Below are 144,179 nucleotides of genomic sequence, written 5' to 3' on the forward strand. Positions count from 1 at the left end.
CTGAGACCATGACCTGAGCTGAAGGCAGAGGCTTAACCCTCTGAGCCACCCAGGTGCCCCTAGAATTATTCTTAAGTCGATAATATTAAGTAAGGGTCTGTGTGACATATCTTGCACATAGTAGGGTTACAACTATTGTATTTTCTGTCCTAATGTCCTTTTCTTCCTCTTAATCCCCTATATCCTGCTATCCCCTAATATACAAGTATGCCCTCCATGCCCACATATTCTGGACCGGTGAAATGGGGATTCAGATTGCTTCCAGTACAAATGTGTCCTTCAAACTAGAAACAGTCATTCATTGTTGTCTAGTATGAACCCACCTTGACTGACATCAATTAGGATTCTTTTTTTTTTTTCCAGAAATATCTTAGTCATACTGCTTCTCCTGCATTTGGTCATATTCTCTTTTCCTCCCTCCCTCTCTCCCTTCCCCCCACCCCTCTCTCCCTTCCCCCCATCCCCCCTCCCTCTCCCTCCATCCCTCCTCTACCCTTGCCAGTGTTAAAGCAATCCTCTGTCTTTCCAGGAGTTTTCATTTTCTCTTCTTTAGTCCCCCCCCCCCCACCGTCCCCCCCCCCCCACCGCTCCAAACCTTTCATTCTGGTGGCACTTCCTTCTTTTTAAGCTCCAAAAGCTTCTTTCATTTCTATCTCCCATGGTGACCTGCCATTCTGTTCTTGAATGCCCCAGGGTCTGGATCTTGCCTTCCTGGGTCACCTACCCTGATGAAACCACACTGTTTGCTCTTCTGAAATTGGGGCTTCCTCACCAATCAGAGGAGTAGAGTGCAACCCCTGCCCTCACCACAGGGAAATGTGACCTTGTTCTGAGGGACCTGAAAGTATCATTTCTATTCCAGAGGTGACTCTTACGACCCGATCGTGACAGGGCAGCCTGGGCTTTCTGAGAACCTTCTCAGCCAGCTTTGAAAACAGAGAACTCAGGTCTGGAGATGCCATTGGGATTCCCTTTCCCATGAGCCTGCTCACCTCAGCCACAGCTACACAGTTTCTGTTTTTTCTTCTGCCAGGGAGCTCAAACATCTCGTCCAGTTTGGTTACATCAGTAGTTTTTGTGACAAGTAAGAATGGCTAACCCTTTGGCTGGGCGGTGTATTGGTACACTGTTCTGAGAGACCTGTGGCCTCTTTTCAAGCCCCCACTGCAGGGCAACTGGCTGTTGCCTCCACTTTATCGGTTGGGTCCCCTGGTCCCAAATCTCCTAAGGGAAATGTTTTCAAAGCCTTTATATAAGTAATTTGTGGAGTCTTGTGAAGACTCTCACCTGAATGCCCCCGCTTCCTTTTCCATTTATCTCACAAAAGCCACCGGCTGGAAAATGATGACTGGTTCTCTAGGATCAGAATGTCCCAATCCCCTGACCTCCAACAGTGACATCTGCCTTACTTCCAGAGGCAGAGAGGGGGTTGGTCTCTAAGAAGCCTCCACCTGTTCCTGAGAAAATTCTCTCACTGGTTTGGTACCCTGAAGGAAGTGTCTTCAGAAAGAGGACAGTGGGGGAACTTTCAGAGGGATGTTGAGTCCCAAGAAGACCCCAAAACTGCCTCTTTCCTGGCAGAGCATATCTATAGGTTTGGATGGCCAGGGCCTGTCCAGTTTGCCAGGACTTCAGAATGTCTACTGGACAGTTGCCTTTCGCTATGGTAGTCAACGTATATAGCTCCTTCACTCCATCGCTTTGGACTTCTCCACCGCATGCTCCTTCCTACACTCTCCTCTCTTCAGTAAGCTACCTAAGAGGAGCTGCCCAGACTTCTCTGGTTGAAATAGCACCCCATCCCCCAACTCTAGTGGTCCATGCCCACTCCTCCCCCTTTCCTCCTCCCCCAAGTCCTTCAGCTTCTCCAAAGCTGAGCCTCATCCTTGCAACCAATCTTCTGACCATTTATATTCTTTTTAGCTATTTTCTGGACCATCAGCTCTGTCAGGAGGAGGATTTTGGTCTGTTTCATTTACTAGTCCCAGCTCTTGGTACAGCATGTAGTAGAAGCTTAATAAGTATATGCAGAATGAATGAAAGTCCTTGCATGCCAACCCTGTGATCTGCTCGGAGGACACAGCAGAAGACAACCGTCCATTCAGATGGAGATAAGAGATGGAATAAAATAATCAAAACTTTCCCAGGGAATGGCTCTAAGAGCAAGCTTTGTGGGTGTCTCAGGCCCTGGAGGGGACCAGTGAGCAAAGGAGACTCAGAACTTAATAAGAATTTTCCGAGGAGTTAATGGACAATTGAATGGGATAATGTTGGACAAGAAAGTGTTTCCAGCTTGGTCTTGAAGAATGCAGTGGGGAACAGGGCGATGCTCCCGGCGCTGTGAAAACTGAAAACCAGTAGGAGAGTGGTGTTAGCCCGCTACTAGTTCCACACCTCTTGGCTGACCCAGAACGGCCCAAAACAGCAAAACAGGTTGGGCTTCTCGGCTGGCCATTGGGTCCTGGAGCTAATGTGACTGTCCACTTTCAGGGGAGACTTCCTGGGGCCAAGGGTGTCCAAGGATGCAAGGGTGGACAGGCCAGTGCTTTGGGGCCCAATTGACTGAGGTCCAGACCTCAGATACCAGGCTTGACACAGCATTTATAACGGTGCAGCAAAACCAAGAAAGGCAACTAGGAACGGACCCAGTGTCCCTCCGGGTCTGATCCTTGCTGTCAGAGCACTGAAGGCTCAGAAAACCTGCGAAGAGGCTTGCACAGCTCCTAACTCATCTGCTACGGCCTCGGAAATCATTGTTCCGTTAGATTTGTACCCCAAAATGCCCACTTATTTTTTTTTAAATCCAGCAGATTCTCTTTAAGGGGATCAGCTGGAAAAATCTCAGCCCCTCATTGTCCAGATTCAAGGTACAGTGAGGACTGGGGGAGCAAGTCAGTGTTGGAGGGGTGGGGGTGAGAGGGGCTCTGGCTCTGACCAACCCCGGGCCACATTGGGAGGGTGGTTACATGAGACACATCTTCCTAGGGCACTCTCCAGAGTGAGCACAGGGTCCTTGCCCTCAGAGGTCAGCGGGGCTGCCGGAAAGGAACCTGAATTTGTCGACTGCTATCTCCAGCCAGCTTTCCCACACCTGGTCTGGCGGCTTCAGGCTTTCCGGGGTTTCCCTGCCGAGAACTGGAGCTTTGATACCCCACACCCACCCCACCTGCGAAACGCAAGCGTCCTCTGGCGCCCTCGGTACCCAGGAGTAGTGGGCCAGTACAGTGGCCCACTGTACCCTCGGGGCATCCTCCGTCGTTGGGGTCCCTGGACTGGGTTTGCTGTCCCCCCCACCCGTGTCGCCTCAACGCAGGAGTAAACTGACGGCCCAGGATTGCTGCTCGGCGGGGATTTGGGCTCCGCAGAATCTAGTTTTGTCCGGCTCCTCCTGGGAGCGTCCCAGGGAGGAGGGTGGGGAACTGTGTGGGGCTGGCTAGGGAGTGGAGGGTTAGGGCGGAGGAAATGGGTCTGGGGTGTGTTGGCACCAGTATGTGTCAATTTCCGTGCGTGTATAGGAGTGAGTGCCCGGATGAGGGAGGGACAGGAGTGGGGGGACCTTCGGGCCGGTCGGGGCTCCGGGAGCCATCGGGCTTGTGCTCAGCGGGCTCCGGGTTCAGGGAAAGACCATGTCGCGCGGATCCCGGAGCCGCGACTGCAACGCCAAAGGTGGACGTGAGGGAGGAAATGCCAGCTTCTCAGCTCCGTCTACAAAGGCGCTCTGGGAAGGGATTAGGCGCCCGCAGTACTTTCGCTTTGGGCGCAATTGATGCGAACGGCGCTCTGAGGGCTGCGTAATTAATAAAGATTACGCCCGTTTTGTCGAAATGTCCCTCTTAATTAATGGAGAGAAGGGCGCGAAGGGTGATTTATTTGCATTTGCAAAAGGCTTTCAGCCGCACGGGCTTCGCGGCGGGGGAGGCTGCTGGGACCCAGGACTCACTGGCAATCACCCGGTTGAGGCTGTCCAGTTACGGATCGAAGTGTTCCCCGTCCTGTTCCCCTCGCCTCGCCGTCTACGGGAACTACTCCAAGGGCCTTACACCTCCACCCCCTAACTCCGTCTGAAACCACCGTAGCTCTGGGTGGGCTTGCATCCCCTCAAAGGACGGGGCGGGCCGTGGAGGGCACTCCCCTTGCCACACGCCCCCCGCTGGGCCTTTAAATCACCCCCTTTCTAGCACCAGAGGGGACATCCAGGAGATCTGGTCGCCGATCCCTGCGCGCAGCCCGGGCTCCGGTTGGTGCTGTCAGGGAGGGGGTGCGGGATGGAAAGAGGGGCTGGCTCCGTGTCCCTGAGGCCAGAGGCTCTCAGGAAACTCTGGAACCTACCCTCTGCGTGCGCATGTATGTGTGAGCTTGTGTGAAAATGTGCGTGAACGTGTGTGACTGTGTATGTCCCTGTGTGAGTCTTATGTGTCTGTGTTTTCTAAGGACGTGAGGAGAGAGTTTTGCTAAAATAACACTCTCTCTCCCGTCTTGCTGTCCACCTGCTACAGCCCAGGAAAAAAGTGCCGCCTTTCCGTTGAGCGTCACTGCGTCAAAGCAGTCCAACTTTCTCCCCCTGGGTGGGGAAAGCAAATGCTTTCCACCCAGCAGGGGCTGGGGGTGGAAAGGTGGAGGGAGACGGGTGGCCAGTGTGGAGGGCCCAAGAGCCAGGAAGAGGCTTCAAAGGTTTGGGTAATGATTCTTCGGCCTTTATTTATGCCCCTATTAATACAATATCCATCATGTAGATATCGATCTTTATCCTTTAAACTGATACGCTAGGAATCAATTAGCCATGCAGATTACATTTCCTACATATCCAAATGTTAATCTTTCAGTCTCTGGGCCAGTGATATATATATTTGCAGCCAGATAGTATTAGATTTCGTTTAGAAATGGGAAGAAGAAAAAGGCTCCCCGAAGCGCATTCCTCTTGGGGCTACTTGTCTTAACTCTTGGCGTGGGCTGGGCGTTGGGGGTCTGAGGGCTGGGATACCCTTCTCAGAGTTTTCTGGAGGAAAGAAGCAAGACCGCTAGAGTGGCCAGCACACACGGCCATCAAGGGGATGTAGGACAGCTTTCTATGACAAGGTTCTGGACAGGTGGTTAGCCCCAGGTCTGCACTTCGGTCTGGGGTCCCCTCTAGCTAAGTAAAGTACCCGGTCTGGCAGGCTCCTTTCGATCGACCATTCTGGAATGGTCAGTTTTCATCTTTTCAGAATGTCCCCTCCAGGTTCCTCCCATCTCCAAGGTTCTAAATTCGAAACTATTCTTCCACTGCTCACTCTAAAACCCAAGAGTCATTTAAAGATGCATCTTCTGAAAGGAAAACCTAATTTAAAGCACGAAATAGCTGCTTTTCTGGGGGAAGGGAGATGGAGAGAAAGTTTCAGGTCTACGAAGGAACGTAATGGAATTAATGATGTGTAGAAATTGGAAGGGCTGAGGCGTCCTGTTCGGCCTGTGGTGGTTTCTTTTTCTTTTCTCCTTTCCTTTCCTTTTTTCTTTCTTTCCTTTTTCTGTCTTTTCCTTCTCCTCTTCCTCCTTCCCAGCCTTCTTCTCCTTCCCTACAAAAGGCTGGTGGGGTCAGGAAAGGATGCATCCCAGGGCGCGCGTGCCCTCCTCTGGTCTGTTCACGGAAAGCCCGAAGGGGCTGCCTGGAGGAAGGGTGGGTGCTGCATGTTTCCTGCGATTTTCCTTCTGTCCCCTGCCTGCGCCGGCCAGTCTTAGGAGACTCAGCCTCTTCCACCTCCCCCACCTGTTGTGCTTACTATGCGAAGTTGGCTGTGCAGTCTCTCGCTCCGGCCCAGATTTTAATCCCTTTGGATTGTGGGTCCTGGGTTTACTCACAGCTCTGCAGTCTTGGGCTCCCGTGCCCTCACTGTCACTTGCATCCAGGCTTAACCAGAGACCCGGGTTTGGACACTCTTCCCCCAGATCTCTCTTTTCTTGCTCCTTGCATCCCTCCCTCTGAAGTCCACCTGGGAGAAAAATTTCCTGTTGGGGTTGAAGATATTTCGACTCTGACTTGGACACTGGAGCCACATGGAGTCAGAAACCTGGCCTGATCCAAGCGAAAGGCCTGTTAGCTTTCCCGGACCTCGTCTACTCCTCCCACACAACCTCCACCTCCCCCACCCTACCCCAACTCAGAGCTCTGCGATTGGAATCCAGTTAGGACTCTTTCCATCCTAGCGTGCCCCCAAACGCCGCGGAGGGAGGGCGGGCTGGAGTTCCTGGAGTGGTCATTTGCCTTGCTTTTTGCTCCAGACTTCAAGGAAACCCAACAGACCCTCGAGTCTCCCCACACCTCCCCCAACCCCCGCATTCCCATCAACGTTCTCCAGCTCCACTCCCTTCTCCACCTCAGGCTCCCCGCCTCTTCCCCAAGGCTCAGGCTGCCTCCAACATGAGACAATGCCTCGCAAGACCCCTCAGTCTTTATCCCCAAGCAAACACAGGACCCCCCCCCCAAAGGCACACAACTCGCATCCTCAAAAGTAAAGCAGTTGTCCGATCTCTCTTCTAAACTTCAAATCTCTCCACCCCCCATGGATTCTCACTGAGTTGGGCAGAGCATTTTTGAAGATTAGAGAGGACCTATTCTAATTTTTTTTTTTGCAAGACGCTTTCCCCCCAGGGAGAATTGGGCTCTGGCATCTTGTCTTCCTTATTTGCATAAAATATAATTTTTGCAGAGCCAAACAAATGTCTGTAGGAGACAATTTGCCAGGAGCTTCATTCTCTCCCTCCCTCGTTGCCCTTTAAAAAATACTTTTTTTCTTATCCCTCTTCTTCCCCTTTCTTCTTTTCCCTTTCCTCGTTTTCCTTCTTTTCTTCCTACAAACCATATGTTCTTTATTGAGAACCCGCTCACACGTTCTCAGCCCACTCCCCCAGCTGCAGGGGCACCGTAGGGGCACGCCGGGGCTGGCCCACACCACATTTCAGTGCGGCGCCCAGATCCCCATCCAGTCCCTAAATCCGACCTCATCCCGGCTGATTTTCCAGTGGGGAGAATAGCGGCGCCAAAGCTTTTGACAAACAACCGCGGGGGGCCTAATGAAGGTCGCTTCGCCTGGCGCTGCGCTGGGCCGCGGGTTTAACCCAAGCATTTACCAATCCGGTATCGTTGCATCCGGCCAAGAAGCGCGTGGTCAAGGGCTCCGTCCTTTGATTTCCTACGCGTGAACGCGGGGCAGCCTTTCTGCGGAGTCGAGGGCTTCATGGTGTCGGCTCAAACCACAGACTGCTTCCTGAGCGATGCCTGGGACCCAGCGAGCGGACAGGAGCTTCTCCGCCAGGCCCTCCAGTTGGGGCAAAAAAGGCCGGGGTGGCAGACGTCTCCCCACCCCTGCAAGTCAGGGATATTATTTTACATAGGTCATAATTTTCTCTTAAGGCCTGTGTCTGGCTAGAAATGAGGTCACCTCTTAGAGGCCACAAGAAGTCCGTGGACCACGAAGGGCTCATGCCTGGGCCCACAAGCGCGGAAGCTGAGCTCTGCAGGGCGTCCGGCGGCCCAGGCAGACGTCACTCAACAACCGTGGGACTGTGGATCCACACATCCAAACTCGGAAGCGGAAAAACCTTCAAGGGAATGGGTAATGCTCGCCCCGGGCTCGAACAGACAGCCGGCTGTCTATTTCACCTGAAGTTCCTCTGAAACTCTGGACAGAGGAGGCATCAGCAAGTTATTCCGCAACCCCCGCCCCTGCCAATTATCTTACTATTACCCTCAAGGCTTCAGTCGTTTTGCACGTGCACAGATAGCGCGGATGGACACAACCTTCATTCTTAAACCGTGGCCGGGACTCTACTGCCTGCTTTCTGGGTAATTTGTCAGCCTGGGGGTATGAGGCTGCCTCCCAAACCCGCATTCAGGGCTGCGAGGCGCGGGCGCTTGCCTTCCAAGCCCCACTGTGGGGCCAATCCTTTGTTAATTAGCGCTCGTAGCGCGCCCAGATTCCCCAGGGAGACTCTGGCTCACAGGCCCGGGACCCGGGAAGGGGCCTGGGTGGACACTCCCTTCCGGCTCTGGGGAGTGGGGGCGGGGGTAGCTTCTCTTTCCGGAGGGACCTTGGAAAGAAGGGGAGGCACAAGCTTCGGAGGTAGGGAAAGAGTGGCTGAAGTGTAGAGCCGGCGTTCGTTTTCAAAATCAGTCTGGAAAGCCGGGAACCACTCCGCCCTCGCGCGCGACCTGTTGCGCTCGACTTTGTCCAGCCTCGGGCTCGGGCCTGGTCTGGTTTAGCTGCGAGTGGGCGCCTCAGCCAGCATCGCGGTCCTGGCCTTCCGGGGTCGAACTTCAGCTATACCGAGTTCTGGGAAATTGGACTCCCGGAGGTCTTTAGATCCAAAGGGGCCCCCGCAGCCCTACTGGCCCAGCGCCGGGAGGATGAGGGTGCCCTCTCACCCTGTCCTGGGTCTCTGGGGTCCTCTGACTGTCGCCTGTCTGGAGAGGGGCCGTGCTGATCTCTGGCTGCAGAAAAACCTCAGAGCGCCCCGGCAGGGGAAAAGCCGAGAAGGAGAGACCCTGGAGCTGCGGGCCCCCAAATCCCACACACACCCTCGTGGTCTCTATTTGTACATTTTAGTAGCAAGTGGTGGTCGTGTTAAGGATGCTTGTACTGGACTGGCTCCCGTGGGTACTCCAGATCCAGTTCAAGCCGCAGTACTGCCGTTCCGGGACATCCCTGGCCCTGCTGCTCACCGTGACTGAACGCGCAACCCGGGAGAACGAGACCGCGGCAAGCGCGTCCCTTCCGGATTCTGCCAGCTCGGGCGAGAAGAGCGCCAGGTCACCGCCGACAGGGTTTGGCGATCGAGCCCTCCGCTCAGAAGCAAATAAGACTCAGTCCCGGATGTTTCTGGGGTCTTTTCAGCGGCGAGTTGAGTCTGCATTTGTCCTCTGAAAATACACTTTGGGTACTTCCCTCTCCCAACTACAGCTGCCCCTAGAAAATGCCCTGTCCGCTCCACTCAACCTTCTAAAGACGGAAAACTTGAAAAAAAATTCCAGCTCCCGAGATGCAGTCCCTGAGAAGTGGTTTAGCAGACTTTGGGGACCACCAAGTTTGCAGAAGGGAACCGAGCAAGTTTTCCCCCTTGGCAAATTGAATCGTTTTACGTAAAATCAGGTTAAATAGGGCTTCATTCTAAGCAGCGTCTCTCCTTTGTACTGTGAATGCACGTGGGCCCTCCCCTCTTGGACGGGTGAGGAGATGTCCAGACTTTTCCCGTGGTTCTAGAGGCCTGTCAGGGCTGCTCTGGAGGTCAGTCAAACCTTTTCGTGTGGAAGCCCAGCCTAAAGCTGCCCGCTTTTCCCACTTGCGAGTGGATTTTTAAAGGACCAACTCCGGGAGGGCTGAACTGCTATACGCTCCCGGCTACCCCCACCCCGTCCATCTTCCCTTCTGTGTTTGCCCTAATTAGGGGGTGGGGAAGTGGGGTTGGGGTCCGAGTTCTCTTAAAAACTGTCAAAGGAGTTGGGGGATGGGAAGCTGAGAGAGAGAGAGAGAGAAAGGTGGAGAAATGGAGAACTCTGGTGCAGGAAAAATTTAAAAATTGTAAAAGGAAAAGGGGGAACTTGAAGCCCAGAAGTCATTGTTTCCTTTATTTCAAAGGGAAAAACCTGCCTGATTCTCATCCTTTTGATTGATTAAGGCCCTGAATACCTCGCAGTCCCGGACTGACAGTCCCTGAATAGGACTGGAGCGAATAAAGCGCAGTGCAGAGCGCGGGGCTGGCACTCGGGGGTGTAAAGGAGGCGAGTTCTCTGGCACTTACCAAGTTATAAATAAAAGACTATGCACAATGGTACCTTCTCTAAGGACAGACAGTCTTTACAACACTCCTGGCGTCATATCCTGCTGGGGACACTTCAGCTCCTAGCCAAGACTTCGCTCCTTTTATTTTTCCAGCAGTTTAGTCTGAATACCATAATAAATTCCTGAGAACAAACGCTGCAGCCGGGCAAAACTTTAACATATAGACACATCTCTGCTGAGGCATTGGGGAGCTACACCTCGAGATTTAGAGCTGCGGCTTCCCAGAGTGGATTTTTCAGTCAAGAGGAGACAGTTTTCCTCTCCCTCCCCTCCCCAGACTTCAACTCCTGAGTCCTAGGGCCTCCCACGGCTGCCTAAGCTTCACACTCATGACTCCAGCTCCCAGACAGAGAAGACAAAGGAACTTATCAGCACACCCTGGACTCCTCCTGGGAGGAACCCCACCGGGAGGACCCCTACAACAAACCTAGGCCAAAGGGGCATTGACCAGAGGAAGTCAGGCTGCTCAGGTCCGGGCCCTCCCAGTGCCTTCTCATCGGAATTGCGCCCCCTCCCGTGGTAGTAAACCAAGAAAAATGAGAGAGAAAAAAGTCACAGAAAACTAGAGACACAGACAAGGAGATGGGATGAAAGGAATAGAATCAGAGACAGAGAAAGACACAGAGATACGCACAGAGACAGAGACAAAGAAATAGTTTAAATGAGGGAGAGAGTGACACACGTAGAGTGAGAAAGAGAATTAGGGACTCCTCTTCTCTCTGCAGCTGCTATCTCCCTCGGGCTGTCTCTCCCGGTTTCCACGGGTCTGCCCTTCTCTTCCGGGGAAGGGGCGCAGCGTGGGTCCCTCGCCGGGCCGGCCAAGGCCTTGGCACCGCCGCGGATGGGAAGAGAAAGTGGCCGCTGTCGCCCAATCAGCGCGTGTCTCCGCCACCCGGGACGGTCTCACCGTCGGCCAATCGCAGCTCAGGGCTCCTGACCAAGCTTTGGGTGAAAGAACTAATAAATGCTCCCGAGCCCGGATCCCGGCACTCGGTGTCACGACGGGAGGAGACTCAGGCCGGCCGCGCTCCCGCCCCCACCCCCCCTCCCTGGCTCGTCGCGGCGCTCGGAGACCCCTCCCCAGCGCCCCCAGACTCAGGGCCACTCGCTCAGACTCGCGCCAAACTTTTCCGCCCTGGGCTCGCGATCCTGGACTCTGGGGCCTCCCTGCCCGCCCCTTTCCCCGGTTCCTTCTCGAGCCTCGCTCTGGACTAGCAGTCCTCCTCCCCGCGTCCCTCCCTCTCTCTCCAACCTTTTTGGGGAGGGGCTCTCCACGCTCCGGGGAGTTTCCGAGGGTCGCCAAGAGCCGCGCTTGCCTTTCTATTTCGCCTTCACCTGGATATAATTTCCAAGCGAAGCTGCCCCCAGGATGACCACGCTGGCCGGAGCTGTGCCCAGGATGATGCGGCCAGGCCCGGGGCAGAACTACCCGCGCAGCGGCTTCCCTCTGGAAGGTAAGGGAGGGCCTCGGCGCCGCCCGAGCCCAGGGCCGTAGCCGGGCTGCTCCACTCTACCCAGGGGCTCCACTGGCTTCTTTGGTGTGCCCAGGGAGCCCATCCGCTGGGCACCCCTACCCCAGGAGCTAACAGTCGGTGGAGATCTCCACTCGATTTTCTCCCTGCAAACAGAGAGCAGTTCTTCCTGCAAACCCTTGCAGAGCCTGATGGCCAGGCCTGCTCCAGGCGGGTCCACTTTCTCCTGCTGCTTTGGAAATGCTGTGGTGGGGAAGGGATGAACCAGCTCCTGAGCACCAGAAAGCAACTTCTCCGCATTTTGCCCAACCCAAAGCATCTCAAAATGGTCCCGGCAGCACCCATATTTGCTAAGCTCTTGTTAGTTCCGAAAGAATTTTCTTAGCGGTGCAAAGTGTAGGGGCAGACACTCCATGGCATCGTGCTGGGAATTTTTAGTATTAATTGACTAATTAATTAGAGTTCCATTCATCTCAAGTGGCATCTTGAAGTTTCCATAACCCTTTTGGGGAACTGCCTTTCGGTCATCTGGAAGGGACTCCCAAGGCAGGAAGACTTGCAAGCCTGAGTGATTCTGGAGAGTTTGCGAGGCTGGAGCGCCTGAAGGGGATTTTGATCCAGCTGCCGGCCCTTTAGGCTGGGTCTAGAGTAGAATGTCATACCCAGAGCATGAATGGAGGTGAGGGGGTCTGTGAGCAGACCCACCTGTGGGCTCTATCTCAAGGTGTAACAGGTGACACGCGCTGCCACCTGAAGCCTCCTTTTAGGACCCTCTTTGACCTTTGACTTCTGCCAGAAACCCCAATGGCTGTCATTTCCTCCAAGTCCCTTAGAAAGGGAGCGGTTCCAATTGAGCATGGTTTGGTGTGAGTGGAGGTCCAGAAGGCCAGCGTCTGGGTCAACTTTTCTCTCTGCCAGGACGCTGTTTCTTGAGCAAACCTCAAGATACTGACCGCAGGGTCTCCCCACCTCCCAAAGTTGATAGATTCTCTGGGCCCAAAAGGAAGACAGTTTCTCTGAGGCAAGTTATTTTGCCCTTGTTGCTCCCTTCACACAAGATTATGTGCCCCAGAATTGCTTCATAATTTGAACAGATGTGATTGGAAAAGGATCTGGGGCTGGTAGCTGGGTGTTGAGCAGTTTCAGCGCTCTGACTGTGACATGCCGATTGTCCAAAAGAGTGCGAAATTACGTGGCTTCGTTTTCCCGGCTGTTCTCTGTTCTCTGGCAATGACTTTTCCTCTGCCTCTCTTTTTGCCTTTTGTGCCCAGTGTCTACTCCCCTCGGCCAGGGCCGCGTCAACCAGCTTGGTGGCGTGTTTATCAACGGCAGGCCGCTACCGAACCACATCCGCCACAAGATCGTGGAGATGGCCCACCACGGAATCCGGCCCTGTGTCATCTCCCGCCAGTTGCGTGTGTCCCACGGCTGCGTCTCTAAGATCCTGTGCAGGTACCAGGAGACTGGGTCCATCCGTCCTGGTGCCATTGGCGGCAGCAAGCCCAAGGTGAGCGCGGGGGCCTGGGCCTGGAGGCCTCCGGGTCTGTAGTCTCCCGGCTTAGGGAACATTGGGTAGGGGGCAAGGACTGTCATCTGGGGCTTTCTAAGGAGTTATTTTTCAAGACCGGGAAGGGTCCTTTGGGGTGTATGTGCGTCTGTGCTTGCGTATGGTGGGGGTGGGAGGACTCGGTTGCTGCCTGGGCCGCTGTTCCTCCATGAATGCTAAGGGAAAACTCCAGCCTTTTTGCAAAGGAGATAAAGCATTGTTAAAAATGTGTCAGAACTCTAGTATACTCACCAAATTATTTTAATAGGCAGACACCTAAAACATGCAGTTGTATGTGCCCACCTGTTGCTGGTTTCTTCCCCAAGAGTCTTCCCAGCTCCCACCCACTGCACTGCCCTTGCCAAACCTAATCTAAGGAGCTGCTTTTGGCTTTCTCTCCCACCTTCTGTCCCCAATCTCCTCCTGTCCAAATTGTCTTCAGGGAGTCAAAAGCCAGGGTGATTTGTTTTCTTTGTAGGGAGAAGAGGACTTGGCATTTAAAAAGCAGTTTGGTACTATCCTCAAAATATTTTGGTCCTTTTAAAAAATGAAAGAGTCACACTGGCTACGGCTCAGTACAAGGGGATTACACAGGGTCTGTCTTTTCTTCTGGACGTGGGGAAAATCCAGTATAATTTCCTAGTTGCCACAGGGCAGAATCAAAAGGAGGGTTCTGGTAAACTGAAGACTTCCAAATGCCCTGCTTCCCATCTTCCCCCCGCCCCAGATCCCCTTGCAAACTCTCCAAGAATCTCTGGGAACTACTTTTATTGAAAAAGAAAAGAAAAGAAAAGAACTAGTCTCTCAAATTATCCATATTTGTTATCCATATTTGATTACTTTTTAAAAGCCTATATAATTAGCTTTTGCATTTAATTCTGTTCTTCGATTTAGCCAAAATCTTGTGCTTTTTTGGGAGAAGTACAAGTTGCAGATCTAACTTGATTTTTTTGCTTCTCTTTCAAACATTCCCCCTTTTTAGTTTCGTTTTCATGTTGTTTCTGTGTAAGTTGACTTTCTTTAGTTTCAGGGGTCGGAAAGTATACCCTTCGCCCACCCCCAAGATGTTGCAGTCTTCTTAATTTATCCTGATTGTCTAAGCTTACCTAGGGAGGATGAGGGTCCCCCAGGGATAGGGCGATCTCACTTCTACTCCTTCCTGAAAATGAACTTCTTCAGAGAGTTGGGGTCCTTTTGCTGACAAGGGGCCTTCCCTGGGGGTGCAGGAAAGAGCATCCCACTGGGTCTGGAAGCCGTAGGGCCCCCACATTTGGCCCAGAGTACTGGGTACCAATGCCTTCCTGCCTGTTCTCTTAAAGCAGGTGACAACGCCTGACGTGGAGAAGAAAATTGAGGAATACAAAAGAGAGAACCCGGGCATGTTCAGCTGGGAAATTCGAGACAAATTACTTAAGGACGCTGTCTGTGATCGAAACACTGTGCCCTCAGGTACCAGGCCCATTAACGTCTTCCTGAGGCACGGCCCTCAGACGCTATTCCCCAGGCGGGTCATCCGAGCCACAATACCCCCCCGAAGATCGATCTGGGCGATCGGGAGGCAGCCCCTCCCAGGGCCCTGAAATATTCACGCGCCAGACGCGCTCGTGGTGTTTTACCGAGAGGGGGCTGAGCTGCTGGTCCTGGGGCTGAGAGACCGCCAAGGGCTCCCCAAAGAGGAATTCTGTCGAGGAGGCAAAGGCAGGAAACGCGAGGCGGAGACCAGGCGTTTATTAATATTGATGTTCCCTTTTAAAGAGAAACAAATGTTTTGGTAACCCCAGCCGAAGGGAGATGGGGCTGCGCCAGCCGAGGCTTTCCCTTGTGCGCAAAGGAGGGAAGGTTTCAGCAACGGCCCGGATTTTTCCCGAGAGTCCCAGGGACCATCCGGCGCCCCGGGCATCCGGGGGGAAGGCGGAGGGAGAAGAGGGACAAACGCAGGGGCGAGCGTGAGGGCGCGCGGGAGAGTTTGTTTTTAATTAAAAGGAAACTCCCTTTCCCCCCCAACCCCCCTGCGAGAACGAGATATTTCAAGAGTATGGATTTGTTTACCAGACTGGAATCTGGAAAAAATAAATGGGGAGAGTGCATTTTCTTTTGATTTTTTACAATAGGAAACGATTCTGCAGTTGAAATTTAAACCCTTTATAGCCTCAAAAAAAGCTGAATTGCAGGGGCCGGGTCCTCTGTGGTTCTTCCTCCCTTAACGCCAACCGCGGAGGCCCAATACCCAGGTGGCGGTAGGGGATGCTGGGTGGGCTGGCGGGAGAAATCTCTTGGAGTCGAGATCTAGAGCCCCGTCTATAGAGTGAAAAAGGGAAATGCTTTCCGCCGGGACGAGAGGGACAGAAACGGCAGTTCGCTCGGATCTAACTTGGAGGTGAGGATTTTGGGGTGGGGGCAGGGGTTAGAGCGGGAGGTTGAAGGGGTGGTAGAAGGTCGAGGATGCCCCAAGATGCAGGAGGAGACAGGCCAATTGTGCAGGGCAGCCGCTCTAGGGTCTGGGCTGGGGATTCGGGGCTCCTTCCTGCACGGCCTGGCAAGGCTCAGTCGTCCGCGCTCCCACCCTCCTCCTGCCCCCAGTGAGTTCCATCAGCCGCATCCTGAGGAGTAAATTCGGGAAAGGCGAAGAAGAGGAGGCTGACCTGGACAGGAAGGAGGCCGAGGAGAGCGAGAAGAAGGCGAAACACAGCATCGACGGCATCCTGAGCGAGCGAGGTAAGCGGCGGTGCGCTTGAGCGGCGCGCTCAGGGCCCGCGCCTCGGCGGCACCCGCGCTCTGACGTCGCGGGCCCGAGCGCACGGTCCGGCCCTGGCTCGGGTCAAGGTCCCTCCTCGCTCGTATCCACTGCACCCGGGAAAGAGCATTCAAGTGAAAGACTAGAGGCGCACTTGGAACTAAAACAAAAATCCCTCTTCTTTCTTTTTCTACTTACAAGTCTTTCTTCTGCACCAGCCTCAGCCGCTCAGAGTCTAGGAACTGCAAACTGCGTTTTGGTGCAGGGCAACCCTCTTGCCCTCAGGTGTACGGGGCCGGGCATCTCAGAGCGCTTGAGGGGCTGGGGACAGTCTGTGAGCCTCTGGAGGTTGAAGGAACTTTTGCGTCCTAAGGGAAGGCCCAGATCTCTAGATAGGTTCCCATCATTAGAGGAGGGGAGGGGAGAGGAGGACTCAAAACTCTTTGGGGGCAGTGCGGCCCCAGAGTTGCACCACCTTCACTGCCTTATAAATACATACAGAGTACATCATGCATATATATATGTAAGATGGTTGTTTTGTGCTTTAAATTGGTTTTCAAATGTGGTGGGGTTTGATTTCTCTGTGTGTGTGTGTGTGTCTAGGAAGGAAAATCAGCTTAAGATGTGGGTTCTTGGGGCTGTGGTGTTGGTGCCCTGTCTCCATCCGAAGGTGCAAGCCACCTGCTCCTTGTTAGCTATGACCTGTCATCTTCAAGAGAAAGTCTCCCCTTTGGAGCCATAAGTGCAGCCTACTTCCCTTATACCCGCCACACATGGTCTGGAGAATCTAAAGGTGTCTCCCTCTTCCCAAAAGGAAAGCCAACCTGTGGAAGTTGAACCGGAAAGGGATCCCCGCAGCAGTTTTCCACTCTGCAGTTTTGGCCTTGGGGATGGTCACACCTCTTCAAAGTCGCAGAGGGTCAGGAGGCGCCTGGCACCCCTGCCACAACTTGAGTTGCTCCCTTCAGGGCCCAGGACTTAGGTGGGTTATGTTGAGTTTTGACTTGTCCTGGAAGGGTAGGAGGCTCTTCAGGTGGGCTTGGACACCCACTGTGACCAGCTGGGTTTGTACCCTCCGCAGGTGTTCTCCAGGGTAGGACTGTGGGTAGAAAGCTGGTCACATCTTTTGCTTTCATTGCCCAGCCCAGGTGGATGGCAGCGGCCAAGGCAAAATCTGTACACAACCTTGAAGAGACACTTAGATTTAGATGTGACAAACTCAAACAGCTGATTTCAGGGATCAACAGAAGCGTCGATGTTCTGGGACACATGGGCAATCAGGAAAAGACACCAAAAACCAAGGCTCGCTGGGCAGGGAAATACATAGGCTGTTGCTTTCCTTAAAAGCAGGGGACTCACAGGGTCTTAGCCTAAGCCCCTCCTTGGGAGCGGTGCTTTTCTGCTCTAGTCTCTCAGGAGACACCCCAGCTTTTATTCCAGGCTTAGATGCAGCAGAGGGGTACTGGGGAGGAAGGAAGGAGAGAAACCAGCCAATCCCAAACCCAATGGGCCCCTGTGGGCAGAGGGGCAAGAAGCCCAGAGCTATCAGAGAGGCTCAAGAAGCAGCGTGGGGATAGCACAGCTTGGCTACTTGTTGCTGGAGGCGCCTGGCGGCAGACTGGCCGCTCCCTCGCAGCACAGGCAACCGAGGCCCAGGAGACAAAACGCCCCAAATGAGCTGGTCAAACATTTGTACAACTTTTCCAGCTTTTACAAAGAAGGCCTTCTCTACACAATCTACACTTGGAGATGAACTTGGGAGACAAAGCCTGGAGAGTCCATTGAAACTCACACTTTAGCTCGGCCCAGACAAAGCTCCAGCTCGCAGCAGCTTGATGTGAACAAAGGAAGGCAACCTTTTTATAATTCAAGGAGAAAAGAAGAGAAAACAGCTCCACAAAGGGCCGAGAATAGACATTATGGGCTTGCAATGAGGGATGAATTATTCAATGAGCTCCAATAGCTGCTGCGCCAGGAAGTTTTATGGACTCTCCAGCGTGGAAAAAGTGGCTATTTCACCTACAAAATGTTTCTAGTCTTTTGGGCCGTCTAGCTGGGCCGGCTGCCATTCAAGGGCAATTGCTACCATTTTAAAAATCAGAGTATTCTCCGCAGCAGGGGCTGTACCGCTGAAAACACACACACTCCACAGAGGCTGAAACCTAATTTAATTGGGGGTTGTCAGAGAAGATGCAGCGTCCCTCTCTTTAAGCGACTCTAGCTCCCTTTCCAGATAAGCCCTGGAGGGCAAGATGGGCACAGAGAAAGGACAGTGAAGGGTGGTTTAAAGGGAAGTCTAGAAAGCTCAAAAAATTACCCCTGTTGTTTGGGCTGCTCCACCTGTAAAATAGAATGACTGTTGAGAAAGTGACCGGAGCTCCCTAGCCCAGAGGAAGGAGGCTGGCTGAGAAAGGACCTCTGGGTGCCCTGAGCAGAGCGAGGTGCTCTCTTCTAGAGGTTCCAGGTTCCTGAGGGTGGGGGAGTTGGACGGAGAGGGGATGTTAAGACTGGCTTTCCGGGGGACATCTTCCTGCGGGTCAGACTCTAGGACACAGGAAGAGAAGCACCCTGAAAGATGTCAGAGCTGCTCTCATTTTTCTGTCCAGTGTTTGGCCTTTCTCCTAGGTGACCCCTTTTACCTTCTCAACTTTCCCTTGTCCCTTGCCCAATCCAAGAGCTGCTCAGCGTGCAGATTCGGCGCGCTCAGGCCCCTGTGCCCTGGAGCGCACTAGACGCTGTGCACCCCTCCTGGGTCCATCCTTCCAGCTCCTTTGCCCGGGTGAAATGGGAAGGTTGGGAGGCCGGGGACAGCAAAGCGCCCCCCACCCACCCACCCACCGACCCACCGCTAGCGCCTGGTCCGGGCCTCCGGCCAGCACCGACATCGGAACAGGCGCAGTCGGAGGAGCCAAACCCCGGTCGCAGCATCGGGGGCCGTGGGTACAGCCTCCTCTGCGGCCACTCAATGGGCGCCTCTGTTCCTCCCCCAGAGCGGCCGAGCGGGCCCGCGGGCGCCGCCACAATGGGTCGGCCCCCACTCCTGCGCCCTGCGCCAAAGCGCCGCGCCGCGCCGCCCCCTCCCCTGCGCTCCGGCCGGCTCGAAGCTTAGCTCGCCGGGCTGCAGCCGACTCAATTGCCTCCTTTATGTCCTTCTCACTTTCATCTAGACACAGCCCGCCTCCCCCCCTCCTTCTCCTTTTTTTTTCTCTCTTGCCTGAGGCTCACATTAGTGAAATTTCTGCAACCTCCCCCCATTTTTTTTTCTTATTTTAAAGAAAGCCCTTAACACAAAAGCAGTGACTAATCAATAGAAACTGCTCCTTCATCTCTTCCTCCTCCTCCTCCTCTTCCTCCTCCTCCTCCTCCTCCTCCTCCTCCTCCTTCTCCTCGTCCCCCAGAAGGGTGACGCTTTTCCTGTTTGTGAGTTTTGGGAAACATTTTTGCTTTGTGCCGTAATGGAATTAGAGGACAGATGAGGACTGTAAATGGGACACGCGACGGCAAGGCTCTCGCTTAAATATTTAGATGCAACGTTACAATTACTGACTTGTTGCAGCGGCTTTGAAGTGGCAGCTCGGGAGTGCAGGGGGAGAGAGGCCAGATTGCCCAATTGATGTTTTGACTGGGGCTGGAGATACACTTTCATAGGACTTTGCTTTCCTCCCTTAAAAATCACTAGTGAGCGTGGGAGGTTTGCAACGATTTCAAAGATTAGGCTAAGAGACCCCAACCATTAGTTCGATTCAGGCTTATACTCCGTTCGAAACTCTCGCTTCCTATTTGACACTTACGAAAAGCAGGTCTTTTTTTTTTTTTTTTTTAATTTGAGAAAGTAAAAGTGACAAAAGTTTTGCTCGAGTCCTGTTTTGTTTGTAAACGTGAGCTTTTCTTGAAATGTCTAGGACGACGTCAGCTTTTCAGCGGGGCATAAGAGAAAGCAATTAAAAACGCAGAAAAATTTTTAAAGGCCCTCGAACTATTTCATTTCCAATGGAATCACGAAAAGAGCACTTTATCATTAGCGGGAGCTACTGAAGTCGAAAGGAACGGAAGGCCGTTTCTTCCCCCGACTTAGCAAGGAAGGACATTTTGGCGCGAGGGAAAGCGGGGGAGGCGGGGTGGGGTGGGGTGGGGTGGGGTTGGGTTGGGGGGAAGGAACTTTCCCACAGACTGAAATCATGAGGTATAAGATCTTAGGTTTGTGGCATCGGAACCTTTATTAAAGTGGACAGCCCACTCTCCAAGTCCATTTGTCAGAATCCCAAATTTGACCCCAATGTCGCCTCTAGTCTTTTGAGCGAATTTTCTGTTTTCTGAAGCCCTTAGGTTACTCAAAAAGGAAATAGCACCCATTTAAAAGTGTATTGGAAATATCAAAACTTCAATCAAATTAAAACACCACGTTGCGATCTTTTCAAGGACATAGCGGTAACGATTTTTCTGTTGGGATGGGAAAGAAAGAAAGGGAAAAAGAAAGAAAGAAAGAAAACAAACCACCAGAATTCGGGTCTTGTAGGTTTTTCTTTTTTGCTTATTTGTTTTGTTTGGTTGGCTGGGGCATGTTTACTTTCTAGCCTTATTGAAAACATGCAGATTTTCTAATTAATGCTTGAAATCGTATGTTTATTTTGGGGCTTGATTTGATTGTTGATAGCACCGGAACGGGGATGTAGGGGCTTCAAGTGCGTAATAATTACTGAAGGGTCATTTAAGAGTCCCCAGGGCTTTGCAATAAAACCCACCAGGGCGTTGAGGCAGAACAAGCAAGTGCTCCGCGGTTCAGGAGAGTGGGATATGCTGAAATCAATCAGGTGAATAAGAGCATTGCCACTAAAACCCAGTTGCAATATCCATGAATAAATATATTTGAAGACACACACAAAAAAATCCTTCCTAACCATGAGGTTAAATGTTTAAGTCCTACGAAAGTAAATAGCCAACGAAAATTAAAAGTTGCAACAGCAGCTACAAAGAGTGAGACAGAGTTTGTCCAGGACTGGGGGGGACAGAGAAGTTTCAGTTCGGTGGGGTTCTAGACAGGTAACTTATTTATGCGGGTAAATAAAGATTAAGGAACCATTAAGAATGTACATATATAACTAACACGACACTAACAGACAATTAAGCAGTCAGTTTAATGCCTTATCTCACTGGCTGCTCTGGGGTTGTTTTACAACTAGGAATTAAAATCTGAAAAGGAAGTTTTCAGCAGCTCTGGCCAAATATTGATTAAGTAGCTGTTTGTTGATAGCATTGTTACGCATTAAAAGGCCGGGATCCCGGCCCCTCAGTGGCCATCTTCTATTGTGAGGGATTCTTAACCACAGAGATCAAAGCGGGATCATTTCAACTTATCTGTCTTGGAAAATCCTCCTTTTCCTCTGAAACCTCTAAGGAGGATTGACCAAATTCTCTTTAAGAAATAGGAACCCAAACCAGTTACATGTCGTAGGTTTGTAGAGAAGAGATTCATGGGGTGTTTTTAATTATCCTATGGTGCTTTCTTGTTTAGAGCTTAGGCTAAGATGGTGAATTTATCATCAAATAGATTCTCATTTTTGGAGGGTGGCCGGAGGCATGGAAGCTACTATCTGCATGTCCCTAAATTTTTAAATATGAAACTTTCTTTCACCGAAGTTGCCTTGTAAGCTGGAATGATGGAAAGGAAAGATGTCAGATTTTTTATGTAAAACTGGGTGGGGAATAATTAAATACACAGGAAACTGGGAGTTATACTGACTACATTTCTGTACATGTGTTTCTATATTTTTGTGTGTTTATAGATGGTTATATGAGTCTCATGTATATTTTTAACCCCCTACGATGTAGGCGTATACATGTATTTGTGTGTATAGTTTGTGCATCGTTAGAGTTTATAAGTTTGTCACTATGAATTAAGCTGGCAGTAAACTATTTCCAGTTGCACAAAAATAAAAGCTCATTTGTCCAGTAGATTACACTTCTAGAGTCATCAGAATTTGAGGTAACAGCATAGCCTCCCAATTCTTATTTAGCACTGCAGTTGAATGCTAGGGAAAAAAAAAATCTTCCCCTGAATGATTTTATGACTGTTTGGCTGTTGATTTTTAGATGAACTATTAGCCTTTGTTTGTTTGTTTCTTTTAGCTTAAGAATTCAATATATTTGGATCGATTTTTTTCTTTTATTATGAGAGCTAAAATTCCTGCAAGGGCTTTTTTGGAAATACCATCTCTGTGCTTAATTTGCAAATGCCAACAAATCACTCTGAGGTTGTGAAATTTATGCCAGATTCAGGCTTTGGATATTCAAATGTACATCATGGATTTGTCTTTCTGAATCCCCTTCTCTGACTGTGCTCATTGCAGTACTAAATAATTGTGCCTAGGACTGTATCTTTATTTCATTTTGCTTTTATTCTTTCTTGTTCACTCCTTTTTTTTTTTTTTAAGATTCTGTTTATTTATTTGAAAGAGAAAGAGGGAGAGCAGAGAGGGTCAGAGGGAGAAGCAGACTCCCCGCTGAGCAGAGAGCCCGACTGGGGACTCAATCAGAGACTCCAGGATCATGACCTGAGCCAAAGGCCATCGAGTAACCAACGGAGCCACCCATGAGCCCTCTTGTTCACTCTTGAATAAGAGGAGTCTAGGGGGCACCTGGGTGGCTCAGTGGGTTAAAGCCTCTGCCTTCGGCCTAGGTCATGATCCCAGGGTCCTGGGATCAAGCCCCATATCGGGCTCTCTGCTCAGCGGGGAGCCTGCTTCTCCCTCTCTCTGTCTGCTACTCTGCCTACTTGTGATTTCTCTCTGTCAAATAAATAAATAAAAATCTTTAAAAAAAAAAAAAAGAGGAGTCTTGACGTACAGATATTTTCTGTATGTCCTATCTAAATCTGTATTTTCTTGATGTAGTGGATATTTTCTAATATATTCTATTATCAACTCCCAATTGATTAATATTTTACCTATGCTCAAATGTGTTTTGATATAACCCAAATCATTTCAGTGTAAAGCAACTGTCTGAAATGAATTAAGCTGGAAGGGTGAGTCAGCTCAGATCTGTTTTGGTTACCTTGTCCTGGGTCAAGATGCAACATTAGAGAGTTCTTTGTTGTGTATTCCACATGTACATGTATATTTCATATACATATGGAGTTAAAGTAACTTTCCCCTCTTGGGTATCAGGCTATGTGTTCATGTACTGTCAGGGAGGGCAGCAGAATTGGGCTCTAAAGTAGGTCTGATCTCAGTACCAGGGAAGAATTACTGACTCAAGAACTGGCTTATGTCAATTATATCTCAATAAAGTTGGGAAAATTAAATATGATTTTGATATTATTAAAAAAAAAAAAAAGAAGAAGAAGAAGAAGAACTGGCTGCCTTTAGCTGAGGAACTGTGGCCAGAGAAAGTGAAAGGGAATTTTAGCAGTTGCCCTTATCTTGGAAGATTCATACCAACGTGGGAACAGGGGACCATCTTCTGCTCTGTTGGGAAAGCTTTTCTTGCCCCGTTGCTCCTGGTCTCTGGTAGAGATTGTCACAGTTCAGCTCTCAGCTCTGTCTTGCCGTGTTGGGCCAAACACTGAGGCCCAGTAGCATTGAATTTTTGCTGGCATCGGGACTTCTGTCTTCTAAGAAAGCTTTCTCTCAAGTTATCTGTGTTAGGATTATGCTCCTAAATAACCAGAATATATATAATTTCCAGTTTGTAACTGGAAGGAACATGCACAGTTATCAAAATGCCCATTAACATTACAAAACCTCTATTCAAGGGAGATGAGTTAGAAACTTCACCATTGTTAAAAGAAATATGAAAATCATAGAAAGTAGTTGCTGAGGATGCTTAAGGAAGGGTTCAATGAATTCTTGCCTTCAATGTCTGTTTTCCTAACTTCCTGATAAAACTAAGAAATGACGAACAGATAACTTCTAGTGTAGAAGTGGACACTTCTCTTTAAAGAAGAAAAGTGTATATTACTAAAGGGTGGTGTACAATTTAGAATTTAATTTGATGCACATTTTTTAAAAAGATGTTATTTATTTATTTATTTGACAGAGAAAGATCACAAGTAGGCAGAGAGGCAGGCAGAGAGAGGAGGAAGCAGGCTCCCTGCCAAGCAGAGAGCCTGATGCAGGGCTCGATGCAGGGCTCGATCCCAGGACCCTGAGACCATGACCGGAGCAGAAGGCAGAGGCTTTAACCCACTGAGCCACCCGGGCGCCCCGATGAACATTTCTCCTAGGGAGGAAAATCCTAAGAAAGAGTTACCTTGTACATTGCATGCAGCAAAGTTTGTAGCATTTAGATTTTTGCTGCAGGATTTTAAGTAAACAACAACACAACAACAGAGAACCTCTTTTCTTTGGAGTGAAGCAACTTGATCAAAGTAGTCTGAGTTTTTATGCCCTCCTTACTGCAGCGATTGGGAAGTCAATCTTTCTCAGTAAAACAAATTAGAACTTATAGCAGGCAATAACAAACTAGCTGGCTGTTTGTCTCCTTCAACCCACTTAGGGATTTCGTGACTATAGGTACTTTTCTTTGGCTAGATTTAATGCATCGATAGCAGTAGAGTAACAAAATCTCGGTTCTAGGAGCTCATCGATGGATTCCATTTAAAAATAGCTAATCAAAATACTTGTGACAAGGATGGGAGACTCTTTTTGGCTGACCAACATGGAACTGAGGGAGAGGAAATACCACTGATTTTCATCATTAAAAAATGTCTAAGGTCATATTGTGAGTTCAAATAATACAGTTTTATGGAGGCTTAAATGTAAATTTTGAGAATTTTTATAATCGGCTGGTAGGCATATTTCTGGAAACAACTGCAGAATTAAATGTCCCTGCCTTTATGTCATTAGATGGAAACAATAAATAAGTTAGGGTAAAATAGTTAAGAAAGAAAAGTTAATAGCTGTGCAGTTTATATTGTAACATGGGATTGGTTTAATGTTTGTGTACTTTCCTAGTGAATACTTACATAGTGACATACAAATTTGCATTTTTAATAGAAAGTCTACATTTGTAGGCTGGTGATTTTACAGGTACACAGATATGCTAACAGTACACCCGACATACCCCCTTATTATTTTTTTTTTTTTGGGGCAAACCCTAGTGTAGACATAATTTCTCCAGCCAAGAAGCACTTGGGCATTGTATGGAGATGTTAATATGTTCCTTATTTCCCTTATAGGGCCTATCTTTTTAAAGAAAATTTTATTTTAAATAATTGTAGGCTTAGAGAGTCTATCTTCAAACGTATTTTAAAATTCCAATATTCTAATATAGTATCTTGATTAAGAAAATTTTGGCCAGTGGGGGTGAGTGTGTGTGTGTGTGTGTGTGTGTGTGTGTGTGTGTGTCAATTACCATGGTTGAGCTTACCCTGAACTAAAGAAAATTAATTGGTCCAATTCATTTTGTTATAAGAAAAGCAACAGGTTTCTTCTTTCTGAATCCCTACTTGGCCAGTTTCCTGATTGAGGTCCACTAAAGCATTTGAATGTTGTCTGTTCTGACTTAAACACACCCCAAGTCCCTCTTCCTGCCTTTGCTTGCACTGTAAGAGCCTATTACCCAAGGCAAAAGTGGCCTGTTCTTGCATCCCATATTTCACTCTAAAATTGTGACCAAGCACATTTAGGTGTGACCCCTTGAACTTCAGTTTTGACGTATGTAAGATGGGCCACATCATACCAGCTTCCCAGGGCACTATGAGAAGAAAATGAGAAGATGCAAGTTTTATGCAAATTACATGAATCATAGGAAAATTCAAAATCTTGGAGGAGGAGACCCTCCAAACATGCAGAAAGTGACCAGCCTGCTGGCAGATGGGCTCTGCCCAAAGGCAGATAAAAGCTTAATTCAGAGTTTAGGAGCAACAATGAAGGAACACGCACACACACACACACACACACACACACACACACACACACACTTCACTTTCACTGCGTCAAAAAATGGAGTTTGTAAGCCGCTATTTAATATAATAGATTTTATTGACTTACCAGATAAGAAAAATAGCAAAATTCTAAAGCCATTCATTGAGATGTCAAAAGATATTTCTGAATTATTTTTTCTCCTAGTTCTGCAAAGATTACTCTTCTCTCTTAGCTTAACTTGGCTTTTTCAGAGTCCTCCAAATTAAACTCTTCTTTCTTTCGCTGTTTGTTTTTCAACAGGTTCTTCTCACTCTATCAGACATTGACAAACAGGCTGCTTTTTGAAAATAGGTCTCATGCACGCATGCCTTTGTACTCCTGAAATTCTGTCGAAATGCTTCATTTTACGGAATTGCTTTTGCACAATTTCTCATTCTGTGCCCTCTTCAGGCTACTTCATTGTTCTTAAGTATCTTCTTAGCTCACCATGTGAGACTGTGTACATTCCTCTTTCTTTGTGCATGATTCTACTTAACCCCCTCTCTTATCAAATTTGAGTTCGCAAATATTAAAGAAACTTTCCAAAATAGGATTCGTTAAGCTGGAAGATACATTTCAATGACCTTTCTACTTGATTTCCCTCCATCCAGTTCCCAAAGCTGGGGACTTTTGTGGTATCCTGGTGCAATGCAAGAATTGAAAATAAAGTAGCCTGGCTTGTGAGGTTTGGGGAGCTGGAGAGCGCCTGCCCCGAGTTTCCCCCGCTGGAGCAGCTTGCTAGTGCAGCCACTGCAGAGAAGGAAGGTTGTTTTCTTATCCCCGCATGCACTGGTCTGACCTGTCTCCGAAATAGGTCAGGCTGGGGCATGGCAAGTTTATGCAGCTGTTGGGGCTTAGGCTCTCGGCAGGCAGCCCGGGAGCCTTGCTTGGCGGCCCCCAGTGAACTGATGAAAACTTGCTGGCCAGCCACGGGGCCTTCCTTCTGGACCATGCTGCCTCCCCACCCCCATCCCAAAGGCTTTGAGATGCAAGAGGATCCCTGGATTATGGGGGCTGACTCTCAGCCTCAAAAGGGAAACGTTCTTTGATTCCAGGGATTGCCCTCTTGTGGATGCAAAAACTCGAATGAAATGTGTACTTTGTCAGATTCCAATTTTAAAATCATCCTATTTATTTTGGCTGGGTAAAACCTTTGCTTATACATAATTCCAAAGATATGAGGGATAGACAGTACCAGGTTTTCTTCCCATCCGTGTCCCTCTGCATCTTGGTCACCTTTCTAGAGTCTACGCATAAATAATGATATTTCCCTCTCTCTTTTAAAAATGTTCTGTCCTTTTGTGCACATGGTAGCCCATGATAGAAACTGTTTTGTACCTTGCTTCCTGCACCCCCCCCCCCCAAGGCAGTATCTCAGCAATTACTCCGCATCAGGGTCTGGGGACTTCCACAGCCCCTTTGTACAGCTGTATAGTATTCCATTGCTTCGGCAAATGGCGGTTTATCTAGCATTAGGTAGTTTCCAATTAAATGACACCATCTGGCACACGTGTGCGTTTATTTGTAAAAATAATTTGTCCATGGTAGGCCCAAAGGGAAGACATTTGTAATTTTGATAGCTTTGGTGGAATTTTGGTACTATGTTGAGAACAAACAGGGGAAGGCTTGCTTAGTAAGTGCGGAGCAGAAGCATGTTTGTCTGTGGCCACGTGCATGAAAAAAAACGAAACAATTTTCTCTACCACTGTACACGTATTGGAGAACAGGTTTTGAAATCTCTACCTAGGGAGTTGTTCTGCCAACATTGACTACCCTCTGGAAATTCCTCTAAGCTATTATTGCTCCAAATGGAACAGTCTCTAAATCCAGGGAAAGCTTTTTTTTTTTTTTTTTTTTTTGGGACTTTTTGGTTCCTCTTTGTATTCTTTTTTTTCTTGTCTATTGTTCATTTCAGTCCCCGTGTCCCATCATATATTAACATATTTGCGATAAATGTTCTTAGCTGTTTTTCTTTCTGTGCTAGAAAAATTATGGACAATTTTATAACAATTTTGAGGCAACTTATTCTGATTGTTTAGTTACAAGAGAGAAGCTGTCTGTCAGGGTCACCAAATCAGGGTTGAACTAGTAAGAGAACAGGCCATGAATAATAAATCAGGGTCTTATATTTCTAATTTTTGAGAAGTGCTGGCCTGGGTTCTTGGGGTTTCTTGAGTTTGGGAAAGGCTGATTTTTAATTTTACAAACTTTTAAGGGGCATGTATCCATTCCCTTCTATGCACAAAGGACTTTTTATGGTTTTGCACATACCTTGCCTCCCTCAAATCATTTCAGCCTATTTTCCCTTAAATCTGATGCCCAGGAATTCAGTTCTTGATGCTGCTGCGTACCTGGCCTACCTAAGCTGAAGTCCGAGTCCGTGAAATGAGCCAGGAAGAACCGTGTTCCAACCGTAGGAGAAAAACAACCTTCTCCAAACCCTCCTGGGAAAGCGGAAGATGGAAATGCCAGTAAATATTAAGAAGTAAACATTTCGGGTCATTCCTTTTGAGGAGTGGGCCTTTCAGAAATAGGAGAATGAGCTGGGAGCTAAGGATTTATTTTTGAAAAGCAGGATCTTGATTTGGCTTAAAAAAAGAAATAACAGAAAAACAAAACCGATCTTCTGTCTTGACTTTTCTTGCCTCCAGTTCGAGAGCACAGTTGTGGCAGGCAGAGGAGGGAAGGTCTGCTCTCTTCATACTAGAACTTTCATCTTGGCTTCCATAGAAGGCAGCTAGATGAGTGTTCTGGGTTCTCTCTCCGTTTCCCCTCTGACTTGCTTATGGAAATCTGAAGGAGTCACTTTGGACATGTAAACAGGCCTGGTGTTAAGAGCATCTGTAAAGAGCTGAGAAGAATCAAAAGCAGCCCCCCGCCCCTCGCCCAGCTCTGTGCATAATTTGGATTGAATCAGGCCCATCGTTTGTGACATCTGATTACTACCTGCAGAAGGACGCAGCTCTCTACATAGGGAGGAGGGCCAAAGGAGGGTTAATTCTGAAAGAAAGTTTGATTTGTTGTCAGATTGCTGTGATGTTCTCAACAGAAATTTAGACTGGAAGAATACGTAGTAGTTTTCAGCCCCACGTCTGCCAGGTAACCACACTTTAGCTTCTGACATCATTGTTCTCCCCTATACAGGTAAAGGGAGAGCGTTGTCCAGGGGCTGGCTCCTTGTCAGCAAAGACGGACTTAGGTGTGAGAGCTGCTCTCTCTCTTGACTGGTAGATTTGTTGCTTTTTAAAATTAAGAGGGTGGGGGGGTGCCTGGGTGGCTCAGTCCTTAAGCAGCTGCCCTCGGCTCAGGTCATGATCCCAGGATCCTGGAATCGAGCTTGAGCCTGGCACTGAGCTCCCTGCTCGGTGGGATGTCTGCTTCTCCCTCTCCCACTCTTCCGGCTTGTGTTCCTTCTCTCACCGTGTCTCTCTCTGTCAAATAAATAAATAAAATCTTAAAAAAAAAAAATAAAGAGGATCCCATGGATTCTTTGGGGGAGACAACTTTACATTTCATGATTTGCAAATGAATGGGATCTCAGTGTCTGGAATCATTGGTTCTCTTTGAAAAAGACAGGAGCTTCTACCATCTTTGGGAGCATTTCTAAAAGAGGCTGGGAGTCCATATCAGGAAGTCTCCCAAATAAACAGGGTCTCCTCGCAGCACCTTGGGGGGACTAGCAATACCCCAGAGAGGAATAGGATTTGGGAAGCTCTCCAGTGTGGAAACTTTCCAGGTGGTGGACTCACTTGGCTTTTGTGCAGACAGGGCACATCCGGGGCTTGTGTGCGCGCGACACGCATTCATCAGAGGGCGGCAGAAAGGCAACTTCTATAATTTCTTACTGGAAGCCAATGTCTGCTTGTGGTCACTGGCCCTGCCAAGCTCTGAATACTTGCTGAATTTTTGTCTGAAGAAAAGATGGCAAAAGGGAGACTGGGATCTCAGCATCAGGTCGGAAACAGCAGAGAGCCGGGATGAAGAGTCCAGGGGATGGAGGGATGCCGGGGTCTTGGCAGGTCCCCCATCATCCAGGGATTGGGTTCCAGGAAGGAAGCCAGGGTGGAAACTCAACTGGCCTATTTGGGATTCTGCTTCTTGGCTCTTCCAGTTAACTTTCTGGGCCTTGACTTCTCAATGTCTTCTTGCCTGTGGAAAGTACCAGCTGGTGTGTCTCAGGGCATTCCTGAGCCAAAAGCCAGTTGGTGGCTGGGAAGACACCTCACCTTGTTTCCTTCAAAGGCTCAGTAAGTGGTCCGTGGAGGGTGGGCACTTACAGATCTTCTGCAGGCAGCAAGGACTCATTACCTGGCACACTCTGGTGTCACGTGGTCTCCCCTTTATCCAGGAAATTGAAACCAAGTCACTCCCCCGGGCTTTTCTTTGTAACGGAGTATTAGCATATACCTTGGGCCGATAAGAAGAGGACCGATTTCCTTACAACAAAATACAAATGACGTAGAAAACCAAATTTGGTCTGAATTTTGTTTGCTGTCTAACTTTATCATTTTATTGAATTATTATAATTTAATGTTACTGGTTTAAACTAACAATTCTTCCCCTGAAATGAATCCTTTTTATTTTTTTTAAATTGAGAACCCAAATTAAATTCATTAAGAAAGACAATGACTATCTTTCACATTGAAATTCCTAGTACTTGGAAAATCCTTCTGGAAAAGCTTTAGGAAAAATAGAACTGTCACTCAAACTATAGTTTATAGGAAATGATATTACCAGAACAATTTGGGCTTTTTGCAGGGATGTTTGAAAATCTCCCTACCCCCAGTGCTCCGCCTTTGAAATCCTTTGAAAATGTTTCTCCCATTTTCCTTTCACAAAGGCCTCTCTGGGCTGACCTTGGGTAAAAAGAGGGAGGTCTGTCTCGTATGTTCCCTGTGTCCCCCACCCGTCCTGTTTCCATCTGGCTTACCTTCCTCTTGTGCACCCCTACCCTACACACACACACACAACATGAGCTTCCACCAAGCTCTTCCTCATTCACAACGAGACTCAACTGGTTACCTCTCCCTGGGATGTCAGCAGTTTCCAAGAGGATGCTGGGAGCTGATAACCTAACATGGAGGAACGAATTCCTGATGGCAGAATTCTAGGTATCCACGTAGGAAGGAAACCTTTGAAGGGGGACAAGGAATGGGTTTCAGTTGCCACTCAAAACACACTCCTATACATCCTATCTTCATGGTGAATGGCAAGACTAGTTCTGAAATGAGGGAGCTTCTTGCTGGTGAGCATGACCTCCCAGGGCGTGGTACACTGGTGAGCTCTCCAGGCGAGGCAGGTCCAGGCGAGGCCGAGAGCATTCTCCATCACAGATGGATTTTCCACACTTACCGGGTGCCAGAGAAGAGCCTTGGCTTGTTTTTTGGTCTTCTTGGCAAAGAGCAGGGCCAGAAGGACATGAAAGGTCCGGGAAGGCACTGTGGGGGCCATCTTGCCTCAGAGCTCAAAACCCTCCCCAAGGAAGAGACGTCTGGTCTGAGCCCTCACACCATTTTTTTTTTTTAAGATTTATTTATTTATTTATTTATTTCCGAGAGAGAAAAGGGGGGTAGGGACAGAGGGAGAGAATTTTCAAGCAGACTCCCTGCCAAGCACAGAGCCTGATGCAGGGCTCGATCCCACCATCCATGAGATCATGACCTCAAGCCCAAGTCAAGAGTTGAATGCTCAACTGACTGAGCCACCCACGTGCCCTGAGCTCTTACACTTCTCGTGGCACCTGGACTGGAGTCAGAGGTTAAAAGAGATGGGGCTCCCCTCCTCAAGGGGACTAGGGCCCAAGGGGCAACCATGATGGATCTGCCGGCTGGAAATCTTCTGGAACGTGCACTGAAGCTCTTCCAGGAGTCTTCTGGAAGGCAGTGGCTCCTAGACTCTCAGTGCTGGGGTCCTGGAGAGCCTCAGCAACACTTTGTTTTGGAGGATGTAAGCCATGAACCTCCCAGTGGAACAGCTGGGATTTATTCCACCCATGATATATGGGGTTCTGAAACAGCCTGTCATGTCTGTGAACTCTTGAATGATCTTGAATTCCTGCTGAGCCCCCAAAGTTGGCTCTCAGACTTGATCGATGTTTTATAAGTATTAGGTAATGACAGCAGACACAAGCATGTAGAAACAGTCTACATCTCCCCCCAGTCCCCTCAAGTGGAGGATGAAAGAGGAATCCTTGTTGGAGGTGAGCTCACCATAGAGGGAATGCACCTTGAGTTCTAGGGATCTTCACCTGTGTGGGCCTTTCCAGACTCTGGAAGGGACCCCACGCCTCTTCATGCCATTAAGTTTTTGCGAATGTGACAAAATGAAGATACATTGGTTTTTACTTTTTTTTTTTTTTAAAGATTTCATTTATTTGACAGACAGAGATCACAAGTAGGCAGAGAGGCAGGCAGAGAGAGGGGGAAGCAGGCTCCCTGCTGAGCAGAGAGCCCGATGCGGGGCTCGATCCCAGGACCCTGAGACCATGACCTGAGCCGAAGGCGGAGGTTTAACCCACTGAGCCACCCAGGCGCCCCATACTTTTATTTTTTTTTTTAAAGATTTATTTATTTGACACAGAGAGAGATCACAAGTAGGCAGAGAACAGGCAGAGGGAGAAGGGGAAGCAGGCTCCCCGCTGAGCAGAGAGCCCAATGTGGGGCTCGATCCCAGGACCCTGAGACCATGACCTGAGCCGAAGGCGGAGGCTTAACTCACTGAGCCACCCAGGTGCGCCTGGTTTTTACTTTATAAGCAGGGCTCCCTAAATTATAAAAGCTTCAGGTCCTACAAAACTGCGTCTATCCTTGTCCTTGTTCAGTTTAGGGAAGGAAAGGGTAGAGGTGAGGAGAGGTGGTCCCCGTGCATAGGGAAGGCCTGGCACAGATGCGTGTGAGAGCAAAATAATAATGATGATCATGATGGTAATAATAATAATCGTCATCATCATCATCATCATACTCAGTTCCCCTCAACTATGTCTTGGATGTTAGGGTTGCCAGGATGCTTCCTCTTTCTCATACCTTACCCTGTTTACTTATGGAGCCAAAGTCTGGGTCTGGCAACCCACAGCTACTGAGAATTTACCTGTGTGGTCCTTATACTGCATAGGAGTCTTTGTCCTTGCAGGGAGCCCCTTAGAAGGATCCTGGACAGATTGCTTACAAGAAAATAAGGAATGTCCATCCTCTTACGGGATATGGGCAGGTGGGCAAGAGCCTTCATTTGGACATGGGAATGGGGGGCTGGGCTTTGATTTCCTCAGCTGTAAAAGTTGGATCAGGCAATTTTTAGATGTTTCTTGTAGGTCGCCCGAACCGTGACTATGACCCGGTTGCTTTTCCTCTCTGGGCCTCACGCTCCCTTCTTCTCGGAAACAGAAGCACTAGCGAGGTGAAGGGTATGGTCTCTCTCGGCTCTGGCAGGATGTGGCAGCTACGGTCATGTTCTATTCTCAGCAGACTCTCGGCCGCCCCAGGCAGTTGTTGGAAGAAACAGTGAGGCCTCCAGGCAGCCGGAGAAACAGGGCAAGAATGGAGAGGCCTGGGGCCTTTCGATATCTTAGTGGATGAGGAATTCCTACCTGTTTCATCTTTGAAAGGAAGGACTTCAGGTGCCAAAACAGCGAGGGTGAGGACAGAGGTTTGCTGTGTTTTTGGGCAGGTGGATGTGGTCTTCTTCCCCATCCACACTGGGCAATGGATGGTTTCTTGCAACTCCTGTCAAAGCTGTGGCTTCTAGAAGAGTCTGGAAACGGGTATTGTTTAGAGAGCTTCCCTTTAAGTTAGAGTTGCTTAAGCAGGACGGTAACATTCCCTCTTTCAAATCATCTGTGTCTGGACATTTTCCCCAGTGCCCAGAGAAGACATAGGAGATTTCTGGGAGTCGACCAAGTCAAAGCTAGAAACTGGGCTTGAGGAGAAAGAATCAGATGATGGTACATTCACTTCATCTGCTTCTGCTGTTGTGTTTTAAATGTAAAGTAACTCCCTCATTAGTAGTTGTCAAAAACTGAATCAGATAAATAAGTTTGTTTGTTTGTTTTTGCCTTGGGTTAAAAGACATGCATAGAGGCTCACGGAAAAAAATCGGATTTGAATCAATTAAAATTTTCCATGAAAAGCAGAGTTTGAGATAAAACTCTATAAACAGTAGGTAATTTGAAGTCTGAAAACCTACTGCAAGGACTTTACAATTAAGCATTTCAGAAACTTGAATGTAAGAAATGTTTTTGATATATTAAAAACAATTCAAGGCAAGATGTCATAGCCTACCAAGAAGAGATTTTAATAATTTTTTTTCTTCATTTTTTTACTCTTTTATTTTTGTGGAAGAAAATTATTTCAAAAGTCAACATCTACATATTGACTTTTTAGGTATATATTCTGCAAATAGACTATGAATCATTCAAATGCAGCAGACCTTAACTGCAAAGGCCAAATGACAAAATTATCAATGTAAAATGCATTGTGAAAATTTATTTTTGGAAGAATTTTTAGAGCATATAAAATATCCAAACTGATCTTTGCGTGCATAATTTTTCTTATGTATCCAATAATCTATGGCTCAAGGTTTGTTGTAGTTTTCTTTATCTTAAACAAACAGATTTGAGGAAACACATGTGAGCAAATATTGCTACAAAATATCTACAAATCTTTCGACTTAGAAGCCGAACATTATAAAATGAGAACATCAGAAAGAGGAACTATACCTCTTTATACATTCAGAATAATAAGTACCACTGTTTACCATATGAAAGAGTTTGTTTCTATTTTTCTTAGTGATTATCCTATACTCAGATCAAATGTATTGCGATTTTGAACTTTGAATCGCAAATTAAAATTTTTTTTGATAAGAGAGAAAGTTACTACTTGACCTGTAGATTAAAGAAGAAATCTGATTGTAGCTACTTTTAGCCACCATTAGAATTTTTGTCTGTAACTCCATACAAATCAAAACAATTTGAGTTGTCGACTCTCCTTTCTGTGTCCATAAGCAAACCTTCGACTTACACCGCAGCCCGAGTTTATGCTCCCCCGACACGTTTGAAGGAGAATTCGTGAGAGTTATGGCATACATTTGTTTAATATAGTTCGAATAGTAAGATAACAACATAACTTTTAGAACGGCAAGCATTTATAATGCTTTGCCAAGTTTGGGGTGGTGAGTAGTACTTGATGTGAGTATTTGATTTCTTCTACGTACTTTTTTTAATGTTTTCTTAGGGAAGTGCTAGTGGAGAGTCGAAGAATTGCCATTCTATTTAACTATATAAAAACATTAAAGCATTTTAGGGAATGCAGAAATACATATGCTTCAGGTTAAAATATTGAGACATCTTGGATATTTTAATAACATTTCCACTATAAAGTAGCAAGAGCAGACTTATTTTTTAAACTTCTTTTATACAGGAGGTTACAGTTGTTGATTAAAGTAATTTGAACACTTTGGAAGAACACTTCAGCTTTCTAGTGGTGAGACATGGACTGTTTTCCCCTCTGCTATTAAAGGAGGTGTTTTTTATTTATAAGTAGAGTGCTTTTAGGATTATTTTTTGCAGTTGTTCAGAGGAATTTTAAAGTCAATATGAATACAGATTTATATGCATTAAAGAAACGAAATTAAATGCTAAAGCTAAACTGTTGAATGGCATTCTGTAAAATTTAGAGATATATTCCACTGAAATTATTTATATTAATGATGTTTTAAGACTTTGTTGTACAGTTCATTTTGGATGTTTGAGATAAAAAAAAAAAATCCCTCTAGAATTTGGAGAAAGTGAAAGTGTTGCTGTGTGCAAGGAGAGGGGCCAGCAGAGCAGAACACATTCTAGAGAGTACTTACTTGAACATTCTTCAAGCACTAAGGACTTTGTATATTTCACTTCTCAGGTCAGTTGCGAAGTTGATTTCTCACGTTAAGATTAAAAAAAGTGTTTTCCCTAGAAAGCAAATAAATGCCAAACTCCAAATTCACTAGCAAAGGCGGAGTATGGTTTAGACTTGCTTTTATTTGAATGATAGGAATTTTCTAATGAAGGGAATGAGTTGACAAACAAGTTTTAAGAAATTGTAGCACCTACTTTGTCATATTGTGGTTGAATTTTAATTCCGTCATAGTCCCAAGGGCTGCCAAATTACTAAAAAGAACAATGAGTTTCTCAACAGAAAGGAAAAAAAAAAAAAAAAAGAAAAGAAAGAAAAAGAAATTACCCAGGGATGCTGTAACTTACAAAACAATTGTTCCTGCTAAGCTTTGTGCAGCTTTAAATACAATTGAATATTAATTCTATCAGACCTAGTTGACTTAAAAGCTAGGATGGATCAGGAGCTGATTTTTGGCATTCCTTCATTTTTCCACTCTTTTGTTCACTTGACACACAGCTTTTATACCCGGGCTTTGCGGGAACCACTGGCGTGATCTCTGAACAATCTGTTCGAGGAGGAAAGGGCTCCTCCAACCAGCAGCCAGAGTTTTAATTAAATACTGTTCATCTTGTCTATCTCAAACAGCTGCAGAAATAGCTGTTGGCATAAAGGTATCAATGAACTTATGTTCTCTGGTGTTAATAGTGCAAAGAACCTCCTTGGCGCTTAAGAAGCAAAACAAAACAGAACGCACACATGCAACCCCCCTCCCCAATCATGTCATTATTATTTTTAAGTTAAGAAGAATCACATCGAAGAAACGGTCCTGTCCTGTGGAGCCAGACTCAGTATCCCGTTGTAAGGCACATGCAGGTTGAAGAAATTATTTTGTTTATTAATTCAGGTTACATGTCCTGCCTGGCTGGCTAGAAGAGAAAGGAAAGAGAGGTGTAACTTTCAGCACACACACTGATTTGTTCTTATTACATAACAAAAGTCTATTTCTTTATCATGTTATCATTCAGTTAATAAAAATTAGCTACAATAACAGCATCAACTTAAAAACCCCTCAAAGTCCAGGGGATTTTCTTTCACAATGAACATGAATACTGTTCAGAAATACAAACAGTCAAAGGATAACTTTAGGTCTGAAAGAGAAACCTGGCAAGGGTAATTGAATAAGCCTGGGTCCCTTGACTGTGTCATGGTGAGGGCAGTCAACATGTCATAATTAGGTTTATTGAGGGCCATTCCAACAATCTGCTTCTATTCTTCCTGCCTTATTGTCCACAGCTAGGCAAATAGCCAAGGGACAAAAGGAATCAAGTGCTGACAAAACATGAAAGAGGAAAAAGATTTAGCTGCTTTTATCAAAGAAACTGAGAAGGACTTTGTGTAAATAAAATAAGTGACTGGCCATCCTGCATTTAGGCAATGCCGTTTTCATTAGAATTAATTCTTGACATATTGGAAGAGTTCCAAGGGAAGGATTTCTACTTCTGACAAGTTTAATTTGTAAATTAAAAACAGTTGGTTAAACATGAGCCTCCATCAACAAAACTTAACCAAAGCCATACATGGCAAAGGCCTAAGCAGGTGAAAAAGAGAATGACTTTGAAAACAGTCTTCCCCCAAAATTATGCAAATTCTTATTACTTCATAACAAATGTTTCCCATTGAAGCCTACAGCAGGATGTCTGCTCCTGGAGGTTTGTTTAGATCACATTTTCTTCCCCTTTAAGCCTCTGAGGTTGACATAACACTTACTCCGTGTTGGTTCCTGGGAGTAGTGGCGGCAAGAGCGGGAAGGGATAGACAGACGGGACTTTTATTTTTTTTAAGAAGTCAAGCTAGTATGACTTCTGTAAGTCGACACATCTCAGGACAGGCTGCTCCGCCTTTTTCTTCACTGAAGGTGAGCGTTTCTTGCAGGCGTGCTTCTGATTCCTAAGGGGGAGAAAGCAGAAAGCGTGGGCGGTGGAGGGCCGTGGTACCCGGGCTAAATATTCGTGAGATCTCCGGTCCAGGTCGTCCGGCTGGACGTTCGCAAGCCACGCCGGGCAGCTCTGTGGTTATGACTTGGTGATAGAGACAAAGTGGAAAAAACCTTCGGTTCGGAGGTCCAGCTGGCCTCCGGACAAGACTTTCATTTAAGTCTAGGGAAGCCCTTTCCGAAAACAGCTGCTTGGGACGTGGGGAGGCCGTTTCTGTTGCATCTTTGCGGATGGTGGCATCCTCGGCTTCTGAGAGGGGTCTTTCCGGGCGCCCTGGATTTCAGAAGCCCTTTTCCAAGCTGTACACGGGAAGGTGGCTGGAGGAGAGAATGCTATCCTGAACGATTTGTCCCTTGGGAATAAAAATTTTGCTTGAGTATCGAATGTCCCTCGGTTCTACTGAGAGTTAACATGGGAAATAAGAAACCCATTACTCAGGCAGCTTCAGGGACCAGGCTGTTCAGATGTAAGAATTTCACATGGCTTTACTTCTCCCGACACCAAGGGATACTGGAGATGTGCATTGCCTTATTCCTAGGCCCTTGAAATTAAAGTGAAAACATTTTTTTTCTCATCTCAAAAAAAAAAAAAATCACCTCATTCCATCAGGTAGCGGGTGTGAGCACGCTTTACGTGTGAAGGCCTGGACAAATGCAAAAATAGAATCATTACCATTGGTATCACTATTATTACTCTGTTTGAATGGAGCTCATCAACAGTTGGATTCATACGGTGTTACTAGCATCCTGGGAAGCACTGAAATACATGGTCCAAATGTTTCTCTTGTGGCCCATTACATTGAATTTGCAGCGTCTTGAAGTTTATTCCACTTGAGGGTTTTGGAAGAAACCAGAGCACCCACTGGACAGCCCCAGTGTAGTTCTGCACCAGATGTAACTGTGATTTTCTGAAAGGCTTTGGGGTTAGAAGACGTTTGGTTTTTGCTTCAGTTTGCCCTCTTAACTAGCTGTGATATCAAGGGAAACTCCCCAGCCACTCTGGGCTGAATTCTTCGGAAGTAGCAGTGATAATATTTGCTCCCCTACCTCAAAGGATTGTGGTGATGTATCTGTGGTCCTGAATGCGCTCGAAGTTCTGATGGATATGGAGCCTTATTTACTTACAATCTGCTCATTGCTTTTGTACTTACTGAAACAAGATTTGGTAGCTGATTGGGTCGCCTTGATGCTTTCTCAGAGTACAGTTTAATAAGAATTAAGTGGATCTTCCTGTGGTCAGTCCAAAATACACAGAATTCCTTCTGTATCCAGGATGGAAGGGACCTGGCTGCTGAGATCAAGTTGCTTTCCTGCAAAGCAGCACCCTGGTGCATATCTGGTGGGTAAGTGGGTTTTGGGGGAAGCTGCTGTTCGGGTTTTGGACTTGGGCAAAATAAGGCTTTTGAGTTCCACATTGTTCTGATGCCTGTTGGCTCATGTCACGAGATTAGAAAGCCCAGCAGGCCAGGAAGGAGTTTCTCTGGAAGGAGCTGGAGATTTATGCAGACTGGCTGACTCTCTGACATTTATTTGCTGCCTATTCTCCCTCTGTTCTGGCAACCATGAACCAGATGGACAAGCTCATGGAAAATAAGGCCAGCGAAGAGAAGATGCTTTTGATTTCTTGGAAGATAAGACAGAACTCGCTTTCTCTCTTTCTTTTTGACCTGGCGGGGGCGATGTTATGTGCACGAATTCAAAATGCGCCCCTTAGCTTTTGGAAACCGTTTGAAACATTTGAACAAGGACCTTCCTTGGTATGTTACTGAGAGTAACATAAACTCTGTTGATCAGGCATCGGCGGACGGGAGAACCGTCCAGGGGATGGGTCGAATGTTATGTCTACCAGAGGCCAACCGTCCACCTTGTAGCCGGGCACCAAGGATGTCGTCTGAGCTTTAGCTAAGATTATAATTCAGTGGGACTGGAATCCTTCCTTAATCATCAGCCTTTCCAAAAGGAGAATGATGAAGAGAGGAAGCACGGCTCACTATTTCACTCTGTGATCATTTATGAGTTGAGCTGTATTTTTCCTTATGTTGACCTCTGGTGCCGTTGGTATCCTCATTCTGTACTTGCAGCTACAGTGTTACAAGGGGACCACGTGGTGATTTCCCTGGGAGAACTCTGGTTCGGTATATGGACGATTGATAGATGTGTTTTATTATGTAAGACTCACACTAAATTCCCTGTACTGTAAGAGTTCATAAAGCATCAATAATTTAAACACAAATGTTTATATCCGGAGTAATTGTGTCTTGAGCTCTGGGAGATTTTTTTTTTTTTTTCAAAAGTTACAGGTTTCCCCTACATTTTAAAGTCATCACAGTTTCCCTCTGTATTACCTGTGGCGCAAAATTTCAGACTGAAAATACTTCATCAGGCATGTTGTTGAGCCCGGCCCTTGGAATTTCAGTGTTGAAATATGGGATTAAAAATGGTGAATGGATTTGCTAATTACATGCAGTTTTTCCTTTTCTTTCTTTTTTTTTTTTTAAGGAAGGATGGGAGGGGCATGTGCGGCTCACGAATTTAGCCTTATTATTTATTTTATGTGGTCGCTGTTTGTAGACTTCTTCTTTTTTTTTTTTTTTTAATTTGTTTACTCTTGTTTGTTTGAACTAATCACTACTTAAGGAAAAGACCTCTCCGGACAGCCTCCCCTTCCCCAAGCCTTTAGCCGGGGTGACCATTCAGGCATAAAAACGTGCTTATCTGCAAATGAATGGCAGCTCTTCGCTTCATTAAAGCCCCTTTCTCTTTTGGCACTCGCATTGTGACCCTTTGATATTAATTCAAAGGGCAATTAAAGAATGCGGCCCATCTTTGAAGTAAGGCATTCAGAGCAAGGGTAGGGATGAACCTGGACCTCTGATGGACTGTGTGTATTCAACAGGCCTTTTCAAGGCAGTTTGAAGTGAGTCAAAGAAAATGGGCAGGAGAAGGTCAAAGAGAAAAAAGAGGCTAAAGAAACAGTCAGTATTTGTTCGGAGTATTAGCCGAGCAAACTGCAAATAGCAACAAAATGAAACAGTTAATAGAGCAGCCAGACAGAGCCATGTCAATCACTTAACTTGGACAGCATTAGGCCCACGGAGGCTCCCTCCGCTGTGTTACCTAATTATCTTGGGAAAGGCAGTAACTGGAAGTAATGGTATTATATTTCTTTCTGCTTACTGCCCAGAAAAGGTGATAAATACTCACTGCTCCATAATTATGCAACATATATACATAAAGGAGGAGGAGGGGGGTGGGAGGGGGCTGGAAGGGGGCGGGGGATGCATTGAAGTCGAGTTCCTAGTAAGAAGTCCAAATATGGCACAAATATGGCATTTTCAAACATTAGCATGCTGGAGAATCACTTAACTTGTTTCAGCTGGAGCTGGCTGAAATATGCAGGATTTCTTCTCTTAACAACCCTTAAAGACAAACATGTTTACCCATCTAGGAAAGTTCCTTTTTAGAGAAAAAAAAAATTCAGCCAGCAAAAGCTGTGCTTAAATCATATGAAGGATTTGGCTGACGCCCCATCCTGCCCCCGTGGAGAAGAGGAGATGCAGAGGGAAGCTGGATTGTCTCTGAGCTTTCCCCATTGTGCCTGACTGTTGACACACCCTTGGGGAGGGGTGTGTGGGGTGGGGGGGAGGTGGTGGGGGAGCCGTCCTCGGTGCCCATGTCACCTAGATAGGCCAGGCAAAAGGCAGGGCTGGGGGTCTGATTGGAGGCTGGGTCAGTTTCTCTTAGTGTGTTGAGGCGGGATAATTTTAGATTCCACTTTTATTTGTCATTATGAAAAACAAAAACACCTCATTTATTAACCAAGCACTTCTTTGAAAGTGTGAGCAAACTGACTTAAACAAAGATTTCCAGGCTTGGGGTGGGGGGAATAGGTAAGAGACCAGGAATAGCCCAGGCAGCCAGGTAAATGTCTGCAGATGGGTCGAATGGTGTCACTGGATGGCAAAACACAGAAGTCGGCTTCTAAAGAGACCCCTGAGGACTCTGTTCAGATTATTTGTAACATGGGCTGTTGGAAAATTGTTGTTTGATGTTGCGTTCGTGCATCATGGGTTTTGTTTAGAGGGACAGTAATAGATCTGAAGGATCTGTTATGCAGCTTTTTGACATACTGTTCCAGAATGTAGCTATTAATATAAAAAGTTTCTGCTTTGTAAAAAGTCCATTATTGAAATAAGTACTCAATCACTCTGCCTTTTGACACACCAACAAATCATCCCCAAATCAGGATTTCTTTTTAAAAACTGTTTAAATTTTTTTTGAAAAAAAATTTTTTTTAAGATTTTATTTATTTATTTGACAGACAGAGATCACAAGCAGGCAGAGAGGCAGGCAGAGAGAGAGGAAGGGAAGCAGGCTCCCTGCTGAGCAGAGAGCCTGATGTGGGGCATGACCTGATCGGAAGGCAGAGGCTTTAACCCACTGAGCCAACCAGGCATCCTTTGAAAAATATTTCTTATTTATTTGTTTGCAAGAGAGAAAGCGAGAGACAGAGCATGAGTGGAGGGGGAGGGGCTGAGGCTGAAGGAGAAGCAGACTCCCCACTGAGCCCCGGCCATGGGGTTCCATCCCAGGACCCCAGGACCATGACCTGAACAGAAGGCAGACACCCAACCCACTGAGCCACCCAGGCACTCTGTCCTTTTTAGAAAAAAAAAAAATCCTGATTTGGGGGTGATTTGTTACAAAACTAGAAAAACAAATTAAATTGTTAATTTTTGAATCTATGAATAACTTCAGCTCTTCAGTAGAATCTACCTATCCGTTCTCCCTCCAGTCCTGTTTAATGCTACAACAGAACAATGTTGGAGGGGGTAAGAGGCGTTTCTACCACAGAAAACAGTCAACAGAGCCTTAGCTGCTTAACTAGTAAAAATCTACTACATGAATTTGCAAATTCCCTTAGGTGCCTTGCAAAGAAAGTACTGCAAAATGCCCCAAATAATAATAATAATAAAAACCTAAGTAAACAAAAATTGTAAAAATAAGGGAAGCTTAGGCAGTAGAAATCGAATAAATGCGCTAGGACATTTTCATCAGTAGTAAACATGGAAACTTCTCTACTTCTAGAAGGAGGGCATTTCTTTTTTCCAAGTAACTGTTTCAAAGGACTCATTTTGAGACCCTTTTTCAGGGTGACTAAAAATCATAGAATCTGGAAATATTAGGAAATGTCCATGATCCTGGAATATTGAAAATACTGATGCATCTTTCAGATCAAAATAGGTTCTAGTGGGAAGACTGAGAGCTTTTGCTTTCACGGTGCTCTCCCCACTTCTGGGTGGTTTTACCAGTTTCCACCGTGTATCCTTCTAGCCTCTTTTTTCTTCCTCCTTTCCTCACACAAACCCCAAATTTTTGTTTCAAGAAGTGATGGCTTAGAAACAGTAAAGATGAAGAGCAATTTATGTTCCCATTTTCCTCCCGTTTTAAATTTGCCCAGCTACCCCAAAGTGAGAATTCTGTGCCACCTCTAGGTGAGACTGTGGCTCTGAAAGTCAAGATGAATTATATCATGGGCTCTGTCTATCCCTTGGTGAGTTTAGATGGAAAGGGCTTACAGAGCAGATACACTGTAATTCCTGCTACACACAGGTTCAAGGCCATGTGCTTTCTTAGCTTTAGGATGCTCCCAACCCACTTCTCTCATTCCAATCTCATTCCAAAGCTGCTCCCTGGAAGTATGTAGGGGATTCCTAGAATCTGTACGATCTCTGGGATCTTATGGCTTTTTTTTTTTTTTAAGATTTTATTTATTTGACAGACAGAGATCACAAGTAGGCAGAGAGGCAGGCAGAGAGAGAGGAAGGGAAGCAGGCTCCCCGCTGAGCAGAGAACCTGATGCGGGCTCGATCCCAGGACCCTGGGACCATGACCTGAGCGGAAGGCAGAGGCTTTAACCCACTGAGCCACCCAGGCACCCCGGATCTTATGGTTTTAATGGTTCTCCTAAATTACAATTTACCCTTGAACTGACAACCAACCATTTAGGGCCCAGAGAGATAACAACAAAGCAACAATAAGAATGTACTTCCTAGGGGGGTCCTGGTAGTTCTTTTAGTTAAGCGGTTAAAGGTATGATCCCAGGGTCCTGGGATAGAGCCCCACATTGGGCTCCCTCTCCCTCCCCCTGCTCATGCTCTCTCTCATTTGTTCTTTTTCTCAAGTAAATAAATAAATAAAATTGAAAAAAGAAAAAAACCAATGTGCTTCCTACCTTATAGCTAAGGATGCAGTTTAGAGAGACTGAGGAGTGCCTCTTGTAAAGGCAGAGCTGGCTCAGGATCCAGATTTGTCTGACTTTAGAACTTGTGGTTCCAAGTGCCACTCTATGTAACTGGCTTGTGGCTTCTGGGAAAAGAAGCTGCATTAAGCAAATATTGAGAAGTGGCTCTGTTTTCAGGGAGCGTGCCCAGTGCCTCCGCAGCTGGGAGGTTTATGAAATGGGACGGATAATAGTGTTTGGCTTATAGAATTATGATTAAAAATTTTATGAGAGAATACACAGAGACACTTTGTGCCCCTCAGTAGGCATCAGATATTATCTTTGCTAATCTTATATGTGGGGTGTGGCTCAGAGGTGGGATTCCCAGAAGCTAAGTAGTTTAAAATTTAGGGCTCTTACATGCTTGAACCCTGAGAGTGCTGGGAGTTTCCTGGGTTTTGTAAAGTGTTCTAGGAGGGGAAAGGAAACCAGGATGCAGTCACCAATTTAAAAAAAAAATTTTTTTTAAAGATTTTATCTATTTATTTGACAGAGAGAGAGAGATTACAAGTAGGCAGAGAGGAAGGCAGAGAGAGAAGGGGAAGCAGGCTCCCCGCTGAGCAGAGAGCCTGATGTGGGGCTCAATACCAGGACCTTGAGGTCATGACCTGAGCCGAAGGCAGAGGTCTAACCAACTGAGGCACCAGGCGCCCTGACCAATTTTTTTAAAAGATACAATTTATTTATTTGAGAGAGAGAGAGAAAGCAGGAGCAGGGGGACGGGCAGAAGGAGAGGGCAAAGCAGGCTCCCCACCGAGCAGGGAGCCTGATATGGGACACGATCCCAGGACTATGAGCTGATGGCAGACACTTAACCAACTAAGCCATCCAGGTGCGCCAATCATGAATTGTTTCCATGTAAGCATTCCTTGTAAATTGCCTGGACAGATACACACGAAAGGGACCTCCAGTAACTTACCATGATTTTTTTGTTTCCCATTCTAAGGAAGTATGTACAGTCTAGTGATCCACCAGTCATCATGATTCACTTACATACAACACTCAATGCTCATCACAAATGCCCTCCTTAATGCCCATCACCCATTTAACTCATGCCCCCATCCACCTCGCCTCTGGTGATCCTCAGTTTGGTCTCTATAGTTAAGAGTCTTTTTTCTGGTTTGTGTGTCTCCTTTTTATCCCCCCCATGCTCATCTGTTTTGTTTCTTAAATTTGACATATGAGTGAAATTGTACGGTGCTTGTCTTTCTCTGACTTATTTCATTTAGGATAATACTCTCTAGCTCCAACCACGTCATTGCAAATGGCATATTTCATTCTTTTTTATGGCTGAGTAATATCCCATTACACACACACACACACACACACACACACACACACACCTTCTTTATCCATTCATCAATTAGTGAACCTTTGGGCTCTTTCCATAATTTGGCTATTGTTGATAATCCTGTTACAAACATTGGGGAGCATTTATCCATTCAAATCCTTTGGGTAAATACCTAGTAGTGCAATTGGTGAATCATAGGGTAGTTCTATTTTTAACTTTTTGAGTAACCTCCATACTTTTCTCCAGGGTGGGTGCATCAGTCTGCGTTCTCAGGAACAGTGTTACGAGGGCTCCCCTTTCTCCACATCCGTTCCAACATCTCTTGATTCCTGTGTCTGTAAATCTATTTTAAAAAGAGAGTCCCTCAAAACCTAGGTCAACTAGTGGATCCTTCCAGCACTATTGTGTTGGTCCTGCTTTTAAACCCTGGGGAGAGGGGCATCTGGGTGGCTCAGTCTGTTAAGCAACTGCCTTTGGCTCAGGTCGAGCCCTACATTGGTCTCCCTGCTCACGGGAAGCCTGCTTCTCCCTCTTCTCTTCCTTTGTGCACTCTCTCTTGCTTGCTACCTCTCTGTATCTCAAATAAGTAAAAAAATCTTAAAGAACGAAAACAAAAACCCTTGGGAGATACCTTCTGTTGACACTGGGGAGCCAAATTCTGGCAAGAAGAAAGAGATGTCTTACTTTTCTGATTGGTTGGTTAAGAGTTTGATTCATTCACAGGCATGAACCGAGAATTCTAGCGGTTCTGTCAGATTTTATGCATATGTGCGTGAGCTAAAGATGTCAAAACCAGCATCCTGTTCTGGAATTGTTTTTAGTCTGTCTTGCCAAATGTCCTAACTCCTGGTATTCTGAAAGAGAAGAAAAAGCCTTTCTCCACATATGAGGGGTCCACACGGGCTAACTTAGAACTACTGGGAAAGCAGAACCTGGACAATCGGAATTCATTGTAAAGCAAGGACAACAGCCTCTGTGTGTGAGGAGAGACGAGAACTTGTCCAGACACCAATTCGGATTGTTTTATGAGAAACACACAACAATCCGCACAAACCAACTACACTTACTGAGTGCCTACTCTGTAGTAGTTACTGGAGAGAATAATGATGAACAAGATATGCCCCCTCTTCTCCAGAAGCCTATCACCTGGGGAGGGGGAGGGGAAGACGGTCATAGGAGCAGATCATGCCAATCACCTGTTGAATTGCTTGGAAAGTCCAGGGCTCTGCGGGAATGCAGGGGAAGAGTGCTGGCCATCCACAGGTTCAGGGATGCTGCATGGAGAAGATATCAGAGCTGAATTTTACAAGATGACTAGGAGCTGGCCAGAGCGAAAAGCACAGTGGAGGAAAGGCATTATAGGCAGAGGGAACAACATGGGCAAAGGCGCAGAGCAGTTAAACTCATAGTGTGGGTAGGAGTTGGCAAGCGGCTGAAGACAAAATAGGGTCCGGTCACCAGAATTCCTCAGTCTTAAAATGCGAAATAAGCTCCTCTCTTTTTGTCTCTCTCCTATTAAAAAAAAAAAAAATAAAAATACATTTTCCAAAGACGAAGTCGGTCACTTTTCCCCACCAGCTTTATTGAGATATAATTGACATATAACATTGTGTAAATTTAAAGTGTATATTGTGATGACTTGATACACTTATAGATTGCAAAATGATTACCACACTAGCTTAGCTAACACCTGCATCACATCACATAATTACTATTTCTTTTTTTGTGGTCAGAATATTGATGATCTACTTTCTTAGCAACTGTCAAGGATATAACACAGTATTGTTAACTATGATCACTGTGCTGTACATTAGATCCGAGAACTTATTCATCTTATAATTGGAAGTTTGTACTCTTTGACCAGTATCTCCCCCTTCCCCTCACCCTCCAGCCCCTGGTAACCATGATTTTGTTCTCTGTTTCTAAGAGTTTGGCCTTTTTAGGTTCTACATTAAAGTGAGATCATGGGCACTTGGGTGGCTCAGTGGGTTGAACCTCTGCCTTAAGCTTGGGTCCTGATCTCAGGGTCCTGGGTTCAAGTCCCACGTTGGGCTCTCTGTTTGGCAGAGAGCCTGACCTCCCCACCTGTCTCTCTCCCTGCTTGTGATCTCTCTCTCTCTGTGTCAAATAAATAGAATCTTTAAAGGGAGATCGCATAAATTTTTATTTTTGTCTACTTAGCTTACTGAGCATAATGCCTTCAAGGTCCATCCACATTGTTCCAATAGGTAGGTCAGTTTTAACTTTGGTTATTAAGCGTTGTTTGAAAAGAAAATGAATTTCATAAGCTGAGTTCTTTTTTTCTTTTCTTTGAATTGGACCAAAAATTCTCCCATTACGAGTGCACATTTTGCTGGAACATTTTCAGGAAGAATAAAGCATAACGTACAGAAATGGGAAGTCTTCTAGAATGTAACAAACTTATGCTGACTCTTCTTTTATACTTTGTTCAAGGAGGTAATCAGAACATAGCATAACAAACCCATTAATTTTTTATAGTGTCCTTTTTTGTGTGACTTTAAATTTATATTTTGAAATTATCATATAGTAAAATAGACTTCTTTGAATTTCTTGTAATTGTGAAATTCAAATAACATGGAATAATTCAGTAGCATTTAGTACATTCATGATGTAGTGCAACCACCAGCTCTGTCTACTCCTAAAGCATTTGCATCACTCCCAAAGGAAACCCTGCACCCTTTAAGCAAATGTAAAAGGAATAGGTCCCTATCCTCTAGCAACCATGATTGTGTTCCGTCTCTATGGCCTTAACTATTCTGATTTTTTTATATAAATGGAATCATATGATATATGACCTTCTGTGTTTGCCTTTTTTACTTAGCATGTTTTAAAGGTTTATCCATATTGTAGCATATATCCGTAATCCATTCCTGTCTGTGGCTGAATAATTGGTGGACATCTGAGCCTTTTGGCTATTATGGGTAGTGCTGCTATGAACACATGTGTATGTGTATTTGTTCTTTTTTGGAATTTTAACACACATATAAATTCGGGTAACTGCCATCCCAGTCAGGACAGGGCATAGTTCTGTAGCCTCCTCAAACTCCCCCTGCTATCCCTTTCAAATCATACCCTCCTCCGACCCCTGATTCCTGGAAACCACTGTTCTGTTCTCTATCAATGTTGTTTTTTCTTTTAAGACTATCCTATAAATTGAACCATTCAGTATGTAACTTCTTGAGATTGGCTTTTTTCACTTAGTAGAATTATTTTGAAATTCGCCCAAGTCATTGCATGTGTCAGCATTTCATTCCTTTTTTTTTTTTTTTTTTTTAGATTTAATTTATTTGACAGAGAGAGAGAAATCACAAGTAGGCAGAGAGGCAGGCAGAGAGAGGGGGGGAAGCAGGCTCCCTGCTAAGCAGAGAGCCCGATGTGGGGCTCGATCCCAGGACCCTGAGATCATGACCTGAGCCGAAGGCAGAGGCTTAACCCACTGAGCCACTCAGGTGCCCCATTTCATTCCTTTTTAATGCTGACTAATACTCTATTGAATGGATGTGTCATGGTTTGTTTATCAATCATATCTATTGGGGAACATTTGGGTTACTTCCAGATTTTGTTCATTATGAACAGGACTGCTATAAACATTTGTGTAAAGGTGTTGTGTGAACACAGGTATCATTATTTCTCTTGAGTAAATGCCTAGAAGTGGAATTGAGTTGCCAGGTCACATATTAAGTGCATGTTTTAACTTTATAAGAAACTGACACACTGTTTTCCACAATGGCTGTATTCTGCAATACATGAGCATTCTAGTTGCTCTGTATCCATGCCAGTCCTTGGTATTGTCAGTATTTTAAAATTTTAGCTTTTCTAATGAATATGCAGTAAAACCTTTTTTTTTTTTTTTTTTTTGAGAGAGCATGAGTGGGGAATGGGGAGGGGCAGAGGAAGAGAGAGAGAAGGACTCTTAAGCAGGTTCTATGCTGAGCACAGAGTCCAATGTGGGGCTCTATCCTACCACCCAGAGATCATGACCTGAGCTGAAATTAAGAGTCGGACACTTAACCGACTGAGCCACCCAGGAGCCCTGAATCATGGTTTTAATTCACATTTTCCTAATGCCTAATGATCTTGAACATCTTTCATGTGCTTATTTGCCATGCATATAGCTTCTTTGGTGAGTGTCTGCTCAACTTTTTTGCTCATTTTTAAATTACTATTATGTTTCTTATTGTTAAGTTCTGAGAGTTCTTTTTTATATTCCGGATACAAGTCCTTTGTCAAACATGTGATTTGATAATATTTTCTCTCTGCCTCTGGCTTGTTTTTAAAATTCTTCTAATAGTGTCTTTTGCAGCACAAAATCTTTTGCTTTCAATGTAGTTCAGTTTGTCAAGTTTTAATTTTATGGTTGTGCTTTTTAGTAGCACATCTAAGAACTTTTTGCCTAGCCTCTGGTCATGAAAATTTTCTCATATAAAATACAGATTTTACATTTAGGCCTATGATCCATTTTCCATCAATTCTTGCATGTGGTTTTATATTTAGGGCAAGGTTTGTTTATTTATTTTTTGCATCTGCATGTCCAATTGTTCCAACACCATTTGTTGAAAAGACTGTCCTTTCTTCACTGAATTGCATTTGTTCCTTTGTCAAAATCAACTGGCCATATTTGCGTGGGTCTGTTTCTGTACTTTATTCTATTCCATTGATTTATGTGCCTATCCCTTTACTAGTACCCCAGTGCCTTGATCACGGTAGTTTTGCAGTAGTTCTTCAGATCCAGTAATGTGATTCCTCTAACCTTTTCTTCTTTTTCAAAAATTTTTTTTAACTATTCTGTTGCTTTTCCATATACAGTAGTCTGTATCTACAACAATTCCTTTGGGGAAAAATGTATTTATTGAAAGCTATTTTGTTGTGCTTTTGAAGAGTTTTGGAAATCAGAGAGTGATAATAAAATGGATCTACTTCTATTACATGTAAAATTAATAAAATTATCTACCAAATTGGAGATGTCGTTCTATTACCAGTTTTTCTTCTGTGTAAGTGTGCTCAGTTTTAGTGTTTGGCTGTAACTCAGAGAAGCTGAGGAAAGTCATGTCTATACCAGAGATGAACTTTGAATCACCACATGTTTCACCTGCTTCCCGCATTTGTCATGCAACCCTTAAAATCAGTCTCAGAGAACAAGGAAGGCATTTTGATGTATGTTCGAGAAAAACAGGTCAACCTGCCCTTGGCTTTTAAAAAATCATTTATTAAAATATATGGTTTTAAGTCTTTGGGTCCTTTCAAAATCATTTGCAAATGTGCAATATTGTAGGGTTTCCAGGTCAATGTTCTGGCCCATGAATTAAAAGCTAAAATATCAGGAACTCAGAGCAGGAAGAGAGTAGGAAGTTTTGCTATTTTCTTTTGCTTTGAATGAAGAAAGAAAACCACCCTTGCTCGCTTCAGAAGGGAATGATGAGAAAGATGTTATAATCTTCTTGGTATCTTTTCCTCCGAGTCTAGAATTTCATTGCCAAGTTCCAATGAACTTTGAATGCCCTGTTCTCATGTTTTATAGAAACTGACACGTGTGCCGAGTTTTTAGCATGTCTTTTCCTACCCATTTTCTAACACTGAGAATAGAATTAACATTTATTTTTTTATTTTTCTAAAAGATTTTATTTATTTATTTATTCATGAGAGATAGAGAGAGGGAGGCAGAGGGAGAAGCAGGTTCCCTGTTGAGCAGGGAGCCCAGTGTGGGACTTGATCCCAGGACCTGAGATCACAACCTGAGCCTAAGGCAGAGGTTTAACCCACTGAGCTACCTAGACGCCCCTAGAATTGACATTTAACACTTACCAATGACTCAACACACGAATCGCAAACATAACCAAAGATTCAACATGTGAATCTCAAATTGGCAGAGATTGCCTAGAAAACTCCCCGGTTTTCTAGGGAGGTTGTTAAAACCAGTCATCCTGGACATCTTGGCATCTTCTTCTGTGCATACCAGGTCTGCTAGAATAGTTCAGTTTGTTGATCTAATTTTGGAACATTTGGAGTAGATAAGTCTGCTTAATTCAGGTGACTCCTTCAAAACTGTATATTGAGATGAATATCCAATGTTCCAGTTTATCAGCTAAGTAATACTAGGAGTTTTGCGTTGAGACAGCCCATGTTCGTGGCTGCTTGAGTTCAATTTCATCATTAATACAAAGTTTAGGTGGCTCTATGTACTTCTTCAATGGTCCTAAGAAAAGTATGACTCTTAAGTTTTATGTGGTCAGAAATACTTTGTTTGTTCCTCAACTAAGACCTTATGGTGTTAAAATATAGCCACATGTAAATGAAAAGTAGATATTTGATTTCTTAAAGAGAAACTTAGGAATGCAGCTCAGTAAAACTATCAACAATCCAGCAATGATAATTCCAATACTTTATTTTTCTATTGTTCTCTTACACGTAGTGTTTATGGGCCACATCAGTGTTGCAGTGGGCTGCAGAAGGGCACTGTTCTCCTGTCTCAGAGATCAACAAGGCTCTGAGAACCTCAGTGACTGATCCAAGGCCACTGCTGCTAGGAAGTAGCAGAATCAGGATGAGAACTGCATTCCTGAGGCCAATGTGAAATGGCATTTTATTCTTAGACAGAAGAAATGTCTACTGAATATCTGTGAGGATGATGACTCCAAAGTACTGAACTACTGTAATATATATATTTCACATATTATTTTTATAAAATAAAATATTTATTCACATAAAAATTCATAATTCATATATTATAGTAATAGATATCAATATATTCATATATCGATGTATTCATATATACATATATTCAATATATCAATATATTCATTCATATATCAATATGTATCCATATATAATAAAATTCATATAATATATGAATACATGAATATTTTAAATTATAAATATTTCATATACTATATGAAAAATCTTTCATATTTCATATATTTAAATATGGGCACTTGCATTTTTTTTTTTTTCTCAAACACAATCAGTGTTATTTCCCAGCATAATTTCTGGGTTTGGGCTAGTAGTTATAAACCTCTTTTATTTTGATGTTCTTAATCATAGATGTTGATTGGTATCATGCTATGCCTAGTCTTTATATTTGATATATCATATAGTACCTGCAAAGTGCTTGTTTGCTTTGTATAATCTTTTGGTCTTACCTTTTGATCTAGATACAAAACAGGCAGAAGCAATGTGATTCCTGTCTTTAATGTAACATGATTCCAGAAATTCCAAATTCCATGTCAGAATGCAGCCAGAAGTAGGGAATGGGTTTATTCAACAATGATGTTTTGTTGGATAAGTTGTTAGTTGCTTCCAAGTGTGTGTGCGTGTGTGTGGGTGCACGCACGCGCGCATGTGCATGTTCAGCTAGAAACAGTAAGAACAGGTTTTTCCTTTCCAATAAATCATGCTTGGAAACTAAATCTCAGGGCTGTAGTTAAAGTAAAATATAGAATAAATTTAGTTCATGAAAATTTAAAATTTGAGATGAATTTTTTAAAGGAAGCTATAGAAGTACAATTCTGCGGGAAAAAGTTGCCTGATCCAGTTTTCTTGTCGAGGTCGTTTTACCCGCTCACTTCACACTACGCCTCAGGGGTTGAGATTTTTATAGTGTGTGTTAAATCAGCGCTGTGCTGTCAATCCCAGCTTTGACCCAGGAGAATTAAGACTCAGAAAAAAAAAAAAAAAAAATCTCAGCCTTACTAGTAAGAGAAATTTTTTTTTTTTTTAAGAACTGAGTTTCAGATCCACACGTTAGGAAGGTAGAGTCAGCAACCCAATACAACTTAGAATGAAACAAATTCTCCCTCTGCCCCAAATACTCTCACATTGCAAACAATACACAAGGTTTAGGAATCAAGTCTAAAGGTTAAAGGTTCTTGCTGGCAAGCCAAAGAGGGAGGAAAGAGGTATATTGAAGCATGTCAGTTTCCAGATTCTGGGGTCAAGCTGTCCTTCTTGAGGGGAACAAGGCATCTTCAGAAAAATGTGATTATCAAACAAGGGGTCAAAGTTTATCTCTCGGTCAATGAAAAGGGGTGGGGGAGGGCCATCCTTCAGGCTCTGAATATAAGCTTTGTATTTAAATAAATTTGTGGCAAGGTACTCAGTGTTTCTTTCAAATTACCCTCTATGGTTTATCAGAGATTATTTAATAATGGGATAAAAATTGTGACTTATGATTAACATGGAGTAATAATAATAAAATAAAGCTTCACATACATTATGTAGTTCAGTCGTCAAAACAATGCTGTGAGGTAAAGATGCCCATTTTGCCGATGAGATACTTGAGGCTTAAGACACATGAACACCTCTTCTAAAGTTGTAAATAGCAAGGGACAGATAATTGCACTTTCTTCCATCACTGTAGTTCCTCCAAAAAAAAAAAAAAAAAAAAAAAAAGGATGGTGGGGTTGTCAATTAGTTCTAATTTGACTGAACATAAAGTATAAATGTGCTCCAGAGCATTACAGAAAACCAAATCGGTATTAGGATGGAAAGGAATCTCTCAAATATTCTTCTTCCTTGAAGCTGTCCTTCCCCCCCCCCCCGCCCCCCAAGAAGGGTCTGCGGTTGGTCGGTCCCGTGACAAAGCTCCTCTGTCCCCCGCCTGGGTTCCCATCGCCGACTGGGGTGGGAACGCTCGGAGCAGTCTCGGAGCGATCCGGCCCAGGCCCGCAGCGGCAGGCGGCGCCGGCGGCCACGATGGGGCCGCGAGCCTCCCGGCCCCGGTCGCCCCGACTTTGCGGGGCGCTCAGAGGCGAAGGGCCCCGGAGTCACCACGACTCCCCATTGTTTCCTGGGAAAATACAGCCCGGGGGATTTCTGCATCGGTGGCCCGCAGCGTGCATGCCTCTAGGCCTTCCGACCGAGGAATCCAGGCAGGTAGTTTATTTGATGAGGTTTTCTACCCCCAAATGAAGGATGATTTTGGAACAATGTCTGGAAAACAGGCAGTTTCTCAGGGGAGAGCTTTGAGAACAGGCGTCTCCATAATTAGCGTGATAAAGCCTTAAATAATGATTTAAAAATTCACAAGCTATGCAGGTTTTCATTTTTCTGGTGGCTGGGGAGGTGGGCAGCGAAAGAGTTGTTCTGGGCTTGTACTAATGTTTAAAACACGAAAGTGTGTTATTAATGGGCCCTTTAAGTTTGGCTGCATTAGTTAAAAGCGAAGGAAAATGAAATCCATCTTGAATTACCATGATGTGCAAACTCCAAGAGTCGGACAAAGAGGGTGAATGAGAAATCCTGAAGGTTGAAACATGCTGAGCAATTTACTGAACAAATATTTATTGCATCCCTGTTGGGAGAAGGCACTCGGAGACATTTAAGTAAGTGTAGACAGTTTAAACTGCGTATCTTTGTGGATGCTCACCCCCCCCCCACCCTCCGATCGTACTGTTTCCCTCACCAAAAAATAGCCTGTGGCCTGTTCCTCTTGTGTGTGCCCCTTCTGTGAATATTTTCCAGATTTTACCAGCGTATTATCCAGCATGTTATAACTATTACTAGTTATATTTACTGTCTCCAACTTGCCTTATTAAACAAAACTATCTCACAGCTACAGGGTCCACTCCAATGATGCGGGGGTGAGCCGAAGTTTAGAGTTTGGTGTTTTGGCACCCCCGCCCCGCCCCCCGCAGGCGTGCTTTAAGAGGGAGAGTCCGTCTAGGGACAGTGTAAAATTTCAAAATGGAGAGCCAGTCCGTCAAATTCAATGGCTGCTTTCTGAGACGGAGTCAGGTTACTTTCCCGAAAACAAGTTGTGTAGCCGAAGCATCCCATTAAAATTTTGTATTTGCATGCCCTTTCGGATTTTTAGGGGGAGGAAATTGAAAAGATTGCCCATTTAAACGCCACAGTTACATATTGTATTTTATGTTGTATTTTTGAGAAGTAGAGACTTCCAGGCTACTAGGAAAGAACAGTTAATTCCTTGCAGTAGAGAAATCAAAGAGCAGTTTCCGAGTCTCCCGGGCTGAGCCTGGAGGAGGTTAGGGGGTCTTTGTGCCTGGGGGATTGTCTCGGTGGGAGTGGAGAGGGGAGCGGGAGGGATCAGGAAGTGCCTTCCCCGGTGTGAGCCGAGGGATCAAGGAGGGACCGCAGGGGGCTCTGAGAGGGAGGGGTGGCATTAGCAGCCCAGAGGAGGTCCGGCAGGATCAAGGAATCTTCCAGGGGATGGTGAGCAAAGTCCTTGGGCTGGTTGGAGGGAAGAATGGTTTTCTTTGAGCAGACAAAGTCCTTCATGGAAACTCTGAAAACACTTAGGAGGATGCATCTGCCTGCCTGCCAAGCTGGTTTGGCCCCTTGGAATGTAATGGGTTCTGGGATACTCCCAATTCCTTCTAGGACTCCCAATCCCAGAAGAAGGACGAAGAGTCCACAGGCTCTGATGCTTCCAATAACAGGGGCTGACACAAACTGTAGGGAGGTGATGGCTCATTCTCAAGTTGGTATCTTGCAGCTGTGGGCGAAGAGTACCATCACTGCCCAATTATGGACGTTTTCTCAAAGGTACTTGAGGAAGAATGGCCATAATCACAACTCCATGCATACTAGGAATTCTGACCCCTGTTTGACACATGAATTCACTGGGCTTGGAGGAGGTTCAATAACCTGTTGAGGGCTATGCTGCGAGAAAAATGACACATCCAGGATTTGCCCCTCTGCATGTTACTTCAAAATCCAGCCGCATAGCTCACCAGCTTCATGGAATCTACCAGTCACACATAAGAGAACCGGACTTAGTATATATAAAATGCTCTGAACGTTGACTGACATGGTGAATGCCAGACAGGTGTCCTATGACAATTAATTTCTGGGCTCCTTGCTTAAAAACATATTGCTAGGATCAATTTCAGGTGCTTTTGATTTTGCAGCTCTGGGGTACAACTTAGAAATCATCATTTCCCTCAAAACCTCAGGTAATTCTGGGACATCTGGGTGGCTCAGTGGGTTAAGCCTCTGCCTTCGGCTCAGGTCATGATCTCAGCGTCCTGGGATCAAGGCCCACATCAGGCTTTCTGCTCAGATGGGAGCCTGCTTCCCCCTCTCTCTCTGCCTGCCTCTCTGCCTACTTGTGATCTCTCTCTCTCTGTCAAATAAATAAATAAAATCTTTAAAAAAAAACACCTCAGGTAATTCTGATGCGGATGTTGGTAGACGATTGGGACAATATTCCCATTTAATAGTGATGCTAAGGCTTTGTCACCTAATGACAACTCTCCAGCAAGGAGCTCCTGATGCCCCTTCACCCATCTCCTCGAGACCTCGATCATATTTAGACTTTCTACCAGATGCCTCGAGAGTAGGAGTACTTTACTCATTCTCAGTATTAAAATCAGATCCCGTGACTCATGTTTTTGAAGACTATACATTCCCTCTTTCTCTAATGAAATCTGTCAAGGAGCCTGGCTATTGAACCAAACAAAATCTCTATTTCTAATAATGTTGCATTGTGCTCAACCGAACTGAGAATAGAATATTTGATAGTAAACCTTAAGCATATGGGATTCTGTGATAAATGTGTGTGATATTAACTGAGATGTTTGATGTGCTTATACTATAGAGTGATAGGAAAATAAAGTCTGGAAGAGATATTTGAGTACTCTCTTACATCTGAAGTAATCATGGCATTGATGTCTCCATCACTTTAGGGGCAGACCCAGAGATGGGTCTCTGAGATGCCTTTGAGATAAAATAATATTCAGAGACTCTGGGAAAATCAGATTTCCAAAGGTCTTTCTGGACATCTAACAGACCTTGAATTTAGGACCTTCGGGGTATAACTGATGGTACTTATTGCAGGAGGAAGCATGTCGGAACAGACACGCTTATTTCAGTCCAACAAAACCAATGTAAATGTAAGGTGAGACAAGTCTGAGACAGCTACCTCTCCCCCACCCCTGCCCCACTCCCTGGCAAATAACATATCCACTGAACAGAAAATGGGATTAGAGGTCCAACTATTATCTGGTTAACCATCTAACATGTCTGACTGAAAACTTGAAGTGAAACTCTCCATTTAAAAAAAAAACGCAACACACATTGGCAATTGAAATTTCCTGGAGATTGGATGTCAGAATTTAAAAATGCAAGGGTGTGAGCTCCATTCTGCTCCCCTTTTTGCATATATTGCTTTGCACAGATTTGGACATAGAGTCGGCACTAATTAGCACTTCTGCAATAACTGAAGGTAGAATTAGAGGAAAATTTTGTGATGAGATTTTTAAAAAACTTTGGCTTCTTTTTTTTTGTTCTGGAAAAGAAAAAGCATATGTCTAAACATATGTATGGTGTAGGTTATGTCCTGTTATGTAGACTCTGGTTATATCTTTGACAACTGGTCCTACTGTTAATCCTGATGGTGCGTCATCTAGGTTGACTCCTAGAGACAGTCAGGGTGTTCATTAGCATGAAGTGTTGGATCCCTGAATCAAAATCCCAAAATGTCTTTAGTGGTTGAGGAAGTTAGCATAATAATGTCAAACTAGGATATACATTTGATACTTCAACAATGTAGCTTACCTTTATTTTAGATTTCTATAATATTCTCCATTTTTCAGAGTTTGTTCATACCCCTATAAATTTGTTCCTTGTGATCATCTGTGGATTGTTATTACTTCTTTTTTTTTTTTTTTTAAAGATTTTATTTATTTATTTGGCAGAGATCACAAGTAGGCAGAGAGGAAGGCAGAGAGAGAGGGGGAAGCAGGCTCCCTGCTGAGCAGAGAGCCCCATGTGGGGCTTGAGCCCAGAACTCTGAGATCATGACCTGAGCCAAAGGCAGAGGCTTAACCCATTGAGTCACCCAGGTGCCCCTGTTATTACTTCTTTACAAATGGGGAATATGAGAGCAATGCAGCTTAGGCAACTTGCTCAACAGACCGTCTGGGTTGAGACGAGAATCCTGGGAATAGAATACCACTCCTTTATTTTGTGCTGCCTCTCGCTTCCTTGTTTACCAGATGGGTAAGTTTGCTGCCATGGTTATGGCTATGTAGATAGAGAGGATGGGAGTGGTGTATGGGGCATCAGGACAGAGGATTAGGGAGTGAGTTGACAGCTATGGTTCTAGCATTTCTGTGGGTGTAGCCAGTGAGTCGTTCATGGCAGAGGCCACCGTGGCAGAGTCCTCTGTTCATGGCAATCGCGTGGAGATCCAAGATAATCCAAGAATCTGAAGTCAAAGCAAGGTTCAACATTAAACTAAAGTAACCATGGCAGCAAGACTTCAGATCATCTGGAAAACCGTTGTCCCGTTAAAAGAGTTTCCTTATTTTCTATCTTCTTGTGAACTGAGCAATGGCATGTTCCTTGGGTGTAATTAATCCATGGATTACACTTGGCACCCACTCAATAAAGTGAGCAACAGCATAGAGACCAGGGCTCTCATGGGACAAAGCCCCCCGCCCCCAAGTCTGGCTTCATTCATGCCAGGACATGGGGAAATGACAGCAGCAGGAGAATGGGCAGGGCATCCCTCCCTCCACACTGCAGAAGGATTGGGACTTGTGTCACGCTATGGAAGTGTGCGAGTTTTGAGCTCTACATTTTGCCCGCCCTTGGATGGTGGTAGTGATGATGGGCTTTAGTCGTGATGAGGAATGTGGAGATGAAGTTTGGCACAGAATTTATGAACATGAGTATCTACATACATTATGTCAAATCCACTTCCACTCCATACTAGCTATGTCACTGTCTGTTCCTCAGCTTTTCATCTGTAAAGTAAGGGATGATAATAGTGTTAATTGGAGGAGGAGATGAATGAAAGCAAGTCAAGATGTCTGACATGGTACCTGGTGCAGAGTGAGTACCCATACAATGTTGGTTATTGGCTAGGCCAGGTAATTTTTTTTTTTTCTGTAAAGAGATATATGAGTGAGTATTTTTGGTTTTGAAGACGTTTGGTCTCTGTCAGCTCACATTTATAGCACGTGATCATAAAAATACATAAATGAATGGGTGTGGCTATGTTCCAATAAGCTCTATTTATGGACACCAAGATTTAATTAAGTGTTCATGTGCTGATATCATTCTTCTTTCAATTTCTCCCCAACCATTTAAAAATGTAAAAACCATCCTTAGATTATAGGACATGCTGATACAGGCAGTGGTTTGTGTTTGGCTGATTCCTGGTAGAGACCTTCACATCTTCAATATGGAAGAAATTATTTTATTCCTTAGCACCACATCTGTGTTTCTGGTGGTGCCCATCATTCAAGCTCTTTTTGTGGGCAGCTTCTGGTTAGGCAGCAAAGCGTGTGATGGGATGTCAACAGTCTTCCTCACTCACCCCAAATGGGCTCGCCAAATGGAACACTTCTAGAAGACAATTGGAGTGATGGGGTCAGTGGTCCATAAAGGGAAACGTGCATTTTCACTCCTGTGGAGTCTTAGCAAAGTCGGCTCCAAGTTTCATGTTTAGTAAATCGTTCTTACATGATACGTTAAGAGTGTGAAATAAACAGAAATAAGCATTTGATCTATTTACAAGTTGGAAGAAATGTAAAGAAATCTAGTCCCAAGTGAGTCTTTTGGGGGAAAGCTATGTGAGATCCTGTATCATATTCAGAATTTAAGAGATCTCAGATGAGAATAAAGCCACATCTTCAGATGCAGGTAAAGATGTAAGAAATGCAAGGCAATATTTGGGTAAATGAAGATCTAACACCCTTGTGCCTGAAATAGCCAAGCAATTGAATGAAAAGCATTATTTTTCCTTCTAACTTTGTGATTGTCCCATTTCTTCCACTTCAGTTTCTTTCTCTCTCTCTTTTTTAAGGTTTTATTTATTTATTTGACAGAGAGAGATACAGAGACAGAGAACACAAGCAGGGGGAGTGGGAGAGGCAGAAGCAGGCTTCCAGCCAAGCAGGGATCCCAATGTCAGGCCTGATCCCAGGACCCAGATCCCAGGACCCTGGGACCATGAGCTGAACTGAGGCAGATGCTTAATGACTGAGCCACCCAGGCATCCTGACACTTCAGTTTCCAAGAGCATTATATCTGACCTGAGTCTGGTGCAAGTCTCTTTTTTCACAATATTTCTTTCCAAGTCTCTGTGGTGCAAATATTTCCTAGGCAAGATTTATAAATTTAATTACATGCATGACATTTTCGTGGGGCTGTTACTATTATTCTGATATTTTTTTCAAGTTCGGGACGTGCTAGTGGTGACATCCCTTAGGTACAACAAGACTTCACACGCTGGCTAAAAATGTTGCATTGGGGGCACCTGGGTGGCTCAGTGGGTTAAAGCCTCTGCTTTCGGCTCGGTTCATGATCCCAGGGTCCTGGGATCGAGCCCCACATCAGTCTCTCTGCTCCTCGGAGAGCCTGCTTCCTCCTCTCTCTCCCTGCCTGCCTCTCTTGCCTACTTGTAACCTCTGTCTGTCAAATAAATAAATAAAATCTTAAAAAAAATAAATAAAAATGTTGCATTGACTCACAAGGTTGTTTGCAAATTCTCGTAGAAATACCCAAGCTTTTTTGCGGATACTTCTCAATACTGGAACTGTTTCCATTGTTATAAAAGTAATAATGTTTATTGCAGAAAAGTATTTAAAATGGAACTTCCCAAATCATTTCAATGCATACCTTTTGAGGCCTAGAAAGTATCAGCAACATGCATGGGGAGGTGTCACACTCATGGTAGTGATTTCATGAGGATATCCCCACATTCATGACATTGCTACCTAGGGTGTGTTCCAGGTTCCAAGATACTTCCTTAAGGTTAGAAAACAAAGAAAAATGGTTTTTCCTATTTATCATGAGGTTCTGTGAACTATCTATGATGTGCATGTCTCCACTGTTATAGTTTATAGGATAAGCTTTATTTATAGCCTGAGGAAGTGGCTACCTCAAGGCTTGATTTCAGCAGAATTGGGGAAGAAATGCCATCCCTCCCCATGGAAGACTCTAGGTAGTTTATAGTCGTGAGTATTGGCTAACTTGTCTGTCCCTGCTACTTATGGTAGAATGGGGTGTCATTGTTGCTGTTGGGGGATGTTGACACCTTTGATGGCAGGAAGGGTGGATGTAGAAAAAGAGTGTCTTTCTGTTGTTCATTGCATTTAGGGCCTCTCTGGTTTGACTAGAGGTTAGTGAGCAGAAGTGGGTTTACAGTGAAGCAGACTTCAGTGCCTTCACTGATAAGGACTCTTTTCAAATTCCTGCAAAGGGCCCCCAAAATGTGTCACATGGTCATGTGATTTTGTAAAACATGCAAAACTAAGCTAGTTTTTTTTTTTTTTTAAAGGGCCACCCCCACCCTTCCAAAAAACTGTAAAGCTGTAGGCTCCATGAAATATTGATCTATTTCTGGCTCTATATTTTCAGACAGGACTTACTCAAACTTCTTTGGAAGGGGAGAAGAACATCTTTATTGAGAGACATATGGGATTCTGGATGTTGAGAGTGAGTTAATCTTTCCTAAGGCCCAAGACTGAAGAAGAAACTGTGAAAAGGAAAGATTTTCTCTGGGAAAGGAACTTGTAGACCCTGTCGGTGTCTTCCTGTATTCAAGGAAAATTGAGAAGTTTGAGGAAAGAGAGTGGCAAGTGTCTTTAGTTGATCAGAGAAGAACTTCTTATACACTCAAGTGTTTATTTTCCAGAGAAAGTGAAAGGCTTAATATAATGCCACTTTAATTTAATATTGTTGGGGCACCTGGGTGACTCAGTGGGTTAAATCCTCTGCCTTCGGCTCAGGTCATGATCTCAGGGTCCTGGGATCTAGCCCCACATCAGGCTCTCTGCTTTCAGGGAGCCTGCTTCCTCCTCTCTCTCTCTGCCTGCCTCTCTGCCTACTTGTGATCTCTGTCTGTCAAATAAATAAATAAAATCTTAAAAAAAATAATATTGGCTAATAAGTTTTATAGAACTGGTGCTATAGTATCTACTATAATAATAATGACTGTGTGGTGGTGATGATGATGATAAAAACATGTATGTTTTGAGAATGTTACAGTTTACTGAATACTTTCACATATTTTTCTCTCATTGGTAACTACTGAAGTCAAGAAAGGGTCTCTTTATCTATGGCCCCTGGGTGCCTCTCAGATTAACTGGAATCCTATGAAAGATTGAGGTAGAATAGTCTCCGTGCTTCTCTCAATTATTCTTTCTTTATTTTGTGATAGAGCCACGACACCGTCACTCAGTTTCTCTTCGTTTGTCAGTTCTCCAGCATCATGGCCATCAAAATAATCATTGAACTTGGACACACAAAGCCATTACGCTTAGAATGGCCTCTAATTTTTTGCCTGCAAAACTACTCAACTGGCAAGCAAAGAACCAAGATCCCTCCAAACCTGCTCTTAGGCAGTGTTTGCATTTGTTAAATTTGTCTGTATGAACTTACTCGTTGCTTTGCTGACCTCTGACTATTTGACCCTTGAGATGAAAAAGCACTTCTGGGACCCACAACTAAATTTGTACAAATTCAAGGAAGTGGTCAGTCTTACAAATGTGGAGTTGCAAAAGAGTTGACCTCGAAGTTTGGTCAATGACAAGTGCTGAATGTATGGAAAATATGACGTGCTCTTGAAGTACAGAGAAGGGAGAGGTAATGATGAGTCAGAGGTTCAGGGAAAGTTTTGTGGACATGGGTTTTGAGGTCTCAGTGGGCATCATGTCAAGATGGGCAGGAAGGCCATCCTTGTGGAACAGTTAGTGAGGGTGGAAAAATCAAGATATGACCAAACCTTGGTCCATTTGGCAAGCACATGGGATTCTGGAAAGTAGGTTTGTTCAGATCCATTGAAAACTTTAAATTCCACTCAGTGAACTCTTGGCAGTTTTCTGTGCACATGTTCAACTTCACATTAATTAATAACTTTCTACATTTTAAAGCTGACTTAGAAATACATAAATCATTATTTCTCATAAAATGGTTATTAGTGATCAATATTTGAATATACATGTTACTTGAGTGAAGAAATTTGTGAATGATGCTAAGAAATAGATGATAGAAATCATTTTCGTGCATTTTAAGAGGGAAGACTGGTGATTATCCTCCCAACACTTAATTGGTTTAATTATCCTTTCAATACCTCATTGGTTTGCTAAGACTTTGGTCAAGTTGTTTTAAACATGCTGAGTGTCAGCTTTATTTTATTTATTTATTTATTTATTTATTTTTAAAAGATTTTATTTATTTATTTGACAGAGATCACAGGTAGGCAGAGAGACAGGCAGAGAGAGAGGGGAGGAAGCAGGCTCCCCGCTGAGCAGAGAGCCCGGTGTGGGACTCGATCCCAGGACCCTGAGATCATGACCCGAGCCGAAGGCAGAGGCTTTAACCCACTGAGCCACCCAGGCGCCCCAAGTGTCAGCTTTATTTTTAAGAAAAGGATAATGATGTCTAACTCACAGAGTTGTAATAAGGATATAATCAGGTAAACAATGTTAAAAGTCAGGAACAAAACCAGCATCATGTAATGGTTAGATGTATATAGAATGGTTGAGAGGCTAAAAGTTTATTTTCACCCCCCGGCCCAATTTGAGTCTAAAGTACTTCATCTCATTCTTTATTTTCTTAAAAGGTATTTTATTTATTTATTTGTTTGTTTATTTATTTATTTCAAAATAAGCTCTACACCCAACATGGGGTTTGAACTCACAACCCCAAGATCAAGAGTCACATGCTTTACTGACTGAGCCAGCCAGGTACTCCTCATTTGTCTTTAGATTCAGTGGTTCTGGGAGGGGAACTCTAGCTACCATAGCTGGTTGGAAAATAGAAGTCAATTCAGCCACAGATCCACAGAAAATTGTGAGTTGACAGTGTGATACAGAGGTAAGAACCAGAATTTAGAATTCACAGATCTTGAATTTTGAGATTTAACTCTGCCACTAATAAGCCAGGTGTTGCTAGAGGTATCCTGTCATCCATTTGAAACTCAGTTTTATTGTGTTTTTAATCTGTAAAGCATGGTCTGATGGTGATTTCAAGTGGTTTCTTGCTTTTCAAGCTCTATGAGAAGCATCACGTTTAATAGAAAACATGACCACTAGCAAGTAGTGGAAAAAAAGATGTTAAGCAGTGACATATTCCTAATTTCCCCCCCTGCAATTTACATTATTATTTACCTGGAATGTTGTCTTGCTGTGCGTTGGCTAGTTTTCTCCTGTTGGTTTTCTTCTCTAGCTGCTCTCTGTCTCTGTGCACAGTCTTAATGCTTAAATATTCACACACTCTTCCTGCTCTGGCTTCTATCAAAGAGAAGGAGGCATTTTACGTGCTCCCTCTTAGTTACAGCCTGGTTAGAAATGGGGATAAGGATTGAGAGGAATGGTCAGTAAGGCAACCATCTCTGATGCTTCAGGACTTAATCTTTAATTAAGACTGGTTTATTTATAGTGAGATGTACGGGAACAGCTTCTGTGTTTGAATGAATTATATGCCTGCATCGTGTGGACACAATGTGAATACACGCCATTTATCGTGGTCCTCGTATAGAGAGATGGGCAAATGCTCATATTTGCATGTTCAAATGTATCTACAGGTGTATATGAGCAAACTGGAAGGGATAGTGTTGCATAATTTCAGAACTCAAGTTAAATTTTCACACATCAATAATACTATCAACCAAATGTGTTGTTATAACTAAAACAACAAAGATAAATTTATCTGAATGCTTGCTGGAGGGAAGAGCTTCATTTACCTTTTTAATGTGTAGCTAATCAAGAAAGAGTTTTTAAAAACTTACATTTTGTTTACGATATGCACAAAACAAAAGAATGGAAAGAAAGAAAGTAAAGAAGTTTGGTCAGTCTATATCTGACTCTTACTTGCTCCATCCATCCATCCAATCATTTATTTAATCTAAGTCCCTAATTTTTACAAATTTTTTTTTTATTTTTTAAATTACTTTTCAGTGTACTAGAATTCATTGTTTATGCACCACACCCAGTGCTCCATGCAATACCTGCCCTCTGCAATACCCACCACCAGGCTGGCCCAACTTCCCTGCGCCGCGCCCCTGCGCCGCGCCACCCCCCCCCCCCACCCCGGTCCCCGCCGCCCCTTCAAAACTCTCAGATTGTTTTTCAGAGTCCATAGTCTCTCATGGTTCACCTCCCCTTCCAATTTCCCTCAACTCTCTTCTTCTCTCCATCTCCCCATGTCCTCCGTGTTATTTCTTATGCTCTACAAATAAGTGAAACCATATGATAATTGACTCTCTCTGCTTGCTAAGTTCCTAATTTAAAATCAATAGTGATTGTTTTAGATTCTGGGATTATCACTTTTTTTTAAATTTTTAGGCACTGCCCAAATTTTATTTTATAATGTAATGTACATTTATAATGTGAAAACAAAAATGGACAAAAAATAGGAAATATATTTTGTCCAAGAAACTCTTCTTAGGAATAAATTTATGGTTGGGTAGTGGAGTAGGACTTGAGTTAGAATTGAATTAAATATTGGCATTGTCCTGACGTATTGATGGGGTGATTCCCAGTTAAAACCACTGGCTGGCATGGGTGGGAAACATGAGTAGGACTATCTTTGGTTTGCATCCAAGAGGGTCCGTAATTTATTCAAAACTGCCAAGGATCAGGACATGTTTTCAGACCCTCACTCTTCCCACTCCTGTCCCTCAGAGCAGGCTTTCCCAACTCAAAAGGACTTGTCATCAGTCTTTTGGGAAAGGAGTGCCTGGGGTCAGCCCACTGACTCTGAAATCACTTACTGCATTATGACTCGTCTTTGCCACGATGGAAAGTTGACCCTTCTCTCTTTCCTTCTTTCTTTTCTCCTCTCCATTACCCTCTGCTACCTAGCACTTCCTTATTCATTTCCCTTCAGTTCTGAAACACTGTTCCTAAAAAGGCAAGGCAGTTGTCCAGTCATTCATGTAGCAGTGGGCTACTAAAGAAACCCTTGGTAATTTTTTTTTTTTTTTTTTTTTTTTTTTTTTTTTTTGAGATGGAGTGTCTGACCTATTCCTATCTGCTGTGGACACCAATCAAAATAATCAGAGAGTGAATTGCTCAAAACTATATTTCATTTTGCTCTTCAGACATGTATTAATAGACATAAAAGAGGATGAGAATTTGCCTCCAAGCAAACAGTATTCAAAGTTCTTTCCCATGGAAACCAGAATGAACATTGGCATAAAGGGGAGGCCAAGTATACTTAATTTCTTTCAGGCTAGTTGCCTGATTTTTGTTCAGTCAGCCTTCGTATTTAGGCCCTGAGGTACTTGGGGGCACAGAATTTATTTGCTTTCATAGCTGCCTAAATCATTGATCCCACAGCACAGGCACGCATAGGCCAGGAGGAATAGAGTGCCCTGGCCAACATTTTGGATTTTTAAGGGAATTGGATATGGAGCAAGAGCTGAATATCCTTTTAAGTAGATACATACATATTGGCTGATTATGGGCAGGATCTCTACAAGAGGAAGCAGATGACACAGTGGATGAGGATCTCCTCTCACAAATTTGGGAATTCCTGCAAAAATTTGGTGATTATTTTTCTCCTGGTCTTAAAATACAGGGACGATTTTTCTCATGTTTTTCCTTGTGCCTGGTGGGCTTGGACAGTATGGAGGTGAAGGCAGGCAGAGGGGGCTGCATTTGCTGGGGGTGTATAGTGCATCGGGAACTGTTCTGTGCTTTACATACTATCACCTTTCCTTTAAGTCAGCCTTGGAAGCAGGTGTTTTAAACCACATTTTTACCAATGAAAAAACTGGTTTGGAGGGATAAGCAGCTCTCCCCAAATCAGAGAGGAAGTGGCCAAGTGGGCATCTGAAGTAGATCGACTTGTCTCCAGAGCATATGACCACCACGACATACATCTTCGTTTGCCCAAACCTCTGGAATCACCTTTTTTGAGTTCAGTCGTGACTCTTGCTCACACCCAAAGAGAAGAACACAAAATTTCAAAAAGCAGCTGTCCCCATCTAAGGGCGGTGATAAATCATTCATATCATCTACTTAGTCATCTCAACTGGTTTGCCAATCTCCCACACCTGAGCCTCTTAACTTTGCAGGACGAAGGGGGAGAAATCACTGTCTCTTCTTCATCATCCCTCTCCTCCCAGCTTCTGGTGAAGTCCTTGCTCAGTGGCTATTCCGTGAGTGATTTCTGATGGTGACCTTGATGTTGCTACTAATTCCTGTGCCAGCGAGAACGAAGCTGAGCCTTCTCTTTTGCCTCCAGGAAAAGAGTTTCCTCTTTCATTTGTATCCAGTTATTACCTCTCTACCTTCCAACAACCCGTAATTGACCCAGATAAGATTTGGATTTTCAAAACAAGCTCCTTGTGCTGCCCCCTTTTTCCCCCTTATGGAACCCCATAGAAAATAAAAAGCAAAGAAACAATCTTGAAATGCCATATGGGAGGTGTCAGTGAAAGCATTTATGTATTAATTTGATCTCTATATTAAAGATCACAGGCTCACAGACTCTATGGCTGGGTTGTTTGGTAAATAATGTATATAGGAGAGGCCATTTAATCCTCCTGTTGCTGTAGGGCATGGCTGGATTATCTTCTATATATACCCCTACTTTGCCTCCATGGAGAGAGCACTGCGGTGGGAGCTACGTGATTTGAGTTTTACTTTGAGTTTAAGCTCTACCCATTATTCATATTTGCATCCTTGGTGCCGTGAACAGTATCAGCCACATCTGAGGCAGCCCGTAACTGTTTATGGAAGGTCTGTGATTTGGGCCAACTCTCTTTGCTCTCTGGGCTTCACTACAAAAGGCAGGCACTGGCCTAGGGTTTCTGATGATTCTGCAGTTCTGTAAATGCTTTGCCCTGGTATATCCAGTCTCTTCGTCATTGATCTCTTTATAGAGAACTTCATGGAGATTTCTGGCACAAAAATTGTAGTATTTAACTTTCTTCTTAAATCTGCCTTTCTTCTGTTTCTCCAAACATCTCCTTTCATGCGAATCTTGGCAAAAATTTAGTTGTCGATAAAACTACTTAGGTTTTGTGTGTCTTTGGTAGTCTTAAGAAGGGTGGCAAAAGCATTCCTTTGTTTCCTCTCCCCTGAAAGGCTCTTTGTGTAACTTGTTACCTCTTTTTTTGTATCCCGTTTGGGTTTATTTGTTGACTTAAAAATGACTGGTGCACATAATAGCAAAAATATCCAATAGTGGGAAATAAAGATGAAGGCAGGGTGGGTCTTCGTCTTTGTCGACCGTGTCACGAGTCTAATTGTGTCTTATTTAAAGTTGTGTATATATAGCTAGGGTTTACGTTTCATAGCCAGAAATCTCTGTTAGTAACTGTGCGTAATAAAATTTTCACATCCTCCAACCACCACTGAGAATACCACTCACCTTTTATGGTCATGTTTTCACAACTGATTTACAGGGTTGACTGTGACATCTGAGTCCTGGCACGGTAGACCAGGAAGAAAAAAAAAATGTGATGATATTGGCTACAGTTTTTCTTCCAACCCCACATCAACCTTACTCCTCAAATGGCAATGTTAATTAGATCTTATATTCGACATAAGTGATCTTATATTTGGATAACCTCTCTGAGTTCTCATGGATCAGTTAGGTTACGTTACGCCCTAGACCTCATTTTTTTTTTTTTTTTTCTTATCTGTAAGATGGGGATGACAATATGGGTTTTGGGAAAAATGAAAGAAAATGGACATCAAGGATGAAGGAAACAGGAGTGGGCTATAGTATAGAGCTCACTCCTGGGACGATAGTATACAGAATATATAGTAGAGAGCTATAGAGCTCTCAATGAGTCCGAACAGCAGCCTTTCTTATATAACTGTTGAGTTAATCTTGCCCAGAATGTTGAAGGAGCCATCACAAGAAGGGCTTTAAGATATCCGTGTTCTGTCTCTAGTTAACCATTTTACACAGAAATGATTTCAGAGGTAAGTTGTTCTGCATGGCCCTGGATGAACCACTCTTGGACTAAAAAATGTGGTTTCAATTCAGATGCGGTAACAAAAACATAAGCTAAATCTCCTCATAAAGCAAGTCTTTTGCAACACGGTTTTTCTTTCCCTATTAAAGAGATCCTTTTCCAAAGGAAGAAGGTGACTATGTTTGGGGGAAGTGCAGTGGCTACACACAATTATTTCTTAAGCTGCTTATTTTTTGTTCTGATATCATTGGTGACATTAATGGTACTCAAGCCAGAATGAGGGCAATTTCTAATATTCCCCAGTTCTGAATAAATAAGGTGCCGATGGAGGAAAGGTACATAATTACCACATGGAACGTGATCTTGTGGTCCATTTCTCAGGTTTTTTTTGTTTGTTTGTTTTTCCATTTGTATCATCTTAGAAATGACTATTTCACCAGGAGAGATTAAAAATGCCCATTGTTCTTTCACATCGTTCGCAGTGTTCTGATTTTTCCCCCCTAATTCCATTCTGCTGAATATCTATGAGTTGTCACATTTTTAGCAAGTAATAACTGTGTCCAGCTGTGCTGACAAAATGTCCCAACTTAACTGTTAATAAGCATTGTCATTTTAAGCATGAAACAGTTTAGCTAATGATTTATCTCTTATAAGGCAGCACTCGGGGCAGCTGTATGATTTGTCTCTTTAGCAAGTCAAGTAATTTCTTTAACAAAATGTTAAGCACAGATGGGCCATAAGCTGTCAGCTAACGATTCCTGCGTCTGCGTCTGCTTGCTTTCAATGCACTGTTTTCTGTATTCAGTCAGTTACTTAGCGGCAGCTCCGTGAAAAGCTGAACCTACTCTGATTGGCAAATAAAACCTTCATTTGTCTCTTCTTCCTATTGTTTTGTTTTGGTAACACATGTCAGCAGCTCAATTACCCAGTTCATTAACAGCTCCCAAAGGACATGATGGCCAGCCCATGATAAGAGGGTAATTGTGGCACATATGGTCAATAATGGCCTCTCTCTTGGCAATTGTAAATAAAAGTCACTTGGCTCTTATCCTTTCACGAGAACTACTACTGTTTTCCTGTTCCCCTTCAGTGTGCAAATTACCTTTCAGTTCAGTCCCGGTGACTCAGAACCTAGCTCCCTGCCTGCTTTGAGGGTCATGGAGACAGAACGTGGATAGAGCTCTTGTTCTTAATTTTAATTATGACTGACTTTTAAGCTCTTGAGGGGGAAATTCTTATCACGGGAGACTATTCTTAGAAAGCTGTTAACTGATTAATTAGTTAACTAATCAGTTTTCCTAATTGAATAGCAACACACTTTCTTGGGGCTTTCCTCTCTTTTTCTCTTTGAAATGCTCTGGTGGCAGTTACCATGGAGTTTTTCAAAAGCCATTTAAAAAATTGCACACACACAAAAAATCATTTGCAGGCAGGGGTGGGGAAGGGAAGTGGGCCTTCATCTTTTCTTGGTGAGAGAGATTCATTTTGTAAAAGCCGTTCTTGTCCCACGCAGGTCTTAAAGGGCTCTAGAAGCCACTGCGTTCTTTTGGGACAGCCTCAGGGTCTCTGAAAAAAATAGTGATTCCTCCTTCCCGCCAAGCCTTTGCAAGGAAGTGCTGAAACACAGAGTGTGGTCGCTGCTCAGTCAGGGGAAGAGAAGGGGCACGAGCACGTTTTTACTTAAATGTAGTGTTTTTTTTTTTTTTTTTTTTTTTTTTTTACTAACGATCATCCCTAGCAGGGCTGTGATGAGCGAAGGGAAAGCAAGGCTTTCTTTCCAGCTTCCTTGTTACAAAGGGGGCCTTTTCAGGGATGCCTGGTCAGGGGATGGCTGTGGGGAACCAACTCCCTCCCAAGAAAGGTTTCTCAGTGTAACGTGGGGAGGGATCCGGCGCGCACCTGAAATTCAAAGTTATTGGGACCTTAGGCTCTGGGGGTCTTTGGGGCCGCGCTGCTCCACGCCTCGGAGGCAGCTTGGCCACTTCTGCCTGCTCGGCTTGTCAGCCCTTATCTTAAATAAACACCCAACGGGCCCGTGTTGCGCATTTGCCATCAGCGGCGGGCGGGCGCGCAGCACACGCGGGCTTCCGGCCGCCCCCGCGGCCCGCCATATTCATAACCAATCTGTACTCTCCTCCCAGGGCAGCAGGCACTCGGGGAGTTGTTGAGTGTCAGGGTTTATTTGTGCTATTTTGATTAGCACCAACCTGGCAGGAGCTTATTTTCCTTCTAATGACCCCGTGCTGGGCGAAGGCGGCTTCCGAGGGAAGGACTTGGGTCAGAGGGGAGGGGAATAGCGTTCCATTGCTCCAGCCCCCCAAATGGGGACGGCGGGGGCAGGAGCAGGAGTGCGGAGAGGGCTGGAGGCTCCTAATGAGATTTTGGCTTTTGAAAATAACCTTTTCTGCCAGAAAACCCACAATTTCTTGCCCTAGATTGTCCTTTTTTTTTTTTTTTTGGTACTTGTTAAAGATTCTTGGCTGGCACATTTGGAGATGTTGTAGAGGCCACGGAAACAAACGAGGACACCCCCCCACCCCATGGACCACTGATGAGGTTATAAACCATCTCTCCTAGTTTGCGACTCACTAACAGCTCCTCAAATCCTAGCTGTGAGTTAGGAATTCTGGGAAGTTGGCTTTAAGGCTTGATAAGTGTGTTAGGTCCCACACACTTTCTAGAACTACCTTTGGATTCTGTCCTAAATCGTCCGTTTGTTCCTTTCAGAGGTGTCTGTCTTTCCTTTTCTTGACATTAAACACACTTAAAAAAAATAATGTCGACGATTACTTCTCAGCTTGTGAATTAATGTGGAAGAGAAGATTCCAGGTGCTGAAGTCTCTCAACTGGCTTGGATTAACCCCTACTGTGCATCCATTTCAACCTCTCCCCCCACCCCCCTTCTTTGGGGGGGGGGGAGAAAACCAACCTCCCCTTTCTCATCCACTCCCGGCTTTCTTTGTGTCTGCTGCTCCCTGCTAGGCAGGTGTCAGAGCCCTGAATGAGGGTAAATGCCCCGTTGATGGATCCCACAGATGGAGCGTGGAAATCGGTAGAATAGGCCTCAGCCACAGGCCATTTCTTGGGATCCAACAAAAGCCTCCAAGTAAGTCAACAAAAATCCCAAAGATCACAAAGGGAAAATGTCATTTGTCATTTACTCTGGGCCTGTGAGGGAATATCAGTCTTGCTTCACTCCTCCTGGCTTTCACCCGAGTAAACACGAGAGAGGTCATTCACATCTCTCTCAGTGTAAAAGGGCCACTTCACATCAGAAAACGGTTAGCTGTCCTATCGCCCCCTTCACGTTGGACGGTAAAACTCACAGACACAGGAGACATTCTGCAATTAGCCAAGCAGGTGCACCAAACTTCGAGTTGACCTGTTAAAGATCTTGTGGAATATACCTGCCAGATACCCTAAACCCTTCAGATCCGGGAGGAAATGATTTCAGGGAGCACTAAGGCATAGTTCCTATTTTTATTTTATGATTATTTTTTGAATCGGTGAGACACAGCTTTAGGTCCTGATGCTGACGGGTCTAGCTTGCCAAGATCAGTAGAGATGGAAGAACCATCTGATTTGGTCTGGGGTTATCTTCTAGTAAATGACCGATGACTAAGGACGTCAGCCTCAGAGGCCGCAGAGAGAGATTCCCCCCCCCCCACCTCCTCTGTGTCTGTAAATTGCATTGTATTATATCTGGGACAAACATAGAGTTTAAATGGTTGTCATGTTTTGATTCTTTAATTATTCAAATGAAAGGTCTTGCTGAGAAGAAAGACAGTGTGCCAAATTCATGCTTGTGAATTATTTTGTCTCTCCATTTTTTGCCTGTCTCCCATCTCTGAATTATATTGGTTTGGAAACCAATAATTATAGAATTCCACGTGACTAAATCCCTATAAAATTGAGGTAAGATCTCATGTATAATAGCGTTAACTAGGATGAAATATTTCTTCAGGCTACAGAAGAGGTCACAAGGGGTTAACGGACAAAGACATACTCTCTAATTCTGTAATTCCTTCTTTAATTAAACTTCATGGTTGGTCCGCTGGTGGTAATACTTCTGCCTTCTCCTCCCAGTTTGATTTGTTTCTGAAGAAAGAATTTGTAATCCTGTGGGGTATGATTGTTATCTATACTTGATCTTTTTTCTTTAATTTTTATTTTTTAAATTGATCCTGTCCACTTCCCCAAGGTTAATCTTAATGTTAAATTATTTGGATAACTAAAAATTTGTCTCCTAAGACCTATAATTAGCTTGATATAGAAAAAGAAGAAATGTACTTTCTTACAAAGCACAGAGCTGAAACATTGAGGTACCTGGGGAGAGACAGTATTTTCCTGTGATCGCTCTGGGGTGTCTGCTGAATAACTTGTGAATATGCAAACAGATTTCAAGTTATTTATTCTCACACTTTTGTTTGAAAATAGTTCAAGGTTACTTTACAGCACTTTCAGATCCTTTCACTAACATGTTTTTGGTTTTTTTTTATTTTTTTTATTTTTTTTTTTTTTTTTTTTTTTAAAGATTTTATTTATTTATTTGACAGACAGAGATCACAAGGAGGCAGAGAGGCAGGCAGTGAGAGGAGGAAGCAGGCTCCCCGCTGAGCAGAGAGCCCGATGCGGGGCTCGATCCCAGGACCCTGGGATCATGACCTGAGCTGAAGGCAGAGGCTTTAACCCACTGAGCCACCCAGGCGCCCCTCCACTAACATGTTTTTAATAACAAAAAAGAAGGATGTAGTAAAGATAAAAAATGAGGGATCAGTTCAACTGCTTGTGATCAGTAGTAGTATGTTCTAGATGGACCCAGGATCTTAGGACCAGGAGTCGGTCATGATTAGGACCAGGAGTCGGTGATGATTCTTAAGAACTACTGCAAATGGTCACACTATTTTGTTTTCTTAAATAAATTCATTCAGTGTCTTGGCAAATGGATTCATTTCTTAGAGCTTTATCCTTATTTAACAACTATACTTGAAGATGCAAAGAGTTCAATGTCCGTTGACTTGAATTAAATTCAGTTAGAAAATTGATTTGGTGTATAAGATTAATCAAACTGTTGTGTTTTCATAAATTTCAATTGATTCTAGGACGTTTTTGAAAATCTGGGGCAAATGGGAGGGGTAGGTGGCGATCAGCTGAATAATTTGCATTGGAATTCCTGTTTGGATTTGTTTCTGGTACTCCTCTTTAGAAGGACTCTTTGTTGTGTGTGTGTGTGTGTGTGAGAGAGAGAGAGAGAGAGAGAGAAAGTCAGCACCTATTTGGAACATACCAGGCTAGAAGAGAGGAAGTATGTCTCCTGAAGCTCCATAGACCAGGGTCAAATCCTAGCTTCCCCAGTCGTGTGATCTGAACAAAGTCTCTAAGTCTCAGTTTCCTTCTTCTGTAGAATAGCGTATTTATTTCACAGGATTTTTGTGTAGTTAAATTGGGAAGAGAGAGAAATCCTCATCTTCTTGGAAAGGTTTGCTCCAGGTTCATTGGAGACATCGAGTTACACAAATGTCTAAGTCAGAATGGATGGTGAGGAGGTTTTGAAAATAGAGTAAAAACTTTCAAAATCTGGTAAGAATATGGATTGGGATAAAATCTGAGATTCATTCAATTTAAAGCAATACAATCTTCACTTAAAAAGCTGTGTATTATATGTTAATATGGATTAAAAATTTTTTTAAAAATTTAAATTCAATTAATTAACATACAGTATATGTTAATATGGATTTCTTATGAGCCCTATTTTGGTATTTCAAATTGGGGAACAATGTCTCTATTTAATGAATAATAAAGCAAACTTTGTGAAGGCATGTGTAGAATATGACTGAGTAAGTTAAATGTAATTGAAAATCCCCCCTTAATATTAGGGCCGGACAGTAGAAATAATCCAAAGAGATTTTACCGAAGAGATCGTATTTAATCTTGTTGCTGTATTCTCACAATCTATGAACTCACTTAGATACCTCTCTTGCTGGTGGTGCTTGCAATGTCCAAGTCAGAGCATTAGATATTCTGTGCAGAGACAAATATAATTTATTTCTGTGGAGCTGTCTGGAAAAAAAAAAAAAGTCTTGTTTTTTTACTTTGGTGTAATATTTAGCAAATGAGGTGCTTTGTATCAAGGATCTAATGTTGAATATGTAAAGTAGATGGACTTCAACAAAATGATTTTTTTGTACTATTATAATGGGATGTAAGTATCAGATTTATTTTTGATAAAAATAGAATGATTCAAGTTCATGACATTATCATGTTCTCTGTAAATCTTATTTCTATTGAGTGACATTAAAAAAAAAGTAGTATTTCCTTCTTTAGAAATAGCTAGTAGTTTCTAGCTCATAGATTAATCTTGGGTTGCTGACTTAACATATTTTAAAGCCCACATCCTTTTGGGGTGTAAAGATGGAGGGAAGTTAGAATTCACTTGAGCAACGGTGGCTTCATATTGCCAAGAAGGATCAGTTGGTTCAGATAACTTTCCAGCAGAAAAGTCAGGCAAGTCATTTCCTCAGTGTCTTTTGAAATGATGCTTTATGAAAGTTTTCTTAGTGAGGTACAACTGTTGGATTGCTTTTGCATAACAGTCTAGAAATACAAGTAGTGATTTGTTAGCTTGTTAAAAAAATTTTTATTTTGAGTGGCTAAGGCTGTCCTATTGAACTTCCAGACATTCTGAGTCTTTTTAATCATTAGCTGTTGGTGATTCTTCATCTTTTTTTTTTTTTAAATCACAATCTTCTGAAAAAGTTGATAATTATTTCCCAGAAATATTCAGGTATGCAAATACTTGCAAAATCTTCCAAATAATTTTTTGAGGATTTGCAGACTCCCAAATCTCATTTCAGTAGATGTTGGGAGACTCAAAAGGGCAGAATTTCCATGTAAGGTGTAAAATAGGGGCAGAGAAATCAGTTTGGTTTAAACCTTAAATTCTACCAGGCATTTCCATTCTGTCAATTGTGTTTATTAAACACCTACTATGTTCCAAGGTGTCCAGCAGGGAACAAGACAGAGAAAGGTCTTGAGCTCACTAAGCTTACATTGTGGGGGATGTTGTTAAGGTGAAACATGGTGGTCTTGACCCTCAGAATTAACTCTCACTGGTACTTGTACATTTCAGGAGCCCCTTTTCTTCAGAAACTGAGACGATTTTGATTAATTGACCTGACAGTGCATGGCACATCATATTTACTTGGGAGGATTTAATAACCTTTGAGACTCCCAGAGGAAACATGAAAATTTCCACATACTATTATCCTAATGGGATCATAGTAAGAGAAAGTGCAACCAAAGATTTAAGGTTCTCACAGGCAAAGGAAGCTTTGGGTCAGTCCTTAAATGCTATTGGGCTTTTCACCTGAATTCACAGAAGATAGAAAAGTCAGGGCAACAGAAACTGGGGCAGGGAAGGGAAACATTTTATGGTGATTTATTATCTTAGGGGAATGAATAATCTGTTTCTTGGGAAGTATACTATTTAAAATTTAAAAATATGTATGTGGAACCATTGTTTTGACAAGTTACAGCAGGAAATAATTTATGTACTTGGGAATTTTGGGAGAGGTAGTTCTCAGAGGATCATTTAGGACCAGCAGACTTGGCATCCACCACCCCCCAAAACTGTAGAAACTGTAGAAATGGGGGGGGGGGCAGCAGTCTGTGTTTTAATAAGCTCTTCAGATGGTTCTGATGCTCTAAAAGTTCAAGATCCACTGCTCTATAGTGATGTGCAAATTATTGCTTTTTAAATTTGACTTACATTTATCAAACACAAACACATGTAAGTTGTATTGTGATCTTTTGAAGTTTATAATGCAATGCACATTTCTCAGCATGTTAATTTTCTTTTAAAATATTCCCACACTTAAAGCAAGTCTAGTTTCATTTTTTTAAGTCTCCTAAAATAAGATTTATATCAAATTAGACCATTTTATATCAAATTAGACAACATAATTGAAACACTAAGCATAATGGTTAACGTACAGTAGATGTACTGTATATCATAGTTCCCTTTCGCTTTTATCTATAAGCACTTGTTTTTCTTTAATTTGTCATATAGATTATTAATTTACTCTCTTAATTTTACAGTTTGAATGTGAATAAATTGTAAAGTTTTAAATATTGAAAGAACTTAAAATTCTACTTATGGGTTATTTTGGATGTACACCCCTTTGGGTAGCTTATACTATAATATACTGAAGTAGAATGAAATTTTAGATTTCTGTAGGGCAGAGTTGAGTTTGAGTTTAAATAAAAGAGAATGAGTGGTGTGGGAAATACTGCATTTTGACATTGCTTTTGGTAGCACCTGGATTTCCCCAGGTCCTATAGCCTGAGAGTGCAAAGGAGTTTTACCTTGACAATGACATTAATAATCTACAATTTTCTGAATTTCCTTCCCCATTTGCCAACAGCACATTTCAGTCCCTTTCCCAGAGGATCCCCCCGTTATCTGGGGAGTTTTCAGAGTGTATTTGGATATGCTTAGGAGCATGGCTGGCCGGGCTTCCAAGTTCTGCTCAGAGTAGGTGCCCGAGAGCTCTCTGATGGCCCTCAGCTACTGCCCCGATGTCCAGGGCCTCTGGGAGAGGGCTGCTTTCCTGCCCAGAGCCCTGTGTCTGCTGTATGCTCAAACCTCAGAACCTTCTAAGGCTGACAGGTACTCAGTGACTGAAGGAACTCATAGGCGCCGTATTGTATCACCAGTGTAAATTCCTAATTTCCCAGTCCCTCCTTCTCTTCTGTAGATACTCACCCACTAAATACGCAATACCTCCTTCCCGGATGCATGCTGACACAGGCCAATTCAAACTTTGCTGGGGAGGGGCCTGCAGCAGGGCTGGTTTCTGGGACATGTGACCTATGTAGTCTTCTACCCATGGCTCATGCTTAGAAGGGCTCTGTGTTTGGTTTTTACGCTCTCTGTGGCCATCCCAAAATTTGCAATAATTTTCGAACACAGGGACTTGCATTTTTTTTTTTAAAGATTTATTTATTTATTTGACAGACAGAGATCACAAGTAGGCAGAGAGGCAGGCAGAGAGAGAGAGGAGGAAGAAGGCTCCCCGCTGAGCAGAAAGCCCAATGTGGGGCTCGATCCCAGGACCCCGGGACCATGACCCCGGGGTCCGAAGGCAGAGGCTTTAACCCACTGAGCCATCAGGCGCCCTGGGACTTGCATTTTTATTTTGCACTGTGTTCCTCAAATTAGGCAGCAGTCCTGCGCAGCTGCTCACATTCAGCAGAGACCCAGACTCTGAACTTCGGTTTAGGGACAGTTTGCTAGACTATGCCTGCTTTTTCTTGAGTCTGTTCTTGAGGTTCACAGTAACAATATCTAAACTCTCCTTAAACACTTCTCAATATGTGGTAATGAGATACTAAATTTAAATATGATTTCTCTTATGGGAGTAGAGTCTATAAATCTGTAGGAATCTGCAACACTTTACTATTATTGACTTTTCAGATATTAGGTCAATTTTGGAATTTAAAAATATCGCATTTTTTAATGGATTTCCTCCTGTAAAAGGTGGCAAAAGTTTATTTGGAACCACACTAAATTTGATTCATTCATCAAACACAAATGGAGGACCCATTAAGTGCTAAGCACAAGGGCCATAAACATGGAATCATGCAGGGTGCCTGGGTGGCCTAGTGGGTTAAAGCCTCTGCCTTTGGCTCAGGTCATGATCCCAGGGTTCTGGGATCGAGCCCTGCATTGGGCTATTTGCTCAGCGGGGAGCCTGCCTCCTCCTCTCTCTCTCTCTCTCTCTCTCTCTCTGCCTACTTGTGATCTCTGTCTGTCAAATAAATAAATAAAATCTTTAAAAAAAAATGGAATCATGCCTGTCCCTGTTTTCTAAGATCTCCTAATGGACCTAGGGTGACAGATGCAAAGAACAATGATTTCTGCCTTGGGGGCTTGGAGACAAAATAGGGGAAGAGATTAAATATCATTTAATAATGCAATACTGCACAGAGGGGCTTGTGAAGACACTGGGGTTGTACTTCAGGATTTGAATCATTCAGTCTTGGTCAAACTTGTCTTTTGACTCCTGTGTTACCACTTTTTCTCTCCCGTGCACTTAGCCTCAGCACCCCAATCAGATGAAGGCTCCGACATCGACTCCGAACCAGATTTGCCACTAAAGAGAAAACAGCGCAGGAGCCGAACAACTTTCACAGCGGAACAGCTTGAAGAACTGGAACGAGCTTTTGAGAGAACCCACTACCCTGATATTTATACCAGGGAGGAACTGGCACAGAGGGCAAAGCTCACCGAGGCCCGAGTTCAGGTACCGACTCTAAACATCCACTCCCTGATTAACTCCGGACAGGATGCAAAGTAGTGTCTACTCATCTAAAGCAGATTTTACTTTATTTAAGATTTTATTTATTTGAGAGAATGAGCATGAGCAAGGGGAGGAGCAGAGGGTGAGGAAGAAGCAGGCTCCCCACTGAGCAGGGAGCCGGATGTGGGGCTCGATCCCAGGACCCTGAGGTCATGACCTGCGCTGACACAGACATATAACCCACTGAACCACCCAGGCGCCCCTAAAGCAGATTTTAAACCCAGAGAATAAATACATTAGGAATGGCACTTCTTTGTGAATTGTAGCCTTTAGTAGCATAAAGTTTCCACCACGTTCTCTCTAGTGTCTTTTCTTTGTCTTTTGCCTTGTCCTGATGGCACTATCCTGACCTCTTTTTAATTTTTATTTGTATTTGTCTGATCACCCCCCACCCCCACCGAATTTCTTTTGTTTTAGGAACGTCTATTGTATCCAGCAGTATTTTACTTTGCTAACCAGTCAGACAATTATTTTTTTTTCTCACTTAAGAGGTTGGTAAGTCTAATTAAATTTATCAATGTGATCAGTATGTTTGACTCCTTTTCTGTCATGCTGTTGGATACAAGTATTTTATGTGGATCAATTTTAAAATGACCTATTTGTTTGCTTTGCATTCTTAGGGTTTTTTGTTGTTGTTGTTGTTACTTAAGAAAATGTGCATTCTTATTTTAGCCTTTGGTTATCATTACTAGGAGAAAACAATTATGTCCGATATAAGTGTGTCAGTTCCTGTTGGTCACTCCCCATTTCACGAACCCTTGTTACACACGGGGCACTATATGGACTTCAGGGGTGGCACATAGATAATAGCAAGCAATTGTGAGTGGTCCCCTTGTGCCAAGCACTGTTCTAAGTGCTTTACGTGAATTAACCCATCTATCCGTCACTAGAACTGTAGGGTGATACTATTATTTACCCCCAGTTTTTTGGTCAGACTATTGAAGTGAGCATCCAAAGTCCTAAAACTAGTCAGTGATAGATGTAGTTGGATTCTATATACTTGTTCTTGATGACTTTTCAATTATGAGGATGGGCAAAGGTGTATAAAGAAAAATTCCTTCTAAGGCTGTTATAGTCCTGAAACATTTCAAATAACTATTATTTTAGGAATAGTTTGAAGCATCTTCTGAACTTTTAGAAGGACTGTAAACTCTCTGGAAAGACTACTTTGGTTTAATAGGTTTCTATTGATAGAGTAACATTTTCAGCATTAATGAAGATAATGAAACACTATTTGAAGGCTTAAAAATGTCTTAGGGTGTCCTGAATCTCCTCTAGTTAAGTTACTCTATCTAGAAATGTGTTCTTTCCAGATACTTGATTTTCATCGTCAAAGCGAGCCTGGAGACTCAGAGGTAAACCGATCAGTTGATATGGTCTCTTATACTTTCTCATATGCAGCTCACTACCTCTCCTATTCTAGGCTTTTACAGAAATAACCTCTCCCAGGGTACAGAGCCCAGTCAGAGTGATTGTCTTATTCAACCTGACTTGCCCTACGTCACTGTAGTGGTAAGAAAGTGAAGGAATGCTAAGAGGCATTAAGACAAGTCTCCCAGAGAGGGGAACCCTCCTACACTGTTGGTGGGAATGCAAGCTGGTGCAACCACTCTGGAAAACAGTGTGGAGGTTCCTCAAAAAACTGAAAATAGAGCTACCCTACGACCCAGCAATTGCACTCCTGGGTATATATCCTAAAGATACAAACGTGGTGCTCCAAAGGGGCACGTGCACCCGAATGTTTATAGCAGCAATGTCCACAATAGCCAAACTGTGGAAAGCGCCTAGATGTCCATCAACAGATGAATGGATAAAGAAGATGTGGTATATATACACAATGGAATACTATGCAGCCATCAAAAGACATGAAATCTTACCATTTGCGACGACGTGGATGGAACTAGAGGGTATCATGCTTAGCGAAATAAGTCAATCGGAGAAATATAACTATCATATGATCTCTTTGATATGAGGAAGTGGAGATGCAAGGTGGGGGGGTTTGGGGGGAGGTAGGAAAAGAAAAAATGAAAAGATGGGATTGGGAGGGAGACAAACCATAAAAGACTCAATCTCAAGAAACAGACTGAGGGTTGCGGGGGGGAAGGGGGATGGGAGAGGGTGGTGGGGAAATGGACATTGGGGAGGGTATGTGCTATGATGAGTGCTGTGAAATGTGTAAACCAGACGATTCACAGACCTGTACCCCTGGGGATAAAAATACATTATATGTTTATTAAAATAAAAAAAATTAAAAAAAAAAAAAAAAAGACAAGTCTCCCAAGGAGCTCCAGTCTAATATTAATGAGTTAATGAGGTAAACACAGATAGTTTAAAAAGCCAGTTATGATAAGTAGCCTAAGAGAGAAACAAAGTGCAGTGGGAGTTGGGAAGAGGAAAGAATGAGATCTTGCTGGATAACAAGAGAAGCTCACAAAGAAGGCAGATTTAAGATGAACCTTTGAAGCTAAATAGAAATTCTCTGGACAGGGAGGGTGGGGAGAGTGTATTAGTAAGAGGGAATAATAATGTGAGCAAAAGCGCAGAGAGTTGGATGCATGTGGATTACATACCTGGTGATCTTTCATTTTTGCTCATGTCAAAGGAATAGGGACTAGTTCAGTTTGGTTGGGTAGGAAAAGTAGGGTGGTGGGAAGAAAATGGTTGGAAGCCTAGGTTGAGGACATCCTGTGGTGGGCTTGGGTTTCAGGCAAGGACTCTCACAATTGATGTGATGGGCAGTGGAGGCTGTGGCATGAATGGGTCAGAGGCCAGGGGAACGGAAAGAAAGGGCAGTGGCAAAAGGTGGAAGGTAGGCAACAGGTTGGGTAAGCTGGAAGTGGGTGGAAGGGTGAGCAAGGAAAGGAGTCACAAATGTGTGGAGCCTTACAGTACGGATGTTTTACAGCGAGAACTATTGACACTATCTACCTGTTACATTGGGATACGGTGTTCCTCTCCAGAAATGACCGCCACTAACCACAAATTATGATAATTTACATACATAAATATTGTATGATATAGTACCATATGTAGTACATGAATCATGATATGATCCATAACAATGTTATAAATATTGTATGTATCAAATCTAATTGCTTGTATTACAGTTCTGTGGACACCTGGCTTAAATCCGAAGTCAGATCTGTTCACACTCTCCATTCTTCCAGCAAACCTTTATAGAGCGCCCATTGCATTCCAGGATTTGATCCCTATATTCCGTGTCTGGCCAAGCCCACATCCCGAGTCCGTCCTTCAGACAGATAGGAGATCAGCTCTGCACTCAGAGTAAAAAAAAATAAACATTGGTTTTAAAGAAATCAAACAAAGAGAGTGATGGAAAACTGAAAAGATTCTGTGTTGTCCGTCATTCCTGCTTTTGCCAAAAACAAAGATGGGGGACAGACTAAATCTCAAACCCATGCGGCTTGTGCAGTGCCCAGCATTCACATCTGGCTCAATGAATGTCCGAGGAGAATAAGAAAGGCCCATTAACTTGCAGAGGACGCGGGATCAAACCAATAAAGAGTGGTTCATATTTTTCTATACAGTGACCTCCTCTCCAAAGCAGGGCCCTCATTAACCTAACAGCTGTCCTAATGTGGCTTTAACCCGATGACTCTTTACATTCCTTATGGCTTCATTAGTTCCCTTGAGACACATCATGTCCTGCACCACAGCTATGATCTACGGCCTAACAAATTCCCTACAACACCCGGCATATGGATCTTTTACTTAACACAGCAGGAAAAAGAAGGGAGTAGTTAATCACTGATTAAAATGCCAGAACAAAATCCTTTAGTTTTTAGAAGGATCTGGGAGAGCAGTAGCAACGTCAGCTCCATTTGAGTGATAGCCAGAAAGTGTGAGTGAGTTTAATTTGGGGCACCTGGGAAAACCAAACACCCAGTGGAAAAAAACCCTCCAACAGATCTACATTCTATATATTTTTTTTCCCCTGAGTAAAATATTTCTAAAGTCTTCTGGATAGAGATGGCACTAAAGCTATAAAAACTTAGGCCTTTGTCAGTATTTCCTAAATACTTGTTTAGCCAGTAGCTCTGTTGTGTTGATCACAGCCAAATCTGAGGACACAATCTGAGAATTATTGTACACCAAAGACTAATTTGCCTAATTCACCTCCTGGGTATTTTTATGCAAATAATGGCAAGCCTCAAAGTTTCGTGGGGAAGAATGGAAATATTTATGATGTGCCACAGTTTTAGTAAATATTCCACCTAAGAACTCCACAAAGCAGGGAGGTAGCCCTCTTTTATCCCCAGGATAATGGGAGAGAACAGAGGAAGCTGTTTGAGGAAACATTATTGAAGCAGGAGTCAGAAGATGGGGGTTTTGGTCTCAGCTTGCCAAATGTGTTCTGCCGAGGATGTCACTTAACTCTGCTGTAATCTTGCTGGCTTCAGATTGTTTTTTCTTTTAATTTTAAAATATGGGGTAGGTTAGATCAGATGATCTCAGTCTGGGTCCGCAGATGACCAGGATGATCATGGATGGACTTCAAGAAATCTAGGAGACTTGAGATTTGTACACACAATTTTGTGCCTTTGCCTCTGCCTCTGTGTGTGTATATGTGTGTGTGTGTGTGAACAAGCATTAACTGGGGGGGGGGGGTATCCCTGGTTTTGTCATATTCTTAAATACCACTGCCCCCTTTCATATCTCCCAATTAAAAATAACTCGATGCATGACTTATCATCAGTAATTGGACATTCTCACAGAAGCCCAATAGCGATGGACTGATTAATTTCAATTCCGGTACGGTGAACATGCAATGATTTGTTAGTTTCAGGTGTACAATAGAGTGATTCAAAAATCCTATATATTATCCAGGGCTCACCACGATAAGTGTACTCTCAATCCCCATTACCTGTTTCACCCATCCTTGCACCCGCCTCTCTTCTGGTAACTGTCAGTTCTCCATAGTTAAGAGTTTGCTTTTTTGGTTTTTCTCTTTGTTTTGTTTGTTTTATTTCTCAAATTCCACATATGAGTGAAATCATATGGCATTTGTCTTTCTCTGACTTATTTCACTTGGCATTACATTCTCTGGATCCCTCCATGTTGTTGCAAATGGCAAGATTCCATTTTTCTTTTATGGCTGAGTAATAGTCCATTGTATATATTTGCCCCATCTTCTTTTTTTTTTTTTTTTTTTTTAGATTTTATTTATGTATTTGACAGACAGAAATCACAAGTAGGCAGAGAGGCAGGCAGAGAGAGAGAGATGGGAAGCAGGCTCCCCGCTGGGCAGAGAGCCCGATGCGGGGCTCGATCCCAGGACCCTGGGATCATGACCTGAGCTGAAGGCAGAGGCTTTAGCCCACTGAGCCACCCAGGTGCCCCTTGCCCCATCTTCTTTATCCGTCTATGGAAGGACACTTGTGCTGCTTCCATAATTTTGCTATGGTAAATAACGTTGCAATAAACATAAGGGTGCATATATCTTTCCAAATTAGTGTTTTCATATTCTTTGGAAAAATATCCAGTAGTAGAATTACTAGGTCATAAGGTAGTTCGATTTTTAATTTTTTGAGGACTCTCTGTACTGCTTTGCATCGTGGCTGCACCAGTTTGCATTCCCACCAACAGTACACGAGGGTTCCTCTTCTTCCACATCCTCGCCAACACTTGTTTCTTGTGTTTTTGATCCAGTGGGAATTTAAAGTCATCCAACAGAGCTGTATAGTTTAGATGTTAAGATAGGTATGGAATATTTGGCCGTGAGTTCCTTAATGATGCAAAAATATGATCATCCTGAAATTTGCTGCTGGAGTTTGCTGTTGGGATGAATGAAGCTGCAGTTGAGTGTGCCTGTGTGCCACGATCCTTGGACATTCCTGGAGGCGTGGCGCTTCTCCTTATCAACCTTATGCATTCTCTCCCCAACCTGCTCTTCGTCCAGCGGTCTGAGCTGGAGAGCAGCAATGATAGAAAGGCTGGGAGAGTGTGATGTGGAAAGAGATGGGATATAGAGTGAATGAGAAGGCCCAGGGATAAGCAGCTGGTCCTGAATTTATCTACTTGGAAAGTACTATATTGGGCATTGGGCATCGTCACATTAGACGTCACTGAATCTAGTGTTTAATCAAGCATTTTATTTTATTTTTAAAAAATATTTATTTATTTATTTTAGAGAGAGAGAGAGTGCATGAGAGAGAGACAGTATGAGCGAGGGAGGGGCAGAGGGAGAGGGGAAGCAGACTCCCCACTGAGCAGGGAGCCTGACGCAGGGCTCGGTCCTGTGACCCTGAGATCATGACCTGAGCCGAAATCAAGAGCTGGACACTCAACTGACTGAGCCACCACCAGGTGCCCCTAATCAGGTGTTTTAAATCTTGTGAATTCTCTTTCTGAGCATTAAGCATTTCATTCTCTCCCCATTTTTCAAGTTGCATTTGAAACAACCCATCTGGACTAATGCAGGTTAGATTGCCTTTGGGGACCACACCAAAAATGGGAACCAGTAATTTCTCGATGGGCAAAATTAGGCTTACGCCATGGGACAATTAGCACTAATCCACGAAACTTGGAAGCAAATTTAACCTAAGTCTCCATTCAAGCCAAACTGGCTTTGAATTATTTGAGGTGTTATGTGGGCACTTTCCTGTTTGCTCATGGGCACAAAAGGCTTTGGCTATAGACCACAGAGCTAAGAAAACAAAGCAAAGCTTTAGTTCGTGGATCGCTAAGACAGATATGGCAATGTGACATTCATACTCAATAGCTACCATTTATTGAACACTTGATATCTCTTCAGTGTTTTTCCAAGGGCTTTGATCGCATTGTCTCATTTAATTGTCACAACAATCTTGTGAAGTAGTTTTTTATTCCTCCCATTTAGCTGATGAGAAAGCAGAGTCCCATAAGTAGTCAACAAATTGTTCAAGGTCACAGAGTTAGCAAGGTGGGGGGCCTGGGAGTGAACTTTTGCCTGGGCTGCATTTCATCTATGTGAATAAAAAGTATTACTACATTGTTGAAAGTACAAAGTTTTCAGGGCACCAGCGTGGCTCAGTTGGTTGAATGTCTAATTCTTGGTTTTGGCTCGGGCGGTGATCCCAGAGTCCTGAGATTGAGCCGCATGTCGGGTCCGTGCTCAGCGGGGAGGAGTCTGCTTGAGATTCTCTCCCGCTCTTCCTCTGCCCCGTCCCCCTGTTCATGAATTCTCTCACTCTCTCAAATAAATAAAAAATCTTTAAAGTACAAAGTTTTCCCCAACTCATATTTTTTAAAAATTTTATTTATTTATTTGACACAGAGAGAGACATCACAAGTAGGCAGAGAGGCAGAGGCAGGCAGAGAGAGAGAGGGGAAACAGGCTCCCCGCTGAGCAGAGAGCCTGATGCGGGGCTCGATCTCAGGACCCTGAGACCATGACCAGAGCCAAAGGCAGAGGCTTAACCCTCTGAGCCACCCAGGCGCCCCGTCCCCAACTCATATTTTTGAGAGTCTGAACATATTGGTTACTTTTTTGACCCCCAAAGAGAAAAAATGATGAAAACCTTATTGTTTTTTTTTTTTTTTTTTGTGGGTCCTTATCCTTTTTCCCTAGTTATCGTGAAGTCATGAGGATCTTTCCATCGAAATTTTGCTTTGAAAATTTATTGGATATTATATTACTTCAGAAACGGGTCTGAAGATCATTTCCAAAAAGCATGAGTATAGCTTTGGGGAAGGGCTCTGCAAAGAGATGGACAAGTAGGGAAAGATCCAGGGGCCGATGAAAATGAACCAGGTTGCAGTTCATCAATTAAAGTTAAAAACTTGCTTTGTGGGAGGGTTTTGACATCATGTGATATATAGGCAATTATCAGCATTTAACTGTAGGTAATAGTAGTTATCGCCCAACAGCTACCTCTTGTCCTACTTGTAAACTGTGTTAGCTGTAGTGTGGAAGGCCAGGTTTTTATGTGTGGGGAGAGTGGGATTACATTGAATTATAGGTCCTAGAATTACATTTAACAGGTGATAGCGAACTTTGTAAAACTTGCTCTTTCTGCCCTACGGGCGAAGACCTTGGCAGAACACTCATATTCTCCTTTAGAACATCAAGGCCAGTTTGTTTCTGTGGCCATTGCTACTCTTTTCAAAACAAAGAGGAGTTTCTGGTAGTTGTAACAACTGAGTCGTAATGCCTTCCACCCAGTTTAGATGAACTTCTTCAGTGTTATACACTCAAGCAGCTCATTTAGTAAACTATTATTGATTGTTAGGAATCGGTGAAACAATATTGAGTTATCAAAGACCTCTGGGTACTAAAGGGAATGCCTTTCAAGTAAAGACAGGGTCATAGCAGTATCCCAGGATCACTGTGATTGGTCAGTTTAGATCGTTAAAATGAAGGTTATTTCAAGGGCACCTTTTTCCTTTTAAAAATAGCAGATATGTCTTTTATGAGTTTCAAATTATAAAGAAGGCAAGGACCTCTTTCTGATTTGCAGCTTCAGTGCATGTAAGTATGTGTGTATTTATTTATCTTTAATGCTACTTTTGGCAGACACAGCTGGTTTTAGGAGATGCAGAAGGCTGACAAAGGCATGATGACAAAAAGTCTGGTTAAATGGCCAGCGACAGGAAGGATAGTCCTCACTCCTCAGGAGTCTCTGGTTCTTTCAGGACTAAATAGCCCTCTGGATTTATGTAGTCTAAATTTAAACATCAGTTGAATTCCTTCCACTGGCAGACTCTTGAACCTCCTGTTCAAAGTTTGTTTTTTAGTAAAGATTTGTTTCCCAACTATTTCTCTTCAACTTTTCTTGTAGGCATAATAGATATTGTATTGTAAATGTGAGAACTTTCTACTGCAACTGCTGGTGGGTTTACTCAGTGTCTTCAGTATTTGGATCATTTTGGAAAAATGAAAAGAAAAACCCCAACACCTTATATCCCCAGTCTTTCGGATATTTGAAGCTATCTATAGAAAGTTTTGATGTTTCTTCTGATCTATTACTTGAGCAAAGACATGTTTGATATAAAAAAACCTGAGTTATGGAGGAGTGAGAATGATCTTGGATCAACAGTAGGTTGAGATCAATGAGGGTGATCAGGCATAGACATCCACTGGGTAGATCAAACCTGGTTTACTTGTCTAAAGGTTACAGGAGGAAGTTGGCCCAAAGAGATTGGAGGCATGTTATTTAAATGATGGAAGTGTGAGCTCTGGGTTCCTCCTAAAGGATCTCACCAGTAGAATCGAGGCTAGTAAGTCTGAATGAGTGAAATCACATTGGAACTCTGGGAAATTCAGTGCTCTTCCCAGCCTAAAGCAGGAGATGCCCTGGATATAGGTTGGTTGAGATCAGTGTCGGAGACTGCTACATCTGAGCTGGAGGTGATTTATTAATTTTAAGGTTTTTAATGTAAATTTAATTTTAAGGTTTTTAATGTAAACTATGACCACGGTGTGTGATATAACACAGCACACCCAGGCACGGAAGTGGTCCCCATTTATTACCCTCCATCCCAAAACAGCTCGTTCCAGACACTTGGGCGTGACCTGGTTACAGACGCTCAGATTCGCAGTGAGCAAACACAGTTGATGCAGACCTGAAATGGAGTGCTGGCTTGTTCATGGGTCTATTATCCCAGGTGGCAATTTATTAAGTTAAGTAAAACTCTAACTCAATTATGTATCAACATGGGAAAATATTGACTTACCTTCTTTTCCTGTTGGAAACTTAAAGAGTATTAAATGTTAGTATTTTGAGGAAGTTCAAACAGCTTTCTTTACCAGTATCATATGATGTGCCTGGAGAAGACCAGACTCCTTTTCAGACAAGTGCTTGGGTGACTAGCAAAAGTTTAAGCAGATGCTTTGGCGAGGTATTTGTTAAACTGGGCTTTTTTGCTCCAAAAGGGAGAAATTCCTGCCTCCACTCTTTTAAGAGTTTCCATGATTTCAGAAAAATTCAGTTAAGTTGTATAATTGTTAATTTTGTTCTATAAGGAAATCAAGTCTTACCTTTCCTTAGACAAGTTGGTCTCCTTCATTATCACCTCTATCTGGAGTGACCTTTTGTTGAAATCATATCCATACTCTAAAATGAGTTCAAACTCTCTCTCTACTCAAAACTTTCCCTGATTCTCTGCATTTCCAAATATGGAGCTTCTTCCTCTCGTGAGCTCTTATTTCGGTTTCCTTGAGGGCTTTGTGAATTCCAGAGGATAAGCCTGAAGGTTACTGGGGTGCAAGGTTCATCCCTTTATCCTTCTGACTGCAAGCACGATGTTTTATCTTTATGAAGTTTTCAACGAACTTTGCATATAGGAATTAGGATACCTTTAATTGGTAGAAATACTCTATAATTTTGGGAGAAACATCATAAAAGCACTCTCTCAAGTCCTCCCAAGTTTCACATTTAAGCTGCAGATGTAAAAACTGGGCAAGGAGATGGGGCCCATTAAAAGCCTAATAACACAATTCCTTAACATTTTAGATGTCCAGTTACATTTCTTACTCCCATTATCACCATTTCTCCCCAGCTACCTACCAAAATACACCGGCTTTGAATTCTCTAAAGGCATTTTATTATATTATACCAGTTTTTTCTGAATGTACCTCCGTACTCGGCACAGAGTATTATAGGTGCTTAAAGCTGTTGTTTAAAGAAATAATAAACTAATTATTTAAGGGATCTTCTTAGATAAAATGCTTTCATTTCTTGACATACCTCTTTGGCATTTATTTCCATTAAGATCAGAACAATGTCTCAACTTTGAAAAGGGATGGTACAATGGCTCCATTTCTCCTCCTGGTCAGTTTATAGGACGATATAGGAGCTATGCCTGTAATGACCATAGAAATGCAAAGGCAGACTGATAAAAATATTAAATACAAAGTTAGTGTGATAGGCAAGACCCCATTAGGACACAGGTCACGTATGGGTCAAAGAAGCTCATGCACACTCCCTACAGTGCTGTGGTAGGTGAAGGCAAGTAGGGGTTGGTGATGGTGACCATGAGGAAGAGTTTCCGTGGTTTCCACTCCCGCTCAGCCATCCCTGCCCATGGTCATCCTGGGGCTTGTGGGGGCTCTGCAGGACCATGGAAGTTCCAGGAAGCCCCTTACCTGACCCCTGACATTGAGCTCTCCTTTCTCTCCACAATACGACACAGAAGATGGAGGGCTCTTACATCTCTGCCCTGTCAGTCAGGGGCCTTTAATCTGTCTTAGCATGAAAAATTCATTAAGAATGTACTATTATTTCATCAGTGAAATCCTCAAATTTTAAATTAAATCCATAGGTTTGGTTTAGCAACCGCCGTGCGAGATGGAGGAAGCAAGCTGGGGCCAATCAGCTGATGGCTTTCAACCACCTCATTCCGGGGGGCTTCCCTCCCACTGCCATGCCGACCCTGCCGACATACCAGCTGTCGGAGACGTCTTACCAGCCCACAGCTATTCCGCAAGGTACGGAGGGAGTCGGGGGGATAAAATAGAACTCCCCGTTGCTTTCTCTGCTGCTGGGAGATCTTCCTCGATGCTGACCTTGTTGTTGTTTGGGTGTTAATGACCTGATATCAGGCTGTCCTGAAAGTTTACCTGTCCCATTTCAGAAAGCTATATTGTTCGGTGACATAGTTGGATTGCTCTAGATGAGTTATGTTATAACACTGTCTCAGTATTTTATTTTATTTATTTTTTTTACTTTTTTACTTTTTATTTATTTATTTTAAATTTCTTTTCAGTGTTCCAGAATTCATTGTTTATGCACCACACCCAGTGCTCCATGCAATATGTGCCCTCCACAATACCCACCACCAGGCTCACCCAACCTCCCACCCCTCCATTTTATTTTTTTTTAAATATTTTACTTATTTGAGAGAGAGCAAGAATGAGTGGGGGAGGGGCAAAGGGAGAGGGAGAAGCAGGCCCCCCACAGAGCCGGGAGCCCAACATGGGGCTTGATGCCAGGACCCCAGGATCACGACCTGAGCTGAAGGCAGACGCTTAAACCCACTGAGCCACCCAGGAACCCCTGTTTCCGTATTTTAAAACAAAACAAAACAATGAAACCAAACCAAACAACTTTCCTAAATAAATATGCCATTTGCTTTTTCTTGGTTAAAATTTTGCTTCTACGTTTGCACTCCCGTCAGCAGTTCACTGAAGTTCTGTGAGAGTTACTAACCGCGGTAGTCTTAGAGCGAAGGTAAGCTTTGAGTAGGTCGCTGTTGGATGGCGCAGAGAGGTGAATGGGATCAGTGAGAAGACTGAATTCTCTGGGATTATGAAAGATAGCATTCCAGGCATTTCACACGAGTATTTAGGTGCTTTGAAAGTGCGTTTGGTTTGAAACGCGAGACTTGCGATTCTGACACTGGTTCGTTCTTAGGCTGATTCATACTATTCGCTACCAAAAATAGGTTCTCATTGTTCATGTGATTTCTGCATTCGTGTTCTGGGTGAGTCTGCCCTGAAAATATATAAAGAAGTTACACACGTCCTTGCGCTTTGGTGCAGTGACGGGGCTCTATTTGGGATGAGTGGTTCTCTATGCATGGTAAGAAACGCAGTTTCAGGTTCATCTTTGGTCTGAGCGACCTATACTGCTGGCGGCTCGGGGATGCGAACTGTGGCCCCGCGCTTGTCCTGCCAGCCTGCGAGGAGTGTCAGAGCTGACAGTCTTTCTTCATTGCAGCCGTGTCGGATCCCAGCAGCACCGTTCACAGACCTCAGCCGCTTCCTCCGAGCACCGTACACCAAAGCACTATTCCTTCGAACCCAGACAGCAGCTCTGCCTACTGCCTCCCCAGCACCCGGCATGGATTTTCCAGCTATACAGACAGCTTTGTGCCTCCGTCCGGGCCCTCCAACCCCATGAACCCCGCCATTGGCAATGGCCTTTCACCTCAGGTCAGTCCTGTGTTTCCAGACAGACGATTGCTGTATCCCAGAACCAAACAGTCCATTCCCCTAGGCGGTCATATAATGAATTGCCAAATTTAAACCATAATGTATTCTTTATACAAGCCACATGATTTCAGTTTTCTGGTTTCCTTTCTCTCCACCCTTCCTACGGGCTGTATCAAAAGTTGTAGCTTGGGCTTACAATCCAAGTGATTTTTAATGTAATCAGGGAGAGTCTGTGTTTATATCTCGTTGTCAAGGCACTGGTCCAGTCCACCCCCTAGTTCTGAGCTTTGGGTCAGACGCTTAGACACATTTTTTGTTTGTTTGTTTTTTTTAAAAAAGGTAATTGATCAGCTGGTCTGGTTGTGAACAAAAGCACCTAGTAGGAAAACACCAACGCTTTATTAAAACAATTGGAGAGGAAGCAAGCAAGTTGTGTGGAGGGAGACCAGCTGATGATCCAGAACTCTGGGATAAATGAGTTATAAATGCACAAATTAGGAGAATTACTGCTACTTTGGGAATATATAGATACTTGAATGTTGTAATTGTTTTTCTAATTTGCATTGGACTATGAGCCTTTCTTGAGAGATCATATTAATAAATTGCCTTGATAATTGCATGTCAGAGGGTTGGATAAATTTCCTCCATGTGGCATCTGTCTGAGGTTGACATTATTAGCAGTTGTTTAAATACAGATCGCTTGATTTTATTAGAGAGCTCTTGGCCCAGGTGGCGAGGATAGTTGCCCACTAAATTTGGAGAAATGTCACAGCGGGGTTGCAATCTATAATTGCGATCGAGAATCTCTTCAGGGCCGAGAGTGAGAGTTTCAACAGCTTTATCTTTTCTTAACCCCCTTTTTCCTCTTGGTGGTTAGAAAAACAGAGAGAAGCTCAGAATGACAGAAATGAAAAGTGAAAAGACAATTATACTCAATTACACACTAATCACTGACTATCACCGCCGCCTAAGCACCAAGAGGGCATTCTAATAGGCAGAAAATGAGATTTTAATGGCACAAAGGGTGGCCAAAATAACGACTCCTATATCTTTGCCTTCTTCGTTTTCTTCAACTTGTGGTTTGAGTCTTGGGAGTGCAGGTCCTGGGCTCTGCACAACGGTGATAACTCTGAGCAGCTGAAAAGTTCAAAGCCGTCGGAGTTGAAAAGAATGAATAGCAAAGGCAATGAAATAAACATTTCTGCCTCAAGGCAAAAGTTCATAAATCCTTTTTTGTAACAGTCAATGTAATTAAGTTTCATAGATTCCTATAGCACATCCTGGGATAAGAAATAAGAGGTAGCTTTAAACCTTGGCCGAAAAATAACAACATGAAAAACAATGAACGTGCCTTCCTACAGGACTTTAATAAATTTAATTTCCAAGTGCTGGCATGTGTGAATGGGATTTTGCATGAATATCATGGACTTATGTTAGTAGATTCCTCTTTAAAATGCCAGATTTATAGCATTTATATAGATTTATAGAAGCCTCCTCCGCAGTTGAGAAGGCACATCAGAAGCAGTTATCTCTGAGGTTCTTAACATCAATTGTTTGGGGCCGTAGTGGAACTTTTTTGAACACGACTGGGTTGTGAAAGTTTTCATAAAAAGTAAACTAACCCTAACCGCTTCTGCAAGGTGAGACCCACGACACCCTTGGTTTTCTTTCGTGTTAATCAGAAAAGAAATAATGACACGGATCTGTATTCTCAAAGTGAAAGTCCTAGCTTCTTGTAAGTCTGTGAGCTTGTATGTTATAATAAGCGTATTCTATTTCATTCTATTCTACTCTATTAGTATTATGTAACCGGAGTCATTGGCACTTAATCTTGGAACTGTTCTTTGATTTTATGATTCCAGAGTTGGCAGTAGGGTGGGAATCATTCCAATATCAAGCAATGGAAAATTCCACAGGCAACCCTTCCTGTATTTCTTTATTATGCTCTTATATATCAATTCCCTACTTAATACTCTGTGCATATCCCGGATATTTTGCATTTCTCTCCTGTATTTCCTCCTGAAACCACCAGTAGGAATCCATGTTGTCTTCGTCCTTGCCGCAAGCTCAGCGAGTTAGAAAAGGGACAGATGGTATAATTGTTTCTTCTGAGGATTGCCTCTATCTAAGCAAGGGGGGGACCAATCCTACTTTTGGTTGTCGGGCTTTATTAGGAATATCCTAAAGATAATTCAAAGATAGCCCACTCTGAACAGCCTGGTTTACCTGTTACCTAAAGAAGAGAGTCTTCCTGCTGATTAGATAGAAGGACTTATGAATAGATTGGATCGTAGGATATTCAAAATGGAACTAATCTTACCATTTCTCCTCTTCTTTTCCTCCTCCATTTCCTCTGCTTCTCCCTGGACATCTAATCTGCAGACGAGTCAGCTAGAAGCTCAGAGAGCTTGAGGCCTGCTGAAGACCAGCAGAGGCTAGAGAGAGAATTGGGGGCTGGAACCTGGGACCCTTGGCTCAGAGTCTAGGATCGCCCACAGGAGAGGACGTGGTTGGGCAGAGAGGGAAGAGGTTTCATGAAAAATAGAAGCAGGGGGTTTTCATCACATCTTAAAACCATTTACTAGAGATGAGTTTTTAAAAGTTTTTTGTTCATGTTAAATGACACTCTTTTTGCTAATATGCTCTTTACATGCTTTTTGCTTTACACACTTTTCCTGTTAACTTCCCTGATAATAAAGGTATTGCATGGTTATTGTGGAAAATGGAAAAAACAATTTTAAAGTGTCTTCAGAGTAGAAAAAAGAAATTTCCCTGGGCAACCTCTGTTAATACCTTTATATACTGCGTTTCAGCTCTTTTGGGTCTTACGCTTTTTAAAAAAATATAGTGGAAATAATAGTGTACATGGCTTTCCATGTTGCTTACTATCTTAACATTTCAGCTTTGGCCTTTCCCTACCAACTCACTTACATGGAATTGGATTAAAGGCTTTTGAATTGTTTCAATCAATTCATTGTAGGTCTTTTCAGTGGAGGCTGTTTGACCTGTTCAAAATAATGTGTGCATCGTGTTTGACTTTCTTCCTAGTGGTGCTGGCCATTCAGACTTGGATCTCATGAGACTCGTTTCTCTCTATGTGCAAGTCCTAGTGTTGGTTTTCTTCTAGAGTCTTGGACATATCTCCTCCCTCAAGGCAGGATTCCTCTAGAGCTTGGAATCAGAGCCATTAGCCCGAGGGCATTTCTTAAATGCCCTCAGTGCTTTTCTTTTTTTTTTTTTTTTTTTTTTTAAAGATTTTATTCATTTATTTGACAGACAGAGATCACAAGTAGGCAGAGAGGCAGGCAGAGAGAGAGGAGAAAGCAGGCTCTCCACGGAGCAGAGAGCCCGACGCGGGGCTCGATCCCAGGACCCCGGGATCATGACCTGAGCCAAAGGCAGAGGCCTTAACCCACTGAGCCACCCAGGCGCCCCCCCCCTCAGTGCTTTTCTCAGGGAGGGTCTCAACTTCATGAGGGACTGGTGTGACACAGTGACACAGGAGGTCACACCTGTCCGGCTGGTCAGATTTGAGGAGCAATAGACTGACATGTATTTTGACAAAAGATCAGAATATTCACAAAACGTTTTAGAAACGTGGGCATCCTTCCTCAAGCATCTCTTGTTCCGAGGGAATCAGTAGCTATATCTGAAGAATATGGCCATTTTTCCTGCGGAAAAACTGAGACCACTGCAGCACAATGATTCTAAATGGCAGGGTGAGCTGCTGGCCGACTTCAGAGCCCCAAATCTCTCTCTTCCAGTTGTTACTAATTCTCATATAAACACAAACGATACATTTCACTTGCGGAAGAAGTGTAACGGCTTAGCGAGTCTTCCAGAGGTCCAGCACTGATATTTGACCTGATTTTCCTGCGGGCGTCATCCAAAGGCTTTGCCAAATGGAGGGGTTGGCTTCACATTCTCCCAGAGACTGGATCTGTTGGGGAATCTGAGACAAGAGTCCCAGGGATGGGTGACAGGGGGGATAGGCTATGACCTCAGTCTTTTCTGCTGTGTCTGAATTGCATTTCATCTGAACCGCATACCCCTTGTGAGAGACGGGTCTCCTCAGACTGAATGGCAAACAGCTTCTGAGAAGACCATACAAGTCACTCTAGTGAGGGCTTCCTCCTGCGGTAGCAGTCTTCTTTGGAAAGGTTGTGTTGTCTTGGTGTGGGGACCGTACAGAAAGAACACAGAGAAACAGAGACCATGTATTTCCCCCCCAGACTCAGATGGCACGTTCCCAGCACCTTGCTGCACACGGAGGAGAGAGGAAGGAATGCTGACTTGGAATACAGAGCGCCAGGGAAATCCTACCATATGCTTAAGACATGAGACTAATTAACATTTGGCCCATGTTCTTCCAATTAACTCTCCTTTGCAGGAAACACTACCCTTACTGCCCCCCCCCCATGTCCAGAACACACAGAACCAAACCCCAAAAACAAGGCCAATTAATTTAACAAACTTTTATCATTTCATGCCCCAGCCCCACCCCATTGCTATAATTGCCACAGTTTTTCGTGATGGTTTCTAATGATTTCTTGAGTGAAATACAGTATCATTGGGGTTGCATGGTTTCTAGAAAGCCTTTTTTTTTTTTTTTTACTATTATGTTGTATACAAAAATGGGCCAACTTGGCTGCATTTAGGGTTCATCAACCATTGCAAATGATTCTTCAAATGTTTTGGGTTTGGTAAAACCTAAAACACATTTTGCCAAGCACTTTTCCTCCTTAATTTTTCAAACTGTGTATTTTAGGGAAAATTTGATCCATATGGTTTTGATTCATTTACTCTTATATCATTGACATTTTTTTTTTCCTACAGAGCCATTTGATATCCAAGAAGCTCTCTGAGCCTTTCCTACATTCATTTTAAGTATTTTCCTCCTTAAAGAGAGGAAGTCCTCGTTGCAACCTCAGAGGCCGTAAATTTTGAGTACTCTCTCAATTCGGCAATACTTAAAAATACATTTGGTATAAATCTGGATTATTATGAACACATTTTATGTTTAGAGCAGATGGGCAGATTTTCATTTCTGGTTTATGAGTGAAACCAACGACAAAATAAGAAAATGGGCTTAAATTACCAAAAAAAAGTTTTGTTTTGAGGAATGTCTAACTGTTATTAATAAATCCCTATGGTAAGAGCTATGCTCCAAGGCCTTATTTCAAATTTTTGTCCAGGTCTTGGATAAGCTGTAATTGAATAATCAGTACACCTGTCCTGTTTCATGAGTAATCTACTGAGGAAAGAAAAAATTCTCATAAAGCCTTGTGTACCAGGCTTAAAAACACTTGAATGTTTGTTTGCTGCTCAACACCTCAGGAACAAAGCGTAGGTCTGCACATCTCATCAAGCCTGTGGACCATGCATCTGTTCCGTCTGGTTGTGGGATCACGGCTTTGTGGGGATGGAATGGACCCAAGAAAGAGCAGGTAGATCGTCCTCCTAACGAGATGGTGGTTAATGGCGGAGGACAACCGGGATCAACTTTTGTTTTTATCCCCATTTTACAAAAGAAAACCTTTAACTCAACCACCCATCCAGTCGCTTTTAAAGAATAATATTAAAATTGAGATTATTAGTGTGTAATGTATGTAAATTGGATATTTGGTGGGAGCCACGCTTATTAGGGCGCGTCTTCATTTCATGCATATATGTATTAGACCGTCGTGGTTCCATTTCAAATCAGATTTCAATTGCTCAGCACAGTTTCTTTTGACAAACATTTGTTAATCCCGACATTTATTAGGGAGCAGCATTTAAGTGTTAATATGTGTACACAAAACTCAAGACTGCTTTTGATTTTGCTTGTCATTTTTTGCACCACGGTGTTCACAATGATCTCAGATTCCGTAGCTGCAAGGCACGAGGATGGCTCTTTGTCCAGAGGAGGAATAAGGGCTTACTGCAGATCAGCCTGTTAAGTGGAGGCAGTATCGTCATTAAGAACGGTTGTGATGGGTACTTTTCAGTGGCGTAGAAGGAGAAATCTTTTTCACTGTGGCGTGGTAATTCCTTGACCTTTTCTTGTACTGTCGATCCATGGAAAAGCGGTAAGATTTACCCCGGTCGGGGGTGTGGAGGCGGCTCCTGTTCAGGAGAGCTATTTCTCTGGCCGTCTTCGGGCACGCGTGCAGAAGCTGCTCGATGCCTGGCCATTTGTTTTGTCCATTTCACACCCAGGTTGCAGGCTCGGCACCCTCGGCCCTCCTTTATCATTGTGGAGAACCAGACAAGCAGGTGGCCTGCCACCACCAGCCCGTTTCCCAACAGAGGCACTTCCTTCCCTTGACGCTTTCCAGAGATTCACCTGTGGTGGAAAAAAGGAATGATTTTGATTAAAGAGATTGGTTGGGTGTCAAACAAAGCTCGGACGGAGAGACAGTCCATGCAAAAGTGGCAGCCCCTCCAAAGCTCCGGCCTTCTGTTTCATTTCTGAAGCAGCCCGTGAGCTCAAAGCCAGGGCTGCAGCCTCGCGTGTTTACGAAGGCTCCAGGATGTTTATGATTATAAATGAGCCCATTTCAGCTACACCAGAATAACTATGGGCCATTTGCATGTTTCCATCCTGCCATGCTATGTTTTCGAGATGCTCTGCTCCACGCTGAAAACGTTGCTGCTAATCCATTTGTTGAATCGGTGCGGGCTGTAATTGACCCGGTGCCTTTGGTTTTTCTCCGAAGGTTGTGGTTGCTCCCCTTAAAGAAGAGGAGGCAAGCCCTGGTTTTTGTCAGCTCTGGCCGCAGCCTCTTGAGTTTGTTACAGATTGGGAGAATTTTGCAAGAAACAACGACTTGGCCCGAATCTCCGTTTTTTAAGGAAGGGAGGGAGGAGCATCAATGACTGAATCTTACATCATCTCACTGAAATGAGCCACAAGCAAACCTTTCTTGCTGAATTACATTTTTTTGTGGGTCTGCTGTATTGATTTAAAGAGAAAGTCCATCAGCTACTTTCCCTCGTATGTTGGACAAATCAAAGGCAGCAGCCTCATGGTTTTGGGGCCCATTTGAATTTCTGTAGCTATTGGAGGAGAAAAAATTGAGTGTGATTGCTAGGTCCATCACTAAACTACTAGAATAAAAAGTTTTTCTTTGTAGTCAGTAAAGCCCAGCAAAGCCGTGCTGGATTCTAGTGTGAGGCCAGTGGTCTGAATCAACCCTTTATGTGTGGTTGGAATGCAATGTAAAGCTTTTAATTTATTACTGCATTTGCAAAATGGCAATATCTACAGAAATCTGAATACTTGCATATTTATTCAATTAGGGGCTGAATGTGTGCTTTGTACTGCAGACACAGAAGACTGGATTTACTCATTAGTTGTGTACTATTTTTTGTTTTCTTTTTTCTAAAGAAATCTGTTTCTGTGAAACAGTCTGGGTCTCATCAGAGGTGTGTATTTTTCAATGTACAGTATAATATTTAAAAATTACTCTTGACATGTAGCTAGAGTGCAGTGAACTAGACTTTCTGAGGTTGGCGATTGCACTGTTCCCGCTGATCAATGAGAAAGATGGGCAGTTGTGAGACAGTGCATTTTACAGACTCACAGGGTAGGAGTTCCACCTGGAAGGGAACATTTCCTACCTGGGACGGGACGGCAGCCCATCCTCAACCCTGAAGGAATGAAGGAGGCAGGCATTATTTAAAGAAATAACTTATCTGTTTATCTCACAAAAAACTGAGGTCTCAGTTTGGGCAGCTTGCATTAAAAAAATCTAATTAAACTTTGGATTTCAAAACTGCCCACAGGGCTGAGCCTCTCTCTATGTGTGTGACCCCACAGGAAAATTTCTAGTTCAGTGGCAATTCTGCCATGACTCTTGAAGGCAGAACTTTGTCTTTTAGCCTCTCTTGATGTCCATTGGTGTGTTCGTACCTTGTGAAAACACGTACCACATACCATGCTGTATTATATGATAGTGTATCCATTCCCCTCTTTACTATGAGCTTCTAGAGTGATAGTAGGCTCCAATCATCTTGGGACACCCAAGAACCAAGCACTGCCTCATCATAAAGACTTGTTCCCCATAGTGGGCTCCTTGAAAGGTGGTTTGGGGTAAATGGATTCTGAATCAACCACTTGATAAATGTTACAAATTATGTCCCTTTTTTCCCCCAAAGTTCTAGGGCACATTAGCCTACTAAAGGCTCTGACAAGTCTTGCAGTGTAGAAACATATTTGTTTCACTCCATGTTTTCTAATTTAACTATGGAGACCTTTCGTTGAGTATTAAACTACCAAGTTTTGAGGAACATTTCCTAGGAAGTGCTGAATGAGAGAAAACACAGTTGGAGACCTGCTCATAATTTGTCCATGTCTAAAATGCTTCCCTTGATTTTTTTTCATGAATGATTCTTCTTTTTCTGTAATGTCCGATGTTACTTTTTCCTTCCATACATTGTACTCCCCTCTGCAGAAAAACTTAGCAGGGAAAAGAGTAATTTTAAAGAAGAAGTTGTGAACTGCTTAATAATGTTTATTTAGACAGGCAGAGAAGGGCATAAAGAAAGGAATGAGTTCCTGTTTAGTGACTTGATTGCAGTGTGGAGGTAACTCATCCATCTAAAGAAGGAGCCTCAAGGTCAAAAGCACCAGATTTCAAAACTTACCTACCACTTGCTAGCTGGGTGTCTTCAGGAAAGTTGCTTAAACTCTCTTCGCTTCTGTTTCATCTTCTTGTGAAAGGGGGAAGCTAACAACAACAAAAAAATTGTCCAGTAGCGCTTGGCTGAGAAACACAGTACTTTGGAAATTTGAAAATGCTTTTTCATGAAGCAGTAATATGAATGCAACAGGACTTTCACTACTGTTTACTCTAAAATAGCCTGTGAACCTCTGACCAAAAACAAAAACATTACGTTTGTCCCTGCCAAAGACAAATGTGGAAACTGAGTGATATCAAAAGGATGGCAGTTTCTTGGTCGAGTGGAGTGTTTTCAGTTGTTCTATTCAGACATTTTTTTTTTTTAAAGATTGTATTTATTTATTTGACAGACAGCACTAGACAGAGAGGGAGGCAGATACAGAGGAGGAAGCAGGCTCCCCGCTGAGCAGAGAGCCCGAGATGCGGGACTCGATCCCAGAACCCTGGAATCATGACCTGAGCCAAAGGCAGAGGCTTTAACCCACTGATCACCCAGGCGCCCCATAATCAGACATTTTAAAGAATATTGGTATCCATTCAGAATGCAGGAATTGTAATGTGCCTGAGATACAATAGTCCCCAGAAGTATGATATATACAACTTGGTTTTGTTTGAGAAATTCAGATTATAAATACATAAAAACTCACTACAGCAAGAATGAGCCAATGGTTCTTTATTCCATGGGGCTAGGAGTGGGGAAAAAACAGGGTTATCCTGATGGTTTCCTTTCCTTATTCTTATTTTGACTTACTGAAATACAATATTGACATGGACACATTTTAAAAAATCTACAGCTTCAGGATACTATGTATCCATAGTACTGGATACATCAAAGGTAAGCGAATCCGACAAATGCTAAGCTTCCCTCTTCAGTGAAGAGTAGAGATAGCTAAGACAACAGGTACAATGGAAAGGTCTTAGAAAGTAAGGGACAATCTGACCAAACAACTTTGAGTTACCAAGTGGGGAATATTCTTTTAATCACTAAATTACGAAGACACTACTTTGTCAAGACCTGTAGGAGCAGATGTGGTTTCTGAAGCTTAAAGAACTCTATAAGTGGTTTCACTGTGGGCCCTAGGTGTTTCCAGCATAAACTTCAGTTTCCTGTGCGATAGGAGACACAGCCGCTGCCCAATATGTGATCAAGGACATAAATAAATTTGCAGGCAGAAAAGCAACACATCTTTATTGGCTCAGTGTCCCTGGGATTGGGTAAGGGAGAGAATCGAGGTACACAGGATCTTAGCTTAGTGGGGTGGTAGCTTCTGGTTCTTGGAAGACTGTATTCTCAGATGTCCCATATCTGTAGACTTACTACAAATTTCCATGCATCTTGGATGGATGTTTATCTGCCTTACCACAAAGCCTGTGAAACAGGCCAGAACACCCTAGAGGATATATTCATTCTTAGACTTTTGCGGGGCTGTCCTCTGCTTTCCCATGGTTAATAGAAATAGGCTTCTTGACATCTACTCATTAAATTAGTGTCACCTGGTCTTAATCACTTGACTCCTTCCTCTACCCTGAGAACATACCTTCTTTCCCATGAAGAGAAGGACAGGTAATCTTCTCTTCTGTAATCTTAAGCATTTGGTAGATGGCATCTTATGACCTTGACTTTGGCAGCCATGGAAATACTTGCCTACCTCATACCTGGTCTGGAAGAAAGAAGAGATTTCCTTGTTGAGATGGGCCACTGTTGTCCTCCCTTAATAGGCTGGAGTGTCTGTCCTTGGTGTTGGTAGAATGTTGGTGGAAGGGAAAATTTCAGGGGCAAGAGAATACAGTGTTGCCCAACATCTTTTGTTTCAAAGGGGGCAGAGTTTAGCCCTTCTTTCTAAAAGCCAATGTGGACTTTTAATTTATTATAAGTTTGTGTGTGTGTACGTGAATCTTAGACAGAGTTGGGCAGTTAAGGGGCCACAAGATATGCATTATGAGTGGTCACACGACAGTGACTCAACGCCACAGTTCCTTGAATGCAGTTTTCCCTTATGGGCAATCACCGACGAAGTTTTAATCCATCTCCCTGAAGTACTGTGGGATGCCCAAGTATAAAGCTTTTCCCTTTCTAGATTTGGAATCCCAGGTCCCAGAGGGTCAATTAATATTTAGCAAACATATCCTGAAGTCGTCATGAAATTAAAGCAAGATATATGTTTGATTTTCCACAGTCACGTGTTCAGGCAGGTTTTTGAAGTGGTGATGGGTTTGAGTGCTTACCTTTCGAGGACTGCTGTGGTGGTGGGAAGAGTTAACAGCAGGTAATGCCATTCCTCCCAGAGAGAGTTTGAGGCTCTCTGTGTTAAGTGATGAATGAGGGTATCTGACCCACATCTGTTTTACATTAGAATGGAACATTGCCCTGACATCGTTAGGAGCATTTGTCAAGATTCCCTGGACAGAGCTTCTGTAAATTACATGCTGCAAATGTGTCAGGGTCAGATAAGAGGATATCATTAACTCCCTCAAGTTTACTCAGGGCTCTGTCAGTCCATCTCAATATGCTAACAGCCAACAATTTTCCTTGAGCCGTTTTGTTATATTTTTCATTCATAGAAGAAGAAAAGTGGATGCTCTACCCCTCCACCCCCAATATTGCACATGTTCTTTTCTCATAAATCATATTAATTGTAGACATGGTCACAAAGCATATTAAATGCAGGCATGCGTAAATGAATTAAAACATATGAGAATTTTATTATGACCCATGGTGGGTCTAACAGTCAAATACCAACTGTATTAACTGGCACCTTTTTCATTTGGGTGGAATAAGCTCTTTCTTAATGGACTATATTTTATTGATAATAGATGGACATGATCATCATTGGCTAGAAGTAAACAAGATGTATGTGTGTGTGCATGTGTGTGTACATGTCATTATGGCAAGCCATTTCTATGCTGAGTCTTTGCCTGGATTTATGTTTCAGTCAGCAATGCCTAAAGAATATTGCTGTCAATTTAACAGCTTAGCACTATTGAAAAATAGGTACTCTAAAGAATTGAGGAACTAGAAGTTATTCTGTGATTGGTCATAGGGCTAGAGATTAAATCACATCTGTCACTCAGAGTTGATCTGAAACAGTACTGACTATGCTCTTTACAAATAAAACTTAGAAGCCCATGTAGCATATGAACCGCACTTGTCTGGCACTCATACTCTTGAATCATGCATTAAACATAGCTACTTGCAAAATGTAAGCTAAAGAGTAAAATAAAAGAATAAGGATGTGTTTAGCTGGACATTTTACAAACACTGAATTTGTATCTGGTTAGGTAAAGAAAGGTCAGGCATGCCCTTCCCATAACTGTGGGTGTGGGTGAGAAGGTCACCATACTTACCTTAAAGAAACTTCTGCCCTCAGGCAACTTCCCTCTTATAGCTTTTAAACAGACAGGGCCAAAAATCTAATTATTTAGATTCTAATCAACTGCAGGATCATTCCTAAGGCATTTGAATCTGAAGGCAATGTTCTGGTTCTCCGTTGTTCAAATTTAGGCTTTTCCAGACTCCAAGATACAGTCACTGAAATTTAACCATCAGACAGACGACTCCTGCAGCATCTGTGTTAGCAAAACAAAAAAAAAAAAAAACACAAAAACCACAAAACAAAACCAAAAACCAAAAAACTAAAACCAAAAAACAAAAACCATTTAGACATTCGAGTATTTTTATTTGGTTTTGAAAATACATTATCCAAATTAAGAGTATATGCAGTCAGTATATACAATTTTGGAGGTGAAGGTAGAAGCTTAAAAAAAAAAAAAAGCACAACAAACCCTTTATATCATACATAGCTTTATTTCACAGCCATGTTTTCTAAAACATACAGAAATGTATATCATTGAATGCTAAATCACAAGAATGTCTGATGACTTAAGAACAAAAAAGAAAGTAAAGACATGAACCGGGATTCCTACTAAGGAAAAAAGATGCACCAAGATGTACACCATAATTTGCCAAATCGTTTGAGATTTCTGATGAGGTGATGGCAAAACCATAACACTTAGGCTAAGACAAATATTTTCCAGACTCATTGGTTTAAACATAAATCTTCATTTGGCTCATAATTTTTTTGTCTTTTATATTTAATCTCCCAATAGGAAAATTAATTCAAGAGAAATATGGCATGAAGCAATTGTAAAGAATTTTTTTTCCCCCCTGAACCACATAATCTTCCAATCAAGATATAAACAACCTATTTGGAATTCTGAAACTTGAGAACGACCTTAAAGAGATCTTTCGAAAATGTCTCTAATAATTTGAAGGATGGAAGGATCAGCGCACGTGTTGGCACATGATTCCAAGGCTTTGGATTTTTTAAAAAGGTTACCCATAAAGCAATTTAGAAACAGTGTCTGGGAAGTGTTTTTGGAGGTAGCAATTTAGAAAGACGCTTAATAGTGGTTTTTTCAGACGCCTTACCTAGGAGTTGTACTCAGTGTCAAATCTTCCTCCTACATCCCTTCCCAGTGGGACAGAACAGAGATCTTTATTACAGGAAAATTCTTCTTGGTCATTGCATCTCCTGGACTGATTATCTGGCACTTAGTAAGAGTGTGGTCGGTGTTCTGTAGACAGAAATCATTAGCCCTGAGTTTATTTTTCTTTGAAATTGTTTGTGAAAACCAGGAAGTTATGGTTCCCTCAACGCGCCCCCCACCCCCAAAATGCCAGTCTGTCGTAGAAACAGCTTACTAATGGTTTATGAGGGGGGAAACATACCCCATTTTGCAACAAATGATGATTTTATTTTAGGCTTTGAATGACAAATTGCTGTAGGAAAAGCATGTATAAAAGAAATTGGGACAATATTCTTAGAAAGAAAATATGACTGCAAGACATTCCATAACCATATTGGGGGAGTTCTAAGAAGTTCGTTTACCAACCTCTTTGTGTAGCAAAAAGAAATTTCCATAGTTTCCCTTGAACCACATGAAATACAAAATAGCTTTTAAAGAAATGTACATAAAAGTGTAATGGGACCCTTCCATAGAGACTTGAGGTTTTAAATTATGTTAGGGGAAAGTAATCCGTTTTGTATTGATATATTTGCTATTTTACTTTCCAATGCAGATTTCCTTTTCATTTTTTAAATTAGAAGTTATTAAAAAGATGTATTCTCAAGTTTTCTCCATGTGAAACATTGGAATAAATCATGTTAGTTTCTAATTATTTGTTAATTTCCATTTCAGGAAATTAGGAAACTATTAGTGTAGGAAAATATTAGTGCCTCTTGCCCATCCTTACATAATCTCGAGAAAGAAATCATAGGACAATATGTGACCACCACAGTGGACATAAGAACTTGTGGGAGAATGTCTGTCTCTTGGGCTCTATCGGGGAAGTCAAAGGGAGCAAATATGGTTGGTCTTTGGTCTTTTTCAGTTTTCACATTAGCCACTGCAGGTACTGGGCTGCTGAGCTAAGGTCTCTTGCTCAGGTGGAAACTGTCACTGGCTTTTTGTGTGGGGTACAGGGAATACTGAAAGGAAGACCCTAAAGGGATTCCTCCTGTTCCATTTGCTCAGCAGCCTTCCCTCCCTCCTCATTGGGTCATGCTCTGTGATGTCTTCAGGACAATGTGTCCTGGAACCTTAAGGGACTATCTTTCTTTTTGCCCTGGAATCTGACTCTGGCAAATCCTACTGTGTCTTCTCCATCCTCCAGGAGATATATTTCTAGGTCTTAGATTTAAATCTTGTTCTCAAGTATTTTCTAATTCAGCAACTGCACAAAATTATGCCATGAATCATCAGCTGAATTTGGCTTGGAGGAAGGACTCATTTCTTCTCTTTTAGGATCTTCATGGTTTTCTCCCATGGACAAAATTATTACTGCTTTCAAAGTTAATGCAAACAAGAAATATATGGCAGAGGATTAAAAAAATACATTTATCACAAAAATGTACATGTAGCTAATGAGAGAGTGTGCATGTTTTGAATAACAGTTTGTTCTCGCTCTTCAACGATAACTGTGTATCGAGTATTCCATTTCTCCCTTAAAAGAACGTAACATTAACTAGGTTTCAAGTAAGTATTTTCAGGAAGGGTGCTACTAATTTAAATATAATTCCATTTTATCCAGTTCCATGGCCTTTTTTTCTTTTTGGGGTTAATAGAATTACCAAATTGCTTTTGCTAAGTGTTTGTTTTTACTTAGCACAGTTTACAATAAAACATTTGTGCCCCATGTCATTATTCCCCCCCTCATTGCCACGGTCACATATGTCATATTTTTATTTTTCCTATCCATTCTTGTTCATCAGGCCAGCACACAAAGAAATACCCCTGATTTGAAAGGGTAGGCTTGGTCCTGAACAACCTCTATTTTAGATCCTTTTCTTCTAGTAGACATGCTTGCATGACTTGGCTGAAATAAAATATTTAACACATTAGTACATCAGTAACATTTTAAAAAAAATTTCCAGATATATGTACTATAAAATCATCTATACAAACTCAAAGGCAAGAAAACAAACAAACAAACATGGAGGTGGAAGAACATTCAGGAAATAATTTAAATGCATTCTGGTTTATGTTCAAGGCTTTTAAATAAGAAAATGAAGTAATTAACTTACTATAAATAGTGTGGGGGGGTGCCATGAGAGCCCCATGTCCTGGTGACTGCCCGCCCTCCTAGAACTCCAAGAATCTACAGGCTCTTTGTTTTGTGATTCTCAGTTTTCCCAAATCCCCAGTAAAATAAAACGACACTGTCACACATGATTATTTTTTTTTAGAATATAAGTAGTTTTTAAGGCTTTTAAAAAAGCTATTTCACCACACCACATAACTCAAGAAAATTTAGATTCCCTGGAATATCTTTAAAAATTTGGGTATTGCCGTCTTGCTTTTTACAAACACCCTACCCCCAACAACTCCCTGCTCCGCGTCCTCCCCACCCCCCCCCCCCGCCCCGCTTCCCACATGCTCACACATACAACTCAAATGAAAAGGCAGATGAGAAAACACAGAATAGCTCTTCAGGGGAAAGGTGGGGGAAACTGGTACATTGTTAAAAGAGAGGAAGAAAGGGTCACCTATAGAAACTGGTTAAGCAGATCTGCCCCCACTTTTTCGGTTGGGGCTAATTGAACAGACATCAGTTTACAGCTGCATTTCAAGAAGATTTGGTTTAGATGGGAGGGTTTGATTTTGGCATCTAATTTAAGATGTCTTTTCCGGGATGCAAGACTGGTCCCTCTCTCCCACCTTGCTGGGAGCCCTACATCCAGGATTCTGTGGCCTGAATTGCCTCGGTAGACAGTGTGAGGCCGGGGTCACGGCTTGGGGCTCACTGCTACCCTCTCCTCTTGCTCTTATTTATAACTTTAACCCCTATATGCTTCAGACTCCCTCAAAAACAGCAGGAAGATGCTGGCCATGTGTGCGGTTGTGGCCCCCACCCCCCCCACCCCCCCAACCCCCCCTCCCGCCCCATGCTGAAATACTTGATCAACAGTCTCTTCACAGAGTACCTGATTTCTTCTGCAATTGTTTCTTGACCCCTGACGCTGGATGGTTCGAAGTTGAGAAGAGTTGCTCCCATTTTCCGGTGGCAGTTTTCCAGCTGCCAAATTAATTAGCCACTTAACTTCCATCACCAGGAGCTGTAAGGGTCAGTGAGCTTGAGTTTGTGAAACCCTTCCCCGCGACTGAAAGTTGTTCTGTTAATCACAAGGTGGTTGTGGTTTTTTTGTTTGTTTGTTTGTTTTTATTTTTAAATTTTTTTTTGTTTTTTAAGTTCTCTTGCTCTCCAGGGTTCTTCACAAAATTGAACAGAGTTTTCAGAATATGCTTGCATTTCGGGCTTTTCTTTCCTTTTAACACCTTCTTGTATATGAAATGTTTAGATAAGAAATGAAAAGGCAGGGAATGGAGGCAGTTACTTGGAGAATTGTTTACCACTCCTTCCTTCCTTCAGTACTTAGTATGTGTCACGTACGAAGGTAGGTGCTAGGAATATAAAGGTGAGTAGGTTATTGACCTCAAAACTCATAATTCAAAGTAGGTGACCAAAGTCATGATTGCACAGTGGGAGGGATGAGGAAAACACTCAGGAGCATCAGGGAGGGAGTAACTATCTCTGATTACTTAAGGATGGCCAAGATAGGGAGAGGAACTTTCTTGGAGGGAACACTCTGAGAATAGACCTAGGTATCTTAAAATACACGAAGAGAATTTCATTTTAATCCATTGAATTCAAAAAAAATATATAAGTGAATGTCTGTTTAAAATCACATGCGGAACTTCCAGCTGTAATATATGATTAGCCATTGTGCTGTACGAGCAGATATAATTTTTCCCTCCATCCTTCTGTCCTTCCTTCCTTTTCCCTCCTTTGAAATTCTAGTCCCATTTTATCACTAGAGGCGTGGTGAGGCTCTCTTTCCACCTCTTTTTCTTTTCCTTCCCCGCCTTTCCTTTTTCTGAAGTGGCGGTCAGATGTTATCACTGGGCATGGTGCGGGGTCTGTGTCCCTTGGTGTTGTGGTCAGTGTCTTCTGTCCCAGCAGATTTCCAAAGAAATAAAAATGGGACTTTCCCAGTTATCCTTTCAGCTGTCAGCTATGATCTGGTCCTCTCTGCATTCTTACTTCCTCCCAATCTGCCTGTTTATTTTAGGTAATGGGACTCCTGACCAACCACGGTGGCGTACCCCATCAGCCCCAGACCGATTATGCTCTCTCCCCTCTCACCGGGGGCCTGGAACCTACCACCACGGTGTCGGCCAGCTGCAGTCAGAGACTAGACCATATGAAGAGCTTGGACAGTCTGCCAACATCTCAGTCCTACTGTCCACCCACCTATAGCACCACGGGCTACAGTATGGACCCTGTCACAGGCTACCAATACGGGCAGTATGGACAAAGTAAGCCTTGGTCTCTCTGGGGCTAATTACTCCTGACAGGATGAAAAATCTCCACCCTTTCTTAAGAAAGGGGCGGCGGCGGTGGCGGCGGAGGCGGCGGAGGCCGCGGAGGCCGCGTGATTACGCCTGACAGCCCAGTATCCGTTTTGTGGCAAAGCCCGCCGACTGCTCCAGCAAGGGCTCCCTTGTATCGTTATTTTCTTAAGTGATGTCAACAACATCTTGCGGTTATTAATTGCCTCGATGTGAAGCCTGATTGCCACTAGGTGAAACACGAGGGTTGGCCGAAATGAAATAACCCCTGGCATTAGAAACACATGTTCTTAATGAGGTCAGCTCAAGGATCATATGGGATATAATCCCAAGGACACAGACTTGTGTCAAACTTGTCTCCGGAATAAAAATATTAGTCTCGATCCTTTGATACCATGGTATTAAATATGACATTGTCAGCCTGTAGCTGATTTTGCCCCTTGCTGTGAATTGTCCCAGCATGACCTAAAAAGCTACGTGTGTTTCCTTACAGGTGCCTTTCATTATCTCAAGCCAGATATCGCATAAGTGAACTGTCCACTTGGAGCTAAAACTGGCCCTGTTTCCGGTCTCCACAGCCGACACATGAAGAATCTTCGCAGAAAAAAAAAAAAAATCACCTTTTTGGGGGGCCGTCTCGCCAGGAGATGAAGAAGAGTGATTATTTTTTTTTTTCCCTCCAGTAGTTGGTTTCAAATTCTTTTGAACATATTGGACAAAAGCAGTGGAAGAAAGGAGGGCCTGGAACAGTGAAAAGACAAATGCAACATTTGAAGGCGATGATTTAACATGGCTACACATCAAATACCCCGACTCTTCAGCGCTGATGATCAAGGAGCCAAAAACATTCCAGTTGTGTGCACGTGCACGTGTGCGTGTGTGTCTCTGTGTGTGAGATTTATCTGGACTGGTTCAGGCAAGCAGAATGTTCTAAAATGTAGCGGGAGAGTACTCTAAACTATAACATGTTTGATGTTCAATGCTGACACTTAACACAATTTTGAAACTGCTCCCGTAACGAAGCAGGAATGGAGGAATCCTTGACTTTTCTACACACTGGAAATTGATATAAAAATAAATGGCACCATTTTTTAGGAAGTTAGACTAGATGTAAAGGACCTCCCAAATAAATTATTTGTGGTCTTGTCCTCATTTGTAACCCAGTTGTCAATAAAGGTCCCGGGGCGGACAGCCTTGTGAACAGGATATGGGATAACGGGGAGAAAAAGCTTGTTTTCTTTCTCGGTGTGGGGAGAGGTATGGGACATTTTCCCGGCTCATTTTCATTTTGAAGCCAACCTGGCGGGGGTGGGGGGAAGGAAGCGCGGTGGAGAGGAAGTGACGAGCATTCCCACAGCTGCTTATCGGTGTGCAATACTGTGTACCTCACGGATGCTTTGGCAATGGCCAGGGCCGTAGAAACAGAACCAGAACTATATTTTTGCAGGTGCTTTATTTTCGCAGCCCATGATTCATTGCGGTAGAATGCATGATGTTCGCCATTTAATGGACAACCAACACCCGGCTTGCTCCCTTTGACTAGAGACCGTGTTCGAGAATCATGCTTTTACAATGACGACGTTTACATTCTTCTCTTTTCTATGAAAGGCAGGGCAAGAGCAGAAATGTCCACGTGGCTCTCATGTACTTTTAAATTATACAAGGATATCCAATATGGAAAGATTATAGGAACTGAGGTTTACATACGTTTGTGTGGTGACATTTTAGAATGTCAATAAATTTGTTTTTTTTGAGCTGTTAAGAGGAACGAGAAGGTGGAAGACAGTGTTATTTATTTCTTTCTCTTCTTGGAACCATGAACGAGGTAGGCACAAGTACATTCCCTTTAGAGTTAAGAACGATGACGTAGTGGGGTAGTGAGACTAGACGTAGTTCCAGTTTAGTTCATGCGTTGGTCATAGAGGGTGATGGGTCAAGAGAAGTGCTCTCTTTGTGTTGCAGTCTCAACCAACAACAATGTGTTGTAAAAATGTCTTTCCTGTAAAAAGTGCAGTAAATATTTACTATTTATAATGAATAAACAGTTATGAAAACTTGCCCAACACTGCTTTTTTGGGGGAACTGGTGCATGTAGCATTAATAAAAACTTACGAATGGAAAACCTACAAACACATGCTTCGTTGCCAAGGGGGCCTTTTGAATTAGACTGTAACCTCCACAGATAGGCTCACACAGTCCAAAACTGTGTTCTCTTGAAGAAGCTTGGTTGAACACAATTTTAAATGATGGAAGCTTTTATTTTTGTAGATGTGGTATTAACAAGACCCCTAAGTCCACCTTTCTCTCTCCGTGGTTCTCTGAGCTATCAAATCCCTTCACTGTCATCTTGGGAGTACGTCTTCCCCTAGAGGACCTTCTCTGTCTTCATCTTCAGTGGTCATCTCTACTGAAAATTTTTTATTTATTTATTTAATTATTTATTTATTTATTTATTTGACAGACAGAGATCACAAGTAGGCAGAGAGGCAGGCAGAGGGAGAGGAGGAAGCAGGCTCCCTGCCGAGCAGGGAGCCCGATGCGGGACTCTATCCCAGGACCCTGGGATCATGACCTGAGCCGAAAGCAGAGGCTTTAACCCACTGAGCCACCCAGGTTCCCATCTACTGAAATTTTTATTGAAAGCTTTCGTATTCTGTCATTTGCTTTATATTAGAAGCTTTCTTCACTCCTCATGGAAAACATTACTGCCTACATCATTCATTCTTTCTTCCTCCTCTTTCTCCCCATCCTTCTCCACTTCCCTCCCTCCCTCCCTCCCTCCCTCTGTCCCTTCAATACTTTTTTAAACACTTACTTTTTGAGAGTCTAATTGTACCAGGTATGGTCCTTGGCACTGGTGTTATGACAATGCTTATAGCCTAGTGGGTATTCCAGGGGGTTAAATGCACAGTTGCAATAAAGCACGAGGACTGTCTTTATCGAGTAAATCATCACAGTGCCCTTCCTTGCCTTAACCCATTTATTCCTCCCAACATCTTCTATGAGGCACGGTTGTTGTCATTGACATTCCTCTTTCACGGATGAAGAAACCAAGGCATAATGTGCTTACGTGAGCTCAGCCAATGGTGAGCTGGGGTTTCATTCCAGGCAGACCGATTCCAGAATCTATGTGCTTCAACTCACTCTTCTGCCTCCCCAGGCAGGAGAACCTTAAAGTCAAAGACCCAGGAAGATGTGAAGGAGTGCTGCCCAATTCAGTAAGCAGGTAGCCACACATGGCTATTTAAATTTATAATAACTCAGGGCACCAATTAAAAAAAAAGGGGGGGGGAGCCTGGGTGGCTCAGTGGGTTAAAGCCTCTGCCTTCGGCTCAGGTCATGATCCCAGGGTCCTGGGATCGAGCTCCGCATCGGGATCTCTGCTCAGCGGGGAGCCTGCTTCCCCCTCTCTCTCTGCCTGCCTCTCTGCCTACTTGGATCTCTCTCTCTCTGTCAAATAAATAAATAAAATCTTAAAAAAAATATAATGACTAGAAATAAAACTAAGAAGTCGGGCCCACAGGTGCACTAATGGCATCTCAAAGGGGCAATAGCCACATGAGGGCAGAAACTGTGGTATCAGGCAGTGCAGATCTGGAACACTTCCATCATTGCAGAACGTTCTGCTCCTCAGTGCTGATCTAAAGCATGTCTTCTTAAAACCCTAAGGACATGAAGTGCAGTATGCAAAATGTCCAAGTTCTTTAAGTGTGTTAGATGTTCTTGCTCTTTTCCCAACAATTAGTTAGTCCAAAAATATTTGAGGAAGAGGAAAGGAAGGTAATCCTTACCAAACACTTTTGGGGCACCTGGGTGGCTCAGTGGGTTAAGGCCTCGGCCTTCGGCTCAGGTCATGATCCCGGGGTCCTGGGATCGAGCCCCATGTCGGGCTCTCTGCTCGACAGGGAGCCTGCTTCCCTTCCTCTCTCTCCGCCTGTCTCTCTGCCTACTTGTGATCTCTGTCTGTCAAATAAATAAATAAAATCTTAAAAAAAAAAAAATCCTTACCAAACACTTTTGTTATCTTGTTTAGTCCTCACAAAATCCTGTGAGGTGGGGATTATTAGCCCCAAATGACACATAAACGGACTGAGGTCCAGAGTTGTTCATTAGTTGGGCCGAGGTCATACACAGTCAGAAATAGTAGAAGCAGGCTTTGAGTTCCACTCAGCCTGAGGGCAGAACCTGCCTCCATTCACCTTTCCAAATCCTGCTGGTGACTCTTCATTATGTCAAGCTACCCTCATGCCAAACTCAAGTTGAAAGCAGGTATAACAAAACAGAATTCACTCCCAGTATGAGAGCAATGCTTCCAGGAGCTGGGATTACACAACAGAACTGTCTTCCATGTCACTTTCCCTCCCTTCCCAGTCTCAGAATTTGGCACGTGTGTGTGTGTGGCTCATCTCTCTCTTTCTCTCTTTTCTAAAGATTTTATTAGAGAGAGAGAGAGAGCCCATGCATGAGGAGGGTAGTGGCAGAGGGAGAACCAGCTTCTGAGCAGGGAGCCCAACACAAGGCTCCATCCCAAGACCCTGGGATCATGACCTGAGCTGAAGACAGACACTTAACCAACTAAGCCACTCAGCCCCCTGCTCACATCTCTTGTTGATGTATTTCTTTCTGCCCTTATTTCTGCATGTCTCTGAGATCTCTTGCTCAGATCATATTTCTCATGTTGAAAATCTCTGTAGATCAATTTTTCCCTGACTTTTTTTTTTTTTTTGGTTTGTATCTAATCACTCTCCTTTGTCCATATAGTTATAAAATTTAATTTGAAAACTTAAAAGTAAAAACTGGGTGCGCCCGGGTGAATCAGTGGGTTAAAGCCTCTGCCTTCGGCTCAGGTCATGGTCCCAGGGTCCTGGGATCGAGCCCGGCATCGGGCTCTCTGCTCAGCAGGGAGCCTGCTTCCTCTTCTCTCTCTGCCTGCCTCTCTGCCTACTTGTGATCTCTGTCTGTCAAATAAATAAATAAAATCTTTAAAAAAAAAGTAAAAACTGAAAATCAGAACTTAAAAATTATTAAGTCATGGATATACTAATGTCCATTGCTGAGTCGTTCCTTCCTGGGCAGCCATTTTTCTAGGAATAGGTATCATTTCACATCTGTGATGGACACAAACATATTTTTTGGGTCCCACTTGGAAAGATATATTCACACACACTTGTTTATTTGGGGGAACATCTTACGTGAAGAGGGATCTTCATTAGTGCTGGCGACAGAACCAGCCAGTGGCTCATGGTTGTGGGTTTATAAAGAGTCTTAAATGAGGGAGGGGATGGATTAATCGATGTCCTTTGTGCACACAGGCCATGGAAGACTCAATCCTGAAACTACACAATTACCACATGGAACCAGCACCAAGTTGTCTATAGAAACGAAATCCATTTGGGGACGAAGGCTTGGGCCTCAATCATTCTGAGTAAATAAATGATTTTTGGTGTTGAATCATTTATGGATAAGGAGAGCTGGTGTCATACATTGAGCAGTAGAGCAAGTGACAAGTTGCAATGTTTATGCAAAGTGATCCACAAGGCCAGCCTCAGCCCTAGGCAAGCACTCATGGGTCTGGAATCAGTGTTGGATGATATGTGAGAGAAAGGGAAAAAACAGATTTGGGCTCAGGCTTCTTGTCAAATGCTGGTAATATAAGCTACTCTCTCTCTCACAGCTCCACTCTTCAGTATCACTGACCAATGTATCCCAAGAGCCTCGCACTATGTCTGACCCATAATGAGTACTCAGTACCTGCCTGTTGAATAAATGAATGAATGAAGAGTGCCTCTCCTGTACTGTCCCGACATGATCTTCTAAAGGAGTTCAACCTCAAGGGTGTGTGAATTGGATTGAAAAAATCTGATATTGCAATGATCGATTGCAATCTGGGTAGGGCACCAGCTAGGTGTCTAAGGTAAGACCCAAGGACCACAGATTGTCTTGAGATTGGATTAATACAAAGCCTTAGGGAAGGAGTGGGACGCAGGGGGCGCTGACAAGTCACTTGAAGCCGTATCTCTGGTGTTTCTGACTGATGCAGATGGCACAAGGCAGGGGAAGAACCGGTTGGGTGATTTCTGAGAGCGCTGGTTCTAATTATAAACTAACTAATTATAAGAAACCCCGGTGTCTGGACCTACCCAGACCTGAGAGTCTGAATCCAGAGAGATGGGCACAGGGAGAATTAATGAAGCAAGAGCTCAAAGAGAAGCCTTCGGCTGGATTAAAGCCTGGGCCACGCTTGACCAGGGAACTGGCAAATGTGTTTTCTGGGCTTGAAGTTGTGGTCAGGGTCATTCATCACAGCACAGCTGAGAGGAGAGGTCACTTTGGCATTTGGAGTCTCCTTAGCCTGATCTTCCACAGTTCTTGAGCCAGAGGGAAAGATGTGGCGAGGCAGCACGTCAGCGATGCTGCACAAGGGGGAAGTCTGCGGAATTACTGTTGGATTGGCAGTGCGTTACGACTACATCATATCTCCAGCTGGAAATCTACAAAGCCCTACCACACAAAAATCAGCAGTGCTTGGGCTTTTCCCAACTGGTGTGTTGACATCTCATGCCCCAGGCTCTTGTGATCCTGTGGCATTCAGGAGAGTTTCAATCATGGGACTGAAAACACAACTTTCTTTTGACCATGCTCATCTGGTTCCCCCCGACTCCGTGAAGCCAGGCTCCTGAGCTTTGAACAGAATCCCCACAAATGGCAGCTCCTTTTACTACTTGTAGAGTGAGGGAGGTGGGCAATGGTTTCTATTTCCTAATTCACTAATTTGTTGGATACTTGTTGAGCTCCTTCTATGTGTTGGGCAATGGGTCTTCAGTGGAAGGTGAGACAAATCCTGGTGCCAAAAGACCCCAACTCTGAATGAGCTGGATCAGTGAACAATGTATTGGGAGACAGAGCGATAGGTAAGGGAAAGTTCGTATGGAAACACAAGGAGAGAGGGCACGACTCCTCTTGGCATTGGAACACTCTCCAGAGGAAGTGACCCTGGAACAGAATATCTAAGGATAAACAGGAAGTTACGGGGCAGATGTGGTGCCAGAGAGCAAGTCGGTTCCATGTTTAGATGATGCCAACAGCGGGGCTGCCAGATGAAAGAAGCCAGGGAGGTCAGTCGGGGGCTGGGCCTCTCAAATTCCCCAGTAAGTCTGTTCCACAGCCAGAGCCTTCTGGGAATCCCTAGTTTATAGAGTTCAAAGGATATGAGATTAGGTTAAATGGGGCAATTATTTTTTCTTAAAAATGGATTGAGAGACTCCCACCTAAAAGGCTCAATAAGAATCTCAGAGGAGAAGGCACACATATCTATGATTATCACCTTTTTTTTTTCTTTTTAAGATTTTATTTATTTAGAGAGAGATAGCAAGAGCAGGTGGGAGAGGGACAAGCAGGCTCCCCAGCCTGACTTGGGACTCGATCCTAGGACCCTGGGATCATGACCCAAGCCAAAGGCAGACAGACACTCAATCGACTGAGCTCCCCAGGTGCCCCTGATTATCGTCTTTCTAAGCAGACCCCAAAAGCTTGGTAGGGGCGTGATGCCAACGCTTGGTGGCCCAGCTGCATTTTCATCAGTGGAGAGCTCTTTGTTGGAGGTCTGGAAGTTGCCCTGCCTTTCATTACAGGCTGACAGGGACAACCCATTGTTAGTAATTATCCAAATGTGTGTAATTGGGTGCTCAGCTGGAGACAGGCCCCCAGATCTCTGTATTCAACCTTGAGGGGCAAAAAGGGGAAAGAAATGCCTTTCTTCCTTTTCTTTTTGACACTCCAAGTTTAAATTCTCCTTAACAGACAAACGGTACCTATCCCACCTTCCCAAACACATTCTCATGGGGGCTCTTGGTTTTGTAAAGGAGAGCAGATATCCTCTGTGGGATGGAGTAAAGAACACATAGTTGTAGGTACAGATGATGGGAAACGAAGTGGCTTTGTAGGAGGATGTGAAAGGGTATCTTTGTAGGTGCAGTTTTATGTTTGCATATTATATTTATTTGTAGGAAACCGATGACTTCTTTCTGGGTTGGAACAGTAGAAGCCTGCTCAAAGGAAGTAAACTGTTCTTAAAAGCTCAGTGGCAGGTTGGGAGCCCACATGGAAACATGAGGGTCTGGGGGTGCTGTGCTCTCAGGCAATCATGATTTTGTATCTGTCAACAGAAAACAGATGCTACACTTGAATTTGGAAATTTAAAGAAGGTTTTTTTTTTTTTTTTTAAAGATTTTATTCATTTATTTGAAAGAGTGCATATAAGCTGAATGGGAGGAGGGGAAGAGGGAGCGGGAATGTCAAGCAGATTCAACACTGAGTGTGGAGCCCAATGTGGGGCTCCATTCCATGACTCTGGGGACTTGACCTGAGCTGAAATCAAGAATCAGCCAGCCAGCCAACTGAGCCACCCAGGAACCCCTAGAGAAGGACTTTCAACAAGGAGACTATCTATAAAGTTGGAGGGGTATAGGGCAATCATAAGAGATTATGTGGAACACTGGGAAGGAGACCTGCTATAGGATGGGAAGGGAGAACTTACTGGACCCTGGAAAAGTGTCGTTTGGAGCAGTTGGCTCTAAGAGTGACAACTTTTGAAAGTACACAGACATCCAGAGGCAACTACAAGGGGAGGGAGCCAAGGGAAAAATATCCTGGCTGCATTCTCGCGTCCCCCCCCCCCCCCACTGGGAGAAGGGTGCCCCCAAGCAAACACCTTTTACCAATACGATTTGGTTAAGAGATGTCATGAGCAGCAGCCATCCAAAGTCAGAGGGTTGCCCGAGATGGCAAGTGAGATTTATGTGAGAGGTAGTCAGCTTCCAAGAATTCCCAGGGACATTTGGATGAGCGGAGTCTAGTCAAAGGCTCCACTTCTTGGGCTGGGCGCAAAACAGAAAGTGAGAATGTTCTTTTATAGTTACTATACCAAGAGATCTGGAACATCAGCCTTACCCATATAATTTTATAACTGTTTTCAACTTGTCTCTGTCTTCCATAATTTAAGTTTCTGGAAGATAAGGACAGTGACTTGGTTATTTTTGTGTTTCCAGCTTTATTTTGCTCATTGCCAACCTGCTGGATATGTTTATTGAATGGAATCAAATCATCGCTTACTATTTATGCTAGGTTGTTACGAAGCGCATGAATAATTCTTTAAGCCTTAAATATGATCGGTTCACTGGTTTTCAGCTGTAATTGAGTTAAATACTAAATTCTATAATATGTGTTTTACTCTTTGTAGTTTGCTGATAATATAACATGGATGGTCCCTTGTAAGTGGAAAAATATCGAGTGGTTAGGGTTTCAGTGAATTCATAGCATCTGCTATAGTTCCCAGGGCTGTGGAGATTGAAAAGACAAAACAAATCACGATTCCTATTTAAAGAAGCTCATAGATACATCTATGGATGAATTTATAACCTAGTTTGTAAGACTATTTGATGTAAACTAAATTTTAGTATACCTTTGTATTAAAATTGAAAAGGCACTTATTAAAAAATTATGATATAATATGATTATACTGATATAATGAGCCTACTTGATAAAATCAGGTCTTTGAGCTCACAAAAGGAATCATTAAAGTATGAATAAAGTTATACAGTAATTATAACCCAGAGGAGCATGTATATTTCTTTTAAAGGACTGATAGAAATTTATACCTGGCAACATTTTATTTGTTGGGAGTTTAAGTTACTATATATATATTTGATAACAATAAAGCTGTATTCCTTAAAACAAGTTCTATCAGCTTAATTTTGTTCCAATTTTTAAAAAATGACCATAGCCCAACTGTGGAGGAAGTTTGATAAATAGGTTGTTTCTATCAACATAAGAGACATTTTCAGCTTTGCGTATTCTTTTCAATCTTTAAGTAAACCAATATATTTTCATGATCATTCAGTTACATTTATATTAGTCAGTTTGAGCTGCTGTAACAGAACACCATAGACCGGGCAGCTTACAAACAACAGAAATGTATTTCTCACAGTTCTGGGGTCAGGAAGCCCAAGATGGAAGGCACTGGCAGGTTAGGTGTCTGATGAGAGCTAGCTTACTGCTCATTCACAGATGGCCATCTTCTGGCTGTGTCCTGACATTGGAGGGTTGTGTGGGGAGAAGTGATCCTCTGGGGTCTCTTTCGTGAGGACACTAATCCCATTGATGAAGGCTCCACCCTCATGACCTATCACCTCCCAAAGGCCCCGCCTCCTGATACCATCATGTTCATCATATGCGTGTGGGGAAGACATATTCAGTCTATAGCAATGCTTAAAATTTCTTTAAAAAAGAGTAAAAGGGGGGCGCCTGGGTGGCTCAGCGGGTTAAGCCTTTGCCTTTGGCTCAGGTCATGATCCCAGCGTCCTGGGATCGAGCCCCGCATCGGGCTCTCTGCTCCGCAGGGAGCCTGCTTCCTCCTTTCTCTCTCTGCCTGCCTCTCTGCCTACTTGTGATCTCTGTCTGTCAAATAAATAAAATCTTAAAAAAAAAAAAAAGAGTAAAAGGGAATTTTAGAAAGAAAAAAAGTCACCATTTATAGTAGTTCCTGCCTAGTTGTCTCTTTTTCTATGTACCCACTCTAATTTTCAAGAATTGTGGTTACCCTCATGATTTAGTCTGATTACAGAGCTCCTTATGAGTTCTTTTTCCTTTTTGTGCTCAGACTTATGCTCTGCCCACAGTGTACATTAAATAAAATACTAATAAAAAATAAGTTCCTTATATCTGTTTTTTTTTTTTCAAAATCCAAAAACTTTTTTTATTTGTTTGCTTGTTTGGGCTTCTTGTCTGACCTCATTTCTTTCCTTCCTCCTTTGTCTTTACTCTCAAGTTTAACATTGGAAAAAGACCTCATCTTGAGAATGGATTGTAAGAAAATGTCTCCATATGCACTTGTAGACTTTGTCTTTAATTGTTCAGTATCAAAGAGTTTGAGGTGTAGTATTCATGTATCTGTGATGGTCTGCGTAAACACTTTAGAATTTCAGGGAATGTTCACATACATTCTGTTGATCTTCCCACTATCTTCATGAGGAAGGCAGATCAGGAATAAATCCTTCGTCTCCAGCAAGACTGTTAAGCAACCAGAAGTTCAAATGATTGTCCACAGTTTCACACTCTGCTGTTAATGGTAGAGTCAGGAATGCGGCTCAGGTTTTCTGCTTCTCAGTTTCTGATTCTCTGCAACACCATGCATCAAGCAGAGTATGGCCTCAGTGAGTTCTTACACACGTGCTCAACACTGTTGTCTGTCTCTGCTTACACGATTTAAACTTGTAAAAGAAAACTAGAGCCCTGAGTTTTATGAGGCATTAGGAGTCATTGCTTCTTCCCATCATAAAATACAGAGCCAGATATTGTCAGGGGCTGACAGAAAGTGAAGTGAACGCAGTCACTCAGCCTGAGAAGTACCCACGGCTCAGAATTGCTGTGTAGATGCAGGTTGGGGGTGGGGGGAAGGGCGGAGGAGAGCAAGGAGAATGGGAGAAAGAGATCCAAAGCTGCCTATGAAACTTAGGAAAAAAGTAACATCTGTTGTCCATAGAACAGGATGATGAGCTTGGAGAGGTGGCTGGGGCCCAGTCCCGAATGCCTTATATCATATCATGTTCATGGGTTTGGGTTTTATTTTAAAAGGGAAGGGGTGCCATGGGAGAACCCGTAAGTAGCAGACTGACAATGTAGATTAGTGACTTAGGAAATTCCTCTATAATTACGACAGTTCTATTTTACGGAGCTTTTACAGAAATGTACTATCTACACAACTTCACAGCAACTCGACAATGTGGGAACATTATCTGATACTCAGAAAGTTCGAGTACCTTTTTTTAAAGCCACAAGGCAAGCCTTGTTGCCCAGAGAGAGATTGAAGGTGTAGCGGAGGGTGAGTGATGGTCAGTGACGGAAGTGGGCGGGTCCTGGCGATGTACGAAGGGGATGCGTGAGATGCAGCGCAGATTTAGACAGACTGGCCTTTCCCAGGATAAAGAGCATCCTTTTAAACCTTTTCTACTCAAGCAAGGGAAGGAGGGAAGAACACAGACCTCTTTGCTGTTGGAGCAGGGAGGGCATGAAATTGCAGGAGTTCACCTCTGCTGCCTGTTGTCTCTGAGGCTGAGGGCAGTGGGGAGGGGACAAGCATTTCAAGTGGCCTCAGTGGAGCAATGAGGGCTCTGTCTGGGGACACGGAGTCTGTGGAGCAGCCTTAAGGCTCAGGTGAGGGTGGAGTGATTTTCTTCAGCTGCACTTTGTGGCTCAGGGGGGGAGGGGACTGAGCAGCCTGGAGACCAGATTGGTTCTTTGGGAGGGGATTTGCAGTATGACCAACAAGGTGCGTGTGGCAGAAATGCCATTGGAGGAGGTGGCAGGGGCTGGGTCTTGCAGGGCCTCTGAGGGCCATTGAGGCCATTGGAAGGTTTTCTCCTAAGTACATGTGAGGCGGCTGTACTAGGGTTTGAAACACCTAAAATATATTGCTGGAAAGATCATTTAGGAGAACCACTTTTGGGGACAATAACCAAGACGGACTCCGCTGCATGCCAGAGAAGAGATGAGCTCATCTCCACGCAGGGATGCTGCAGATACCTCAAGCTGCTGGATTGAGAAGGTTCCAGAGCATCCGGGACATTCTTCCGAGACAACCCACCCTCCCACTTCTTTGCATCTTCTAAGTCCTCAGAACTGACATATCATTCTAAGTGCAGTATTCACAAGACTGTGTAGCCTAATGCTACAGATTCTGGGGACTCCACACCTAGGTTTGAAATTCCGGATTGGCTATTCAAAAATTTGTACTAGCTGTGTGATTTTGGAGAAGTTACTTAATTTCTCTTAAACTAATTTCAAATTCTGTAAGAAAAGAAAAATAACAATGGTTTCTTTAGCAGACTCTGTTGAGGGTTCCATGTTATCTTGCATCTGCCTGGCCGATGGTGAGCACTCAGTAAGTGTTAGTTACCTATTAGTAGTATCATTTGATCACATTAATTATCATGTGCCAATTATACAACATGTTCCTCGGCTTTTAAACTTGCCTATTAACCTACCCGGATTACTAAGCTAATGGAGAGATTATTTTTAATGACCATGAATGGAAAATCACAAAATAGCTATTTTATGTGAATATAATTTATTGGGAAGATGTATTCATAGTTTCCTTAATTTTTTTTTTTTTTGCCATATATGGTCATAGTTTTTAAAGGACTCTCTCTTACCACTGAGAGTTCCCAAAATAATGGGACTGAAGTTATAAACAAGAAAATAATAAACTGATCTCTGCTCCAAAGAAACTTCGCCAGTCGTGGCTTACTTACCATTGTGACTTTAGTTGTGAAAACAGGTGTGTTTCTAAGACCCAAAGAAAGAAGAGTAAGGATCAGTCTGAGCCTGTCATCTGCCATGTCCCCCACCACCTGGGTTTGTCCACTGAGGACTGTCTCACTACAAGACTGATTCCTAACAGAGAAGGTGGCATGGGCAGGGGGATGTTTTGGGAGGGGGGCATCAGGAATCTCTTGGAGAGATGACTCCTTTTGGTTTGGATTTTACAGACTTCTGTCTTTGGAGAGGGGAAATTGTGAGTAGTTTTTTTTGTTTTGTTTTGTTTTGTTTTGTTTGTGAGTAGATTTTGTGAGTACAATCTGTGGGCTTTGAAACTCGTGGTCCAGGGAAGAAGGAGGTCATTCCTTCTGTCTTTGTTGAAAAAGCCCCAACTCTGTTCAGTTGTGCAGCAGCCATGTGCTTGAGTCAGGTGGGCCTAGTGGAATCCAGGGCAAGAGTGGGAGGTGAGGAAGGATCGTGTTTCGATAATACCGTCGCTGCAATTTTAAGGATGAGTAAGAGGCAAATGCCAAGGGATGGCAGAGTGAGACCCAGGCGGGCCAGATGACCTTTTGAATAAATGCTACAGGTGATCTGAACACCTAGAATGTGAACTGGGAGACCTAACCCTTCTATTCGTTTATTTGGCAAATACTTTTCGAGAATCTTCTGCCAGCCAGGAATTGTTTTTGTGTCTTTGATGTTTTTAGTCAACAACCCAGACTTGGTTCTGGTACCTTCTGAAGCTCATGCAGGAAAGGTAGATGTGATTAAAGATGTGATTCTATAATTAGACATTGTGCTGAGTGCGGGGAAGGAAAAGGACAGGATACAAAGGGAGAAACACAGGACTTTCTCACACTGAGTCATCAGGGAAGGCCTGGCAGGAATGGTGAGCCTCGGGAAGTGAACAGAGAGGTTTTCTAAACAGAGGGAACAGCATATGCAGTGGTTTGAATTTGAGAAAGAGCTTGGCTTGTTGGAGGTTCTGAAATTAGGTCTTTGTGTCTGGTATGCAGAGGGGGGAGTAGGGCCAAGGATGAGGCTGGCTGGGGGTGGGTCACATCGGCTCTCCCATAGGCCACAGTAAGGAGCCTGGACTTGATTCTGTTTGCAATGGGAAGTGACTCCAAGCAGAGGAGGAACATCAGCTAACGCTCAGCCTCCATAGAGGATGTGTTGGAAGGGGGCAGGATTGAAATGCCAGGTGGAGGCACGATGAAGACTGGCCCGTCTTTGTGTCGTGCAGAAGAGAGTCTGGCAGTGGAATTAGTCGTGTGTGGGGTTGAATCTGATTTGATCTCCTGTTACTCATTTACTCAATGCCCTTGAGGTAGTGGTTTCTCTGAGCTGCCATTTTCCAAATTAAGTACGTAATACTTAGCTCCCAGATAGTGAGATTAACTGGGCTGATTTCATGTGTCTTACTTCAGTTCTGGTCCACACAGTGAACATCCAAGAAATGTTAACTTCTTCCCTCCATCTTGGGTGTAGATAAAGAATGTTATTTACCTCTTAAGGAAGAAAAGAGTGTGCAGCATAGAGGCCGATGGGCTGGTGATAAGAAGACAGAGAAAAGACATTCATCTTTTCCTGACAGGGTCTGCCATGGTGGTAGCCATACTTGTTCATTTTTGCCTCACAATGTTAACAATTCATTTTCGTTGTAAAAATAACGAAAGCTTGTTCAAGAAAAATAGAAAACAGAGCCAAGTAGGAAGATGAAAAAAAGCCCAAAAAACCCTCATCTAAAGAACCACTACCCAAACACAAGCACTGATACAATTTGGTGTGGTTTTCTTTGCCTCTTTGCTTTGGGAGTAACAACACCAGATAGTTGCCTACTTGTTAGGGATGCTGAAAGAAAAAAAAAAAACACCATAAAAAATAATAAAAAAAGAAAAATGGCACAATATTTGTAAGAAGTTTTGAAAGTTTTGGATAAAAGACGCATGTAATGATAAAACACAATAGAGTGTACTGCTGTCTCACTGTCACTTGAAAATGATCACAACAATGATGCATTAAAAATGTAAGTATTAGGGCCCTCTTCTGGATTGGTCAGTCTTTCAGAGCCTCAGGCATCGCCCCATCATCAGGGAAAAAAAGACATCTTGACTAAGACATCTTGACTCGTGGATTATTACACTGGCAGATAAATGGATTTTATATCTTTGGAGTACTTTATTTCAATTTAAGAAATAGCATTGACCATGGCAACCTGGGGATGTCATTCGCTATTGCTGCGGAGGGGAATTGGAACTCGTTGCTCTTTTCTAATGATAAGCCGTTAAACTGTGTTTCTGACAGTTGCTCAATGGAATATTTTCAGGCACCAGAAAAGGAATTGGCTGAGCTGCTGTACGTCCCCAGCATCATATAAAACCCCATTGTCTAAATGACTAATACCACCCCACAGGAAGTCAGTGCTTGGGTGTAAATGTCTTCCAGTCTTTGGAAATACAGCGTATATTACCCAGTTACTCCGTCTGTGTCATGAAATATGAAAATAGTCTAGGAGAGACACATCCCACTTGACCTTTGCAGAATGATCTAATAAAGTTAGCTTGATACAAACATTTGAAAGAGTATTGCTGATAAAAGAGGAATTGTGGCTTCCTTCTCTCACATCCTCCTTTCTTTGGAAACACTTCACAGGCTTTATTAACTCTTTAATGTTTTTGTAATTGGTGGCATTTGTCCCTGAGGCCACGTTCCCAGGCCTGGTTGGGTTCCATTAAAGGCAGAGATTCCGCATCTCCTAGATTTTCAGCCCCTTTCAACACTCATCCTGATATCTTTGTCTGTATAATTAGGCAAATATGTTTTCAATTGTTTTTATGTGTGTACACATTTCACCCCTCTTACTGCTATCTTGATTGATGTTTTATGGGATACATTTTCAATTGGGGGCCTCCTCCCCTTAGAGAGGTGCCAACGTTCGCTTCTGTATCCACTTACCACTCTATCGGTTCCATCTGCAGGTGTAACTGAATATGGTCTTTCACTTTCCGGGGGAAGGCTGGACCTCCTGGGTTTTCTGAGTAGACTCCCTTACCCCATCACTTTATTCACTGTTATTTATTTTATGGTGTTTTTCTGGTTTAAAATGAAATATAGACCCGCTCGAGACCATTTGGAGACTATGGAGTAGTGTAAAGAAACTTCTTTGTGGTTTTACAACTATCACTGTAATTACAACCATCAACCAAAGTGATTTCTTCCTCTCTTTGACCTCCTGAACCAGTTACCAGGGTCCCTCCTCGAAACTCTATGCAGCTTTATTTTCATCGGAGTACACCTGCTGTATAAGATTACCTGATATCTTCTTCCTCATTTATTCATTTGTGTTAGTTGTGGAAGTGAGGATCTCGTCTGTCTTATTTGATGGGACCTCCCTGTGCCTGGGATGTATTTGGTCCTCAATAAATAGTTAATTAATGAATGAGCGAATTTATTATTTTAAAACAAATATTTCCCCTTAACATTTAAAAATACTGAAGAGTTCTAACATCATTGCCAGTTTATGTTTTTCTAACATAAACATGTTAACATTTCTTTTCTATGTGGCATCAGCCAGGATAGGCTGCATGTTGCTGCTGTAACAACTTTAAATCTTAGTGACTTAAAACAGGGAAGGTTTATTGTTTGCTTTCTCTACCTGTCCAGTTTGGGTTGGCAGGAGGGCTATGCTCATTGTGATCACACAGGGACCCTGGCAGGTAAAGGTTTTGTCTCTGCCCGTACTTTCAGTGTGGCTGGGACAGGAAAAGGGGATGGACGCTTTGGGCACTGGCTCTTAAAACTTCTGCCCAGATGTGACACCTTTTATATCTGTCCATATTTTATTGACCAAAGCAAGCCACACAGCCATGTCTCAAAAAGGGTGGGGAAATGCATTCCCACCATGAGCCTGGAAATAGATCCGGAATTATTTTAACTGTAGTATTTGTGATAACCAAGTAAGTTTGGTTTACAATAAAAAGGAATTTAATTTCTTACTCTAGGCCCCCAGTCCTTCTCTCCAGGGGAAACCTGGAGAGCTTCCCCTGGAGAGAAGGACATGACACTCATTCCTGGCTCTGGTATATCTTGCTCAAAATTTTCTCTTCATATGCAAACATATGTGGTATGTATTAGGCTATATGTATGTGTATCCCTTTTTGGGTACTCAAATAAGAATATTCAATAAACACTATTCTGCCTTTTTCTCCTCCCTTGCTTGTTACATTTTTTCCCCCTACATAATGTATGTTGAAAACCTTTCTCTATATATCATATAGTTCTCCATTATGTTCGTTGTCAAAGATACCATAATACAACACTTCCTTTTTGATGGAAAAGTAGGATGTTTCTAATCTCTTCCTTTGACAACAATGTTAACAGCACTTAGGTGAAGGGTCTGTGAGTAGTGTAACAAGAACCAGCTTGGCTTTGCTTCAGAAAGATCTGGTCTGTAATCCCAAATCCCACTGATTGGCTGAATAGGTGACTCATTAAACCTGAAGAGTCTTGGTTTTCTCAGTGAAAAAAAAAAAAAAGATATTAGCTCATCTCTCAGAGAGTTGACTTAAGAAATAAGCAAGGCAATTTTCCTGCAATGTAGGGGCTGTTCCATAAATCTTGCAAGCAAGGGTTTCAAGTTATTGAATGTGAATTTAAGGGATTACTGGTACTGAATCTTATTATAATGGTGGGTTGCAGTAAGCACTCCAATGAATGCATACTCTCATACTTTTCTCAAGCAGATAACCTGAAGTTTAAAGAAGAGAAAGGAAGCAGGGATTTATTAATTTTATGATCTTGCATTTCCTAGGCACACATGTCTGACTGGAGGCTTGGGCATGAACATGTAACATGACACTATCATCAGGATCCTTGAATACTCCAGAAATAAGCATGGAAGGAGTGGTCATGACCAAGCCCTTCAGTCCTGCCACTAGTCTATATCCCATATGAGTTATAAAAGGCTATAAAGAAAGAGACCAAGGCAAATAAGTGCCGGTGGGAGAAGGTCTAGTATTAGATTGTGACCTGGGGATCTTCTCCATTGACTTACTCTCACTTTCCGTGCCCTAACTTGAAATGTGGCCAGTGTTAACTATCCCATTGTAGTTAACTGTCACCTACTGGAAAGTTAAATGAGATGCATTTGAGCAAAATATAAAATATTATTTGTCAGCACACGCATCCATGAAGTCTTCCTCACTAACTTCTCTCTTATGCCGCTCGTCCGAATGGCTGCACTTTTTGCCAAGTGCGCGAGTGACATCCTTTAATATTTTCTATTCCATTCAATTCAATTCAATTCAGTGCAATCAGATTCTTTTCAACTTAGTTTTATCTTATCCGGTTCTATTAATTTCACTTTATTAAAACAATTCTGGCCACAACCCCTACATTAACTTCATAACTCTTAATTTTGTGGCCAAGATTCACAATTTGAAAACTCTTGCCCTCAAAGGTTTCCTTTTGTGCTGTGGTTCTGCTAGCCAGCCACCTAGTGACATCACCCAGCTTCATGTCTTCACCAGAGGCGGACGCTTCACTACTTACTTCTCGTATGTTGCCAGCTGGGGCAGTCACTTGGCCATTTTGACATTAAACTTGACGTATACTGAACAGAACTCGTTATTCCTCTCTGCCATCATCTCATTCTATCCCATCGCTCTTCGTCTAAATGAATGTCATCACCATTCTCCCAGTTGATCAAGTCTGAAAATTGGGTGTAGTTACACTCTTCTTTTTCTCTTCTGCAGCATCCAAATGATCACACAATTCTACAGTAGCCTTGTGTTAGAAATATATCCTAAATTCAAAACCTCTTATGACTTCTGCTGCTAACATTCTAGTGTAGTCACCACCTTCTCTTACCTAGACTGCTACCTCAGCATCCCCTGAAGAGAACCTTCATTCCTACACTTGTCACCTGGTCCCCCAAGTCTGTTTTCCACACAGCAGCCATCGTGATTCTTTTCATGCAGCTCACATCTTCTAGTGACTTCTTCTCACTCTTAGAAAAAAATTCAATCAGTAGTTTTCAAACTGTTATTTGTGATCCCTGTGCCTATCTGTGTATGCACATGTGTCTGTGTATGTGTGTGTGTTTATGTGTTTATGTACCTACACATGTAGTGGTTGAGATGCAAAGGCGTTTTTCTTACTTTGAATTGCAATAAAAATATGAAAACCCTATCTTTTATAATCTGGCCCCTGGGTCTCTTTAAAAGCTCTTTTGTTCTCTCTCTCTCTCCTTTTTTTTTTTTTTTTTTTTTTTTAGGGGTAGGGAGGAAACAGAGGGAGAGAGAATCCCAAGGAGATGCCCTGCTGAGTGCAGAGCCCAACACTGGACTCGATCTCACAACCTTGAGATCATGACCTGAGACGAAATCAAGAGTCTAAGGCTTAATGGACTGAGCCACCCAGGCACCCCCAAAGCTCTTTTGTTCTAATCCTCTTGCTTATTCAGCCATAGCAACACCGGGCTCCTTGCTGTTTCTTAATACTCCAAACACAAGCTACCTCAGGGTCTTTGCCCTTGATATTTACTCTTGCTGAAACATTCGTTCACCCGATCATCTGCAACCTCAGTTTCTTTTACCTACTTAGAAACCCTCCTCTCCTTCTTCTTTGTCATCTTCAGAGGCCTAAAGTTTGGTTCAAACAATTAGGTTCTAAACAAAGATTCCTGACCTCACCCCCAAATGGAAAGGAGATAAAACTTCTTATATATTTTTACACGATCCTTTATTAAAATATATATGTAAAAATGAAATCATATTTCTTATAACCAAACCAGAACGAGGCATATAAATAAAAACTAAAAGTCTGCTCATTTCCCTCTGGTCTCCCCAAATTAACAGTAACCTTCCGTATATTCTTTATGCTGCATAAACATAGACAACTTGAATTTACACATATGGAGCTGTTTTTTGTCTTGTTTTGTCTTTAACATCCTTTGCTTTGTTTTGTAACCTACCAGATGCTGTAGGGGACATCTTCTACATAGTACTGCAGAGGGCAGATCAGTCATAATCTATGACACCATTTCCTGATGGATGGACATTCAAATATTTTTCTGCTAGTAAATATACTGTAGTAAACGTTCTCTCTCTCCTTCCTTCCCTCTCTCTCTGATATAAATGGATAGATGGATAGATAGATATAGACATGTACATATCTCCTCCCATGTTGACACTTTGTTTCTATAGGATGGATTCCAGAAGTGGGACTGCTCTGGTAAGTACTCTAGTTTCAGTCAACTTCTCACCCCTTTAGCAACCTGCCATCCTTCTTGCCTTAACTTCGGTCACGGTTCCCACCCCCAACTATCTCACCAAAGTGTGCACAAGATGGCAACAGCAGGAGGTAAAGTAGCTTCTGTGGCTTCTGACCTAAGTTGTTTGTTTCGAGTGACCCGCCTCAGAAGCAGACAGTCTGTTCCTTTTGACCACTGACAAAGGGGGCAATTAATATAAAATTCATTCACTTTTCTGGATTGTCGTCTGTGCTACCTGCTTTTAAGTGTATTTGAAAAAAGCTAAAAGCACCTGGGACTTCGGTAAAATTTTACATAGTTCACCTTTGAGAAAGACTATATTAAATATATCATTAGAGTACCTGAAGGCTGTAAACATTTTTTATACAATTCCACCACACAATTTAGAATTTGAATCTTTTTTTTTTAAATTAGAATTCATTTGACATTAGTGCACTATGACAATTTTTTGATTTTTTCCCCTTTCATTCTTGTTTTTCTTTCAAGGTTTAACTGTTTGTCTGCTTTGTCTTTTGAAGCATCGAAGTTATTTGATTTTTGAAGCCATTATTATTTGGCAATTAAAAAGATCTGTGATTAAGGACACTGAACACCTTTAGTTTTAGGTCAACTAGAGTAAAGGCAGCAGGAGCAACAAAAAGCGAAACCCAAAGGGGACAATGTGGACCAGAAAAAGTGTCATGAAAAAAGTATTATATATTCACAAGAAATAAAATAAACTAAATGGTCTCACACACACACACACAATCAATTCTATTAAGCTGATGAACATGCACAGCCCAAAACGCTTTCTGTATTTGAAGGCAAACTTAAATGATGAATTCTTGATATCAAAGTGATACAATAAAAAAGCCAAGAAGGAATAATATGCAAAGATCATTGTTAAGTGACTCTTCTCAGCCGTATTGGTTACTTGGTTTCACTCCATCTGAGATCTAAACTCGGGACCTAGGGCACTGATCAAAAAAAATCAAGAAATGAAAGGGAATTTCATGACCTCATTATTGTTGACTGTGTTGTCTTAGCCTGAGTTTTTTTTTTTTTTTTCATGAGAAAATGAAGAATTTGATTTTAGAAAGCAGTGGGGGTGTTGCACAAAACAGGCAACCCCAGTGCTATCACTTCTGTTCTGATCTTGCTCAAGTTCATCAGGGAAAATTAACCTTGGCAGCTTATTCAGTGACTAAATCTTGATATTTTTCTGGCTTAATTCATAACATAACTGTAAGCTATTGCTCCGTGTTTATATTTCCCATCCATTTCTCACATTTCCAAAGCATGCTGATATGTGATCCGGGCAGTTTAGCTACCATAATTGGCATTTTTCTTGGGCCAAAAGGAAACAAATTCCTTATCCTCCATACTTTTTTAATTTCTGAAAAACAACAAGTAACATGGTTAATCCTCTTTTTGATCTTTTTTCCTTTTGAATTTTCCTTATATTCTTTCCCTCTTTTAATCTTTTACTTTCTTTTTAATCTTCTCATTTTGCCCCACCCCTTTTATTTGACTTCTCGTTATGTATTTCTTTAGAAGAATTGGTCCAGTCTATGGAAATGGGTCTTTAGAGTCTGTTCAAAGAGCCATTATCCACATTTTGAGGCCCGACTATTTCTTTCAAGAATTTTGTGGCAGCATTTGCCAAGATGTTCCAACAGACTATCTTTCACAGTATTAATAGAACATAAATCTCATAGACAAAATGATGTTTCTTGTGAATATCTCTCGTGATGAAAAGTTAAAAAAATTTAGATTTTTTTACCTTCGACGTGTACATGTAAGACAAAAGGTTATCTTAACAACTCAGAAAAATCATTCATTGATTTAACTCTTTCATCAGAAATATCCACAGGCACTCTTTTTCAATCAGAAATATCCATATACACTTTTTCTTCAATTTCTGTTGGGTAACTTTGGTGACATTAATGGTGGCAGAAGGACAGGTTGGTTTTAGGAGCAGAAACTGTTGAACAATTAATCTTTACTTTCTTATGCAGTTTGAAACTCACAGCAGTGAGGTTGTTCATGCATTAGGCAGGCTTTTAACAGTAGCCAATAGTTGGGGAAGAAAGGAATGAAAGTAAAGTAAAAAAAAAAAAATAAAAATACATAGACCTTCTATCTAACTTTAAAGACATTTAAAACGAGTTGCTTATTGCTCTTATAAGTCACATTTTCAAAACACTCTCATAAGATGTTTGGCTGCTGGTCTAATATTACACCTTTCTCTTTCATCTCTCTTTTTACTACAAACCCTTAATGACAAATGCAGGCAGGCCAGTGATACTGATATACCGCAGCTTAGCATGTGAATTAGTCATCAGACAATCAGTTCAGGGGTCAGGCTTAGAGAAACAGTGCAAAGTTTGCAAAATGCAGGTCGGCAGAGGTGCTCTCCACTTCAAAGGGGGCGTGCTTGGCCACGAGGATCCGGATCCCAGGCAGAAACAGCTGGGATTGTCGTTTGTCCCGAGATGGAAGGTTTTTGTGTGTTTGAGCCTGTTTGTCGCTGAGATAGGGTTTCACTACTTTGTAGAACAACAGTTTACTTTAGAGAGCTGTGCTAGTAAAACACAAGAGGAAGTTAGAGTACTCAGCAGCCCAGATCACTAACACGGAGCCAGAGGACCTGCTCCAGCGCTAACAACCCCAGAAGGACATCTGAAATTGCCCCCACGCAGTTGCCTTGCACAGGACAGTTAAGGATTTCATTTTCTGAGAAACTGACGAAAGCATCTTCTGTTCTTGGGAGTGAAGTGAGAACATGGTTTTGTTGGGGGACTCAAATGAAAATACATATTTTGAGTCTACTCTGGAGATGTCAGAGTATGCTTTTTCCCGTATTTGTTCAAGGGCAAATACGTGAAATGAAAGGTATGATTCAGATTTGTGCTTGAAAATAATATATACAGAACCAATGTATCTTTTTCACTTTTAGTTATATTTCCTGGGGGAAAGGAAAAGGGAAGTCAAGCCTGCATGTTATTCTCATATTAGAACTTGTTTTAATTAAAGTTGGAATGAACATTTACATTTGTATTCACTCGTAAGTGATTTTATTTTCAGTTTTAAAAATGAGTTTACTTCTCGGGGTACTTAGGGCGTGGGGGCAAATTGCCCATGATCAAGTTACTAGAATTCAGCAAGTAGGCAAGTCATCACCTGATCAAGGGGGAAATAAACAGGACATTAACTTGATCTCAGGTTGAAGCTACACATTTGTATTCTTGAGAAAGGCGACAGCACGAATCCAGAGAACCGGAGTCTTGCATCTCTCAGACTTTTTCAACTACTGGAAAGAAAACTGGAAAGCGAAGTAAAAAATGTTACAGAAGAGAAAAAATCCAAAATCCAAACCATATGACAATGCCTATTTCTTCCTTTCCTTTGTCATGTTGTTTTATTCTTTCCTGGCGTTAACTGTCTTTTTGGGTTATAGTTGTTCCAAGAAAGGCATTTCAAAGAAAGATCTTTACCAGGAGTTCAATGAGAATAAGCATTGGAACAAGAATGTGACCCGTCCATGGCGGAGAAGTATTACTTTGAAGATGAAATTATTCTTTGAACATTGAAACAAGGGTACAGTGCTAAATGCTTGTAGAAGGCTCCTATCTCGGGGAAGGGGGGGAAGTAGATACCTTATTCAGCTGGTTCTAGTGTGATAAGCTAAAATCATTGTCTAAGGGCAGCTAATGTCTGAAGCAGAAGAAAAAAAGACTACATTTCTAAAAAACTGGTTTATTTGCAAAAGAACGTCCAAGAAACAGTGTAACTCAGAATGACTTTTTCTCTCTTTATAAGCTGCTATTAAACGTGCCACTGATTTATCATGGAACATCAGTAATGGAATTTTTTGGATGATGTTCTTTTTAAATTATGGGCAGAAAAAGAAGAAAAATGGTTAGAATCAGGAATGGTGAATAGTTGGAAGGAATTTGTCACTTATGATATTATCTGAGCCTAAAGACCATGGGTTTTGCTTTCCTGGGGAATTAACTCTGGGAGTATATGCAGTACAGCAGGACATGTTTTACCCTTCCTTATGAACTAATACCACTGAATATGGAAATATATCAATTCCGTCCCGGCCAGCACCCCCCCCCAACTGGATTGAGTTCATATGCAATGGGAAAATTATTAGCACAACATCTGCAGAACATAATTACACTGCTGTTTTATATCCTCTTACTGGAAAGCCAGGAGTTGAAAGCTGACATTTTTCCTTTCCATGACTTGAAAACATTCATAAATCTTATAACGCCAGTGTTTGTCTGATTTTCATTGGTGGCCATTACTGGTCATTGATGTCCACAAACTACAGCCATAAATGTGGGGAAAAAAAGAGAGTATTTTTAATTCTGATTAAGTTAATGCAAAGGCATGGTATATTGAATTATATTTTTTACAGCATATCGGCTTGTCTAAATCTTATTATCAATGATTGCTTTGGTATTACAGACTAGACACCCTTTGTGTTTGTTGTCAGTATCAGGATTTGCAGTGGCATTCTCAAAGGGGCTGTAAGAAAAATAACACCGCCTCTATGAGCAAACTTCACTCTGCAAACGTTGTTAGTAAATACGGATGGCTCTCACTATCTATGAAAGCATCACAATTATTGTATTGGGGCCAACTTTCACCATGGGGCTCTATATCCATTACTAGGGTGTCTACTGTGTGACAGACACACCTCTGCTATGTATTGCTGTGAAAAACAAAGTGCTTACCTTCTTGGAGCTTACATCCCCATGGAGGAAACAGAAGATAAATAAATGCCAGGTCAAGCTGTAATGCCAGGGAGAAAAATAAAGCTGGTAAAAGATGTGGGTCGGGGGTGCTGTTGTAGGGGGAGGAGGTTAGACTCAGTATGTCCGAGAAGGTGACATTTGATCATATGTGAGTGACAAGAGTTAGTTATGTGATGATCTTGGGGAAGAAGATTCTGGGCAGGGAGATCAGAATGTGTGCAGGCAATGTGGAAGGGAGAGTCTGGCATAGGGGAAGAACAATTCAGCTGTGGTGGGGAGGTTGGAGAGGAGAGGGATTCGTATGTAAGTCTGGAAGAGTGGGAAAGGTCTAGACCACATAAGGCCTTGTTGGTCATATTAAGCACATTGGATTGGATTTTATTTTAAGCATGTTGGGAAGGCAAGGATTGGGGTGAGGGTTGGCTTTTGTTTTTAAAAGACTGCTCTGGCTGCCGTGTGAAGACTAGACTCTAGGGAGACAAGATTGGAGTCAGGGAGATCAGCCAGGAAGCTACTGAATGGTCCAGGTGAGAAATGATGTGTCTTGGCCCCACAGCTGCTCCTACCGCGGGGCAAGTTCGGCACAAGCTAGAATAATCAAACGTAGTTCTGTTCCATCCTTCCTCTGTGGGTTGGTTCTGGTCATGATCCACAGCTTGGTTTTGTTTAATCTGAGTGTGGACTTGAGCCATATATAATCAAGAGGTGAAATCATCCATGTTAATGAGAAGTATTACTTTAGATGATAACATTGTTATTCATTCTTTTAACACAAGAAGCTATAAATGGGTTGGATCTTTGGTATACTGTAACTTAAATACTCATCTTTCAGATGAGATGAACTCATTTAAAGGAGGAAGAAATAAAATAGATGGATAGAACTAGGATAGATAGTGATGGATAAATAGCCAAGTACTGATTTAGGAGAAAAGTTCCCAATAAATACATTAAATCATTGCTATTGCAGAAAACAACAACAACAACAACAACTTCCCTAGCAGTGTGTGGATGGGTGGTTATACTTTGAAATTATGGCATAATGATTTAATTAGCACAAATTACACTCCCAGAAAAAAGTGACAAAGAAAGCTAACTTTTATTAAATGCTTCCTTTGTGCTGGACATTTTGGTGTAAGCACTTCACTGCCATTATTTGATTTAATGAACACAAGGATATCTAATTTTAAGGTGTCAAAGAAAGATGAAGAAATTTGTCCACTGTTACACAGACGGTAAGTAAATGTGAGCTTGATTTTGAACTCCTGGGTTTGTTTGACCACAAGCATATATATATAATTTTTTTTTATCATTAGTTACCAGGCCTTAGGCCTACCTCATTAAGACTTACTGGAGATAGGAAGTTTAGTGTGGATTCAGAGAAGGGCTGATGAATGATCAGGATAACTGAACTTGAGCTTTTGCATTATAGTCCTTAAATTTGTCCCTACTAGTAGAAGGATATGTTCCAGGCATTGAGGCAGCGATGTACATATGGGAGGAGATGGTGGACCAGCTGACCCAGGTGTGAGTGAAGGAAGACTATATGGATAAGGACTTTATAGGGAGTTAGTAAAACATTTAATTAATTAATTAATTAATTAATTAATTTACATGTGTGTTAAGCTTCACATTCTACCACAATTTTTTTAGCCTCTTGAGAAGAAACAAACAAGAAAAGGGGAATACTAGCACATTTACAGCACTATCCTCTCAATCTTTTTCTTTTAAAAAATTTATTTGTTTTAGAGAGAGAGAGACTGATTGGGTGAGGGGTAGAGGGAGAGGGAGAGAGAGAATCCTCAAGCAAACTTCCAGCTAAGCTCAGAGCCCTATGCGGGGCTGGATCTCAGAACCGTGAGATCATGACCAGGGCTGAAATTAAGAGTCCCATGCTTAAGCGACTGAGCCACCCAGGCACCCCTCATTCTTTTTCTTTTTAGACTTCTAGTTCCTGGATGTAAGAAATCCACAAGGTTCTGTGGCCAATAATTGAATTTTTTTAAGAAACAGAGTTCAGAGATGGATGAAATAGTTATGTGGTGTACTTGCTGGTTGCATTGCTGGTTACGTTGCTGGTGGACCCCATGGCACCATTTCCTCCTCCTTCCTTCCTAACAGAATTTTGATGTTATTTGGGTATTCAGTCAACCCTGGGCAGCTGTGTGTTTCAAGGGAGGCTAACCCAGCTCCGGGATGGGTGTGATTAGTCTAGGGGGGATCACATTGCTCTCAATTGGCATTTGTTTAAAATTGGGCATGTGACTTAATGAGGGAGAGTTAGACTCTTTGGAGTAAACTCCAAAAAAAGTCAAAAGAAAAGTCAGACCCTGTCTTCTTCCTGACATTGTTTCCTCAGATGATGTTTGGTTTTCATTTGCCCATTCTGATCCAACTTGTGGAGGTATCTGATGTGAATAGAAGACAGCAAAGTCCCTCTTGACATCCTTGGACTGATCAATAATCAGCTGGAAGCTTTTTCCAGCCTCAGACTTGCTGATATGTGAGAGATTATGGATCCTTTTTGCTGAAGCCAGTGTGAGTCTGGTTCTGTTACTTATAGCCCAATAACAGTCTCAGTGATATAACTTGCTCTTATCCCCATCGAGGTAAGGAAGTTTTGATATGGCTGCTTAGGTAATATTAGAAAATATCTACATGTTTTTTGACCTCAATTACTCCAAATGAAGAGGGTTTCTTAGCTGGAAGTGCTACCACTAGACGTGAGTATTTTTCAACTTGCCTCTATAATGTTTGGAATTCGAAGAGGCCTGTTCACTCTTTCCTGCTCACTTATCCTGTATTGGAGTTGCCATTTGCCAAGCCCCTCTAAAAGGGTGGGCTTGGCTGGTCATGTTTTTAAAGATGATCTCATTATACTCTCAGATGGCTACAACTTAATTCAAGAGATTGGACAATTTTCTCAGTGGGATGAATTACATTTCTATCCTGGGATTTTTTTTTCTTTCTTTCTTTTTTTTTTTTAAGAAAATATCTTATTTATTTATTTGACAGAGATCACAAGTAGGCAGAGAGAGAGAGGAGGAAGTAGGATCCCCGCTGGGCAGAGAGCCCACTGTGGGGCTCGATCCCAGGACCCTGGGATCATGAACTGAGCTGAAGGCAGAGGCTTTAACTCACTGAGCCACCCAGGTGCCCCAATCCCGGGATTTTTCTTAAGCTTTAAACTTTAAACTAACATGCAGATACAAAAGAAATACCAGACAAATCCATAGCTTAGTGAATAATAATAGAGCAAACACCTCTATACACCTTCTCCCCACCCAGATCAAGTAATGGAATTTTGTTGGCCAACTGGGGAGCCCTTTCATTGGTAGAGCCCCAACAGAGATACTGACATTTATGTTTATCACTTCCTTGAGCTTCTTTCTTACATTATCGATAAACTGTTCAGTTCTGGACACTATCGTGTAGTCTTGCTTATTAAAAAAAAAAAATCGTAGAGGTCTCTTGGGTGTCTAAGTGACTTCTATTCTACAAGTTGCTCTTTGGAGTAGATACTGTGGGGTCCCACAGTTAGCCCAGGACTGAGGCACTCATGCACCCATCTGCCAGGGGGACTGTGGAGGATACTGGTAGGGTGGCCCTGCCTCTTTGTGTCCATACCTCGGTATAATCCCCTCCTACTGATTTCAGGCAGGACTGCTTGCTTCTAACCAATGAAATATGGTGAAGGTGATGGAATGGCTCTTCTGAGATTTTGTTACATCATGTAAGGCTCTGTCTTGTTAGCAGTAGACTCTCTATAAAGAATCTTCTTGCTGGTTTGATGAAGTAGGTGACCGCCACTGGGGAAACCCACATGGTAAGGAACTGACTGTGGTCATTGACTCCTTTCCTGGGGCCAATCTACTTCCATTACTGTTGAGCAAAACCTGATTCATCTTGCCCCTCTCCTTCCCAATCTGTCAACCTGAACACCTGTGGAGGGGCACCCAGCTCCCATACTTTCCTGTGGGGATCAGCTGTGTGTCTGTTATAACCAAGTGGTAGCTTGGTCTCCCCCTTCTGCCCAATCCTGCTTCTCTCACTTTCTTACAGATGTGGTCTTTGCTCAGTCCCCAATAAACCTTCCACATGCAAATCTCTGTCTCAGAGTCTGTTTCCAGGGAATCCCATTAGCCCTGTCTTTTCCTTGCAGTTTATCTTTTGAAGAGCTCAGGCAAAGTCTCCCTCCATCTGGATTTTGCTGATTGAAACTCCTGGGGCAGGTCAGCATGTTCCTCTGTCCTGTGTTTTTCCTGTGAATTACCAGCTGGAGGCAGGGGATGGATCAGGCTCAGGGGGTGAGATCATTAGTTTGGTAATGGGGGAGGTTGGCAGGGGCATCAGACATGCCTGCTACACTCCCCATCTGGCTTCACATGTCATATATATACATATATATGTGTATACATATGTATACACACATATATGTATATATATGCATGTGTGTGTATATATATATATGCATGTGTGTGTGTGTATATATATATATATATATATGGCAAATACTTGACATGTGAAGCCAGATGGGGAGTGTAGCAGGCATGTCTGATATATATGTCTGTATATACGTATATACGTACAAATATATGTACATATATATGTATATACATATATGCATATATATGTATACATATGTATATATGTGTGTGTGCGCGTGTATATATAATCTCATATATACATACATATACATATGCACACATATATGCACACATGTATGTACATATATACACACACATACATACACACATACACACATATGTATGTATATATGCATGTATTATATAATGTGTGTGTGTATATATAATCTTATAGCTATAAAGTCTATATACATATAACACACATACAGGTTTTTCTGTGCATCCATGTACATATGTATATGTACGATGTGTATATATTGTGCATTAGGATATTTGTATGCTTATAAATCTAGGCTTTTTAATTTTAGTTCTTTTCTTATTCCACTTTCCATATATTTAGACAAAGCTGGGGAATGGGGGGGCAGTCAGGTACAGACGTGAAGAAGGAGCAAGGTAGATGTTTGGTTATTGGGAACAGGTTCTGGAGACTTCAGTGACTTCTCCTTGGAAGATACTCCTGTAAGAATTGGTCCCTTCATGGCTGTGGGTGGGCTGTGGGTGGGGGTTCCCCCAAGAAGGATGAGGGGACAGGGTGATTCCTTAAGAAGGTGTAACCCCACTACCAGCGATTCTAGAATCAAAAGGGGCATGAAGTGGTCATTTATAGGCATAGGTCACTTGTAAGTGAAATTTTAAGAGGCGATTGCTTGTTTTGGAAATTTGTGGTATCTCATATTTTGAGGCTTAAAACACAAGATATTCTCTGGGTTGTGGTGTGGGGTAAATGTGAGGACAGCAGGAGCAGCTGAATGATGGAGTAATTAATGTCTCAAGGTCAATTTCATCTTCAAGATTTGTGGTTCTGTGGTTTCGCTTTGATTTTTTTTTCTTTCTGTAGTAAAACTTGTTATAGAAGTGATGGAGATATATGGACCCTTTTATGAGGACTTCAAGTCAATGAAAAGCACCATTGAATCTTTTGACAGTTTACATTATTTAATTCAAATGTGTATTTTAAATTTTTGTGGTGAGAAATTACATATATTTTCCTTTTTAAAGAGATGTTGTATGGATGCCTGTGACATCTTAAGCCCCCTAAAGCTGTTTTAATATTTGGGTACATTAATAAATTATCTATAACTTGTAGTGTATAGAATTTCATGCTCCCTGTCCAAATGAGTGGGGGGGGGGGAACAACAAAAAACAGGCAAAGGCCTTGCTTTTTTCATTTTCTACTTTTTAAGAATTGTCAAAACCTCTTTGTTTCCTTTCCCAGAGCGGACCCTGCAGGCAGACAGAGAAGGGTAATTTTAGAAATGGGTGATACATAGGAGGCCCAAACTGGGGAGGTCATGACCTATGGCTTCTATAAGTGAAGAGTTTCTATTTTGGGAGAGCAGTGTTTGTGACGTGCCCTGATTATCTGCAGATCTGACAACGCTGGGTGTCACCACGGGCCTCCAACCTCGTTTTCTTACGAGCTTCCCTGAGATAAAAGACACCAGCGAGGTCCTTCCGAGAGCGCTTTTCTCTTTCTGCACTTCAGCCTTCTTGTTTCTCCCATATTCTGACTTATCTTAGGATCTTTTGTTAAATCACGTGTGCCTATATATATCCCCTTGTCCCTGCTGAAAATATCTAGCTTCCCCCCCCCCCCCCCCCGATTTGATGCAGATTCTGATTTTTGAGTTTCCAGAGAGAACCTTCCTTTGAATAATAAGGATCTCGAGAAAGGGCATGGTCTCTGAAATTTCTTTTCCCTTCAGGCTCTGTATCTCCAGTTTGAACTTTTCAGCTATCGGACAAGAGAAAAAGTTAATAGACTTTTAACGTTGGGACTAGTTGAAATGATTAGTTTTCATCATTTAAGAACTGTTAATAGCCAGTATGTTTTAATTCAGCACAAAGCAGGTAGGGTGTGCACTTTTAAGGGCTCTCGGGACGAGGTAACATTTTAAACAAATAAATGAATGGACCTAGAAGATGAGATTCTGGAAGCTTCCAGAATCTCAGAAGAGGTTCCAACAAGTTGACTTTTAATCATGTGCTATGAAATAACTTCTTCCCAAAGAATGGGTCCATTTAGGCAACAGGATAGCCCTCTTTCCCACGATCGGAAAACACTACACAATGTTTCTAATCACATGGCTTCATAAATATATTTTATAGTTAAGTGTGTGGGACTAGAATTGGGTGGGTAATGTTTTCTCACTCTAAAACCGTCTAGGCATGGAACTCATTTTCTCCTGTGGTTGAAGAAGTGTTCTGAGATACCAATTTACTCCCTCTTCTCAAGACAAGTGTGCTCATCAAGGTAGAGCTTGTAGTTCATGGTAACCAGTTATTGGGAATAAAAAGTCCCCAGCTGGAATCTGCAAGACAGGGACTGGCAAACTTTTTTCTGTAAAAGGCTACAGAATAAATAAATAAATAAATAAATATTTATTTATTTATTTATTCTGCTGGCCAAGGGGTGAAATTGTAGGTACTTCTACAAGAGAGAAAACATTTTCCACTATGTTTTATTGACAAAATTAAAGATATAACAACCATCATCACTGTGTATAATTCCTCAGAAGTATTTATTTATTTTAGAGAGAGAGAGAGTGCATGAGGGGGGAAGGGGGCAGGAGGAGAGGGAGAGAGAGAATCTCAAGCAGACACCCCACTGGGCACGGGGCTGGATCCCTCCACCCTGAGATCATGACCTGAGCCAAAAGCAAGAGTCCAATGCTCAACCAACTGAGCCACCCAGGCTCCCCACTGTGTATAATTTTTGTAATGTAGGTCTACTGATGAGAAGAATGAGGGTTTTTGGGGAGCGGGAGGAAGAGGATCATGTTTCACTGAACTGGGATTCAAAGTTAGCTGTCCACCATGGAATCAATTGTAAATGTTTGTTTGTAAAAGCTGCTCTTAGCTCGTGGGCCCTAAGCAGCAGGTGGCCAACGGGATTTGGCCTGCAGACCCCGTGCTACGGGAACCCATATAACCACCACTCTCTGCATGCTGTGTCTGGGTTTATTTCTGCCTGAGGAGACATTACAGAAGTAGAGAAATATCTGTGTTCAAGGATATGCATGTATAAAGACAAAGTAGTAGTTTATCTCCCACATCTTTTTTTTTTTTTAATTTAAGAAGTATTGAGCATTCTGCATTTGCTCATGGTGGTAGGTTCTAGCTTCCTTTCTTTTCCAGTGAGTGGATCAGTACGAGGACACCATTCTGCTAGGCCTGGACTCTGGCTGTTGATAATACTAAGTGGCCTTTCTTAATGTTTTTAGTGCCTGCCACATGTCGGGTGGTGGAGATAGCATGGGGAGGAGTGGTGACAGGTGCCCACTTCTGGGCACTTGTATTGGAGGGAACAGCTGACATTTGCGGGACACGTGCTGGTGAGCCGTGATCAGGCTGAGCGCTCCATGCTCGTTGTTGAATTTAGTTCCTGCACTGACCCCTTGACATTCTGTTTTTATCCTCAGTTCATAGATTGGAAGTAGAATCCTAGGTAATAGCAAATAATGACTGGGTCCTTAACTATGTGCCAGACTCAGGGTTTTACGAGGCTCATTTAAGTGCGGGGGTACTATTGTCCTCATTTTACGGATGTGAAGAGTGAGGCATAGAGAAGCAGGTGCCCAGCTGGTTAGAGGCAGGGTGGGGCTTCAAACCCAGGCGGTCTCTGGTCCAGCGCCGGGCACTTCACCTTGTGCTTTTTTAACCTTAGAAAGGGTATGTTTCTTGCCCGCGCTCACACGGGTCGTACATGGCCAAACTGAAATTTGAGTTTCAGGCGTCAGACTCCAGAACTTCTCTCAGTCTCTGCCAGACCCAGCAGACCCCTGTCTTCTGGTTTGTCGCCAGCATGGATCCCTCATTCATGAAGGATGTGGTTCCAATGCAAAGAGAGGATGTGAGACTAGTTCACCAGGTGAGAAACACAGGAAGCAGAAAGAATAGAGCCCTATTTTCACAGCGTCTCCCAGTCCGCAGAGGGGAGGGAGTCACACCAAATGGGTGCACCGAACGGTCAAGGGTTTGAAGCAGGGAGGCCTGGCCAAACTGCTTGTCGATCTTGGGTAAATCACGTATCCTTTTTAATCTTCGATTTCCTTATCTCTAAAATGGTAACTGACAAAACTTCCCTGGAAAGGCATTGAACGAGAACCTGTTTAAAATATTCTTGTCTTCTGTGATATAGAGTTTGCAGAAGGAGCTTGGCCAGGCTACAGTGCCCAGTGATTTAATCAAACATGAACCGAGATGTTGGTGTGAAGACATTTTCTAGATGTGGTTAACACCGACAATCAGTTGACTATCTAGAAAACAGATCATCCTTGACAATGTGGATTGGCTTCTTCTAATCAGGTGAAGGCTATAAGAGCAAACACGAAGATTCCCCAAAGAAGAAATTCTTACCTCAAGACTGCAACCTAAAAATCCTGAGTTTTCAGCCTGTCCATGGCCTGCAGAGTAGATTCTGGAGAACACTGACTGGTACATTCTCGGATGGACACTTCATCCATGGTCTCTAGATAACTGTAGCTCTAGGTATCCTAAGCCCTATAGAAAATCGTTGGCTTCTCGGTGATACAAGTCACTGAAGTCTCCACATTTTACTTTCATTTTGTTTACACATTTGAGGCCTGCAAAATAAAAGGACTTCTACCTTTGAGTTTCAT

At 43.0% G+C, this 144,179-nt stretch overlaps 1 protein-coding gene across 3 annotated transcripts; it reads left to right on the forward strand.

Annotated features, from left to right (window-relative positions):
- Positions 1-11,181: 11,181 nt before the first annotated feature.
- Positions 11,182-110,326, forward strand: PAX3 (paired box 3; the record flags this gene model as incomplete). 3 transcript variants are annotated; one of them, XM_080798772.1, is made up of 10 exons in its annotated part: positions 11,182-11,266; positions 12,556-12,791; positions 14,150-14,279; positions 15,411-15,545; positions 78,864-79,069; positions 90,389-90,554; positions 91,786-92,000; positions 109,294-109,540; positions 110,067-110,097; positions 110,260-110,326. In XM_080798772.1, 10 exons carry the CDS (start codon positions 11,182-11,184, stop codon positions 110,324-110,326), a joined length of 1,518 nt encoding a protein of 505 aa, XP_080654898.1. The 3 variants fall into 3 exon arrangements, with proteins under 3 accessions (XP_080654898.1, XP_080654899.1, XP_080654900.1); XM_080798773.1 differs by lacking the exon at positions 110,260-110,326 and having other exon boundaries at positions 14,153-14,279; positions 110,067-110,101; XM_080798774.1 differs by lacking the exons at positions 109,294-109,540; positions 110,260-110,326 and having other exon boundaries at positions 110,067-110,105.
- Between the last annotated feature and the right edge of the window lie 33,853 nt (positions 110,327-144,179).

This window comes from Martes martes, assembly GCF_963455335.1.
Source record: "Martes martes genome assembly, chromosome: 3".
In the NCBI taxonomy this organism is placed as follows: Eukaryota; Metazoa; Chordata; class Mammalia; order Carnivora; family Mustelidae; genus Martes; species Martes martes.